Consider the following 144179-nt stretch of genomic DNA (forward strand, 5'->3'; position numbering starts at 1 on the left):
TGGGTGTTCTCCAGGAGCTAAGATTTCCTCTCACAATTCAAAGACATGCACTAGGCTAACTGGCGTTGCCAATTGCCCATAGTGTGTGAGTGTTGACCAGAGGCCTCACCACCATAATAAAATAGAAATACAATAGTTGAAGTTAGGGTTTCTAATGTAATATAATCTTAACAAGAAATTAATTTCATCTTTAAATCAATTTTTTTTTAGTTTGTTTAAATATTTAACTTGATCACTAAAACATATTTACAACAATATTGTTTGTTAATTAATGGGATTGGTACTCTTGACCCTTAATGTAAAAATAAATAAATGTATAATTGTGTATAACAAATTTGTCTCAGCACTGTTGCCTCGCACCTCCAGGATCTGGGTTCAATTTCCACCATGTTCTCCCAGTTCTTGGCAGGGTGGCTGGTTTCATTTTATTGAATGCAATGGAAAACCATAGGGATAAGAAAGGGTGATAGAAGCACTTGGCAGGCAGAGCAGGAAATGCAGGAGCAATTTCTTACTTAACAATCCTGTTTAAATCTGAAAACATTCCAAAGTTAAACTCTGCATCATGTTAAGCGCAGCATGGACCAGACCAGCCTTAAGTTCTGCACTGAGGCTGAGGCATAATTAACTGATCTCATAAAAAGGCTTGCCAAGCTGGCTTCCCACGAGGAAACCAAAATGCAACCCTTTCTATTCAAAGTTACAAAGGCCAACGGTATTAAATTGTTTTTTACAATAGAATGAAAAACTGACTATTATTACTCTTAAGGGTATACTGTAGGGACATTAACCCCAGCCTCAGGATTTGCAAGCCTGAGAAATTCTTTACAAAACTACCTGTAAATTAAGAAAAACAATTCTAGTACAAAACAATTAAGTTACATGACTATCCTTTATACATAATATAAAAAAAGAAATAAGTCAAATACGACTAGTACAGGAAAATAACCCATGCCTAGGACATTTAAGACATCTCAAAATATTGTTGCATGTTACCCAGAAATGAAATATTTTATAAAATTTGCACAGATCCAAATGGTTTCATTATACTCGTGCCTCAAGCAATTTGCCAAGGATTACAATTTTTTATTTATTAATAAATACTACATCATATTTTTCAAACCTTTATAGTTACATAACAATTTTATAGAACACACATGAGAAAACTTAACCTCTGTTATGACTTATATCAGCCTCTCTTCTGATCATGTGGATCTTCCTTGGCCACCTGGCAGCTGCGGATTAAGTTACTGTCAGTGGAGTTTCACATGCGCTCACAGTGTCGATGTTGGCTACGGATATGCATTCCTGCCTCACCAATTCTTCTGGATAGGCTCCAGATCCATCCTGACTCTATCTTGTATCTTGGTCTTGTGAAACTAACAGTGGAATTTAAACAAAACACTGTAGATAATATTAGCATTTCTGATTCTACTGACAAAGCGATTGTGATAGATGTATGAACTTTGAATGCTGTTACATAGCTCAGATAATTGACTCTTTTGTAGAATGACCCCAGACCTAGACCCAATATGTCCATCTACTTTTATTCAAGCTATTTGCGAGAAGGGAAAAAAACCTGTAAAGGCAGGGACTCCACAAGACCTCTGAAGGTGTGCTGTGATACACACCAAGACATTAGCAGCAGATCCTTTAAGTTCTGTAGGTTGCAACGTCCCCAGCTTGCAGCTTACACATTGACCTTTCTGGCACGATCCTCAAACCATTCCTGAACATTTGTTTTGCAGTGTGGCAGGGCTTATTATCCTCCTGAAAGAGCCACGGCCATTAGTGAATACCACTGCCATGAGCAGATTTATTTGGTCTTCAACAGTGTTTAGGTAGGTGACACAATGCATAATAACATCTACATGAAAGCCAGGGCCCAAGTTATTTCCAGAGCATGACACTGCCTCTGCCAGCTTGCCTTTTTCCCTGGTCGCCATCCACAGGACGTGGAAAAAAACTTGATTCATCAGACCAGGTCTTCTTCTTCCATTGCTCTATGATCCAGTTCTGATGACCACATGCACATTGTAATCACTTTCAGTTCAGTAGGTCAACATGGCAACTCTGACCAGTCTGTACCTAAACCGACCCATATGCAGCAAGCTGCAATGTACAGTGAGTTCTGACATCTCTGACTCACAGCCAGCATGACATTTTAGTAGCTCTTCTGTGGGATCAGATAAGGGATAGCCATTACTCCCCACATACATCAGTGAGCCCTGAGTGCCCATGACCTTGTCACCATTTCACTGGTTGTCGTTCTTTGGCCCCAGTTTTTTGTCGGTAATAACCACATCATATCAAGGACCCCCACAAGACTTGCAGTATTAGAGGTTTTCTGATCCAGCCATCACAACCCTAAAGTTCACCCTTGTTAAAGTTGTTGAGTTCCTTGCACTTGCCAAATTAGGCAGAAATAACTTTAAATTGCTGTGCAGAACTCCTCTCATTTCCTTATGTGTAATTTAAATTTTAGAAGCACACAAACATGTCTCATTCACAGCAGGCCACATTCAGGTAGGCAGAAGACAGTTGTGAAGAGGAACTGGAAAATATGTCTTAAAATGTGATATATCAGAAAGAGACACAGATCCTATAATAATAATAATATTTAAAAAAAAGGGGGAAAAAAAAGGGAAAAATCCATGTTGAAAAACATTAAAATTACTAACTAGATTTTTCAACAGCATCTAAAAGACATTGGTGGATCAATGGTATGCTTCTCACTTCCCCTGCAGAGGGCCTAGGTTTGATTTGCAGCTACAGTATTGGGGCATTCTTAGTGTTAATCCCAACTCTGGGTAGAATATTTGTGTCAGGAGGGGGTATCTGGTACAAAACCTGTGCCAAGTTGTATGCAGATCAGATGGCTTGCTGTAGCGACCCTTTAATGGGAGCAGCTAAAAGAACAACATTCAGTGGTATTCAAGGTTTATTTTTGTAAAGAACAATGTTCTGTGCTATTATTTTCAGTTCAAACGTCTTTCACTGTTTCATGCTGTTTCATGGAACTGAAGGTTGCAATATTAATATGAGTGGCGCAGGTTAACAGTTCTAAAACCCGAGGCAAAACCGTTAACATAAGCAGGCAGACGGAATATAATACGCAAATTTGAAATTCAAAACATGGCAATAAGACTTAATAAAGAACCAGAATGTCAACACACAAAAAGTAAGGTGTGGTATGTGAGGTAATCACACACTAAGTGTTGCTTTGCAAAGTGTGAGTCTTTGCTTAAGTGTGTGTTTGCGACTGGTGGCTTTTACTGCAAAATGAGATCAACCAACTTTAACATGCAAAATGCAAAAAACATTACAAACAAATAAAAAAATATTTTCTGCACATTTTCTTTGTTTCATGTTACAAATGTTAAAATATTAGGTCAATATTGTAAATGTTGTATTGTAGAAAGTTGTATATAAATCCAGCTACTATAAAAACTGTAGTAATTTTGTATATACTTGATAAACAAGATTGCAACTGTGTTTTTGGCAATGTAAATACAAAAAAATGGCAATTTTATTATTTTATTTATAGACACCCTTATTCAGAGCAACGTACAATTTTTATCCCATTATACTTCTGAGCAGTTGAGGGTTAAGGGCGTTGCTCAAGGGCCTAATAGTGGTGGTAGTGGGCTTTAAACCTAGGATCTTAAACCATAATTCAATGTCTTAACCACTGTGCTACCCCTGATCCTAGACAGCTTGTGTAGTAAGCCATATTGGTAGCAGATTAAGAGGAAAAAAGTTCTGAAATTTGTTGCATATGAAACCTTTTTAATTACAAATATTGCTAAAGAACATGAGAATTATTAAAAACAACAAAAGGTAGTACACAGATACAGTAGTAACATCCTGTGAACATTCAATTTCTTTGGCTTAAAAATTATTTACATTTTTATCGAACACATTTAGCTAATTCACGGCAAGTGCCATTTTGTCCAGATGTTAGTTTAACTTCACTGTCTGATTAACATAAAGATGCAATAAGATGTTTTTGGATGCATTTGCAATGAAATTCACTGTTTTTTTTTTTTTGTTTTGTTTTTTTTGCAAAAATGTGTAAATTAAAATCTTTCAAAAACAGGATAGAACACAATTTGCAAAATATATGTTTTGTTACAGACTAATTTGTGTTTTTAAGGTAAATCATTTTTGAGTGAAATTGTGAAAAAATATTCATCACATTTTTACATTGTGTACATTATGAGAATTCAAGTGACTGTGAAGGTGGGCGAGATGGTAATCACAGGAAATTTCCATCTTTCTTTCTTTATGTAGAGCTGGTAATTAAGGGAGCTGGGACAAGACATGCTTGACATGATGAACATAAACACAAGTTCTATATTTTATCCAGCTATATTACAGTCTGTAAGGTCTGCTCAGATCAACAAATTTTGTAATGAAAATTATTGTATTAAATTAGAAAATAATTAAAAATAGAATAATTTTCTCTAGACATTTGGATTTCTCTGTACTTCCACAGCCCTGGCTATCATGCTAATATCACCACTGATACCATTATGTTTGTTATCTTTATTGCTTATATAGCCGAGTCAAGTCCATGCACTTCACATAGCTGCGTCATACAACTGCATTTTGAAATCTTGACACCATCATTTGTTGTATTCATATCTCCCATGTTGAGTTTAAGACATTAAACTTTACATTTTAATCTACTCAAATTTTTGCAGTTATTGTAATGACATTTACGGTTCTTAATTTGATTCCTCAAATTAAGTTTAAATTGCCAACTTTCTTTTTTTATGCAGGATTCATTACCACTCTGATTTATTTATGGATTAAATACACATAAATCCTGAAGGGCAAGATCTAATGGATTATCCAAGCTTGCTGGCCTTTAGGGTCTATTCATCAAAATTAAAAGGAATTCGTAATGCTTCAGAATTTCATTTTCTCTGTGGTACTTAATTTTTAATTGGCTTCCAGTCAGCACTGAATTGTAATAATTGCTCTCTGTTGAGATGAGGGTATGCTGAATGCATTTGGCAGCCTACAATAAAAAGGGATGTGGATGGTAAAAGTTTTCTGCTGGTTTCTGTCAGTGTAACGTTGTGATTTTCTGGCTCAGGCTACTGCAGTGACGATAAGAAGATGATTTGCAGATGTTTTTCTAATACATTGTAAACAGTAGTATCACAGTTACAGCTGCAAGCTTGACTTGCAACCATATACACCCATAAGTTTTGACATACAATATGGGCACCTAATATTGTGTAGATTCCCCTTGTGCATTAAAAACCGCTTTGCCCCATCCAGACAGGTGTGCTGTTGTGTGTTGGACCAAAAAGTTACCAGCAGATCCTTTAACCCCAATAAATTGCATGGTAGGGACTCCATTTCACAGATGCTCAAACTGACTAAGATCTAATGGAGAATTCAAAGGCTAAGTTGATGAACACTTAACATGTTTCTCAAACCATTATTGTGTGGCAGGGAGCATTATCCTGCTGAACGAGGCCAATGCCATCAGGGAATACCGTTGCAAATAAGGGGTGTACTTGGTCTGCAATAATGTTTAGTTAGGTGGTATGTGTCTACGTAGCATTCACATGAATGCCATTAAAATTGTGTTATGGCTTTAGCTTCTTGATGCTGTACTGTACACCAATTAGCCATAACATTAACACTTCAACTGCATATCAGGAAACTGGTGGCAGGATCATGAGCACCCAAGGCTCATTTATGCCTGTGAGGAGCACTTGCCAAAAACGTAAATGCTGGGCACAGTACGAAGGCTCCAGAACACCCAGTGCACCACAGCCCGGCATGCAGGGGACCTGACAGGCAAAGAGCACAAGGCCGCCGACCCAACCTCCAAAATCCTGAGATCTCAACCAATCAAGCACCCACAGGATGTCCCGGACAGAAGTGTCCAATCCACTGATTGTTGTGCCCCAACTAACAATCAACTTGAGGTTGATTAAGAGCATATAAAATGTGAAGAATCTGCAGATGAATAGATGGATAAAGGCTAGCAAACTAAAATAATTGCTTTGTGCATTAGAAACACCTGATTAGACATACCCATGATTGTCTACACAAAGAATTTTGTATATTTTTTTTTATTTTAGCATGTACCAGAAGAGTTACACTGCAGTAACAACAGTTATTTATATTAATCAATAATATACTATATGTCTAACGAGTCTAAGGAAATTTCATCTTTTGTTCCTTACAGATTAATGGTCTTTCAAATGGACTCCTTGAATGCAAGACATTACAGTAACCTGATTCTAGACTATAATAGCTTAAGTACAGTTGAGAGCAAGTGAATGAGCCGACACCCTTTACTCTGATGGGCCTGTGGGGAAGTATATGGAGACTCTACCTGCTAAACTAGAGAGGTGCCAGAATCTCAAGTTTTAGTGGATCAGCTAATCTGTAAGAGATGAGAGGGACATGAAAGGAGGTTTTCAGAAGACAGAGAGGGACTGTGTGAACATACAGACTGATGGTGCAGCTAATTCACATGGTTGTAACCCAATAATCTGAAACAGAATCCAGAGACAACAGACTAACCAACATGTGAGTGCACTATAAATCTGACTTTCACTTTTATTTGCACATTCGCTCACTATGTAAAACTAAACTGATTATATTGTGTATATTGGATTTATTAAATTGATGGATGGACAATACAGTTGTCAATACTGCAATACTTTTTTTTACTTTTTTTTCCAGACAATCACAAAGCTCTCCATTCTCATTTAATGTGACACCTTTGCACTTACATGCTATAGTCCACCAAAAAATAATTTAAATTATACACATTTAGTCAATGTGTTATTGTTCTACTAAATACAGTTTTTGCCATAAAACAATATATTATAAATATATTATATTATGAATTGTAAAAATATGAGTGTTTATTAAATTTAAACCTTAGCCATTGTCAAAAGGACAGAACATTTTAAAAGCATTTATGATTTATGTTATGAAAAAGTTAATTGTAAGCTAATTTGCTACAGCAATCTTTGGTAGCCATACAACATAATGTATGCTTTCATATACAGTATACTATGAGCTCTATAATTCTTTTTGACTGTGCATGAAAACATTTTGTGAAAAGTAGTCCATTGTGCACCATTTGGACTGCAAATAAAAGTAAGCTTCAACGACTTTTTAGTGTGCTGCATTTACACGTATAGCACTGTGGAATTCACAAATGTGATTGTTGTGTCTTTTTTCATACAGTAGTGGAATTAATTCTAATAAAAATGTGGTAGTTAACAGAAACACACGCAATTATTAATTCTTTGAATCTTTCTGTAAGGAGATGTTTAATTACCATTTAACATTTATGGAAGGTGTCTTCAGTCATATTATTATTATATTATAATATTACAGTTGCTAAAACAAGTAAGACTTACCATAATTCTGAAAGTGTTGGAAATGTAACCCTAATCTTTATTCTGCATAATTGCATTATGGATATTCTATATTTATACATGATGACATGGTGGTGCAGCAAGCGCGTTTGCAGCAAGATTTCTGGGTTTGTTTGGGTTACTGTTTGTGTTTACACCAATCAGCCATAAGATTATGACCACCTGCCTAATATTGAGTAGCTGCACTTTCTGCAATGCACTGTGTGTTCTGACACCTTTTTAATGGAACCATCATTAACATTTTCTGCAATTTGAGCTACAGTAGCTCTTCTATTGGATCGGACTACACAGGATTCCCCATGTGCATCAGAGAACCTTGGCTGCCTACTGTATCACACTGTTACAGGACCACTTTGAATAAGTCCTGACCACTGGGAACTGGCAACATTCTCAAGAGATTTTGGAGATGTTCTGACCTAGTCATTTAGCCATCACAATTTATGGGAAATGTTAGTTGGCAAGTGAACATTTTGTTCCTGAAAAAAAGGGACTAGCGTAAGAATTTGACAGGGCCAAATTATTATGGCTAGACGACTGTATCAGAGCAACTCCAAAACTGCATCTCTTGTAGGATGTTCTTGGTCTTTAGTGGTCAGGAATTACCAATAGTGATCCAAGGAAGGAAAATTGGTAAACCTGTGGCAGCGTCATGGGCGACCAAAGCTCATTGATGCACATGATGAGTGACGGCTGACCCACATAGTCCAATTCAATAGAAGACCTACGGTAGCTCAAAATGCAGAAAAGGCTAAAAGTTTTCAGAATACACACACACAGTGCGTCACTGTTTTGGTTTCAGAAAGAGGGCCTACTCAATATCAGGCAGATGGTCATTTGATGTAGTTCTTCCGTTTCATGCAGAATGCACAAAAAAGAGTATGAAGAAAACACGAGCAAGAAAAAAAAACTGCTACACTAGAGGAAAGGCAGAATCTCAAACCAAATGGACTTTTAGTGGATGAGCTAATTCTAAAGAGATGAAAGAAGCATGAACGAAGGTCTTCAGAAGAGAAAGAGGGACTCTCTGTGGAATTCTCAAAAAAACAACAACATAGTATTTTAAAAAGTGGTGTTGGGTGCATTATTTATTTTTAAATGTGGTAATTCTATATAATTTCTATAGTAACATTTAATTTACAGGGACACAACACAGTGTCTATTTCTTATAATAAATAGATTTTTTAAAATTTGGTGGTAAACAGAAATACATAGGACCATTGATAAGTTCAACCCTTCTGTAGGGAGAACTTATTTACTATTTACCACTAAAGACATTGGTAGGCAAAAAAATTCTGTGATATTGATTTATGTTGATCGTTTCTTGATGATGACAGAGGTAACACTGTCCCTCATTCTGAAAGTGTTTTACTTCCTATTCCACATTATGTGCATGAAGTGCATTATTGGTATTTTGTATCCTTACACGATGGCATGGTGGTGAATCTTGGGTTGGGTTACTGTTTGTGTTTGTGTTTGGCAGCAGGGTGGTGTAGTTGTCAGCACTGTCGCCTCGCACCTCCAGATTCTAGGTTCGATTCCCTCATTGAGTTTGGATGTTCTCTATGTGCTTGGTGGGTTTCCTCTGGGTTTCTCCCACAGTTCAAAAACATGCAGATTGGGCTAATTGGCATTTCCAAATCGCCTGTATTATGTGAACGTCCGAATGTTGAACAGAGGTCCTACTATGGTTGTACAAATGGGAATAGATCCAATGGTCACCATTGGCCTCCATGGTCCCTAGTTGGACTACAGGGGTTTCTAGGTGGATAGATGGATGGACTGATTAAGTTCTCCATACTGTATGTCTGCTTGGGTTTCCACTGACGTCACTGTAAACCCCCCATAGATGGAATGGCTATGCTGTATTGACCATGGGTGTCAATGGGTGTGAGTGTGTGTCCCATTCCGCGTGATCAACGCCATACCTGAATGGATAAACATTTTCCACTTTGCTACAAAACGGCCAAAGTTTAGGCGAAAGTTTATGGTGAATACCACTGATGACGTCATTAGAGCGAATTTCATGCAGTTCTTCCGCTTAGACAGGATGCACAGAAAATGTACGAATGAAAACACGTACAGTACAAGGAAATAAGAAAAGTTGGTATTAAAGACAAAACGTTGGGTTTGATGTCAGCCTCCGGTGGCGGCGGAGGTCACTGCAGCTTTGTGATTTGAGCACGAGAGAAAGAGAAAGAGGGAGGGAGGGAGAGTAGAGAGAGAGAGAGAGAGAGAGAAACAGAGGTCTATACTGCAGTCCCAAGGACATGCTGCCTCCCTCTTTCATTTATCCCTTAAAAACCCGCGCGTGCGCTTCCATTTTCGGGGTAAGTGCTTATCTGACTTGTTTTCAATCGCGTTTTTTTTAAATATCTGAACTACTATTGAAAAAAACATGCTTTAACCATCGCGTATATTCAGAAATAAGCGTTTTTTTGGAGGTTTAAAGTTTGTTTTGGTGCGTGTCGCGCGCGCCAGGAGCAAACCATTCATCAGAGAAAACGTGCTTCAGTCAAGTGGCACGCGCAGCGTTTCGTTATATTTATGGTATATACGTATATTTGTGTGTGTGTGTGTGTGTGTGTGTCTCACTGGGCCATTCTGTCAGTCTACTGGGGTTGAACAATAATACGTAGTGGAAAATACGTAGTAGTGTGATGTGTTTGTTAATATATAAAGAGAGAGAGAGAGAGAGAGAGAGAAGCCACGGTTGTATTACCAGAGGCCAGGGCTTCTACTAAAACCTCTGTAATGTAGGTAAACGTGGTTGATATCTCTCCACATCTGCCCATTGTGTGTGTGTGTAAACTATCCCAGCTCATAAATGTGCACATTGTGCTTACACACAATAGATGCCCTAAAAGAGAATGTCAAGGACGAGGTTTTAAGTCTTCTTTTAAAACCCATTGTTTGAAATGATCCATCCACAGCAGAGCATTATATCCTGTAGGTGATTCAGAGACACATTGTCTTCTTACTTTTTTTTTTTCTTTCCACCACCCATGTGCGAGAACAGTCTCATTTCCTGCCAGGAAAGGGACCGACAGGAGAATAAAGAAGCTTTCCAGGTCCTTGATGCTCGAGCTTGTGTATTCTTACGGAACAACTAGCAGCCTATGAAGATTTCCCAAAACAAACAAAAATCCTAAAGATTTGCATTTCCTAAGCCTAATGTAAGTCCCTTAGGAAATCCATCTTGAATGTGAATTTGAAGTATGTAGGTATGTGTAAACAGCTCTGTCCTTCTAACAGCCGATCAGTGTCCAGTGTAGTTATTTTTAATTTTTCGTACGTCTGCATCATTTACCCTTTACCATAATTGTAGGCTGTTGGTAGTCCGAATAGTCAGAATTCGCCAACACATCACCTCTAGGCTGTCAGACGTGTTGCCATGCATATTCAAAGGGTACAAATTCACTAGATTTAACACAGCTGGCGTGCTGCATCGTTTTTTGGTAACACCCTTGAAACATGTTTAAAAGAGGAATACACAGTGTCTAAATTTGTTACTGTTTTTACCCAAGATACACTGCCCTCTAAGTTATCACCCGAGAATAATTAATGGGTTGATCTTTTTGCAGACACTTTGCTAGTCTTTCACGGTATAAAATATTATTGTTATCGTGTGTTGGCTGTCCAAGCTAAATAAGGGCTGTGTGTGTGCGTGTGTGTGTGTGTGTGTGTGTATATATGAAAGAGAGAGAAAGAATGACAGAAAGAGATTGTGAGAGAAATATTTGGTTGTGCAGCATTTTACAGGGCCTGTTGCATGTTTAGTGTGGCAGAAATGTTTACTCCAAATCAGAGTAAACAGGATTCAGAGGAAGTCTTAGGCTTGCAGAGAAATTGTCACATTCATGAGCTTAGATTTTAAAGATGAACATTTTGTGCAGTCCAAGCAAGTCTTAACTGTAACATCTTTATAAGTCCTTAATTTAAAATAACAATAATAATAATAATAATAAAACACTTTAAGCAATTGGCACTGAGAGTCATCTCGCGGAGTTGTACAGTATAGTTCCATCCTCCATCCCTGTAAAAAAATTATTGCAGCATTTTAATAAACCACACATGCATTGAACATAATTGTGGCACTCTTTTGATTGATTTGTTTTTACTTTATTGATCATATTGCTTTGAAAATGCTAAACGTTTGGAACCTTGAATTATAGATATCTTTTAGACCTTCACAAATGTTACCTCTGGACATGTGCCAATAGTAAATTTGTTTATCACATTTGTATATATTACCTGACTTATTTTTTATGAAAGTTTATGCCACTATTTTATAAGAATAGACAGCTTCTTTTTTGTGCAAATGTTTATTATTCTGACTAGCACAGAATATTGCATACAGACCAAATTGCAACCTTTGCAATCACAAAAGGTTAAAGTTTATTACAGATCATATACACAGGTTACATATAGTCAGGACTGTTCAGAGTTTGTCTATAATTTAGGTATTTGTTTGTTTTCTTAGTACATTTTATTTGCAGATTAAATATTACAACAACAATTATTATAACAACCACTTAATGGGATAATTTGTCCAATTATCTGCTGTTAGCCTAGATATGTTTAAATACAAAATGGCACATTTAATAGTTGCATGTTAAAGCATAGTCACAATATGTGTTAAAATATGTAGATATTTTTTTAAATAAATTGTGCAGCCCAAATTCTAACATTCGTGACAATTGCCATGACAGTTTTGCTTTACATAATTTGTGCTTTACTTTGTAAAAAGAAAAATCCTTACTTTGTGTAAAGACTATACAGAAATTATGGATCATTCATCTACAGTGTAGAGATAGAAGTTTAGAGACTATTTAAAGACGCCTCAGCTCTTTCTAAAGATGACAAAAAGTGATACTGCTGGATTGAGATGCCATAGTGGTCTGTTTCTTGTTGTGTCCCGGCTGAATGCTTGTAAGACAGAACCACAAAGTGCTTTTCTGAAGTACCAAGAGCAGAGAGCAGGATAGCGCCAGCGTCAATAATTCATTAATTCAAAGAGGATATGTGCTGTTATGATGAGATAGAGGGAATATAACTGAACTTATGACTAAAGAGCACTTGCATTAGGTTCAGTCAGACACTCCTAAATTGCAGCCAGATGTGCAATTGAATCAGTATGTGAAGCATATGCCAGCTACTTGTGAATTTATTTTTTTATTTATATTTTTTGAGCTTCCAGCTCATCTTGGTATAATGGTTAATCAGAGGAAATTTTTGCGAAAAGCTTGCAAAGAGAATGTGCACTATAAGGTGATTGCCTTTTTTAATGTATTTGCTTAATTGGTTGATTTTTATATAACTTTAAAAAAAAATAATTCAGTGTTTGCTCTGAAAAAAAATATTTAATAGAGAACTGGAGGAAAATGAAACAAGGATTAAGTAACAGCATAATGTACTTGCATGCAGTCAACTACTTTATATTAGGAATGGGATTTACGAGGGATAGGATATAATAACCATACCTAGGTGCTTATTTCTTTTGTATTATGATTGTAAATGTATATACATTTTTATAAATATCCCAATTTGAAAAATCTTATTATTATTATTATTATTATTATTATGTTTCTGTAGAGTTAGTAATTTGAATTTAGAGCACGCCGCCTGTATGGTTAATAAGGGAACAACATTTTATCACCTCAAATGCAATCAATTAGAAAAAAAAATTATGTGTGTGTGTATATATATATATATATATATATATATATATATATATATATATATATATATACACACACACACACACACATATATATATATATATATATATATATATATATATATATATATATATATATATATATATATATATATATACACAACATATATGTATATATAAGTGAGCTGAACAGTAAACAGTGTGCCACTGCTTATTGGTAAATGGTGACCCCACCAGATTTGGCCTAGCTGTTTTCTCATTTCTTGGTGTAAATTTGAAAAACATGAGCTAATATGTTAATTTGTTTCCTCTCTGCATGCAAAGATTTCCTTGTTAGTTATATTGGCACCTTGGCTACTATTTGATGCCAGGTTTTTTCAACTGAACACTTGGTTTGTTGGTAAATAATCAGTAACCTTTGAGTTAACCCTGATTATTGGTACAGAACATGCTGTTGTGGCTCAGGTGCTCTACACAGAAGATTGCTGTGCGAGGATGTGAAATATAAGCAGCATTTGATTGAATTGGACTCTGATACAAAACATGGGGGCTGTTTCAGGAAAATGCATTTACAGGGCCATCAGGGCGGTTCAAGGGCGGTTCTTCATGATAGGCTGGTATTCCAGTCTTCCTTCCTGTTGTATTTATGCTGAAACATGATACGCCTTAGTCATGACTGAATGATCCTTGCTTAAAAAAATTGCTCCCATCAAGACAGCAGCTTGCAGAAATGAACTACCAACCCTGATCTAGTTCAAGTCCGTTAATCTGAGCTCATGTTTCCTCACTGTGTCCCTGCAGGAAAATGATTCCGGTCACGGAATTCCGTCAGTTCACGGAACAGCAGCCGGCTTTCCGAGTCCTAAAGCCGTGGTGGGATGTCTTCGCCGAATATCTCTCCGTGGTCATGCTCATGATCGGTGTGTTTGGATGCACACTACAGGTTAGTGCCAGACGTTTCGTCTTGCATGTCTGTGCTCAGCATTTGGATATCATTTGAATGCGACTCCCACTCCTTTCCTTGTAGAGAATTTAGCTCTGTTTGGGATTCATTGCATGAGAGACTTAAATGAAGGGCAATTAAGACATTCTTTGCAGATTGAAAGTAAACAGAGAACGTAACTTCAGACAGAGCAGCACAGCCTTTCTCTTGTGCAAAGAGTGGAAAGTAAACGCCCCCACACCACAGTCCAGTCACTCCAGCGCCATCTGTGCACAGACAGACCACTGTTGCCTGATGTGTGCTTAATAGGGCAGTGTTACTTTGCTTACAGGAAGGAGAAGCAATTCCAGCAGGCGCACACAAACACGGATAGGCTCCTCCCTCCCATGCACAGCCCTGCTTGTAAAAATTGAGTTTTTCCTGTATTCTGCCTTTTTTCTCCACCTCTAAGCAGTCATGTGTCTGCTCTGTTTCTTTATCTAAGTTCCTGTGTATGATCCTAATAATCATTTAGATTAAACAAACAGCTTTGATTAGATCAGTTGGATGTGGGTGGGAATATCCACCCCATCTCAGCTTGTGGAAAGCTTGTTAATAGTGCTAGATTATTTACATGAGTTTGCATCACGAAGCCTGGAAAATAATGACAGTTGTTGACTCTCTAATTAAGTTTTTTTTTCCTGCCATCGTGTATCGCCCTTTATAAATAGAAAAAAATGAGCACCCAGTTCCGCTAAAAGGCTGTGCGGTTTGAGGCTGATTGAGTGGTCCTGGAGCGCATTATGCAGGTTTTATGAGTTCTTTCAGAGCTGATGAGAGAAATGCACTGTGAACAGAAACAAGCCATGGACACAATGCTGTTGATCTTTGCCCCAAGGGGTTATTGAGAAGTCTGGTTCTCCTGAGTGTTTTTTTTTCTCTATTCATCAGCTGATTGTGCCCTTTGTTATGAAAGAAACTCCAGACAGGGTGTCTCACACAAAGCAGATTGTCATTCAACTACAAGACATACAGCTTTCACAATAAAGGGGGTGGGCGGGGGCAAGACATGCTTCAGAATCATGGCATTAATTCATTAGTAATTTGGGTTTATAACCAAACCAATAGCCATGAATGAGCTGCTCTCTTTTTATTTTATTTTTTTAATATTTTTTTATCAAAAAAAAATATATATATATATTTGAGCATGTTTGTACCATTTAAGTGAGCATGTCTCCCCCTGGAGTCTCCTGGAGTCATGAGCATAACCACTCATTTCCTGTTTGAATCACACTGATGTCAATATACTAAAATAGAACGTGACCATCCCATGCTCCAAATCATTTTATTTAATTAGATGAGCTCATTTTTGTACAATTTGGCATTTTAGTTTAGGAGAAAAACAAATCCTTATGTTTTAATAGATGTTTCTTATTTTTATTTTATCTTCCCAGAAGAAGAACTGCACAGGGATTTAAGTGGTTGAAAGACATTAGAAAATTCATACATCAAAGTGAAACTCAATCATACTGGCTTATAATGTTTTAATATTGACATAGTTTCTCCATTACCATTTCAGGTAATGCAAGACAAGATAATTTGTCTTCCTCAAACTGTGTATGCGCCGAACAAAACGTTGCCTTCAGTAAACCAGACGGCGCTCATGAGGGATCCGACCAATTCGTCTCTTCCACCTGTCTCCTCAGTGCCTGTATCCTATGAGATGAAGGGACTCAAAACCAACCTGGATTTGCAGCAGTACAGCTTTGTAAACCAGCTGTGCTATGAAAAAGCTCTGCATTGGTATGCCAAGTATTTTCCTTACCTGGTGCTCATACACACCCTTGTGTTCATGGTGTGCAGTAATTTCTGGTTCAAGTTTCCTGGATCAAGCTCAAAAATTGAACACTTCATCTCCATATTGGGCAAATGTTTTGATTCTCCATGGACTACGAGGGCTCTGTCTGAGGTTTCAGGAGAGAGTCCAGAGGAGAAAGACCACAAAAAGAACAGTGCAAGTAAATCAAACCTTAATATTTCCACTGAAGAGGGTAACCTGGAGAAAACCCAGTCACTGAGATCGATCCCTGAAAGGATTGTGGTGGACAAACCAACAGCGAGTGCACTTGACAAGAAGGAAGGAGAACAAGCCAAAGCATTGTTTGAGAAGGTGAAAAAGTTCAGACTTCACGTGGAGGAAGGGGATTTGTTGTACCTCATGTATGTTCGACAGACCGTTATCAAAGTGATTAAGTTTGTTCTTATTGTTGCCTACAACACGCTTCTGGTGTCGAAGGTTAGGATTACAGTCCAGTGCGAAGCAGATGTAGAAAATATGACTGGCTACAAAAAGTTTTTGTGCAATCACACAATGGCCCATCTCTTCTCCAAACTCTGTTACTGCTATTTGTGTTTTGTGATTGTCTATGGATTAACGTGCCTTTATACATCATACTGGCTTTTTTACCGTTCCCTGAAAGAGTATTCTTTTGAATATGTGCGGCAGGAGACTGGAATCGATGACATCCCTGATGTCAAGAATGATTTCGCTTTTATGTTGCACTTGATTGACCAATATGATCCACTCTATTCCAAGAGGTTTGCAGTGTTTCTGTCTGAGGTTAGTGAAAACAAGCTAAAACAACTTAACCTAAACCATGAGTGGACAGTGGACAAACTTCGCCAAAAGCTACAGAGCAATGCCAGCGACCGGCTGGAGCTTCAGCTCTTCATGCTCTCAGGGCTTCCAGATACAGTCTTTGAGGTCATCGAGCTGCAATCGTTAAAATTGGAGATTATTAATAATGTCACGATCCCTGCATCAATCTCCCAGCTGGAAGATCTTCAGGAGCTTTCTCTGCACCAGTGTGCTCTGAAAATCCACACAGGGGCCCTTTCTTTCCTAAAGGAAAACCTTAAGGTTCTGCGTGTGAAGTTTGATGACAACCGTGAGCTTCCTCTGTGGCTCTACAGCCTCAGAAACTTGGAGGAACTCCACCTTAATGGATCTCTGAGTCCAGATGCATCAAAGAACATAACCCTAGACTCTCTACGTGACCTGAAGTCCCTTAAGACCTTGACACTCAAAAGCAACCTTACGAAGATCCCCCAGTCCATTGTGGATGTGTCTAGCCACCTGCAGCGCCTGTACGTGCACAATGACGGCACCAAGCTGGTCATGCTCAACAACCTGAAAAAAATGGTGCATCTTATAGAGCTTGAGCTGGTTCATTGTGACCTTGAACGCATTCCACATGCCATCTTCAGTCTGACCCACCTGCAGGAGCTGGACTTGAAAGAGAACAGCTTACGCTCTGTTGAGGAGATCATTAGCTTCCAGCACCTCCGGAAACTCACTTGCTTAAAGCTGTGGCACAATGCAATCACTCACATCCCTGAGCACATCAAGAAGTTGGGCAGTCTGGAACGACTCTATTTTAGTCACAATAAGATTGAGATTTTGCCTTCACATCTGTTTCTGTGCAACAAGCTACGCTATCTTGACCTTTCCTTTAATGACATCAGCTTCATTCCTCCAGAGGTAGGAGTTCTCCAGAGCCTTCAGTACTTCTCTCTCTCTAGCAACAAAATTGAGAACCTCCCAGATGAACTCTTCTTCTGCAAGAAGCTGAAGACCCTCAAGCTCGGGAGAAACATGCTCTCTGTGCTCTCACCAAAGATTTCCTACCTGGCTTCACTGACTTATTTGGAGTTAAAGGGCAATCATTTTGAAGTTTTGCCCGCTGAGCTTGGCTCCTGTCAAGCTTTGAAGCGCAGTGGCCTTGTGGTGGAAGACACCCTGTTTGACACTCTGCCTTCAGACGTCAGGGATAACATGAAAGCTGAGTGATCTGTCTTACCTTTTGGTAAAGTTCCTCAAATGTTTAAAAAAGGCAGCATTACTAATTATTTTTTAACTGAACCGGTATCACACTCAACTTTTTGACGTTTACAGGTGACTACATGCTTTTAAATGCTTGTTTTAATCTTATTAAAAAATATTAAAGGAATCTTTGAAGTAGAACTTAGTGTTGTACCTGACAGTTGATGTTGAAAGAAAAATTACAGTAGATCCTTCATTTATATAAGCACCTTATTGGGTAATCTAGAAATCTGAATACTATATCGAAGAATAAAGATTTCAGTGTTGATGTGTATTCACAGAAAGTTCTCGAATTGCATGTATTATATTACTAATAATCGTGAGGATTTTATTATCTATGTGAAGGTTTAAATGAACCATGCTAGCCTACCAAACTGCAGTATTTGCCTCTGTAAAGATTAAATGACCTTTGCAACCTCTTTATAGTTGCTGACAGGGGTGATCAATGGAGAAGGGCTTATTTTTTACATTGGTCGTATACTGTGTTTTTCCCTTGGATCCTACCTGTTAAATGCATAATTGTTTTTTTACACTAAACCAATTTCAGTGAGCAAGTGGCTCAATAATTAAAGCAGAGCGGAATACAAGGCTACTGCAGAGGTGCTGCCATGCGCAGTCTGTTTGTAGCATTTGTGACGATAAATCAATGTTTTTTTTTCTCTCAAAAAAAAAAAATTAAACCATACAGATGAAATTATTGAGGAAAAGTTAATTCATTGAAGAGTAAACCAAACCAAAGTTGTTGATTCTGGTAGTGTGAAATTTCACTTTATGCCTACTTTGACAATGTTCACAGTCATCAGTCTTGAGAGCCTGTACACTAAACCAGTTGCTTAATGTTAGAGTGGTGACGACAGACTTTTTTATTGCCCTTCCCCAATCTTATCCACCAACAAATGTTGGGGTAGTTGTGGGAGTATAAAAAAAAATGTTCTTTAAGGTCTACTAGAATTCTGCCACCTCTGCTACTACAACACTAACAATTTGCACTGAAACATTAACAAGCCATCATCTAATTTAACAACATTTAGCATGTGTATAAAGTATGTGTAGAAACTGTAGAAATTTTATCGAAATATACTTGTATAGATATAGTACTGCTTTCTTGAATTATGTAGTCTACTTGTTGGTTCACTGGAGTGTGTGAAGGATTTCGGCGTTAGGTGAGAGTGAATGGTGTCACCACAATTACTTAATTGTTCTCAGGTAATCTGTCTAGTTCTTTTTTTTTTTTGCATCAGTGTTTCAGAGTTTTACTGATGTTCATGACAAGCTGAAGGAACTCCTGTCAAAATATACCTCCTATAAAGATACATGAGTCACACTTCATGCTATTATAAGCTGTTTCTTAATTTACAAATTTCATATAGTATTGTTAAGTGTTTCATAGCTAGACTGATATAAGCGTTCCAATTTCGCTCTTCTGGCTTTTACAATCTTTTTCTACAGTGACAATTGTTCGCATTCACTTCTCAAAAATAGGTTTTTACTGCTTGTTGTCTTTTTATTTATTTATTTTTTTGTGCCGCTACCTTCCTGAAGCTTACATACCAGGTATTCAGCTAGAACCAAAAAAATGTTAGTGTTTTAGTTAGATTTTTCTTTAAGCTTTAGATTAGTTAGATGTACTAGACTTTTATGGGTTTGTTTCAGAGCTGGAAAAGTGTGCCTATTAAAAAGGGAGCATTAAATATGGACTCTCTTAATTGCCAGTAATTGCCTTTGCACTGTTTTACTGTAAAATTTTATACTTCTGCTTGCTGTAGTTTCAACTTTTTTTTTTTTTCCTGTGCAGAAAGATTTGCTTACCACAAAACAATAAAGATACAGAACATTCTGTGCATGCATTTTGTCTTTGAAAATCTGTCAAATAACCTTGGTATTTGTTGCATACAGGCATTGTAGCCCTACTGAAATGTGGGTTTGTTCATTTAATTAACAGCTATGAATGTATTACTAAGTTAATAATGCAGCTAATTTTTTAAATATATATTGTAATGATTCAGTTACTTGTTACATGTACCTTACCTTACAGCACAGTGAAATGTCATTTTTTTTTTGCATATCCCAATTAGGAAGCCGGGGTCAGAGCGCAGGGTCAGCCAGGATATAGCGCCCCTGAAGCAGATAGGGTTAAGGGCCTTGTTTAAGGGGTTAACAAAGGCAACTTGGCGGTGCTGGGGCTTGAACTCCTGACGTTCTGATCAGTAACTTAGTAACCCGTAGGCTTTAATGATTGAGCCACCACTGCCCATATGCAAATACATTATATATAAATTATCAATCTGTTGAATTTTAAAATGAACGGACAAAATTTTCATGTGGAATGAAGGTGTGAGTGTGTTTATTAAGTAGATTTTAATTGCACACTCAGCACCAACTGTTGAATTTTGAGATGAATTAATGTTTTTTTTTCAATGTTGATTATTTTTTTAAATAATGATACTAGATGTGTCTGTAACTTTGAGTGGAATTTAATGGCACGCTCATAAGCACATATTTTTTTTTTTTTTTTTGATCAAATATTTTTATTGTGTATATTCAGAGACATGTACAACACAGAGTAGCCATGAAATACACAGTAAAGACAATATAAAATAACAATAACAATAACAAAAACCCTCCCCCCAACCCACCCTTGGCGACACCCTAACCATCCCGCCCTGGATCTCAGAGTATGATATAAATAGAGAAAATATATGTAAATACAATACAAAAACATAAATCTAGTTCCTTATGAACAATTGCACTGCACTCGTTCTTTAATCAGATTATAAGCTGCATCCCATGCAATAATTGTTTTCTGACTGGCTACATGCATCCGGGCTACGGATCTCTCCATCATAACAATGTCTAACAAGGAGTTGGCCCATCGTTGCCATGACAAAACATGAGGTGGCTGCCATCGCAATGCCAACATTTTCTTAGCTGCAGTGAGTCCAGCCAACAGTATGCCCCTTTGTTGGAGAGAGAGTCCTAAACTGGAATCATCATTGAGCAGGAGTAGGGAAGGAGAAAGGGGGACAGTGACCTCAAGCAAATCACTCAAGGTAGCGGAAATTTGTTTCCAGAAGGCAGACACGTTGGGACAATCCCAATACATGTGCATAAATGACCCTACAGCATTGAGAGTGCAAAGGTCACAATTAGGAGATGTAATAATCTTCATAGCGTAGAATCTTCCTGGGAGTTAAATACATCCTGTGTATAAATTTATAGTGTATTAATTGGTGGTCAGGATTTTTGGAGGTGTCATATAAATTTTTCCATATTGTGTCCCAACAACTATTTCCCATTTCTACCTCTCCAACCAATGTGAGATCCCTACTCCACACACTCTCTGCTGGCAGCGGTGTACGAGGGTCAGAGATAAATTTGTAGAGTTTGGAAACCAACCCACGGGTTTGTTTTTGTGGCGCACATAACTGATGCAACGGATGGGTCAGCAGTGGAACACCCCAAGGGACACCATATGCCTTCATGGCAGATCTCAATTGCAAATAAAAGAAAAATGATGTACCGGGTAGGTCATATTCAGCTTGTAAATCACTAAAAGCACGCAAACCATCTTCATTAAACAGGTCATTAAAAACATTCACACCCTTATTTCTCCATGATGGAAAAGAGATGGGTTTTTTCCCAATAAGTAGAGAAAAACTATTAAATACGGGAGAGTGCTTATGCCATTTTAAATCTACCTTAGTATGGTTCATTACTGTATGGCAAATCCTAAGTGGGTAGGAAATTATAGGGCCTAGATGTGATTTAGCCTCTTTAGGTGGTATATTAGAATACACTAAATCTTGAAGCCTATAGGGTTGAGAAATATTCTCCTTAATTAATTTCCAGGAGACTGAGGATACCGGGTTAAACCATGTAGATATTGGTCGAAGCACAAAAGCCCAGAAGTACATCTTAAAGTTTGGTAAACCCAATCCGCCCTGTGTCTTATCCCGTTGAAGGGTTTTTATTCTAAGACGCTGTCTCTTCCCATTCCATATAAATTTCGATATAAGAGAATGTAATTTATCCCAATAACCCTTAGAGGGAGGGAGGGGAATCATTGAAGAATAAAAATTTACTCGGGGAAGACTGTCCATTTTAACTACTGATATGCGGGCTTGTAAAGAATTTGGAAGCTTTGACCAACACTCTATATCCTTTCCAATTTGATTATATATGCTCTGAAAGTTATGAGCTGCAATGCGAAATATAGAAGGGGAAATATCAACTCCGAGATATCTAAACTGATTCACCACTGGAATACTAGAGGGCAGAGGCCTAATAGAATGAACTGAATTCAAGTGCATTAATGAAGACTTAGTCCAATTGATCTTATATCCAGATAATGAGCTGAATTTATCAAAGGTGAATAATAAATGTGGAAGAGAGGAACCTGTGTCACCAACATAAAGAAGAATATCATCTGCATATAATGATATACGGTGTTTAGTGCTCATAAGCATATATTAAAAAGTTTACAGCGCCATCTGTTGAATTTTGGGATAAGCTAATTTTTTTTTTTTAGGGTCGATTTATTTTATTACTTTTTTAAATAATATAAAGGTGTTCTCATTTAAATTTCAAAGTAGCATATCTTCTCTTCCCATGAGCCGATTGCTTACGTATATGCTACCTCAAGCTTGGGCAAATACCCCTGTGAAAACCTCATTTTAATTAATTCAGTAGTTTTTACATGATGCATGCACAACAAACAGAGACAAAAATTTAAAAAACATCTTGCAGCATTCTTATACTCATTATTACACATAAATGATTTGCATATTACATAATTAAATAAATCACACACACCAGTTTTATTATATATTTTTAAAAATTGCATCCGTAATTACTAAGATCAAATTGTTGAATATATATATATATATATATATACACTCAACAAAAATATAAACGCAACACCTTTGTTTCTGCTCCGATTTTTCATGAGATGGACTTAAAGATCTAAAATTCATTCCAGATACACAATATTACCATTTCTCCAATCAGTCTAAATGTGTGATAGTGAGCACTTCTGCTTTGCTGAGATAATCCATCCCACCTCACAGGTGTGCCACATCAAGTTGCTGATCTGACATCATGAGTAGTGCACAGGTGTACCTTATACTGCCCACAATCAAAGGCCACCCTGGAATGTGCAGTTTTTTGCTTTATTGGGGGTCTGGGGACTCAGAACCGGTCAGTATCTGGTGTGACCACCATTTGCCTTATGCAGTGCAACACATTTTCTTCGCATAGAGTTTATCAGATTGTCAATTGTGGCCTGTGAAATGTTGGTCCACTCCTCTTCAATGGCTGTGCGAAGTTGTTGGATATTAGTGGGAACTGGTACACAATTATTGCTAGTAGGAAGATATGGATTGAATCAATATTTTTGTTTGTATCGTCTATGAAGTTAACTAGATGCACACTACTAAATGAAAAGTGCATCCATTAGACACCGCTCAGTGTTCAGATGATACTCGCCTGGGCCTATTTAATTTCTGACATGCTTCTCGACCTTGACTGCCATGCCACTCAGATAACTGTCACGTTGCGTGTGAGAGGGAAGCCAGTAGCGATGTCACATGATTTTTAATGTCTTGCCCTGTTTTTAGAAAGCAAAGACTGACAGTATCAGATGCTGAAGCTATTTATCAGCATCTATATTTATCCTGGAGAAATATTTCAGATTTCTGCACAGATGCAGCTAAGCATGAATGATAGTAATGGACCGTGTTGTGGCTTGTCAAGTCAGCATTTTCTTTGTGGTTTCATGTCAGCCAGGAAGTTATATAGTGCATTATATTTGTCAGATTTAAATCACTTCCTTAAATAATTCAGTTTGGTATTTTCATTAAATACTTTATGTACTGCAATCAGTAATGTTTGCTTTATACATAAATAACAGAAAGACTCTTGGTCTGATTAAACATCAGAAAAACCCACATTACTGAGAAGCAAATGTGAGTGCATTTAATGTGATTAGACACCAAGATGGCAGTATAACATAATAAAAGGCACCAATATGGCTGTGTTGTACATAAACTAGGCTGTGGTTTCCTGTTTGGTTTGTATGTTGTTTTGCTTTTCTTTTCCCAGTGGTACAATTCTTCTTCATAGATCCTTAAAGCAACAGCACATAATATTGCTTGGTTAAAATGACAGAACAAGGAAAATCCCGGTTGAGTCAGGGAGGAAAAACACTTTTGATTTTGAACATGAAACTATATAACAAGCAGAACGAGGATGTTCGTAAAGGAGTAGGAAGAAGTATAAACTTGCATATATACTTTAAATCATGGTGTTCCTGAGAGGGTCACCCTGATTTTTATTGTAGCAGGAACTCAGTGATTCAGTCAGAGCTGTCAGGTTCAGTGGGAAATTTCACATCCACACTTCATACAGCAGTGCACACACGCCCCATATTATCATGCCTGCAATTAGTCTGGCTAAAGACCTGTCCCAATTTTCCACTACACCGCCACAGGCATCATAGAATAATTTTTCCTAAAACTGTTTTTGTTCCCTAGACCTGCATGAACAGCACACCAACAGATCCTAACAGAGAGAAGCCTTTCTAGTTTAACAAGGCCATGTGTTTATCCAGCATGCCCACTCAACAGCTACGTCATTGATGTCACATTTGATGTGCAAGTTTCATTCTCTTAACACTTCTCTAACACTTGAAGACGAGCACAAGCTTCTGTAATAAACTACATCCAAGACTACTAACATTTATGTAATATGTCCTCCAGTACTGTGCCTTACTATTTAGGCTTTTTATTTACAGTGCAGAATAAAGTGCAGAAACTGATATGTATTATTTGCTTTTCGCAGCCTTTTGAGAAACCAGTGCTGATGAAAGCATGGCAGTATTATGAAATATTCAACAAGTAGATTGCAATAGCGTTTTTCTACCAGAGAGGGCATTATTTCCAAATGTCATGAGTTGACATGAGTTTAAAACCAATGCATAGACCTTATTAATTTATTATTATTTTTTTTTTACAAAAATCAAAACTAAGGTGTTTTTTAATTTGTTAATGCATTTAGCTTAAAATGAAACCAGATGTTTAAATGTGCAGTTCATACATTTTTTTCAAGCAAATCGTCATTCATTTGCATTTATATACCTGACTAACAAAGATACATTGGATTACTTTATGCATGCACGAGAGATCAGCTCTTTTCTCTTTTATTTACTTGTCTTCACCTGTCTCCAGTATAAAGTCTAAATTAAATAAAAGCGCAATTGTCAAATTACTGAAAAGTATAGCAGTGGAACTGGATTATGCTGGAAGGCTTTAAAAATATTTTTTGCAAGCTTTTATTGTGACTGTGGTGACAATTGAATATTCCCATTGTCTAGCACGTATCTAAAAAAAAAAGTTTACAATGTGAACTGAATATTGTAGAAAATTTGTGGAAAGCCACCAGAAACCTGACTGAGTTCTACCAACCCTGTCAGAAAGAATGGGCAAAAATTCCAGAAGTATTATAAGATGTGTAAGACTACCAAATTATAAAGTGTACATAAAACGTTTACCTATTAAATTTGATCTAGTAAATAAATGTATTCATCAGCACATAAACTGTCTGTGAGAGTGCTCTATTTAAAATTCTTCTTGTTTTTGGTCACCTGTCTCTAAGTTAAATCAGCTAAAAATTGGCTGTGCATTACCTGTGAAATGGTGTGATGTTACGATCAGTTACGATCACCTGCAACTCCACTGCAAATGCTACCAACCTCATACTGTCTGCCTACTGACTACTTACTTTCAAGATACTTGCTAAACCTTGCAATTCGTGTGGAGACTATGAATGGTTACGACTTGTCAAGACCTGCTATGATTTCCCACTTGTTAACAGTGACCTTGATTCCCCTTGTTTTTGATACCATTGTCTACGGAAGCTATGATGCTTCTGTGCACTTTAGTAAAACTCATCATCATACGTATTGTAGTATAGTGTAGGGTTCTTTAAATGCAGTCCTGGAGGGCCAGTGTCCAGCACTGTTTGTAATTCCCCAAAACCTTAATGCAACCACTGAACAGATTAGTTAAAAACCTGTGTTTGAGCTGAAGAATTATGAAACTGTGAAACGACCTCCAGACTGGAGCTAAAAAGTCCTGTCTTAGAGCATACAGTTCAGAAGGCTAGCGCTCAGGGTGGGATTGAGCAATTTTAGTGTATTTGCTTTACTCCCTTTGTGAGAGGCTTTTTACAATGCTTCAATAGTAACAGCTTAAAGCTGTAAACTTCAACGCCAAACAAGGAATTTAGTATATTTTTGGACTCTGCAATCCACTATAGAGAGACCTAAACCATCTATAAAGTCGACAAGCCACTGGTGGGCAAAGTAAAATACTGAGTAAATGTACAAACATACTTACCCTTAAAATTAGGTTAAGAATCAAAAATACCGAACGTGTATTAGCTCACTGTAGCCTTTAAATCATAGGAAGAGAGTCTCTCTCTCTCTCTCTTGCTGTCTCCAGCACCTTCTTTCTTTTACTCTTCATCTGTCTCTGTCTCTCTCTCTGTTTTGCACAGTCCCACTCTCCCTCTCTCAGCAAGTGGTGATATTACTGCTTCGAATATGTTCTCCCCGTGCTTGGTGGGTTTGCTCTGGGTACTCCGGTTTCCGGTGTGTGTGTGTGCCCTGTGATGGATTGGCACCCCAGCCAGGATATACCCCTCCTCGTGCCCTTAGTCTCTTGGGTTAGGCCCCCGTGTCCTTGTATGCAGGATAAAGCAGTATAGGTGATGAGTGAGTGCATAACTCTACTAAGCAGTGATGTCTCTTGATGATGTCGTGACTAGGCACTACCATTAATTCTCACAGGAATAACATATACTGTAAACCCCCTGACAGTTTTGCACCAGATTCACTAAACGTATTTACTGTTTCCCCTGAGATTTGCTTCAACTTTGACCTGAGCACTGATGGGTTTGTGTAAAGCTGCTTTGTGACAATGTAAATTAGTGTTTAAAGTGCTATACAAAAAAAATAAAAATATTACACACCACTGTTGTTATGTAACGCAGCACCACACAGAAATGTACTGGAATAAAAAGTACAGAAATGTGTGATAAAAAATATACAGGCATCAGCTTATAAAACTATTCATGTAAATTTGTCATAAGTATAATAATAAAGTACTTTACCAGTCTAAAGTTGGGACACACCTTCTAATTCATTAGAAAGTTATTTCTTTCTGCATTGTAAAACAAAGCAGAATGTGTCCAAAATATGCAATAACCTCCTTTGAACAGTTGATATTGAAATGTATCTGCTACTGTACCTTATGCTCTGTAAAACCTCCATAGCGACTCTAATCTGTTAATTGCTGATTTTTTGAGGCTGGTATCTCTAAATGAACTTTTTAAAAATAATTCTGTCCACATGACCCACATTTAAAAAAAAAAATATCTTAGTCCACATGAAAATGCAAAAAACCCTGTTAAGTGGTGTTGGGAGCATCCCTAATTAACAGGGGGGCAATCAGAAGCCAGGAATGTCATTACCAGTTGTGGTTTGTAAAAGTCAAGTGGATCTTGTCCAAAAGTCAAGTGTATCTTGTCCAAAACCGCTGTAGCTGTCTGCAGGGTCTATGTCTTAGAAGTTTTGTATGTAGCAGCAGTGAGCTTCATAGTACAATCAGGCATCTCTGTTCGTTAACGTAATGTGCGAGTAACTTTAGTTACATGCGTGTGTACAGTATGTACACGCATGTAAGCAATGCTAACAGTCACTAGTTTACTGTACTTAAGTCTACTATTGCACAAATATTTTTTTAAACAGAGATGACGTCAAATCAAGAAGACAAGCACACTGACATTGACATCGTCGGCACACAAGGTGACGTTATAACAAGCCAAAATCTTAGTTTCCCCTGTCCACACACAACCACTGAAAACAGAGTTTTGGAAAATCTTCACTTTGGACGGAGTTTTCCCGAAAGGTATTCATCGACCAAAACTGCATTTGCATGTGGACAAAAGGCCAAAACCGCAGAGGGAAATCTCAGTTTAAAAAAAACAAAAAAAAAAACAGCTACATGTGGACATGGACTTATTTCATAGGATGTGTCCAAAGTTTTGACTGGTATTGTAGATGCATTTATTGACCTTCAATCCTCTGCTACAAACCACCACAAATCACTTCAATCCACATATGAATAACAAACACTGCTAAGACGTTTTACTTTTAGTTTAGTCAGTGATTGCATTTCAATTTTTGAGCATGAGCTACAATATTTCTTGATGGTTACGATTTTTTCCACAGCACAACAAGCTGTACAGAATTTTGACAAACTCCATCTCCCTGAATTTTTTGGGGGTTGGGATCACTTTTAGGCATGTGTGAAAGCGCTGTACCTTTTTTAAAAAAATGTATAAAGTAAACTAAAGCAGATTCACTAACTGATTTAGCACAGACAACGTATGGTACAATGTGTATGTATGTAAACTGCTGACCTTAACTGTAATCATCAGTGCAGGCCTCCAAATCCATACAGTAATGATTCACTGAGCACTGATTAAAGATATGCACTGCCCATTTCAGTCCCACGACACAGCTGAAAATATGTGGACTACTGTAGAACAGAATTCACAAGCAAAAACTAAGGAGTTTGAAACATCTGGAAAAACTTCATATTGATACATATTTCCTGATCATTAAAATATAAAATAAATAAATCAAACACTATTGCTATTTTGGCAAAAACAAAATGTGCATAAAATGTCAATAGATCATACAGATATGGTCTACATGTACACATTTTATATATCTTTCTTTTGCCAGGTGTCTTATAATGTTGGAAAGTGAATGCATTTTTTCCTTATGCTACTCAATTCTATATTCTATTTTATCTAAGGTACATAACTGGACTGACCACCATTGTTACTGAAAGGCTGCATTCGTTTTTTTGTTTTTGTGCTTAAGGGAACAAAAGGTTAGTTTTTATATTTCCTTTTTCCTGATAGTGTAATGCCAAGATATTACATGCTGGTGCAATGTGCTCATCATGCTGTGAATGCATGCCTTCTGTGCCTTCTAACCTTTTTTGGAAAGAGGGCTTAAATAATGAAAGAGTACAGCCAGATTCCTCAATGTGCTAAAGATTTCATGCCTTTGCATGCAAAAGAGGATTGTCTATGACTGGGTGTAGTTAAAGCAAAGCACTTCAGTCAGTGTGTACTAGTAAATGATTCAGTACTTGGATCCAAAACATGGATCTTCAAGCATGACCAATGAACCAGAGAGTCATTCAGTTTGATGAGGGAGAGGTGCTTAACCTTGAGAAGAACTGAAAAACATGGGGCCATGGGGGGGTCATGTGGTTGTAAAAACATGGGGAAGCAACAGTTATTCTGCACTGAATATAAACAGGGCACACATTATTGGGACCACCGATACGGTATTATCACAATACCAAAGTCCTTTTCCTATTTGCATTGCAATTCTGTAGGTATCACGGCAGGGGCGGACTGGGACAAAAAGTGGCCCTGGACTTCATGGCCCACAGCAACCCACCACATTCCACATCATAATACATTTGGCTCATTAATGTGGAGATTAATTTTTAAAACCACTTACTAGTATATTTATATAACGCAATACAGAAATAAATGCTATTTAAACATATTATTTAAAGGATCCGTGAACATATATTGGTTCATATTTCTAAAACAAAGAAACAAAGAAAATCGTGTAAACATATAGAGACAATAAAGACAAGACACCTTGATGCAGTGTAACCGCTAATCAGTGTAAACTAAATGTACAGCAGGGTCAGTGATGATGAACCAGTGTCTGATGATGATGACCAACATCTCTCCCCTTCTCTACCGGAGCCGAGTGAAAAGGATGCCAATCAAACTGAAGTTAAGCTGGAATAAAATTGGTAGCAGCATTAGCTTGTGCTGCAATTTGCAATTTAAGGCATAATCTGTTCATAATCTGCTTTTCACAATCTGCATTTCTTGCAATCCTGCATTTCCTTCATCAGAGGGACAACCCATGTTAGATGTTTTGGAGATAAAGTCAGAGAGGCCAGATTGAGGTGGTTTGGACATGTTCAGAGGAGAGATGGTGAATATATAGGTAGGAGGATGCTGAGGTTTGAACTGCCAGGCAGGAGGTCTAGAGGAAGATCAAAGAGGAGATTTATGGATGCAGTGAGAGAGAACATGAAGTTAGTTGGTGTGAGAGAAGAGGATGCAGAGGATAGGGTTAAATGGAGGCAGATAATTCGCTGTGGCGACCCCTGAAAGGGAACAGCCGAAGGACAAAGAAGAAGATTTCACAGCATCTACCTCTAAAGCTTTTTTTTCTTCTTTTTTCGTGTAACTTTTTAGCTCCACCTTTTTCTTTTTCCCCCCTTCAATGGAAATTATGAAATTTTTTGCTCAGAGAAATTCGCTGTACGGAAAAGGGTCAGCATCTCTCTCTCTATAAATAAGAAGTGAAAGGGGGCGTGTTTCAGAACACGAATGAAATAGACCAAACTAATTAGGAAGGAGGGAGTGCAATACATTGACGTACACACAAACACACACTCTATTTGCCTGCAGCGCCTGTACGATCGACGCACTCATTTACTGTATTTGTGTAAAAAAAAAGAGATAAGATATTATGGTTTCCGTCATTTTTTAAATATATTTGACTGGGCAGGCCCACATTGGCCAGCGGCCCACCGGGAAAGCTCCCGGTGCTTCAGATGACCATCGGGCTGGCAATCCATTGCAGAGCACAATTCAATATCAATTACAAAATATATATTTTTATTGAATTCCGAACAACCTTTGAAAATATTTTGCATGAATTGCTGTGATGCTTGCCATGATGTAAATAGCCATGAGTGACAAACTCAACTTCTAACATACACTACTCACAATAAGTTAGGGATATTGTGAGAGACTTAGTGGATGTCATACATACAGTGTTTGTTTTACTTCAGACACTTTTGGGATAGGGAGGCCATTGTGTTGGAGTGACAGACACACCTAATTTTGTGTTTTCCATGTAATGGTCTCACTGTGTACAGGTGTGCCTTATATTGGGGCCAATCCCAAAAGACAACCTTTTTCAATGTGGCATCAATTTCAACATTCGGTGGGTATAAAAAGCTGGTATTGTTAGTAAGTCATTCAAAGTTCATCATTCAAACAGCCAAGAACACACTTAACGGACGAGCAGCGCCACCTGGCCATGGCTCGCCTTCGGGTCAGTGGCAGGCAGTCAACTGCCACACAGCTGCAGGCCCGTTTACAAGATGCGAGGGGTACTAGGGTTTCCAGACAAACTATTCGCAACCGACTCCACCGCTTTGGCTTGAATGCCAATGAAAGACACAGCCGTGAACGTTTGCAGTGGGCACAAGACCATGTGACCTGGACAATGCAGCAGTAGTCTACCGTCCTGTTCACTGATGAGTGTCGGGTCACCTTGTCCCCAGGGTTTGCTTTGGTGAAAAAGCTGCAACAGTCTAGGCAGGCATCACCAGTCAGTGCAAAACAGATTGGGTTATTGTACATGGCTCAGTCACTGCATGTTCTTACCTCAGAGACATTGTAGAACCCATCATTATCCCCGAACTCCACCAGCACACCCCCAACTTTCTGTTCATGGATGATAATGCTCCACCACATCGTGGCAGAATAGTCACAGCTCGACTTCAGCAAGTTGGAGTGCCTCATATGGTAAGGCCATTAATGTCCCCTGACCTGAACCTCATAGAGCACGTCTGGGACCAGTTGAAGCAGAGACTGGATGATCGTACCCCACTCAGTGAGTCACTTACCGTCTTTATTGCTTTGTCCAGTATTCAGGGTCATGGGAGGCCTGGAGCCTATCCCAGGAGTCTTAGAGCACAAGGCAGGGTACACCCTGGACCATTGCAGGGCATACACACATACCCACAGTCACACACTCATTCACACACCATGGCCAATTTGGGAACTCGCATTAGCCTAATCTGCATGTCTTTGGACTGTGGGAGGAAACCCACCAAGCACAGGGAGAACATGCAAACTCCATGCACACACAGATGAAAATTGAGCCTGGCCGGGAATCAAACCCCGAGCCTGGAGGTGCAAAGCAACAATACTAACCAATACACCACCATGCCTATATATATATATATATATATATATATATATATATATATATATATATATATATATATATATATATATATATATATATATATATATAAAATAATAATTGGACTCAGTGTGGCTATACATGAATTGCCATACTAAAGAATCATGATACATAGCCCTTTGCTCCTCTTCAGGTATGTTTATTCTGGTTATCTTTCTTTTGTTTGCTTACAGCTTCTAGTTAACAGCTTTCACATCTGATTAAAGTCATTTGTTGACAACATGTCCAACTTTATCAGCTCTTATCATGCATGAACTGCTTTTTAAACACTCAGTTATGATGGCCACATTTATAAACTCAATTGTGAATGTGTATCACTAGAAGAAGCCATGGATCATTAATAACAAAGCAGTATTTAATTGAGTCGTAGGAAAATGTATGCCTTTATAACAGACAGCTGTGTTCACAAAAACGAGCTAGAGTCAAAGAAAAGTATACATCACGGGTTACTTAAGGGTAAACACTCACTGCATGCAATATTGTATACCTGAGCAGACATTCTTTGTTGCTATTACCAAAATTCCTTTGTGTAGCCTTTGAAAACACACTCATATGCAAACATCGACAAAGATCCCATTTCCCAAACAGGCTCAAACCACCGCTAGATCATTTGTACTTTATCTAGTTAGAACTGGCTCAAACCTGACTGTTCTAACAGTATAAGCTGAGATGTCTCCGTGTGCGCCTAGAGTTTGCCAGCACAGCAGCTTTAGAGCTGGAATGTGTGATTCACATTGTCAGGATGTGTTCCGCTCAAACCATTAGACAGTGAGCTTAAGATCCTTGTTTTTTTGTCCTCTGTTCTTTGTATTCTCCAAGTTCCCAGGCAACTGGTCACCGAAACTGCACAAAAAGCTGACCAGCTCAAAACTATCCAAATATGTCTACTTGAAAAAATGACTCAGCTTTATACATTTTTATAATATTTTAGGAAATATGTTTCTTCATTTTGCACACATATCTACCCAAGCCCACTTACAATTCTTAGTGTTGAAGACATGACACCCTTTTGTTAATTAATTATTCAATAGAAGAGTCTATTATGTTCCAGTATACAAAGGCAAGACATGTTTGTCCTCTGCTTTAGCAGCTCACCAGGAAAAAGGACAGATGATTGTCAGGGAAAAACAAAGATGTGCCGTCGCTTCCACTTATGCAGCTTTATTGATCATCAGGATTCAAACTCACAGTTTTGTAACAATAGGGGAATAGTTTTGAGTTGCTCCACTCAGAAGCCCCAGTAACCACTTTATGCTAGTCAGGACAATTATAAATCTCTTGCCCATCCAAGAAAAAAACAGAAAAGATAGTGCACCATTTATGGGAAACCTATCACAAGGCACCCTGGATGCCATGTCAATGACAGGGCCCTATGCACACATACTGTACAAGTACACTCATTTACACCTTAGATTTACAACTTACCAGATCCAGTCTACCTACTGGTATGTGGCATGTGTTGAGGTGAAAATCAAGGAATGTAAAAGAAACCTTAAAGAATGCCACACAGACACTGGAACTATGAGGTGGCAGTGCTACAGTACCTGCTGCACCACCATCAATTTGGGTTCACATATAAACTCTGACTACTGTCTTCCTTGCCTGGTTACTTTTGGTAGATTGTATTTCATACACAATGTTATGGTTTTATAATGGATTTAATGGTGTTCTGTGGGATTTCTTGGACTTGTTTTCAAAGCTCCTTGGTCTTCATGATGGTGTTTGTTTTGGTACATTCTCTAACAAACTCTGTGAAATTCTAGGAATAGGTGTATTTATATTCAGTTCATGTGACGATAACCAAACAGCATTGACAGTCAGACTATTAGTTTTAGATTAAAAGTCCGGGGGCAGCAGGTTAAGGCCCTGGGTTACTGATCAGCAATTCAGCGCTTGATCAGCTCCACCAAGCTGGGACTGTTGGGCATATTGCATACACCTATCATAAAACTGTATATTTACAGTATATAGTCTGATGGTTAATGATGCCAAGGTGCAGCTTTTATGTTTTTTTCTTTGTGAAAAACCTGCTAAAAAGTATCCAACAGTTAAATTAATTTCAGAATAGAAGTGAACTGTTACAATTAGTATAAATGTTGCTGCATAGTTAGTTAGAATGTTATGTTACACAACCTGTCAAACGTTTGGACATACCTTCAAATTCCATGTTCTTTCTAAATTGTAAAACAATGCTGAAGTCATCCAAAATATGCAATAATCGCCTTTAATATTGAGATGTCTGCTGCTTATGCTCTGTAAAGCCTTTAGAGTAACTCTAATCTGAGGTGCTGTTTATTTGTGATGTATGAGGCTGGTATTTCTTAATGAACTTTTCTTCAGCAGAGGTAAGTATTGGTCTTGCTTTCCTGGGATGGAAATGAGGTCTTCATGAGAGCCAGTTTCATCATGGAGCTTTATGGGTTTTGCAAATGAACTTGGCAACACTGTTCTTGCAAGAACTATTCCAGAACAGCTGACCTTCATGTCCTAAAATAACACCTGTCTGTTGTTGTTGTCACTTTAGTACATAATTCCATAGTTTTGAAACCTCAAGTATTTGTTCTATAACGTAGAAAATAAATCACTTAACAAAATAAAAATGTAATTAGAAGGTACATGCAAACATTTGGCTGGTACTGTATACATGGTACATTTTACATATACATTTGGTATACAGTACATTCATCTTGATTCAATAACTTTATCAAGCTAAATACTCAAGTTAGATATATTGTCTAACTGCCTTCTTCCACACAGGTGAGCCTACACACACATACACACACACACACACACACACACACGATTAGTTAGTGTTCCGAAGGAATGACAAGGGAGGGAGTAATGACTTTTCTCCCACCCACACAGCCCATTGAAGGGGTGGAGTAATCCTGCAATTGATTTAACTTGTACAACGAAAGTCTGACCTCAGATTTGGGTCATTTTTGGGCTCAGTACATTCAAACAACATAATGAGGAAATAAAACATGAATGCACCACAGAAAGCTTGTTTACTCATTAATAAGCTGCTCAGTTGGCATTAGTGGTCATGAATTTATGATTTATTTAATTTCATAAAGAGTGAACTGTATGTTAGGTATTATAGGTTTGACCATCTAGTGTGTCTATATTGATTTAGTGTGTCTATATTGATTACATTTTAGATTGATCTAAAGTAAATATAATTATAAACTCAGGGAAAGTGGTAATGTGATGCTCCATTGTAAAAAGGTATGTTGACATGATGTCATATGTCGGTTAAGGACCCTTTCCCAACTTCAACTGGGTTGCAAATAACGGAAATATTTTCTTTAGTTTTGCCTAATTAGAGGTTGGACATTTTAGGTTACAAACTAACATTAATTATAGCGAAGTTAGCTGTGGATTAATTTTACTTACTTGACTGATGTAATATTTTTTATATTTTTTATTTTATATATTTAATGTGTATTTCTTGACTACTTGTTATTTTGTAAATAATGACATTGTTGGTTTGAATATTTTCTAATTAAAGAAATGGGTAGTTAACGGTACCATAATCAAAGATGTAATTATAAGAAGTAAGCTATTCTTGTTTTGCTATTGTTTATCTGTTTTGATAAAAGCTCTGGTTCTTTTTTATTTACTTATTGATTAATAAATTAATAGCCCTGGTAAAAATACCTGAAAAACACCTGTCACAGACAGGGTTCTTGTTAGTAATGCTTGCCTAACTCGTGCTTTACTGTCTATTTTGGTCATTTATGGTTAGCTTAGATGTAATAATGAAACTCCACTGTATATGTATGTGTGTGTTTGTGTAAAAATGAATAATATTGGTATTATAATAAAATTTGGCAGCACGGTGGCTTAGTGCTTAGCACTGTTGCCTTGCACCTTCAGGGTCCGTGTTCGATTCCCGTCTCGGCGTCTGTGTGCATAGTGTTTGAATGTTGTCTCTGTGCTTGATGGGATTCTCCGGTTTCTTCCTGCAGTCCAAAGACAAGCAGATTAGGCTAATAGACATTTCCAAATTGCCAGTAGTGTGAATGTTGACCAGAGGTCCCACCATGATTGTAAAATAGGAATAAATCCAATGGTCATCATTGGCCACCACGGTCCCTAGTTGGACTACAGAGGGTCCTAGATGGATAAATGGATGGATAATTAAAGTTAGGGTTTCTAAAGTAATATCACCTCAACAAGAAATAAATCTAATTTAATAATCTTTATAATTATTTGCTTAAACAGTTACCTAGTTAAAATAAAAATATAAAATCAAAATATTTACCACAGTATTAGTTTTTAATTAACAGGATAGACTTGTGACCTTTAATGTAATGTAATTTTAAATTAACGTATAATATTGGATAATAAACGTGTCTTACATTTAGTGTCACGAGCGCCATATTCCGATATTTAACGTCACACTCACTGTTTAAAAAAATAGAGAAGATAAATAAGTGTAAACCATGAAATGGCTTTTTAACACGTTTAAACCCGAGTACCGGGGGCTGAATACCGAATAACTCCTTACTCCCTACCAAGGCGCACTCCGTAGTCCGTGAAATGGACCATTCCGAAGCTTACGTAGCGCACTTGATGTGCTGTCAGGTGCCGTTTGTACTTCATCCAGGATTTGGTAAACTTAAGCGCCTCCTCTGCTAGACTTCCTGATTCTAACCATAAATTGTTTAATTAAATAAAAAAATGTTTTATTAAAGACTGCGCTTTGTTTTCTCAACATGTTCATGCTGGAGGGACTGTGCAAGATTTTAAGGCAGTTAGAAATGTGAGGTAGTTTAGTATTATGTGACGATTGGTCAGAGAGGGGCTGGAGGAAGGAGAAGCGGAGGCGGCGGCAAACTGGTGCAGACTGGTTAGTACTGACTGCATGAAGACAGAGGACGCGACAAGGTGTTCGTGCCCATCATGGAAGCGACTCTGTCGTCTTTATAAAACCAGGGAAGAAAAACGTCCATCTTTTTTTTTTTCGTTCGCCCCCCCTCACCTTAATAATGAGAACGGGAAAGGGCAGCACTGTGCGTTACGTTGCGCAGCATTGTCACAGCGTCAAGATGGAAAGGAGATAGTGTATGGTGGCGCATAAGCAGACTACGCTTTAGGATGCAGTAAGTACGCCGTTTTTATATCATTAAACTGTTTTCAATGGATTTCATTCAGATGTACTGTGTTTTTCTTTCTTGGAAAGCGGTGTGAAGCTGTGTGAGGTAGGTGGGAAACCTGAGACTGAACACCTGCATGTCTTTCCAGCACTTGTTCTTACAGGGACAGAGATCCTCGGGCAGGCTGGTTAGCTACTGGTGGTACACAGAGCTGTTCAAACTGGAATTTTAAGTAGTACCCACACACACAATCAAAACAACAAATAAACAAACACATATATACACACACACGCACTATATGAACAAAAGTATTTGTCCAAACTGGTTAATTATTGAATTCAGGTGTTTCAGTCAGGCCCCTTGTCCCCAGTGAAGAGCAATCCTAATGCCTCAGTATACCAAGTCATCTTGGACAATGCTATGCTTCCAACTTAGTTGCAACAGGATTTGCACCCCCTTCAGTGGCGTACCTCGTGCTGTAAGTCACCTGGGGTAGACTCCAGGGCACCCCTGTATACAGGATAAAGCAGTATAGATGATTAGTTTAATTAGATTAATAAGTGGGTAAGTAGAATTACCATGCAGTTTTTCTTTTTGTTTTTTTTGTCATTCCAGAGTTTCTACATCGACATAAACACACAGATTGCTTGAAAACTGAAAACTCTTATACATACATTATCTTCCTCTGAGTGCTTGAGTTCTTAATTCAAAGGTCTGGTTTAAACGGCCTGCTTGCACATAAACGGCTGTTCTTGGTTGCTGTTTGTGTCACTTTAAATGGCTATAAACGACTCAGCAAATCAGTAAATCTGGTGCAGTCAGTGACCTAGTTAAGAGAGAGAACCCATGTGTTAAACAATGTACCACACTCCCATGTGGTTACAACACAGTGTGGTCAACACCATGAAGCGGTTAAAGCTGTTGCATAATGCTGCCACAGATAATGTGATTTCCAGTGTTGATCTTCATTCAGGTCTCTAAAGATGACCCTTTAGTTCTTTATTGTGTGATGAAAGCAGTAAAATTGGCAAGAGAAACTGCCAACTGATGACTGAAATATTTATAATAATGATGTAAAAGTGTTTCCACACACACTCTTGTCACTGTATGCACCTTTACTTCTCCTTTGAAGAATACTTCCCAAATGTTCCATTTAGATAAATTTTTCAGTGGCACATGTTGAGTCATCAGAATGATCAAGCTGTGCTCCGTGATGGGGGATGTCATACTGTGATTATTTTTGCAAATTATTGAGAGCATGGGTTGTAAAGGGTTATAGATAGGACTGTATAAATTTAGCACCTAAAGTACATTTTAAATTTACAATTTAAATGTGAATTGTTAAAGAGCATGCCTTACGGTAGCATATAAGAAATAATGATTGTCTCGTATTGGCTTCAAGCCAGATTTAAAGATATTGGTTGATATGTTATTTATAAATGATAGATATTTCTAAGTTGTTCTGGATCATGTTGGATGCCAAATGAATCATTTAAAAATGGCTCAGTTAGGGGCCAGGAACTGATTTTTTGAGCAACATTGCTGCCATACAACGCAGGAATTTTTATTAGAAGCTAGCAGGTCTGAGCAAGAAACAACACACAGTAAGATTTTATCTTGCATGGTCTGCTTTTAATTTTGTAAAGTCAGGTTGTCTGAGGACACTAATTTAGGAGGCACAAAAAAGTTTAGTGTTTTTGTTATATCAGCTAAAGTTTAAGCATGTTAAGTGAGTCCACTGCACATTGTCAATACTGGATGATGGGTTCATTTTCTGAATCTTTATTTGTGTATTTTTAATTGAACTTAAATTTAAAAGATCAGCAAGGCTTTGCTGTTAATCAAGAGCTAGAAAGCATTTTTAACTTTACACTTTCAAATTTTTTACAGATTCTTAATCAGGGACTAATAAAGTACTTCATGTACAGTTGCAAGTATGTCACTCCTCCTAATCAATTTGATGGGTCGGACTTATCAGCATATCTGCACTGAGTATCAGGTTGACATTGTGTCGTACAATAACATAATAGCTATTGAATTTATACAGTTATTTGCTAATAATGCAATACTACTTAAAGTACAGCGCGTCTTAATTATATTATATTTTATTGGCCTTATTTTTAAACATCACAGTCTGTTAGTGCAAAACTATATGGCCAAATATATAAAATTATATTATTATTATTATTTTTTTTAATCTTTAACAAGGCTTTTTAGATATTCAGATTTGAATGAGACTAGAAGCAGATGAGACTGATAATGAAGCTAGTGTTTTGTGCAAACAGTGGGGAAAACAGTCAGAACTCAATTCCCTGTTGTCACAATGCAACAGAAAGTGTGTGTTCATTACATATCGTCTGACCAGTTGTGAGCTTTATTTCTTTCATGTTTTTTAATGGTAGACATCTTGTTTTACTGCAGAAGCTTTAAAAGGTTTTTTAAAACAGTATTCTGCAAACAGATGATGAACTTTGTAAAAATGACTTAATGTCTTTAACTTCTGCAGAGTTTAGAGAACAGGGATTTTTTTTTAAACATAATATACTCATTTATTTATTTGTTTAAAATATTGTGTTCAGATTCTCCCATGCTCCTCTTGCTCTAAGCAATTCATATTCAGGATAGCTATACAGTATGTAGATGGTGATTCTGTTTGTTGTTGTTGTTTTTTTTTTTTTTTTTTTTTGTTCTTCCTGTGCAGCAATTAATATAATTTAACTTAATTACACATTTGTTAATGAGCAGTTGTAGGACAACTGTTTACTACTGTCTTACATCTTCTGGATTATACCATTCTAAAGCACATGTTGCATTTCCCTCTGGGTTTTGAAGGTTGATGAGGCTTATTTGATTATATGATTCAGACATAGTCTCATGCAAATTCCATTGACATCTTAAAATGCCTCATGTTCAACTGTCTAGACATCAAAGCCTTTCTAACTAATTATACGAAAGAAAAGCAAAGAACAAAGTCATGTCTTGAATAGTTAGTCCAGTGAGGGAAAAGAATGTGGCTGCTGTAGGTGGAACACAGGTCCTGACATGTATTTCAGTAAATCTGAGTGTATGCGCAAGACCTTTACTGCTTATCTGCACTGAGTATCAGTATAACAGCATGTCGTAGAATAACATAATAGCACTATAGTGAATTTATGCAGTTATTTACTAATAATGCAATGCTACTTACAGTACAGTTCGTCGAAAAACTATATACCACAACTAGTTAAAAGAATACCAAATTCATGTGAAGCATGAACTGATGGTGAAGCAGAAAACATGAAAAGTATCAAAATAAACATCCCACAACAAAAAAAGTCAAAAGAGCAAAAACATGGACAAATACAGGATATTATGAATGATTAAACAGCTGTCAAATTGTTCATTTCTGTGGGAACAGTTGATGTTTCTTTGCCCATTTGCCAGGCAGTATTTATTCATTAATAAGTGCCACTAATTTTAAATTTTTTTCATGATTACAGAATGTATCTTGGAACAAGAAATGAGAAGCTGCTCACTGCATCAGTTATAGTATGGTTAAAATGATTGTTGCCACCTGAAACATAGTCACTAGAGTAATTATCCAATCAAATGCTTATTTAAATCCGATTGGTAACTTTTTTTTTTTTGCCAGTCCCTCCTGGTAAGCGCATCTGCCAAATGCCTTAATGTAAATTTAAACATTTCACCAGCTAAACTGTGTCCAGGCAAACGTTTGTGCTTCAGTGGAATGTTAGTTGGTAGGACTGCACCAATGCAGATACAATTTTCCTCAGAAATGGCTTTTTCAAAGGTTACCTTAAAACACATTGATGATTGCAGTACTAATTTGAATAGTGCTAAAATCTGTGATGGATTTTTGTTTAGCTTGTAATTATATGAGGTCAAAATGTATCCAATGTTCAAAAAAACAAATGAATGAATAAATAAACAATAAACATTAGAACAGTTTAATTAGAACAAGTACAAGAATTGTTTGGCCTTACAGTGAAAAAGAGGCTAATGAACCTAGATAAGTTATAAAACTAATTAGCATTTCCTTTCTGTTGATTCAGTCTAGCTATCAGAAATTAAATATTTCTTTTACTCTTATAACAAATGCCTTTACTAATGATGCAGATAAACAGCTTGTGAAGCTTTTATAAAACTTTAATTTGATAGTTGTTATTCTCTTAATTTGATCTAATGCGCAGAGGTGGGAAAGCTGAGTCTTACTCATCAAAACAAGTCTTAGAATTTGATATTACACAAAAATATTATTTTTGGCCAGTCCACCACAGAAGCAAGAGTGTGTGTTTGTGTGTCTGTTTTGTTAGAGTGTGTGTCTATGCGTGTGTTTGAGTTCATCAAGAAGTGTTATGTTGTTGGTGAGGCACTTGCAAGCTTGAGAGCTCTCATGGAACCTGATGCTGGCCTTTATAGCCTGCTTTTTCCTTTATAAATGGTTTTATTTTAAAGTAACTTTAAGATATAACGTTCTCACTATTAGATGTGAACTGGACCAAAGGACTGGCAACTGATTTCAGAGTTTAAACGTTATATATTAAAGAGAGTTAATTTAAGGAGCATGCAAGAAAGAACTATTTTTTTTAAGCAGCCCAACAGTAGAAGTTACCAGAGAGTGTTTTTTTTTTTTTATATAAAGAAAAAATAATAAAGAAGCGGAATCTTGCAAGGAAACTATTTATGTAATTCAGATGTAATTGTGCAATAAAAAAGAAGTGTGCCTAAGACTAAATGTAGTTCATCTTTGGATATATAGACGGTTGCTTATTAGACAACAGTCAGTGCAAAGCTAATCAGTGGTATTGTGTTCTCTCCCACAGGGATGTTCTCCCTCACAGAAGTTGCTTCTCTGAACGACATCCAGCCAACGTATCGAATTCTGAAACCATGGTGGGATGTGTTCATGGATTATTTGGGCATCGTAATGCTCATGGTGGCCATATTTGCTGGAACGATGCAGTTAACCAAAGACCAGGTTGTTTGCTTGCCTGTTCTAAATTCGTGGGAGGAGTCCATCACCACACAGAAGCCACCTGAAACCGCTTCTGGCATTGGTACAGCAGGAAACAGAGTGACATTAGCAGCTGCACCTTCAACGGTCAAGGACCAGCATGACCCAGTTATCCACCATTTCTCTCAGCCAACTGAAATGATAAATCCTCAGCCAACAGGGGTGAAAACAAACATGGACTTTCAGCAGTATGTCTTTGTCAACCAAATGTGCTACCATCTTGCCCTCCCTTGGTATTCAAAATACTTTCCCTATCTGGCTCTCATTCACACAATTGTCCTCATGGTCAGCAGCAACTTTTGGTTTAAGTATCCAAAGACAAGTTCAAAAATTGAGCATTTTGTGTCAATTTTGGGGAAGTGTTTTGAGTCCCCTTGGACCACTAAAGCATTGTCAGAGACGGCCTGCGAAGACTCAGAAGAGAATAAGCAAAGAATGACAGGAGGCATCTCATTACCAAAGCATTTATCCACCAGCAGTGAGGAGGGGAGTCCAAACTCATCTACACCAATGCTGGGAAAATCCAGTGTTAAATTTTCCACTGAAAAGCCTGTCATTGAAGTTCCAATCATGACCATATTGGACAAGAAAGATGGCGAGCAAGCCAAGGCACTTTTTGAAAAAGTGAGGAAGTTTCGTGTGCATGTTGAGGACAGTGACTTGATCTACAAGCTCTACGTTGCGCAGACTGTAATTAAGACGGTCAAGTTTATTTTGATCTTGTGTTACACAACAACATTTGTTGCATACATTAATTTTGAGCACGATTGTAACCCAGATGTTAAGCATTTAACTGGCTACACCAAATTTGAGTGCACTCATAATATGGCATTCATGTTGAAAAAGCTGCTCATTAGCTACATTGCCATCATTTTTGTTTATGGCTTGGTATGTATTCACACACTTTTCTGGTTATTCAGGCGGCCTCTGAAGGAGTACTCATTTGAGAAGGTGAGAGAAGAGAGCAGCTTTAGTGACATACCAGATGTAAAGAACGACTTTGCATTTCTCTTGCACATGGTAGACCAATATGATCAGTTATACTCTAAACGCTTTGGTGTCTTTCTCTCAGAGGTCAGTGAAAACAAACTGCGGGAAATTAGCTTGAATCACGAGTGGACATTCGAGAAGCTACGGCAGCACGTGACACGGAACGTGCAAGACAAGTTGGAGCTCCACTTGTTTATGCTCTCAGGTGTTCCTGATGCAGTATTCGACCTCACTGACCTTGAGATATTAAAGCTTGAGCTAATCCCTGAAGCACGGATAACAGCAAAGATTTCCCAGATGATCAATCTTCAGGAGCTTCATTTATATCACTGCCCTTCCAAAGTTGAGCAGACTGCATTCAGTTTTCTTCGTGATCACCTTCGGTGCCTTCATGTTAAGTTTACAGATGTTGCAGAGATACCCCAGTGGGTTTACTTGTTGAAGAACCTGAGGGAGCTTTACTTGGTGGGACACCTGAACTCTGAAAATAACAAGATGATTGGCTTGGAATCCCTCAGAGACCTGAGGCATCTGAAAATGCTACATCTGAAGAGCAACCTTACTAAGGTCCCAACAAACATAACAGACTTAGCCCCGCATCTGGTCAAACTTGTGGTACACAACGATGGTACTAAGCTCTTGGTATTAAATAGTTTGAAAAAGATGATGAATCTTTCTGATCTTGAGTTGCATAATTGTGAACTGGAAAGGATACCACATGCCATCTTTAGTTTGACAAATCTGCAGGAGTTAGATTTGAAATCCAACAATATTCGCACTATTGAGGAGGTTATCAGCTTCCAGCACCTAAAAAGGCTGATCTGCCTCAAACTTTGGCACAACAAGATTATCAACATTCCACTGTCCATAGGTCAAGTAAAGAACCTTGAGTCCCTGTACCTTTCTCACAACAAACTTGAGTCCTTGCCTGCATCTTTGTTTAGTTTACCTAAGCTGAGATATTTGGACGTAAGTCACAACTCCATTGTGGCCATTCCATCAGAGGTAGGTTTCCTGCAGAACCTCCAGCACTTTGCTATCACAGGAAATAGGGTGGAATTGGTGCCAAAGACCCTGTTTAAATGCACCAAGCTCCGGACCTTGTGTTTGGGACAAAACTGTATCTCTTCCCTGCCAGAGAAAATTGGCCAGCTAGTGCAGCTGCTGCATCTAGAGTTAAAGGGAAATTGTTTGGACCGCCTTCCAGCCCAGCTTGGACAGTGCAGACTCTTGCGTCGAAGTGGTCTGATTGTGGAGGATCACCTGTTTGACTCTCTCCCGATAGAGGTCAAAGACAGCATTAATCAGGAAAGCAATGCCACGTATGCTAACGGAATGTAAGAGTGTCTCTATGTCTCCCTCTGCTGGTTCTGTTTTGACCAAAATCTGATTCAGTGCTGAATGAGATTATACAAAGTTTTTCTTTTCATTTGTTAGCCATCGAGGAAGATTTAGCTCAGGACCTAAGTGAAATGCTTTAAGCCGTTAGAAATAAGCAAGCATATTAGAGTTGATACTACAAGCTCAACAAGGAGACCAGTAGAAAATATCTGTTGTACTAATGAGAGTTATTAATTAGACTGGAAATGTGTTAAAAACTATAAATGGCCCTGTTTGCAATATTTAATTTCCTTGATACAAAGCCAACAATTTTGTTTTAAATGCAAACCACTTTTTTTTCCTTCAATTTTTCATTTATGTATGCTGCCATGATTTGTATTTTTACTATTGGTTTTCCACACAGTACAACCCACATTGTGGTGCAGTGACTGACTGTATTTATTAATTTTTGGAAGAAATAAGGAAAGTGGTTCAAGAATCACACATCTTCCTTGGCAAAATGTTCTAGGAAACCATTAGAGCACCCAATGCATGGTTCTTGCTGATCCTAACACTTCAGCATAGAAATGATTTAATATTGAAATGTGTTAATATTTATTCTTCTACTGTTCTACTACTACATGTTAGTTAGGAGACATGTATAAAACCATAATTCATGTTTAAAACTACTGCTTAATGTTGTAATCTAAGTGGAAATACAAATGCTTGTACTTTATAAATATTTTTTTGTCTTTATAAACCGCTTCAATGTATTTTTAGTTACCAGGTTATGAAACACACTATATGCTGCTTCAGCTGCATTAAACTGCATACTGTCAGCTTTTGAAGAACTGGAAAATTGGAAGTGAGAGTTAAACTGCTTAGAGCTTTAACATATACATGTTTCCATTAGAAACTGTTTGATCCACTAAATGTACTAAATTACTGTACACTTAAACTTGACAAATAAGCCTGACATGTTCAAGTAAGTAAGTTAGTAAGTAAAGTTTATTTATATAGCACATTTCCCTCAGCAAGCTGACCAAAGTGCTTAACAAAATCAAAATTCAACATGCATACTCAAGACGAAGTAATAGTAACAAATAAGTATCTAGTAAGAACTAAACCATTAGAAGACTGGATAAGTTCAACATATAAGAAAATAATAAATGTGAAATTAGCATGCTGCACATCTTAAAATTAGCTCAAGGACTTTGTACAGGTCTAAGCTGTTGATTACCTTTCCATAACAGCACCTTTGACCGTAGTGATTGCTTTCTGTAGGAACAGCTTATTCACAGGTGCTTACACACACTCCACATAATCCCAGAACAAAAATAAATGTATGGAAGAACTGTGCTGTTTTTTTTTAGCACAGAAAAACAAAACATATTGTGAAGAAAATTGGAAGGAGTCTTGAGTGTCAGGGCTTTGTAAAAACGGTCAGTAAATTTTCCACGGTGAAAGGGCCTTCGGGAGAGGAGACAGTCCAGTTTCTTGGTAACATGACACCTTGTCTTTCTTTTATTATCTTGTTAACTTCAAGAAAGACAAAGAGGACAGGCTTGGGAAGATCCAAAGTGCATGGCTGAGACACCAGCTAATTTTTTAATTAAAAAATTAAAAGAAAAATTTAAATTAAAAGAAGTAACACCAACATTCCACAATGTTAAATGTGCATGATATATGCACAGCATGATATATAAATCTCTCTCTCTCTCTCTCTCTCTATATATATATATATATATATACAGTGGGGGAAATAAGTATTTGATCCCCTACAAATTTTCTAACTTTACCCACTTACAATGAAATGAAGGGTCTATAATTTTTATCATAGGTTTATGGTAAAGGATTGAGACAGAATATCAACCAAAAATACAGAAAAAAGCACATGATACAAATGTTATGTATAAACTTAATTCATATATTTATTATATTTATAATTCATTCATATTTCCCCCACTGTGTATGTATATATATAACATGCTATGCTACCGTAGTTGTAGCGCACTGGTGAAGAGGTTGCTTATGACATTGTCAGAAGAACCAGTAAGGAAAATGAGTTTGATCTGCAGAGACATAGTGGGTGGTGACTTTAAATTAGGTTTTGGAGTTTATTGGAGTCTTGATGTCACACAACTCCCTTACACTGTAGTTACTGGCACACTGCATTTTCTCAGTATACCAACTTGAATGATGCCTTATTATCTAAATATATTAGTTAATATGGTATTAAGAGGGGTATTTTATGACTTCATAATTTCAAATTCAAATTTTATTTGTCACATACACAGTCATACACAGTACGATATGCAGTGAAATGCTATAATATTATGTTATAATTCTATAATACGGTATTAATTTATAATAATACAGTATTAATTTTCTCAGTATACCAACTTGAATGATGCCTTATTATTTTAATATATTAGTTAATATAATATTAAGTGGGGTATTTTATGACTTCATAATTCTGTTTCCTAAAGCTCTACTACAGTGTTGTGGTAAACGCAAATTCTACGTAGTAATCTGTGTTTAAAAAGGCAGCCGTCTCTGTGTGAACAGCCACCACACACACATTTATAGTATGGAATCCACCTACAAGCATGTTTTTCGGGAGGTGGGAGGAAAACGGAGAACCCAGAAGAAACTCATATGGACATGGCAAGCACTCAACCTGCACAGAGAGTAACAAGAACATACGGAGTGAACTGGGAACCCTGTAACTGTGGCTACAATAGCTATAATGCCACATGCTTCACTACTCTATGTCAAGAATCTAACCACTGGCAATTTTCATTAAAAAGGAAAGCAGAAATTTGGTGTTGGTCATTATGGGGACTATTTTCTATATTGTCACTGCTAAGTGATTGTATTAAAGATTTTCTGTTACTTCATTTCAGACAGTGCTTCAGGTCTCTGTTTCAGATCAATTTATATTTTAAATTAAAGACAGTTTTGTAGGCGGCACTGTCGCCTTGCACCTTCAGGGTCCGGGTTCGATTCCCGACTCGGCATGTTCTTCCCATGCTTCATGGGTTTCGGCCAACAGTCCAAAAATTGCCCGTAGTGTGTAAACGAACTTGTGAGTGTGTCTGTGCCCCATCCATTGCCCTAAGTCTACTGCATGTCCTCCAACCTCCTGCATGTCCTCACTCACCACATCCATAAACCTTCTTTTTGGCCTTCCTCTTCTCCTCCTGCCTAGCAGTTCCGTCTCCTACAGTCTCCTCCCAATATACCCCTCATCCCTCCTCTGCACATGTCCAAACCATCTTAATGCCGTCCTACCTGCACTGTCTCTCTAATAAACTTATTGCTAATCCTGTTCATTCTTGTTACTCCCAAAGCAAGTTGCAGCATCTTCAGCTCTGCCACCTCCAGCTCTGCTTCCTGTCAGCGCCGACATGTCACTGCCGTCCTGTAAACTTACCCTTTTATTCTTACCGATACCTTTATGTCACAGCTTACTCCTGCTACTGTTCTCTACCCTTTCCAATCTGCCTACACTCTGCTTCACTTGTCTGCTTATTGCTTTGGACGCTCACTTATTGTCTATACCGCTTTATCCTGTATTCAATGTCACGGGAGGCCTGGAGCCTATCCCAGGAGACTTACTGTAGGGCATGAGGCAGAGGAATCCGGAGTACACAGAAGAAACCCACCAAGCACGGGAAGAACATGCAAACTCCATGCACACAGGGACGGGAATTGAACCTGGCTGGGAATTGCTTTGGACACTTACTCACTCACCCACCTTCTATACCGCGTTATCCTGTATTCAGGGTCGCGGGGCCTAAAGCCTATCCCAGGAGGCTTAGGGTACGAGGCGGGGTACACCCTGGACTGGGTGCCAATCCATCGCGGGGCTCACACACATACAGTATATTTACTCACACACTCATTTACACACTACGGGCAATTTGGGAACACCAATCAGCCTAACCTACGTGTCTTTGGACTGTGGGAGGAAACCGGAGTACCCGGAGGAAACCCACCAAGCACAGGGAGAACATGCAAACTCCATGCACACAGAGACGGGAATCTAACCCGGACCCTGCAGGTGCAAGGCGACTACACCACTTTTCCACCTTGCTTTGGACAGTTGCCCCTAAATATTTAACTCCTCTATCTCTTTTCTTTTCAACTGCATCTTTCCCTTACTCTCTTCCTCTCATTTACACACATGTACTGTCTTGCTCCTACTGATCTTCATGCCTCTTTTCTCCAGTGTATCCCTGCAACTCTCTAAACTTATCTCAACCTGCTTCCTACTCTCGCTGCTGATCCGAAAATCATCTGCAAACATCATAATCCACGGGGACTCTTGTCTAACCTCATATGGCATCATCCATCACCTTTGCAAACAAGAAGGGGCTTAGAGCCAATCCCTAGTGTACAGTAGTCCCACCTCAACCTTAAACCAATAAATTAATTCTAAATTAACAGATGAACATTAAAGCGATAAAATGAAAAGAAAAATTACATTTCAGATATGAACAGAACATTTGTTTTTATGTAATTGCCTATCTTGCTTTATTCCTCTCACTCACTCACTCATCATCTATACATGGGGGTCAAAGGGGGCCTGAAGCCTATCTCAGGAGACTTAGGGCACGAGACGGGGTACACCCTGTACACATACACTATTGGCAATTTGGGAACACCAATTAGCCTATATTTAATCTGCCTGTCTTTGGATTGTGGGAGGAAGCTGTAGTACCTGGGGGAAACCCACCAAGCACGGGGAGAACATGCAAACTGACACTGCTTTTTTCCTTTAAAACATAAATTGGTTTGAAATTGGTGTTGGCGCTCCCTCTGGTGGATAAATCATGTCATGACAAGCGGCGCGATTTATAAAGTTCTGTGGTACAGTCTTCGTTTTTGCGACACTGGCGGTTGGCTTAAAATCTAGAAAATGTAATTATTTTAGCAAGACGTGAAAACAACACAGGAGAAATATGTAATATGTGATAAAATAACGTTGTATTCTCCACATATTACAAGTGGTAATCCAGAATACAGTACACATTAGGGTTTAGATACTTTCTTCAAATTGCTTGTAGGAAACAAGGTAATGTTAGCATTTGGGACAGGGTCTTTGTGTCGTCTGAAGGCAGTAATGAGTGTTATCCATACTGACGCTATATAGTTAACAACCAAATACTTAAGATGTACACATTGGTGCAACTTTACACCGAGAACACGTTAACATGCTACATGCCAGTGACTTGTACGGTATGAAACAAACCTTCAGTACTGTTTTATTGCTAAGATAAAGCTCCTCAGCACACAGTGTTACACATAGGGCTCTGATTGGAGTCATCAGCTGATGATTTAAGTCAGGTGTGATGTGTTGAGTGTTAGCCAACTGTGCATGTGGGATTCAAGTGCAAGAAAATCTGCTCTCTAGCTTTTTACTATTATTATTATTATTATGATTGTGTTGAATATTCTGCGTTATTTAGCCGTGGTTACTCCCTGATGAGTTAAATGCCTCTGCCTTTTTTTTTTCTTTTCTTTTTTTTTTTTACTGTTTGGTTAGCTAAGCAGCATCCTTCTCTCTTATAAACACCTTTTAGTGTGACCTTCACCTAGATGTTTGCTTTGGAAGTTCAGTAACCAGTCAGAGTCAAATACTAGTAGTAATAAGCTTTTGCTTTCTTTAGATCAATATTTATTTGATCCAAGTTTTATGGATAATGATGTCTGGTGATTCAAGAGGGAAGATCTCTGAAATTGCTCCAAGGTCATTTCAAGAGTCTTATGGTCTTTTTCAAAAGTAGGTTCTTTGCCCGTGTGTGTTAATAAAGCTCTCTTACAACTGTGGAAATGTTTTGTTGTAAAAGCCAACTGTTTCATTTATTATTTTAAGATATGCAGATGGGGCATCATCATCTTCAACACTCATGGATGCAGGCAAGTCCATCTGTCATGTATTTATCTGCCTCTCCTTCTCTTTTACACTCAGACATTTTAGCTTTAGTGTGTTATATCTATTTATAATTGTTCAAATATATGGTATTATCATTGCCTGTATTATAACTGCAAAATGTGTTTAGGTCGATAATCCCCCCATAAGAGAAGTGTGTGTGTGTGTGTACATTTATCTCGCAAAGTGACCACATCCCTCACATTTTAGCAACCACTTTATCATATGTTCTCAAGGGACAATTGTATAGAAATAAAAAGTGGATATACTTTCGAGTAGAAGTTGTACAGCTTGTATAGCAGTACAGATTTACTGTCCTCTAACAATAACTCAACATGCAGACTATTGTCTAAATAACTGGCAACAAAAATGTGTTCACCCTAAGTGAACATGTTGAAACTGTGTCCAAAGTGTCAATATTTTGTGTGAGTGCCATTGTTATCTAGCACAGCCTTAATCCTTCTGGGCATGGAATTCACCAGAGCTGCACATGCTAATGAGATCCTCTTTCACTCCTCCGTGATTTTAGACACTTTTGCGCTTGTCCACCTTCTGCTTGAGGATGCCCTACAATAGGGTTCAGGTCTAGAGACATCCTAGGCCACTAAAAAACACAAAAAGATGATGTACATGATGAAAGGCTGTTACTGTAGGGTGTACTCAATATACACAATTATATATTAGATATATACTTATATATTTTAGATGTTTACCTTTGTGTGTGTGTGTGTATATATATATATATATATATATATATATATATATATATAATTTTTTTTTTTTTTTGATCCACCAATATATTTCTCCATGCTGTTCTTTTTATTATTGTTATTGGTGTAATCATAAAGATGCATTTTAAACATAAATAATTTTAAATTGCACAAATTATTTACTATAAACTTTAATTATTTTTTTGGTTTATTATTTAGTGGCTTTCTAACATGGAATATTGATTTAGGTCTGGGTCTGCCTCAGGTCTGTGTACAGTTTGTATGTTCTTAAGCTTGGTGGGTTTCCTCCAGGTTCTGTGGTTTCCTCCCACAGTCCAAAAACATGCAGAGTACAATAAATTGCTGTTCCTCGCCCTCCTTAAGTGTGTAATGGGGTGTGTGGGCGTGCATGCTTACAATGAAACACCTTCCAATGCGTAACCCACCTAGTGCCCCATAGCTCTTGGGAGAGGCTCCAGGCCACCCATGACCTTGTAAGCATTATAGAGAATTGGTGTGAGTAAAACAAATCAACATTGTAAAGATGTTTGTCACCTGTTTCTTTCAGAAAATTGTGACAGTTGGCAACAATTCAGATTGTTTCCATCCACGTCTGAGACCAGGTGAGGTGATCCTATTAAACTTCCTATTTAGTGAGTTTGCAAGAACATAATTAATATAGTTAATTGTTTTATTTTTTATTTATTCTTTTTTTTTTTTTTCAAAACTTTCCCCAGCTATGGCTCCTATGAATTCTTTGGTCTTGGAGCCCCTGATGCTGGAAGTTCCTGTGATGGCACACAAACTGCAGCTGTACTAGATGACGTGCTAGACTGCCGTTTACCTTATTTGGGTTCCTCTAGGAGGTCCAGGTCACCATTTTCAGACAGTGATAGCAGCCAGTACACGTCCTTCAGTGATATCTCAGGCTCGTCTACATTATTTGATACACCATGTTCGAGGCCCAGACCCATTGGCTCACGTGGGAGAGGAGGAGATACTGCTGCAATGTGTAGAGTGAAAAGCAGAGGGGTGAGTATGATGATAAGAAAAAAAAATGTTTGTGTGTATATAATGACTATAAGTGTATATAAAATATAAGATTTTGTGCATCTGATCAGATTTTCAGGTCAAGAGGTGCTGTTAACTTCCAGGGCTTTTATTCAAATATGGCAACGCCAGTATCTCGTGGCACAAAGCGGATGCTGATGGCTTCAGTCCCACCAAGCAAGTTTGCCAAGAAGCAGAGGGTTGAAATGAGTGCAGGTAGGTTTACCTAATTAAGTTTGTATGGTATTCTAGTTCCTGTATGCCCTTCTTTCTAAAGATTTAATTTCATGTTCATTTATACTTGTTCACCATTTTTTTTTTTTTCCTTTTAACTTTTTTTTTTTTAATACAGTGATATTTTCTCATTTTCAGGATTGAATTTTGAAAAGGTGAGGTTAAGCATGTGTTCACTTTATTCCTTCTTGTATGTGTTTGTTTACTTATGTATGTAGAGGGTATTTAAAAGCTGTATTTACTCAGTGCACCTTTTAACATCAGAGTGACATGTATAACTCCAACATGCCAGAAAAAAAAAAAAAAAAAAAAATCACTTTTCTTAAAGCTGATCACCTTCTCACTGGCACACAAAACTTTGCACACCAGCTCAGTTTAAGATCATTTGATTGTTTGTGACTGTTTGTGGACTGTACTCTCCAGTGGGGTTTAAGTCTGGGCTTTGACTGGGCTATGCAAAAACGTTCCCTTTTTGTGTCTTACAAGCACTGTTATCAGTTTTGCAGTGTGCTTTGTCATGTTTGCAGGGTCATTGTCATGTTGGAAGGTAAACCTTCTTCCAATTGGCAGGTTTCTGGCGGAGGGCAGCAGTTTTTTACTAAGGAACGGTATTTTGCACCATCCCTTTTTCTTCTATGCTGACAAGTGCTGCAGAGAAACACCCCATAACAGGATATTACCACCTCCATGCTTCACTATTTGGATGCTGAGCTGTATTAGATTTGTCAAACACATTTTGTGTTGTAGCCAAATTAAATTTTAGTCTCTCCAGTGATATGCTTAGTCCAGACTGCATGTGGCCTTGTTCAGGAGTGGCTTTTTTTTTTTATTAAGTCAGAAGTTCTTTCAATTGCTTCAGAGTTGCTGTTAGCCTTTTGGTAGCCTCTCTGAGCAGTTTGCTCCTGGCTTTGTCATCCAGTTTGGAGTGACATCCTGATCCAGTGAGGGTCTGTGTTGTACCAATTACCTTTCACGTCTTGACAGACTTCACTGTTCTTCTATGCAGTGATAAAGTATTTGAATTCTAACTTGTCTGTGCACAACTTTATCCTGGAGTTAAAGCACTGAATAAATACAGCTGAATAAAACAAAAACTGGCTTAATTTCTGGCTTCAAAGCAACAAAATTCCTTTGTGTGTGTGTGTGTGTGTGTGTGTGTGTGTGTGTGTGTATATATATATATATATATATATATATATATATATATATATATATATATATATATATATAAATAAAATGTATTTATTATTTTTTGCTTACTCATTTAATTTTTTGCCTTAACTTTGAAGGACAGTCATATTTCCTCTGATGGAAAGGACATGAAGGTAAAAGAAGCCGGTAAGTCATGTTGTACTGTATTCCTCTAGGTTAGTTGTCAATTTTCTTAGAACATTAGAATAAAAATGGAGAGTTTTTGCTTATAGTAAAATTCAACTTAAGGATACTTCACCCAGGAATGCTAAAGTGGTTAACATTAACCCTCCTGTTACCTTCAAAGTTACTAACATCTTTTATTCTTGGGGTCAATTTAATATTAATTAAAATTGATACTTAAGTTTATGTATAAAAGTCACTGAATAAGAAGCAAAAAAAAAATTTTAATTATTCATTTTGAGACTTTAAACATTGGAGTTAAAGTGACCCCAAATATAATAGGAAGGTTAAATGATGCTGAAGTTTCACAAGCAATAAGATACTGTAACACGTTAGATGATGTGTGGAAAAAACCTTAAGAGGAACCAGATTTGAAAGGGAACCCATCCTCATTTGGGTAATGCAAGATGGCAGATAAATAAATCACTTTTACAATTATAACAAGATGTGTTCTAGTTAATATGAAGCTCACTTGGGTACATGGTGTCCCAGCCTTATTCATGAGTATAAACCCCCGTTTAAAAAAAAGAGAGCTGTTTTATTTTTTCAGTGGAGGAGAAGCGTGTTAGAGTCCGAGAGAAACGAAGACGTAGACGAGAAAAGAACTGTGAGAAATATGGAGACAAGCACAGGTAATAAAAGCGTATCTCTGGTTCAGTCATGAGTCTGACTTAGCTTAACAAGTAACTAGAAAAGTTTCTCCAACAATTAACTAATAATATATTTGAATTAACTTCAAATAGGTTTTTAGATTGAATGTTTTTTTTTATTGGGGTTTTTGCTTTTGTTTGCTTTTGCAAACTGGGCAAATCTTGAACCTGAAACATAAATCAGTTTTTAAATCAAAGGTGAAAAGCATAGAGTTTGCTTATGGAAGTGATCATGCCAACTCAATCTACTGTTCAGAATGTACAAATGTCTTGTTTCTCTTTAGATTAGCTTTCACATGTGCCTTTTGTAAATTTCGGACGTTTGAAGACAAAGACATTGAGAAGCATTTTGGAAGTACACATCATCATGAAACACTTGACTACATACGACGGCAGGCTAAGTTTGATGACCGGGTCATCAAGTTTCTCCATGTAAGTCTGCTTAAAATTTTTTAAAAAGGAAATTATTTGAAAGTGATTTTGATTTTCTTTTTCCTTTTTTTTTTGGTCATCAAAGGATTGTATGGTACACAAGTTTCGTAAGACTGTGACTACTTTGTGCAAGTTACACGGCCTTTCAGGCCAGAAAGGCAACCAGAAAGTCATGGAAGGTAGGCTTTAATTTCTTTAATATAACCAGCTTTTTTTTTTTTTTTTTAAGTAATTAATTAAAGCTAGGTTTCAGAGAATAATAATATAAGAATAATGAGAATAATGGATAAAAGATTTAAGACTGATGCCCCTTTAATATCTAGTCTAGTAACTTTAATACCAAGAGCTAGTAATTTCATGAATCTGTTTGGTCGCAAGATTGTTGCTTTCATTTTCCAAAAGATTAGCTCTTATGATCACGCCATGAAGTTTATATGGGGTATCCAAGTCAAAACGGGACTTATGATGAAATTTCTTGTGAATACACATAAAACCAATTGACATTTCCGGAGGACTTCAAGCACGATTTGGTGATGACTCTAATCCACAGTAAATTTAAATGCTGCAAACAATTTCAAAATCTTTGCGGATCTCTGCTGAAGCCCACTGCAGTTGTTTCTGTGAACATTCAGAGTGTGGACCACCTGATTCTTAAAAAATTGACATAACTTGCGGCAGCTTGCAGAAAGGACGTGTGTCTTTGGAAACTACACAAAATGGCCAGTATTTCAGATGTGATTCAGGTAGTCTGAGCATTATCTTCAGGGTTTCTCCCTTAATGGTAGAAATAGAGGAATAGTTCTTTGACAGAAACTCCACATACTCTAAGCCTAATAACAATAAGAAAGATTATTACCCTAAATATTTATGTAATTATACTCTTTAATAGAGCATTAGGTATGATTGTTTTTTTTTCTGTTAAACATCAATGGATACAGTCTGAGCTGTCAGTGCTTTGTAATAGTCGAGGTTTCCACTTCAGGACAGGAATCATTGCCCTTTCCATTATACTGTTTTGTATAATGCTAAATATAGTTATAAACTGTTAAAAGCATGCTACGTCTTTTCTGTATTAAAGAAAAATATACAATTTGCTGTGGTGAAAGAGAAATCAACTGTTCAGGATGTTCTCTTTACTAAAGGATACCAGGATCACATCAATGCGATCATCCTATAATCGCACATTTACGTTGTTTTGTTACATATAATTGAATGATGCTCTAATTGAGATGCCCAAATTTTATTCATGTTATACAGGGATTACCGAGGATGACTACATGAGAAAGGTGGAAATGGTGCACTGTATGGCCTGCAACATATACATTCCTGCCGTCTTTACTTCTGTTCAGCAGCATCGCCGTTCATCTCTACACCAAAAAAATAAAGTGGTACATCAACTAGACTATTGTGCTTCTATTATACTGTATATATAATTCTTTTTTTTTTGTCTTTTTCTTTTTTTTGATTTTTAAATTTTTTTTTACACATATTAAATCAAACTGTGGATTTACTTATTTATTTTTCTCTAAAGGTGTACAAAGAGCAGCTGAAACGGGAGAGTGTGCTGACAGCAAAAGCCATAATAAATAATGACAGTTTTAAAGTTCGCTATGAGAAGTACATCAAGGTAATTGCGATTAAGACTCATGAGCTCATACATGAATACTGTAGTCGTGTATGATCTCATAAGTCTTAGGCATCAGCCATAACATGACCATGTGCCTAATATTGAGTAGGCTCCGCTTTGCTACCAAAACAGCAATGCGCTGTTTGGTCCAACATCTTTCTGAGAGAACTAGCGTTAATATTTTTAGCACTTTGAGATACAGTAGCTTTTCTAGTGGGCCAGACTGCACGAACCAGCCTCTGCTCCCCACATGCTGGTTCACTTGTATTCCTTCCATGGATCACTGTTGGTACAGTAGGTCCTGACCACTGCAGAACAGGTTCATCCCCCAAGAACAACAGTCTTTAAGTTGCCTTTTGCACCATTTAGGTAAACAATCTTGGAAGTGTTGACTTATTTGTTTCAATCTCTTCAACTGTACACTGTATCTAGCACTTACAATTTGGCCCTTGTAAAAGTCACCCAAATTCTTATATTTGCCCTCTTTTTTTATTTATTTATTCTTTATAAATACATTTATTGTTTTTTTTCCTTTTTTGCTTTTAAAACATTATCTTCAGGCGATAAATGTCCACTTGCTGCCTAATAGATCCCTCTCACTTTCAGGTCCATTGTAACAAAGTGACTGTAACTGTGACCAGGTTGTGATATTTGATAGGTCAGAGGAAATCTGACTATTAAAAAAAAAAAAAAAAAAAAAGATAAAACTGCATCTTTTATGGGATTTACCAAAATTGGTCCAAGGAAGGAAAACCAGTAAACGTTGTGAAGTGAAGACTGGCCCATGTAGTCCGATCCAAGAAAAGGTTTTATAGCTGAAATTCTTGAATAGTTAATACTGGATCATAGAAAGGTGTCAGAACAAACAGTGTTGTTTTGGTGGTCTACTCAATATTAGGCAGGTGGTCATGTTATTGCTAATCGGTGTGTATGTCCTATATATAATATACACACAAGGTTGTCCTAGTGTAATGTGTAGATTTGTACTTTTCAGGGAGAAGACCCTTTTGTAACGGATGCTAAAGAAGACACTAGCTCAGATTTGTCTGAACCTGAGGAATGATAATATGAAAAATGATGACTGACATGAACATGCTCTAATGCTTTATATAAGTCTTCTCAGTCCATGTGATGTCCTACAGCTTTGCCATCTCTAAAGTTGTGCAGTTGGAGGTTAAGCCTCTCAATATAAGGTTGATCATTTTTAGTTTAACTTTATTGGCAGAAATACAGGTGTTGTGTAAGATACCAGGTTTACTGTGTTAAGTATTGTATTAGTAGTGGATAGTTGTTTAAATGAGTGTGCAGTTGTGTATTGGACAATGCATGTATGCAATGAAGTCTCTCATGCCATTCTTGTGTCTGTCTCTTTTTTCTTACTCTGCTAATTTCCAGTCCCTGTTCTCTTCATTGGTCACATACATGCATCATAATTGATCAACAGAAAAATGTTTATATAGGGGTTAAAATGCTTTGTGTTCCTCTTGTAAATAATGATCTGTTGTATGTAAATTATACTGAACATTTTTTATTTTTTCTCCTATTCATCCCCCTGACTTATTGATCTGTGTATATTTTCAAATTAAGAAATTGGTACAAAATTGCACAAGCCAGATTTGTTGCATTTATTTGTCTATGTATATTTTGGTCTGTCCATGTGTCATCTGGCACATTGGGCGACAGATACTTTCCACCCTGGAGATGTAGCTGTCATTTCTGTGGCTTTTCTTAATGGGGTTGGGTTGCCAGCTCGACACTCGATTGTCATTCTCACACTATGGACAACTTGGGAGTGCCTATTAGCCTGTGTGTCTTTTGGATTGTGGGAGGAAACCCACCAAGCATGGGGAGAACATGCAAACTTCATGCATACAGACCCAAGGCAGGACTCGAACCTGGAGGGGCAAGGAGATGATGCTAAGCCATTGTGCCTCCATATTCATGTATATAGGTTGTAAAAAGCTTGATACAGCACTGTTATTTTAAATGAGAGCTTTGAAGGCCAAAGTGGAGAAGAGTTCCATGTGAACCCAAATGAAGATTGCTAAATTGCTTTTAAATGTGATGTTAATCCTAATGATTTTTACTATGTTTTAAGCAAAAAGAGAATTTGATACTCAAAAGCAAATTTTTTTTTACATTTATTACAAGTTATTAAAGCAGGGCTGATTGCCTTACTTTAAACAAATACATAATTTATTTATGTAGAAATATTTGAGTCAGCCACTTAATGTTCACTCCCAGCTTTAGTGGGTTTAGTTGTGGAGGTGAGCACAAAAAACACTTTTTGTATTTACACTATGCACTTATTAGCCAAATAAACACTGACAGATCTTCAAATACTTCACAGATTGTTATTTTTAGAATCGGCTTACACATATTCCTTCCAGGCTGACTCACTTTTAGATATTTCTTAGAAGTAGGATTGCTTTTAGACCGCTGCTACTAGGGCTGAGCCTTTAAAAACATACACACCTATAGTGTCTGAATCCAACATATCTCATGGTCTAAAGGGCTTCTGAGTCGCTTGCAGAGGCCCGTTATGGCAATGTCATCATACTGAGAAGTCAAGTCACCTCCTCCACAGAGAACACATCATTATTTTCTTTGCATCATGATGCCCCCTTACCCACTTCTGCCTTGTACTATCCAGTGTCCTGTCTGGGATATCTGCCACCTCTGTGGTTCTTTCTGTTGCCTCTAATGAGACAGGAGCTCCGTGTCAAATACACATGCTTGTCAGAAGCTTACAATAGCAGCACATCTATGTGTAGCAAGACAAGTCCGTGTCTCATGAATTCAACGAGACAGTAATCACAAAGGCTGCAGCAGTAAACAAACTTTAAAACTCAAGCCTGAGGTGATGAAATGGTGCAGTCTACAGCTTGTGTTGTTTGGTAGGCAATGATAGAGAATATGTGTCTGGTTTAAGAAAATCATTACAATCATGACAGCAAGTAAAGATGATAATTCTTGGAAAGAAGATGGTAAACATTATGTAGCTAAAATTAGCCTTTGATTTTATTCAACAATTATGCCACGATTACCTAAAAGACAAAAATGCATCTGGTTGGGTTTTTGGACTCTGTGTGTGTGTGTGTGTGTGTGTGTTTCTGGAAATGGATACTGTGTTAGTAGGGCATTAAGTGGAAATGGTCTGCATTTTCATCAGATCTGTTAACTAGTGTGTGTTGCCCAGAGGAGAGGAGCTGAGATTCAGCGTTGGCACTTTGTAAGCACTTGCACAGATGATGAGCAGTAATTATGGTTTAATTATATCTTTAGGGCATCTCTCTCTCTCCATCTCAGATTCACACACATACTGACACACAACCCTGCATGAAAAACCCCAACCATCTACAAATTAAGACATATTTTGAAAACATTCAGTGATTAAAAGCAGCTTTACGTGGTCTACTAATTGCCACGTGAGCCTCATGCGGTCATTATATCTTGGCAGCTTGTGAGACAGCCAGGCACCAATTGGGCACTGAGTAGCTGTAATTGGGACAAGTTGTTGTTAAAAAGGGCATCCGTTGCTCGACTTTGACAGGCGCTTTGGCCCCTCTATGGCCTGGAGTGAGGACTCGATTGCTCCTCCTGCTCCCATAGGCATCGCGGCCTCGTCACTTATTAAAGGAGCCTGTCACCACAAAGTGACACGTGTCATGATTGGATCTGTCTGGGTCTTTGGCTTGTTAGTACACAGGGCATGGAGAACTGAGAAGACTTTTTTTCCATTAATAACTGTTAGTTTTATTCTTTAGAGGCCATGTCTTTTTTGTCTTTTTCCCTCTACTTTTTCCGCTTTGTCCTTTTATGTGTTCACTCAGTCTCTTTCTCGGTATTGGAATCTTCATCTGGTTCTCAATACTCTGAGAACTCTGTTTTTTTCCCTGTGGTGTTGGTCCTCTTGCACAGGGCTTCTAAGCCTTTTTAAAGCTCAATTTTCACTCAGGCCAGTCGTGGTGTACAAACACATACACATATGGCACCTCTGTTTTCTTTATGCCACTCCTCTGGAGGACCACCTCATCCTTTTAGCTTTTTCCACAGGTAAAATTGCAAAGAGTCTCTCCTGTGTCTCATAACACCCCCACCTGGGGTAAAATCTATAATGGAGTTTGGAGTCAAGCAAGAGCTTCAAAATGGGCTGCTTTAATCCACATGCCTAGCACTCAGAAGGTCAGGAGAGACCACGGGAGAAAAGGGCAGAACAATACCCCATGATAACACAGCATAAGAGCACCCCACAGACTCGACTACTTTCACAAAATAACCTGTAGTTCGAACATCATGGCTTCTTAAACTTTTACATTTCGGTGATGAATTATTCAAAATATAAACTCACTGAAATATGAAACGTGTGAATCAACAAAAGGGCTACAGTATTAACTACACCCAAAGCTTAAGAATACTCTAAGCTTTACTACTAAGACTTTTATACATATATAAATAATTTATAGTTGTCCATAAGGCGTAACCCTAAACAAAGCTAATTGGGACTAAAATTAATTAAAGCTCTGGCATAAGAAATTGGTATATACAGTATACTGAATATTAACAATCCAGGTTCTACAAGTCCCATGATTGAACATTAGAGGGCTCTCCAGTATAACCAGTATAACTTTGCACCACTCGGGGGAAAAAAACCTTAAAAATATTTAAGTGTTTGTTTCAATGACAATTATCTACTGTATGCTTTAGTTTTAATGTCTATGGATGCATATTTTTCTACTTTTTTTATGTCTTTATGTGCTATCCAGCTTTCTTTGTTTGAGCTCACTTGCACACCTCCAGGAATCACAGTAGGCCATTTGTGTACGCTGAAGTCACAAATTAAAATCAGTCATTTCTGATTCATGTATTTTTATCTAGCATACATGTTATATTTTTAGTCTGTTTCTAAGTTATTTACACACTACAAAACGCGTAAACAGCTCGCATTACTACCAATGACAACCAGCTTGTTTTCTGTAAGCTTATTTCCAATATTTAAAAAACTCACTAATGGTTCATTACATCCATGTCTGACAATCTTTAATAATTCATCATGTCTCCTTAAAAACACCCTCAGCCTGCCTTCGCTCACTCCGTGTTTTCTACTGAGAGGAAAAACAGGGAATTGCATTTTCATTGCAGCTATAATTTTTTTGGTAAACTTTCCATTTAAATCATTTAGCCACTGTGTTTTAAATTCAAATGAAGTGTAAGGCTTGGCGTTGTGAGATTGTGAGCAAGTTCCCCCCTGTGGTGATGCTGTGTTTGTTGAAGGAAATGAAAAAATCGAAAAAAAACAAAAACAAATCAAGATCATTTCTTTTTATGAGAGAACCTTGAGACATAATGCTACCTGACAGGTAAACTCTACTGTTGCCAAACTTGTTAAATTCCCCACAGAAGTTTCTCTAAATACTCGTCCTTGTGATCACTTAAACATCCCCTGGAGGCCTGTTGGAGTTTTTCTCTTTGAACAAACCTGAGGGATCACATGGTGTGGGACTCTGCCAGGACCTTCAGGTCTTAACAGAAGGTGTTGCTGGGAATTTCTCTAATGGCATGATCCGTAATTTCTTCTGCCATGGCAGAGACAAAAGAGAGACTCGAGATGAGAAAGCGAGGAGAGAGAGAGAGAGAGAGAGAGAGAGAGAAAGAGAGAGGGCTGGAAATGCACTTTAAGAGCGAATCTTTAGCCGGGCTTAATTTCCCATGCTTGAGCAGAGCGGTGGATTTTTTTTTCCCTCCTCTTCTGTACAGATCTTTATCAGACCCTACTTACTCGAGATAGAGCCAGGGGCACTCTGAGAAAGTACACATCAACCAGATTTGCCTTCCAGCCCACCTTCTCTAGTGAAGGCTCCGTCTTTCCCCCCGACAAAAGACAAAAGAGCGTTTTAGAAATCAAATCTCTGTTTGTCAGAGGGAATATGCGGCGCGCTTCGGATTGAATACACTCACAGCAGCGTAATTGCTCCCATCACTGATGTGCTAAAACATTACCTGTTTAATGCTAATGTTAAAGAGGCATTAGCACATGCAAGCAGGGTCTCTGGGTAAGGCATTCCCACTGAAAGACCATTTTGACATACAACCGCCTTCTTCTTCTTATGCCCAGAAGCATACCAAATTATGCTATGTCATTTAATGTGTGATTTTATCTTGTCTTGCTAATTAGCGATGCATTTATTGTCTAATTTGGTTCTACTTAGTTCTGTGTAAACACAGCTCATATCTTTGCACCTTCAGGGCAGAAGGTTCTGCTTATGGTCTGAGAAAAATCAGGTGCTTTCACAAGTTAGCATGAAGCTCAGTCTTTCCTCCGAGAGGAGGGATGGCGAGATGCGTCACAGAGGAATTTAGCCTGGAGTGCGAGTGTAAAAGTGGAATTTGGGAGCGTAGGGGTTTACCAACCTGCTGTAGCATTGCTTTGTCCGCAGTGTCCATCAGCCTGGTCTCTTGAGTGCTGCAGGAATGAGACACGCACTGCAGGAAAGTGCTTTTTTCCAAGCCAGACAAAGAGTGATGGATTGGGCCAGGCAGAGCAGACAATGTATTTGTTATAGAGGAAGGGAAAAAAATGTCTTTGAAATATTTAAAGACATATGTATACCACTGCTTTCTAAGTCTGTAGTACCCAATGTAGCAATGACATTTTTCATATAAGGACTTGAATTAGTATATAACTGAATACATGAATGATTTTTGTGTATTTACTGACCTTGCTTTGACAATAACTGTTGTTTTTGCAAGGTTTTTTTTGTTCTGGGGAAACTAAAAGATCAGATCTAGTAGTCTGAGGAACCTGAGTCTCTAAAAGTGTAAAATAATAATCACATTTTCCTCTAATAATTGTCCCAATTTCCTTTGTAGAAGGCAATGAACCTTGACAGTCGGCATCAACGGACTCAGGGATTTCTCCCTTTCCATCTAGGTTATATTAATTAATATGTGTTTTCTCTTAAATTAGCCCTCAGGGGAATGATAACTCAAATTTTTGTATTTATGTAAGTAATAGGCTGGAAAAGAAAATGCTAAACTGGAATATTTATGCAGTCCAACACTTTGCTTCGAGAATAAACTGCACGGAAAACGTTGCGTGATGAAATATGGATGTGTTCGGGGTGCAAAGTTAATTAAATATTTACAACTGAGTGTTAGTTTACAACCCCAGTCAAGATGCCAGCCATCTACCATAACTGCTTCGTTGAAAATCTATCCTCCTTTTACAAATGTATCAGGCTCCAGTGATAATTATCAGATTTAAGGAGAAATCTGTCACTGAACAGGCCTTAAACAGGTGCTATTGTAGGTCGCCCGAGAAAGCTCAGTGCACAGTGAGAGAGGGGTAGCCCCATGGGGACTGATCTTATGTCAGGAGATAGCAGATTTTTTACGCTAAAGAAGCTACTCAATCCCACCAAAGACTGAATTATTTAAAGCACTATATGTTTTTCAAAGACCTGATTTAGCTCGTAGGTTGGTGGGAATGTTTCTCACTCTCAAACTGAATCGTTTCTGTTCCACCCCCACCCCTCTATGATTCTCTGCACGCCTGCTCAAATGGCCCTTTACTTTCTAAGCATGCTTTTATGGCCTTTGAAGAGTTATTTTGGTTGATCAAAAGGATACGTCTGCTCGGTAAAGCGAGCTGCGGCTATTCGCCGGCTTGTTTAATACTCCTCCCTCCTAGGTTTGGTTTATAAATTTATTATCAGTAACGTATACGGGGGCTCTTATGCCTCGCCGAAGCCTAGGAGCTAAGAGTCGATGCTATGCAGACAGATAGAGGACAAGACAAAATGAAGAAGTGAACAAGAGCAAAAAAAGCTAGAAAGGAGGGTAGGGATGCAATTCTCGCTGAGAGGGAGAAGCTGGTGTGAGGTTTCAAAGCACTGTCTTCATTGATGACTTACTTGATTCAGAAATCACAGAACTGATTTGTTAACATCGTCTAAGTTAATGAGAAGAGAATTAGAAGACTTCGAAATTGGATTCAAGTATTTGGACATCATCTAATAATCAGCAAGAACTGCAATTTGGACCATCCCGAATAAATTCAAGAAATTATTAGTAAAACATGAAAAACACACACAAAAAAGATGCTTTCTTTATTTCATTTGTATGTTTAGATTATTAGTTTCAATCATTTATCATTAATTATTGCTTTATCCTTTTTATGGTAAGTGATGAAACCAATCCTGGAAAAACTTTGAATAAGGTGAGAATACAGGAGGATAGGATGCCAATACATTGCAGGGAACCATGCACACACCAACACACAGACATGCACATCAGGGGTAATTTTAAATAGCCAATCCTACTCACTGCATGTTTCTTGGTGGGATTAGTGTAGTAGAGTACAACCTTACAGCTCTAAATTCCATATGATCCTGGGCTACTGTCTGTGTAGGCTTTTGAAGCTTCATCCTGTGCCTGCATGGGTTTCCTTTGGGTTCTCCAATTTCTTACCACCTCCTACAACTATGCTGGTATGAGTTGTGTGTATGCTAAATCTCTCCTGTTAATAATTGTATAAATGTGTGTGCGTGTGTGTGTTGGAGTTCCATCTAGGAGTAAAGTATGTCTGCCCTATGCCCAGGCACCAGATCCACCCCTACCCTGACCAGTGCACCAATGTGGCAATAAAAAAACAAAACAAAGACTGGATAAGGGTTACATTATAATAAATACAGTACATGTGTGTTATTCTAATGTGGAATAATTTAGGCTCATATACAAAATCTGGGGAACATTAATCGTTTTCATTAAAAAAAAATCTTTTTCATTTTCCTTTATGGAAAGAATCAGTGGAATCAAGCACAGAGTACATGTATGAGCAGATTTAGGAGGCACATTTATATCAGCATATTAAGGAAATTGTAAAATAATTAAATCATTATATAAGCAAATTATGAATAGCAGGTAATACATAGTTGATGACCCAGGCATGCTTCCATCTTATCCTGTGTCCACTGCTCCCAGCTGTTCCTGTAAGATTTTCTTCACATGTTCCTTTTTTCCTTTGACTGCTGAAGGGGGGAAATGGGAGACCACAGTGACATTACTCAGAACAGGAAAAAACAACAACAACAACAACACACACACACACACACACACACACACACACACACAATATACCTGTATATATATATATATATATATATATATATATATATATATATGTATATATATAAACAAATAATAAAGAAATAAACTATGTTACATACTATACATATGTATGTATGGCATGCATGTAGTGTGTTTGTGTATATATCTTCCTGAGACCTGGACTCTACTGTTGTGTACTGACTGTTTCTCCTTATTTATAGCTAATAACTATAAAATCAATGTCTTCAACTAGGAAGCTGCCGTGTCAGGACTTGTCGGGGGTGCTCTGGTGTCTGTCTCGCACCAGAACATTGGCAGGTTACAGCTGATCAGTGTACTTTAAGTACCTGAAGTGAAATGTGGTTAAATTTATATACATCACAAAAATATTTTTGTGACTTTTTATACCCAGTGAAGGTCTTTCACGCGTTCAAGAGATGTCTTAAATTACAATGTTTTATTTTTTAAGTGAGGCAAAAGTTCACATTATTATCAGACAACAAAACAGTTGACATTAAAACTACCTGTTGCTGCTACTTTGATGTGCTGAGTAAAAAACTGAAAGTTGGTAAATAAATGTGGACGTCAGCATGGTTTTGCAGTAATACCCTTTTAACAAACATGTTCCACCTTTATTGCATTAGATTTGACCTAAGATGTGTAGTACATAAAAACCCTGCTGTCATCTGTGAATGATGTGAAAGAATCCCCAATAGCTACATGAACAAACAATTACAGATATCTATAAATTAAACTGCACTGCTGTCATTGGCACCAAATAGAATTATTCCTTCCGCAATTATAACTGTAGTTATTCTTGTGCAGACACATTTTAAAACCTTTTTTTTTCTCAGTATATTAAATAATTTACAAAGACTATGCCCTGGTCAATTTCAAATCTGAATGATTGATTATAGTGTTGATTAATTTTCCGTAACAGCAGTGCTGATTATAGGTTTAATTATAATCCAAATCATATTTATAATAATAAACTCTTTACTTACTTTATTAGCAACAGCATTAGCAATTCAAGTTATCATTTTGATAGTAACATCTGTGTTTAGTTTTTTAAATATATGATTATTAATGTAATCCAGATTGGAAGCTGAAGCTGGTCAGAAAATGATTGTTTGTAGCTGCTGTAATATAATATAAATACTAACTTTTCTTTCAACATTAAATATACGTCTGCATATTTAAAAGAATGTTTAAAAGAGTGCTATTGATAATTACTCAGCTTTTGGTTTTACAACCTGAAGTTAATTATCTTTCCATAATAACACAATATACAGTATACCGATTGCATTACCATTACGTCTGATATTACATGTAAATCATCTTATGATTATAAATTGATTTAAATTAATAAAAAGTCATAGCAGTTTATTAAATCACATATTGTGATCCTATTGGCTATACAGTAAGTATTGCACTAGTGTAAAACATTGCTAAGCATAAAGGCAACTACCATAATAATTGAACACATATTTTGCACTGCCTCAATTTAATAAATAGATCAATTAATCTATTCATATGAAATCATATTCACTCTATTCATAAGAAATCCATCAAATCACTTTTTACTTTTTGAATTTTTTTCAAATGTTGGACATCTCTGGTCTTTACCATCATATTACTCTCATCATTGGCAGCATATACTGGTTTCTCTGAACATATCTCAGTGTGAATATGCTCAATTCCTTTGACGTTTCACTCATTAAAAAGGGTTATGTACAAGCTGAATTCAATATAAACTGTGCTCCTCCTGAACACTTCATGTGCAGGCATTCTCACTGCTCTTCCTTTTGACCTGGTCCTGATAACGAGGGCCAGGCCAGGACAAAGCACCGGATAATTACAGCAATAACACACACAGGATGTCACTGATAAAGATTGGATGTGAGGCAGCTTTCTACTTTGTGTCAGCAGCTTGGTGCTCTCGTCCCCCTGATCCCAACATTGCCTCTTTCATCTTCTCCACTTGGCCATGAAAAATTCATCCAAGACCTCCAGAAATATTTATAGGCAAAACTTAGGGAGAAATGTTTGTGCTTAAAAATTTATGGCCACATGGATAACTAACAGTTGTATACCCCTGTAATGAACTTGATTGCTCACATTACCCAATAAAATAATTTATCTTAAACTGTGTCTATTATTAGTATTATTTATTTATGATTTTTTAATTGCTCTCCCTTGAGAAGGACTGATTAAGTTAAGACCCGTAAGGGTATGCAAGGTGAGTTTCTATGAAAGTTTGACAGTCTTCCAAGAATACGTAACCTTGTCATCAGGTCAGGCCTTGGAGTCCATAGGTATCTTTTGTAAAATAATGAGTTTCCCATTCAAAAGGCTAAAAGCTATATGCAATTTTCTGTTGTGTGTATGAGTTTTCTTTATATGTAATACACATCAGGGCACTGCCCACAGGTCCTGACTTTACAGTGCATGATATATGAAGGCTTAAAGGTCCCCACAGCTGGTGCAGGAGGGGATCTAACAAGACCTTGCCACAAGGCCTCATTATAGCCAGAAATCTGCTTGCTGAATATGTGATCTCTGCCTGTGAGGATTTCATTTAATACTATCGTGGCTATGGCTTCTTCAGTATTAAAGAATTTGACCAGAAAGATTATTGGGGGGGGTGTGTGCATGTGAACTGTCAATTAATGATGGGTGAGGACACAACACATGTATTTGGTTAGGTAAGTAGGTAGTATTGCTTTGTTGGAATTACAGTAAATTTACTATGTACTACTGGTTGGGAGTGAACATGAGACCATCATAGGTCATGATATTTATAGATTATCATACCAGTTAATATGCTTTGTTCGATGAAAATTACAAATGTTTTTAATTTATAATCATATATATCATATCATTTATCATTGCAAATTAAAGATAGACTGAAACTGTCCTACTAATTAAACCTTACTAAACTCTAGCATTTGTGCCCTATTTTAGGTGCTATATCAGCTTTTAAACTTTGTATACACTGGCATGGCATTTTGTAAGTCATATACTCAGCAAGTCCTCTGATGTCAACTGTTTTTACTTTCAGTAAACTTAATGTGTAAATATTTGTACGAACACTAAAAGAGTCAACACCATAAGACATAAACTAAAAATGTTTCACAATGTGTCCCTGAATGAAGGGAGGCTCAAAATCAAAAGTACCAGTCAGTATCTGGTGTGGCCACCAGCTGCTTGAAGTACTGCAGTGCATCTCCTCCTCATGGACTGCCTATTGCGGACAGTCTGAGCACTGATGGAGGGATTGTGTGTTCCTGGTGTGACTCGGGCAGTTGTTGTGGCCATCCTGTACCCGTCACGCAGGTGTGATATTCGGATGTACCGATCCTGTGCAGGTGTAGTTACACCTGGTCTTCCACCGCGAGGATGGTCAGCTGTCCTTCCTGTCTCCCTGTAGCGCTGTCTTAGGCGTCTCACAGTGCGGACATGGCGATTTATTGCCCTAGCCACATCAGCAGTCCTCATGCCTCCCTGCAGCATGCCTAATGCACGTTCACGCAGATGAGCAGGGACCCTGGGCATCTTTCTTTGGGTGTTTTTCACAGTCGGTAGACAAGTCTCTTTAGTGTCCTGCGTTTTTAGAACTGTGACCTTAAATGCCTACTTTCTGTAAGCTGTTAAGGTCTTAACGACCATTCCACAGGTGCATGTTAATTAATTGATTATGGTTAATTGAACATGCATGGAAAACATTGTTTAAACCCTTTACAATGAAGTTCTGTAAAGTTATTTGGATTTTTACAACATTATTGTTGAAATACACATTATATTATATATAAATTGTTTTTTGCTGAGTAGATATATATATACTGCTTTTGTATTACTGACCCATAGTTTGTGCATTTTTATTGAATATGTGTTTGTGCATTTTTATTGAATATGTACATCCTCAGGGTTAAGTTACCTGCAACAGATAAATTGTACTGTTTTACCAGCTCATTGCATTACACCTCCCAGAGTTCTGATGATGGCTCTCCCTTTGTGGTGGATTACCTGGCTATAAACCCTGCAAATTTCTTTTTAGCTTCTGTCTACTGTCTGTGTTTGGCTGTAGACTTTGGGTTGTCTTTATATTTAGTTTGCTATCACCCCCCCTCCCCCACCACTTTCCTCTGTTAATAAACCCAGTACATAGTTCACATCAAAAACCTGGTAATGAGCAGTTTTAAACCCACAAGGTCAGTTCAGAAAAAGTATTACACCTCCTCTGGTAAATGTAGGCCAAACTATTATGTGAAAAACCATACTGCTGTGGAGAAAAAAAACATTTCCGGGAAGTGTCTTATCAACAGACTCAAACTTCCTTCCAGGTGAGCCCAACTGTAAAACCCCATAAAAAAGACTGCACAGTTCGATGAGAAAATGGGCAAATTACTAAAGATCCAACTGGTTCCCTTGTAAAGCCCAAGTAAGCAATTCTAATATAACAATGTAAGAAATCCTTATCTCAAAATCTGCATGGGTGTGTATAATAAAGAGCTTGCTCCTTTTCTCATGATTCATTTCTCAAACACTCCCACTGTTTTGAGTCACCTCTGATGAATCAACAGCATGGGGACCCCATTGTTGAGACCTGTCGCCCTCCCACACCAAGCTAACTTTGTGGAAAGCCTGATTCTAGTCAAATACTTAGGCATCACACACACCATTTTGCTTATGATTTTATGTTTTGTTTCTCTTTTGAGGCTTGCACCATTTGAGTCATCTTTTATTTTTTGTGTTGAACTTTAGTAGAAAACTAAATACTTAAAGGAAAATTTATTTATACACTTTATATTTGTTCATATGAAATTTCAGGTGATAAATTTAGGCAAGAATTAAGATAATTTAATGTATGTATAGACTTTTGCGGCTTAGTTCCTTTGTTCGGTGTTGCCATATTGCTATTTTTTTTAATTGTCAGAGGTTGTAAAATAAATAAACTTAGAATTTTTAGATAAAAAATACTTAAATGAGTCAATATCCTGTGATATCAGGATATTTACTCTAAGTAATATAGATATAATAATAATAATAATAATAATAATAATAATAATAAAGAATTAGCTAATATTAAAATTCTGTATTTTAATAGATTCTGTATTAAAACATTGCTTCCAATTAGTAAGTCTTCAAAATATCAACCCTTAATCCTCTTCAGGGTGCACCTTATAGTGGAGCTGCAAAGTCCTGAGTTTGTTTTTATTTAGCACAAGTGTCTGTTTTGTGCCCAGCACCAGCCTTTTTCTTTCTTTTAGTGAAAACAATTTTCTTAAGTCTTTTTCCATTGTCACTGGTGCTAGAGGGGCCATGACTTTATCGTTCTGTCTGTCCACATTATCAGGACAGTTCAGTGAGCTGGTATCTAGCTTCTGTCAAGAAAGTACCTCATGCTGAGATGGAAGGTGTTGAGGTGATGATTGTTTCCTGACCTACCCTCACTCCCTCCATTACATCCACAGTAAAAGACACCGTTTCCTCCTCACCTATCTCTAAATGGGTAAAGGTGCCTAAGCACACCACATTCCCTTTGATTTCACATCTGTGCTGTCATTTGATCCTTAACTCAGCTCAGTGCTGCACCCTTCCATTTCCCCAGCTCAGAGGATGTGTCAAAGCTCAGCGGCCGAACTGCCACTGTCGTCCATGGCCTTTTCAGTGACTCCTTTGATTGAGGCCTTTGACCAGACAAGATACTCACACTTTATGGAACCTTCTGAAGATGCCTTTGTATTTTCAGGTACAGTAGATGACCTTAATGCAAATGAATTGGGTTCTGATGCAATGCGGGTCATGCTGACAATGTGATGCTAAAGGTTACAGCTTACACAGTTTCCTTCTTTTACTGGCACTATTAACTTTTTTTTTCCAATTCTTCCTATTATATTAGCTCATAATATGGCTTATATAATAGTGTTTAGTTCTTTTTTCAGTATTTCACTGAGAACCTCTAAGGTAAACCTGGGTGGCATGACTTTGAGCAGAAAGAAAAGGAAATGAATATTTTCTTCAAACATAGTGGGAATGTGAAGTTGATATTTCTTGATTCAAGACTGAAACCTTAGTTTGTCACTCTAGATGTGTTTAGGCTGGTGAAGTAAAAATGCAATATGGTGTAATATTTTATGCCAAAAACAGTTTTGGTTTTCCTGCTGCGTTTCTGATTAGCATTTTTTCATTCTTTCTTTCTTTTGTTCTTTTGGCCATGAATTCACTTTAATGTTTTTGGTTTATTTGTGTTTTGTACTGGCAGACTGTTGTTCTTTCTTCCCCAAGATGTCGATATAAAGGTGTAAAAAAAAAAAAAAAAAAAAAAAAACATCTGGGATACTTATTTTGCAAGTTTGCTCTCGAAATTTGCAGGAGTGACAGTGATAACACACTGACTGTTGTACCTGCAGTAGCTCTTAGCAGAAATAGAATTACAAAATGTTTTGTGTACCATGACTGGTAGACTTTGTGTTACTTTATTGATTGTTACTCCCCCCTCCAGAGAGCAACACTTTATATAGAGCTTAAAGGAGCCAGAGTCCATGGGGGACATGCCTATGCCTTCGTACACACCACTTTACACTTGTAGCCACTGACGGGAACAGACACACACTTTCAATTTACACCACTTTAAGACAATGTAAACAAACTGCACACTGACAAGTGGAAAAGAGAATAGAAAACAAGCACTGAGCCTCAGGAGTGCACGCAGTCCACTGTGTGATTTCAAAATTAGGTTCTGGAAAATGAAAGCCCTGTTTACTAGAAAGGTTTTATCCTAATGATTGGCTTTTAAAGGTGAAGTGATGGTGAAAATACTGCCATATTACCACCCAATTGCAAGTCAGTGCATGAGTCTCTTTATCTTTAATATTGAAACACTGTGAATATATTTTTGACTCAATGCTGATATACTTTTAATTAAAATGTCAGAAGGCAATATGAACAAAAAGAAAGTAGCAGGGTTTCACTTGCAGCCAAGCCATCTCTATAGAGTCCTGTCAGAAGTCTGCTAATTCCACAGATGGCACACGAATCTCTTGTGCTTATCCTCCTGATGAACACGCACAAAGCCTTCAGGAAAATGGGTCAGAAAAAGCTCATTAGGCAGTTTAATAGATGCTGGTCCTCTGTAATGCTGAGAAGATTAAATATTCTTTGTCAAGGCCCATAAAGCAAACATTTGACAAAATAGACTGGTTTGAAAAAGAATGTGTCCACGCTGTGCTGGTGTAATTATCGAAACCAGTGTCTTCGCTGCTGTCTCCTGAGCCGATAGAGACTCCAATGTTGTTTAAGTCTACGACTAACTCTAGACAAGTAGACCTTGTTTGACCTTGAAGCAGGTCAAGCATGGACAAATATATGACTACTTGTTCTTATCTTGTCTTTTATTGAAGCTAGCCTTAATGTCTGGAGTAGTTATTGGGTAAAATTCTGTGCCAGATTCTAAACCTTCAACTGCGCACATTTACACTTTGGATATCACCTCACTTGAAAGTTGTTTTGGAGAAAATTCTTACCCTTAAGCATACATGTAAATTTGTCTCCTTGTAGAAACAGAAATAAAATGATCCTTTATCTATAATATGCACTAATCAAGCTCAAGGCATCCAAGCCTTTTGCTTAAGGCATTATTTATTTTCTGTAACAAATAACCCATTGCTTGATGTGGCTGATGACCAACAAGAACAAAGGATATATAAAAACACGGAAGCTTATACATTTCAAAATGTCCCCAAACCTACGTGCAATCAGACCCTTTCCCCTAAAACAGTGGCAAACAGAATGCAATTGCATGTTTGATTATGATTTGTGCTCAAGTTTTATGAAATGGTAACTCTTGCCTGACACATGTGAAATACTACTTCAGGAAAATGCATAAAACTCAGGGTTTTCACCATAGTTGCATATGTTTTTTTGTTGTTGTTCTTTGGGTTCAGAGTGCAAGTCAGATGGAATTATACAGGCAGAGACTGAAAGATGCAAGGAAATGCTAGCGATCATATCCCCCGTTTGCACATGGTTTTCCTTTATTCTATGCTGTGTTGCACAGATGGGTTAAAATATAAATGAAAAGAGAAACACTCTTTGATCTAAATGTGGTATATATCAACCTAGGTGTTAATACATAGAAATCTTCAAGTAATATTTACCCATGAGGTGTAGAGGTTCCTCAAACGCCTGACTTGACACTAGGCGGCAAATACTGAATTTGGAAAGCTGTGCACCATTTTTTAAATATATATATATATAAGAAACTCTTCGAAATAATGACCTTTTTGTATTCCAGGACCTCAGCCACAAATCTGTTGTTCTTCTAAGAGTGTTGAAGTCAAAGAGGGATTAAAGAGAGAAAGAACGAAAGAGAGATTGCAAGAATAAAAAAAAAAACAAGTTTTACTGCAGAGTGGTGGGAGAAGCGTTAAAACCTGTGGTCTCGGAGCGAGTAATCTCAGGCTCACAGCGAGCCGTGGCCTCTGCCTCAACCTCTCCTCTTTCATCTTCTCTTTGTCGGGATGAGTGCACTGATACTCCTCTCACATGCCGTCCTCCTCTCTCCTCCCTCTCTCCTGCTCTCCTTCACTGTGACTCCGAGCAAGATGATTACTTTCTTGTGAAACTGCTCCACAGCTCACCCTGTCCATCTTTCATCCATCTCTCCTCCTTTTCTCTTTTCCACTCTCTCAATCACTCACTCGCCCACTCATTTTTACCCATCTCTTTGCGCCCTCACTCCTGTACCCGAGAATCTCGGCTTGGAAGACATGAAAGGGTACGATCATAGCCCGATGATTTAAATCTTTAAAGATGGAATAACAGCCAGAGAACATTGCATGTCCCTCTTGTCCCTCACTTGTGTCGCTATGCGCTGCAGTAACAGCGGCCAGCAGAGGGCGAATTGTAAATTCAGAGAGTTTTTTTTTTTTTTTTTTTGCCCAGTGAGGGGTCAGTTTGCAATGTTTTTTTACTTAGGTGACTCCCTGTCCTCTCAACGGGCTCTAAGAAAACAGCGCTGGTGCTGTGATCACAATCCGGCTGATATTCCGTTTGAAATGGGAACGGGCTCATTTTCGTCAGCCTCTCACACTAGGGGGATGTCCCAGGCGCCATGGCATGCCAAGGGTCATCATTAAAAAAAGCCTCCTGCTGAAATCCCATGTCTTGTGGCTAGTTTTACTTTTATTTTTTTTCCTTTGTTGTATTTATAAGCATTAATGAAGAAAATTTTATACAACCCACACAGCTGCTTGTGCAAGCCTCATGAGCTTTTTTCTTCCCTTATTTTATTTGCTAGTCCTTTATTTTTCTTTTATCTTTATTTCTTTCTGTAAAGTTTCTCTTTACATATTATCCAACAAAATCTGGCAAAGCCTGTGTGGAAAAAACAAGCTAATTATTCCCAGAAATAAAGAAAATTACTGTGTGTGTGTGTGTGTGTGTGTGTGTGTGTGTGTGTGTGAGAGAGAAAGAGAGAGAGAGAGAGAGAGAGAGACATACTCATTACTTATTTTTGATTTCAGAAAGATTTCATGATCAAAGAGGGCTCAACTTCTCCCAGCTGTTCAAAGGTACTCGTCTAAAACAAATGTGATATGACCGGGGATAGAGGTGCTCTCATTAAATGCTGAAGCAGATAACGACAGGTGAGGACAGGAGCGGCGTTAATTCTTTCCCCCTCGCAGAACACGCTTTTGTTTGCTTTCCCTTCATCCTCCCTACTTGTCTTCGCCTACGTGTTGCCCTTGATATTGATTATGGAAGGAAGTGCAGAGATAAAGATGGATTTTGTGAGAAGTGTGATTTAGTTGTTTTGTCAGCGATGCCCCCTATACAAGGAGGGGCTGATGGCTGTTTGGATACAAAAGTCAAGCGAGCTGAGCTAAACAACTTACTTTCTAAATCCGTTCTGCAGGATTCAGATCTCTTTACCTGCTTTATTGTCTTAAAATGAACAGCTAAGAAGAGAAGCATGTCCTGTATAAATAGAACGGTAACAGATAAAAAAACATCCTTAAATGGCATGGCATAGGCTTGTGGTGTGAGGAGACTGACACTGCTTTCTAAAATTATTAAGAGAGTACACCCATTGATCACTTTAATAGGAATATACACCTCTGCATTCATGCTGTAAAAAATAACTTGTGGCAGTGGCATAATGTATGACATCATGCAGATACAGGTAAATGTCTTCAATTAATGTTTTCAGAATTGAAAAGTTTAATCTTGACTTTAACCATGGTTATGGTCTGCAAGATGGGCCGGATGGAAAGCTTTTGATAGTTTTATACACAACTGTTTATAGAGTTTAAGCAGAAAGGTGCAGGGCAAAAAAACATTGTGTGAACAGGCTGAAACAAGATTGGAGTAAAAATGTAGAAGGACGACCAGACTGGTTTGAGCTGATAGGACATCTATAGACATATACTGTACAGGGTGGATGAAAAGTAACTAGGCATTAAAAATTGGTAATAAAGTCCATATGTCTAATACAGATTTAACGAAACAAATTGTACATGTACTTTATTACATAGGAAAACAAAAGCATATTTTTCAATTTTACCATAGGCACTGGTTGTGCCAACCAATTTCCTCAAACAGCCGGGGATGGAATGCACAGTGTCCTGAAAGAAGGCATTTGGGATATTGCTGAAAACCTCCTGAAGCCATGCCTTCAAGACCTTCAGCATGCAAGGCTGTATCCTGTACACGTCCTCCTTTGCTTAGTCCCTCAAGAAAAAATCACTTGGAGTGAGATCCTGACTTCTGACTTCTGAGACTTGGGTGTGCAAGTCCCACCCAATGTCGTGGAAGATGCTAGTCTAACTATGCACACACAATAAAAGTAAAAGTAAAATGGAGTGGCGCACCATGAAGTGGGGCTCCAGTGATAGTACAAGTTCTAAATCCATTAAACATAGCCTAGTTACTTTTCACCCACCCTATAGTATAGTAATGACACATTAAACCTTGATATGGGTGGTTTAAAGCCATGATTATTTGAATTATTTCCTTTTGTTGCAGCTTCAATCAGTTTGACCATTTTCTTATGAACTCTCATCAACAAGATGTTTCAACCAACAGAGCTGTTGCTTGCATATTATTATTATTATTATTATTATTATTATTATTATTCTGTGTAACTCCTAGAGCTTCCTTAGTGTAGGGCTGTGCAGTACCACAATCAAAGTCACACATTTTTATTCTAATGTATGAGAGCTTACTGTTCAGAGTATATCCAAGTATATCTCCATAACTATGTGCAGAATAAGTTACTGAACAGTGCAAATATTTGGTAAAACATTGGTAAAATCGGGCCAAGTATTGTAAATGACTGCAGTGACAACTGTGTTTAAGGGAAAATATGCTTAGAGCTGAAAAAGTTAACCCCTTAAACTTCCAGTAAGTGGTTCCAGACTGGCCTAAATTCTAGCTACATTCCACTGCTGAATAATATATTTTAATATAAATAGCTGAATAATGAACCCCAGTTAGGAAGCAGTTCACACTATTTTTTTCTTTTTTGTTTTATAAAAAGAACAAAGGCTTTTAAATAGCAATGAATCTGCATATTTACCTTGTCATCTGGGTGTGCTTTGATTCATTTAGGAAAAAAATGGCAATGTCTATAATAATTCCAATTAGGCTTGCAGGTCTTTTGCACCTGTGAGATCAAGCCAAAGCCCAGAGAAGTTATGAACTCCAGGATTTTATTCACACAGTAGGGTGCACACATTTAAAATCCACATACTCACTAATTCGCTGCCTTGAGAAAGTTAACTTTTTGCGGATCACATCAAGATTGCGTCGAGTCTGTTGGATCACTCTTGCGTGCAGGTAATTTTTGGTTCTTGCATTCCACTGCTATTTTATTGCCACTTTTGGCTGTATCTGCTCAAGCCAACACAATAAGCATGTGTGATATTGCCCTTGTGCAATACATAAGCAATAGAGGAGACCCTGAATAACACACTGAATAGGCAAACCTGTTTTATTCACAAACCATGTTTCTGGATTGCTTCCACTGCATGTTTGTACAAAATATGGGCAAAAGCAAGTAAATATGAACACACAAATTGTGCTACTAGCAGGGTAGATACTGTGTAGCACATTAAATGTTGGTGTATCCTGCTCAAATCTGCCATCATTATGTTATAACCTCGCTGTGACATTTTATATTGTTGTTATTGTGAGATAATGCCGGGTATCATCTGGCATTTGGTTTGTTGGCAGGAGGAGTATGGAGCCAATAATAAGGCCATCCCCACTCTATTGCATGAACATGTTTTAGCTCTGTCTTTTGGTGATTGGAACTTCATTTGCCTTTTAAACAAATATCATTATTTGTTCAGTTAGTATTTACCTTTTGATGCCTGCAGTTGATTTCTGTAATATTACTACCCTTCATGTTTAAACTTGCCGATGAACAGCTAGAAAATAAATATTTAATGATCTGTATAAACTGGTAGTCTTTTTTGTATTATTTTTAGCTTATATACTTGGTATGAGGCAAAATAATGTGTTATAAAACAAAAACTAAATTTCAAGAATTTGAAAGATACCACAATGTGGTAAAAATAAATCATTTATTAGCACTCAAATGCAAATAAAGCTACAGGATGTGGGCCACATCTGCCTTGGATAACAGGGGTTTAGGGTGTGGAGCTGGGCAAGTGTTAGTCTAACTAAAATTGGTTCTGTGCCACATTTGGACCAGATGTGAAAGAGTCCTTGGGTCTGAGCTGCACAGAGCTCTCTCAGAATGTATCTGTGCCAGGTCTGGCCGACTGTGCAAAAATAAGCTGGGCCAAATCTGTTTACCAGATTTGATACAGATATTGAGAAAGGTTTGGACCAGATCAAGGTCAGAGTGGTTTTGTTGCTGTGCCCGATCTGGACCAAATCTAATAAAATAAAAGGTTGAGCTGGTCCAGCTCTGGCACAAATTTCCATCAAATGTGTAGAACGTATCTGTGACATTTTTGTATTATTGTGCAAAAATAGGCTGGGCCAAATCTTTTTGCTGGATTTCTTACAGATCTTGGGAAAAGCCGATGCCAGATCAGAGTAGTTTCTGTCTCAGGGACTGATTTGGGGTTTTATAACTGTGAAATCCTAACATATTGTAAATGCTATTTCTCTGAGGTTTTGGCTTCTCTAAATAGGGTTTTTAAAATGCTAATTCATGCTTTTATTTAAAATATCCCTAAATGTTGAAACCAATGTGAGTTCGTCGTTACTCCAAAACAAATACTGTATCCTCAAGTCTAAATAATACTGTTAATTCTGGTCTCTTAAAAGGAATAATTGTACTCAACTGCACAGTTTGAATATACAGTAGCATTCAAGTCGAACCAGGACTTGTGATGAAAGCATAAAAAGATTGACCTTTACTTGCAAGAAGGGATGCATTGGCCTGTGGGACCTGTACACAGAATCATTCATGAACACCACTTGCACATTACATCAACTTGGCTGAGAGTTATTGCCACATCCTCCATGTAGTCCTGACCTTGATCTAAGCGATTTCCGCAAGTTTGGGCCATTAAAGGAGCTCCTGGCAGGCCAGCATTTCGGATGTGAAGCGGGCAGTCAGATCAGGCTCCAGAAATCATTGGAACTCTATGGTATCCAAGCGCTAATAAAATGCTGGAATAGTGTATCACGGGATTAAATAAATAAATAAAGGTACTTTTGACTCTTATAACCGTGTTCTGTTGTTCTGCACAATTAAAAATCCCAGTTTGACTTAAACAGCCCTTATATTTGCTATTTGAGCTTGTACAGTAAATGGTAAAAAATAGCAATCCTTGCGCCATCATTTAAACCCCATGTAAGTCAATATGCTGGTTTACGAACAATAATCCAGTATAATGAAATACCCAAAACACACTTTGCCTTTTGTTAAAAAAGGATAGAAAGTAGTGAGTGGTGTGCCATTTCAGACACAGCCTAACTTCATTGAATTCACATTCGCTTAACTTCTAATAAACACCTCCTATTTAGATTAGCAAAATTAGCATTAGTTATATAAAAGTAAATAAGAGCATTGACTCAATATGTTTGTCTGGCTGTGTTTGACTCTATCTCTGTTGTTCTTTCTCTTTCTCTCTGTCTATTTATACATTCCATGCAGTGGCTTCTTCCTTATCAATATGGAGATCTTGCCGGTAAACATGTTGGAGCCATCCATTAAACTAGCAACCCATTCACCTTTCCACCTCATGCATGAACAGCCTCACACACAGGCTAATGATGGGCTGCTGAAAAATGGAGGAGGAGAGAAAGTGTTTAAAATTGGGCTTCATAAATCCACAGCAACACTGCAACAGAGATTTAACTGACTAACGTTTGGAATGAAAGATGGGATTTCAGTGGTGGACAACCCTGTCTGATGTGTAATAAAGGTGCATTTTAGATCAGTTTTTTTCATGTTCAGTTGAGAAATAATTAAGTGTATCAGGTGATAAATGGTTAGTGTTGGATCACAGCCAACAGAATGCTAATAACTTAAACCAATTAATTCCAGTTTCTGTAATGAATAGTGAAGAATATTTACCATTCAGCTAACATTTATCAAGCAATTTAAATAAACAGTATTTTCCTGTTTATTTTTAATAAAATAATTAATTGTTTTACAGAAAGTTGAGTATTTCCTACGAGCCCTTGATAGTTTTTAATCTCTGCTGTATATTCCTAAGGGCAAAGACAAGCACAGATTTGTGTAGTTACTTTCCTGGGCACTAGAGGGCAGTATGTGACCTGAAAACACACCTTTGTGGCCCTTTGACTCACAAGGGAAAGGAAAAACAGACAAGAGTCCATGGTGGTAACTCAGTTTCAAATGCTCATAGCCATTATTAGCCCGAATACAGTCTATGTCGAAGTCGCACTGGACACACACTCCTTTCCCTTTTATTCTCTGCTTTGTGCGCGTTTCTAACCCGACTGAAACAATGATGTAAGCTGCTGTAAGTTGCTGCAGGTAGTTTGAGGAGGCTCCTATTAAACATTTGGCCACGGCCTTGACAAAGGCTGCTGCACTGCACTTTTTCACAGCTACTTTTTTCCACTTCTTATAAATAGTGCATGTTCCATATATCGGTTATTGAGCAGGTCAAAGTTTCTGCATCTTCTCCTGCTTGAAGAAAAAAAAAAAAAAAAACGATTCCGCCAAAAAATAGCAACAAATTTACACTACTTTAACACAATAAATGTAACTGACTAACCAGGACACATTTTATGCTCAAAGTTTTCTTTTTTTTTTATTTAAACTTTGTTTTGCAACTACATACAGTACACAATAATGATGGTAAAATAATATATAGATTTCAATTACATCATTAAAATTACTGTTTCTATAAGAAGGATTTTTCCCACCTCTTACTCTCACAATTAGCTATAACACAGTGCCATGGTAGGCATTACATTTAAGAAAATGTTTAGATTGTCTGGTTTTAAATTAATACTAAATGTGTTGAAGATTTCAGCATCTCTTTATATTTCTATATTAGCACAATTATATTACATACCTTCCATTTCCCAAATGAACATCTTTTGTATGTCATGTTCAAATGAGTGACCGGTATTCTGTTTACATAAATACACAGCTACCCTAATGACATATTGTGCCATGTTGTTTATAATGGAACAGAGTCTGGTGGGTATTTTAAACCTTGACAATTATCTGGGGGCCACCTTTACCTCTTAATTTAAAAAGCAGAAGTGTGTGACACCCAGCTATGCTGGTAGAACAGTGTCAATTATGAGTGGCTGTAGATTATTTGTAAATTAAATACAAGACTAGCGAGGACCACTCAGGCGCCATGGCTAACACCTCGTTCTGAAACAGTAACAGCTGCCAAGGCCTTGTCCGCTGAGAGAGCGAGCAAGAAAGAGCCGTGTTCATTAGGCAGGACTATCTCTCCTGGGTTCTCCCACCTGCCTTGATCACGTTAACATTAATAATACATGGCCAAACGCAGTAATACAACCAGTACATTTGCGTCTCTCCACTCTCTCGCACGGCTCTGGCCTCGAATTATGGAGGGGAAAAAAAATCAAATCTCTTCACTTTATCTAAGGCAGATTCTTGTGTTATTGCTACCAAAAGGTAATGTGTCTCAGTCCTGTTTGCTCACAGAGACACAACAAATGGGTTTAGCCTTTTCCTTTTTGGGTTCACTGAGCATTCAGAACCATGTACCGGCCGAGGAATCTGCAAGATGAAAGTTGTAAATTCAGAGTCGGTGAATGTTCATTTCCTGTGTGCCACAGCCGTGGCACCTCATAAGAACAAGATGTTTTATTCACAGATAGAAGTTACAAAGAACAAGAGGGAGAAAGAGAGACAGAGAATGTCTAAAGATGATAGGATTTTATCCGACACAGATAGGCCCAAGCTTTTATAATAAAGTTAAAAAATAAACCTCCAAGTGATCATAAATTTTAATGCTGGCTGAAACGGTTCAGAGAGATTGCTTTAAATGATTGGATTTGCCTGTTAAGACTGCAGTAGGAGGCTCTGCATAGACTGAAAGCACCTGTAATGAAATCTAAATGTGCCATGGCTTCTCTCAAACAGTGGGTTTTTGACGGCCAGGCTGAAAGAAAAAGATGAACAGTGCCAAAAAAAAAGACATGGTCTCGGATCATGTCCTCGTTAAAATTCACTCAATCATTTCCTTTTACGGTTCTGGATCCAGGCGGTCAATAAGACCAGTGAATTGACGGAATTGGAAGTGCGACTTTCGGCTAGCTTGGTAAATATGTCTTATTATTTTTTAATGTAACGGTCCTAAGCCTGAGATCATATTTCCATTTGGAGGATTCACAAGTGAGCCAAATGGCGAGGTAATTAGTGTTCCTGCACACGCCCAGTACATTAAAATGTTAACAGTGTTGGAGCTGTGTGATGGCGAATACAGAGCTAGGGTTTTCTTACAGCATGGCAGACAGGGGGTGACATCCTGCCTAATTGGGGACATCAGGGTTCCTGCTGATGTTTCTTATCTACAGTTCAGATCTCTCCTTTTTTATTTATTCATCTATCTCCCTCCCTTTCTCACTCTGTCTCATGTGATTCTCATTAGTAGTCTTGCTGTGATTGCGTGCCCCTCGTTTGCATTTGAAGTGGCTGTGCCATGCATGAGGATTCTCAATGTGTGGCAGAGAGATGGAAAGAGAAGAGTAGTGAAAAGGAGGGAGAAAGAGGGGAAAGAGAGAGTTGAGTTGTGTCAGGTCGCAGTCTGACATCTGGGGCCGCCTCTGTTATTCCCAGTGGCAACGTCGTGTCATTACTGGGATTAGTCTGATCCCAAACGTCCTAACGGAGTGTTAATAAATATGAAACCAGCTCTGTCTCTTGACTCATTACCATCAGTTTCCTCCAAAACACACATAAGTCTGCAGCCTCTAATAGCTCTTGTTGCTGAATATTTTTGCTAATATTTTTGCCTCTTTTTCCTGTTGTGGAATTAGACTTATTTCTGAGCTGAATAAAGAATTAGGTGCTGAAACCAGAATTTACAAGACAGACTTATTTTTAAATGGTTCTATCTATCTATCTATCTATCTATCTATCTATCTATCTATCTATCTATCTATCTATCATTATTATTATTTTTATTATTATTATTATTATTAATGATGCTGTAGTCTTTGTTGGTACTACAAAGTAAAAAGGTAAGAGAAAAAAAAACAGCTGTTGTGACTTTACTATTTAAGCCCTAAAACACTTGTGGATCAGCAGCTATCATTCCATTGTACACTTCATGACCAGCTGCAACTAAATTTTGCAAATGCTAATAACTGTGATGTGACTCCTATGCACCATGAAAAGCGAATGTAGTGGAAAGGTATTTGAAAAAATTAGACGTAATTAGACCTCAGTAGATTTATGTTGTTCATACCTCACAAAAAAGACATTTACTGTGTTTAGCATCATGTCTTGACTATTAAATATAAATAAAAATAGGGGCGGAGGGTCATCAAATTTTATAAAGGGTTCATTACAGACAGGTAAAACGTTGAAAAACCACAGTCTTGGCAGGGCACCTTTTCCACTCAGAGAAAGACAAACGCGCGCACACACACACACACACACACACACACACACACACACACACATGTGCGATTTGGGACTTGTATGTCCAGTAAAGAAAAGACTGCCCCATAAATACAAAAATGCATTCATGCCCCAGGGCGGTTTGGGGCTGTGCTGTGAAACCGGGTAGAGGCGTCTTGCCTTCAAGAGAACTTCTCCAGGCAGCGTGGCCCTTAGGGGACTCTTCCTGCTTCCTGTGACAGTTGACCTTTGACATTATGGAACTCCAGCAGGTGAAAAAAGCCATAACACCAGCCCTTGTCCTTTCAGGTCATGTGCTTGCTCTGAGAAATAGGTTAACCAAACTGACTTTCCAGGTTTGAGATAAGAGTGTATGTGTGTTTTTTAAGGTGATGAAGCAGGTTATCTTTTACTGGCTCACCTACGAGGTGAGGAAGACAGAGCGAAGGTGTGTGCGGACACTAAGCTCCCTCAGCTGCCGGAACACAATCCAGGAGGGTGTTTAAACACGTCAGACATCTGATTTCATCTGTGACAAAATATTAATTAAGGCAGCTCTAAATGCCAGCTTGTTAATTGGTTTGCACCTGCACACGGAGCTCAGGTTTTATGATTAATTTTATTTTTCCAACCTCCCCCTCCCGCCATCACCCCCCGACTCGTACAAGCACAGGAGTGGAGGGTAAATATTGAATCAGCGACTAAACTCTCAGCTCCGTGCAAGTGAGAGAGAGAAAGAGAGAGAGAGAGAGAGAGAGAAAGAGAGAGAGAGCAGGAGCCAGGGATGGGTGAGAGTTGGGAATCCTTCCTAATTAAGACTCTCTAATCAAGCTTAGAGTGAAGAGGTCACTCCCTGGGAGTAATTTGTGATATTAAAGCACGCTGCTCCACTCACTCCATTTGTTGTCTCGTACCGGATAGAGCTCATTCTTTTTAATATCACTGCACTTTATGCAAATGAGCATTTCAATAATGCACCTTGTCAGCGGCGATCCTCTCTTAATTCAACAAAAGGCTGAGGGTGTGACCTTGTCATTCAGCCTGATGGCTCTCCTCACTGAGACACAGGCTGTGAACAAAATCCAAATCTCTCACTGCCTCCTGTGTGCTAATAGCATGCTAATGATAATAAGCATACGGCCTGCTGATTAGGACTAACAGGCAGCAGAGGCAAAGCATTCTGCTATATTTCAATTGTCCTGATTTCTTCTACCAACAGTGCACATAATTTGTCGGTCATTCTTCAAGAGGTTTTCTTCACCCTGAAAGTACTAAACATTAAAAGTACTAACATTTTAAAGGAAGTATGGAAAAGGTAATGTTTGGACATGGCCATTTGGATATTGGACATTTTCTTTATTGGACTTATTATCCGGAAGTGTGAAGACAACCAGAGATGTGCAAAAAGACAGAGCAATTCACAAAGTTTAGCAAAGGGACAATCACAGCTACTGGCAACTTGATTGAGTGCTAATTATAGAAGAATATTTATATTTGAGGAGTCAGGATATGACCCACTTATTACGAATGGTAACGTTTTTGCTTTTTTAATCTTCTAGCCAACATATTCATCATAAATAATAAAATACTAATTAATTGTAGCAATCAATTTAAGAAAAAAAAAGTCACAAAAGACAAAAATTGAATAACATTGATTACTAAATATTTACTGTTATACACAGGATCAAGGGCACACAGGACTTTTCTATGACTGTGGGAACCAAAGGCCAGCTTGCCCAGCCAGAAAAGCCAATGCAGTGCATATCGCTGAAAAAAGTCAATGCTGGCCACAAAAGAAAAGTATCAGAACACCAAGTGGATTACAACATTTACATTTGGGCATTTGGCAGATGCTCTTATCCAGAGCGACTTACCTTTTTTTTTTTATCTCATTACACATCTAAGCAGTTGAGGGTTAAGGGCCTTGCTCAAGGGCCCAACAGTGGCAACTTGGTGGTTCTGGGGTTTAAACCGGGGAACTTCCGAACCGTAGTCCAATGCCTTAACCACTGAGCTACCCCTGGCCCTGCAACATGCTGTTTTTGTGGCTTAAGTTCAAGGTAGTTGATCCAGCCTTTTTTTTTGTGTGTGTGTGTGTATGTGTGCGCGCACATATGTATGTATGTATGTATGTATGTACAGTGGTGTGAAAAACTATTTGCCCCTTCCTGATTTCTTATTCTTTTGCATGTTTGTCACACAAAATGTTTCTGATCATCAAACACATTTAACTATTAGTCAAAGATAACACAAGTAAACACAAAATGCAGTTTTTAAATGATGGTTTTTATTATTTAGGGAGAAAAAAAATCCAAACCTACATGGCCCTGTGTGAAAAAGTAATTGCCCCCTAAACCTAATAACTGGTTGGGCCACCCTTAGCAGCAATAACTGCAATCAAGCGTTTTGATAACTTGCAAAGAGTCTTTTACAGCGCTCTGGAGGAATTTTGGTCCACTCTTCTTTGCAGAATTGTTGTAATTCAGCTTTATTTGAGGGTTTTCTAGCATAAACCGCCTTTTTAAGGTCATGCCACAACATCTCAATAGGATTCCGGTCAGGACTTTGACTAGGCCACTCCAAAGTCTTCATTTTGTTTTTCTTCAGCCATTCAGAGGTGGATTTGCTGGTGTGTTTTGGGTCATTGTCCTGCTGCGACACCCAAGATCGCTTCAGCTTGAGTTGACGAACAGATGGCCGGACATTCCCCTTCAGGATTTTTTGGTAGACAGTAGAATTCATGGTTCCATCTATCACAGCAAGCCTTCCTGAAGCAGCAAAACAACCCCATACCATCACACTACCACCACCATATTTTACTGTTGGTATGTTGTTCTTTTTCTGAAATGCTGTGTTACTTTTACGCCAGATGTAACGGGACACGCACCTTCCAAAAAGGTCAAATTTTGTCTCGTCGGTCCACAAGGTATTTTCCCAAAAGTCTTGGTAATCATTGAGATGTTTTTTAGCAAAATTGAGACGAGCCTTAATGTTCTTTTTGCTTAAAAGTGGTTTGCGCCTTGGAAATCTGCCATGCAGGCCATTTTTGCCCAGTCTCTTTCTTATGGTGGAGTCGTGAACACTGACCTTAATTGAGGCAAGTGAGGCCTGCAGTTCTTTAGATGTTGTCCTGGGGTCTTTTGTGGCCTCTCGGATGAGTTGTCTCTGCGCTCTTGGGGTAATTTTGGTCGGCCGGCCACTCCTGGGAAGGTTCACCACTGTTCTATGTTTTTGCCATTTGTGGATAATGGCTCTCACTGTGGTTCGCTGGAGTCCCAAAGCTTTAGAAATGGCTTTATAACCTTTACCAGACTGATAGATCTCAATTACTTTTGTTCTCATTTGTTCCTGAATTTCTTTGGATCTTGGCATGATGTCTAGCTTTTGAGGTGCTTTTGGTCTACTTCTCTGTATCAGGTAGCTCCTATTTAAGTGATTTCTTGATTGAAACAGGTGTGGCAGTGAACTCAGGTGTGATAAACCACAGTTAAGTTATTTTTTAACAAGGGGGGCAATCACTTTTTCACACAGGGCCATGTAAGTTTGGATTTTTTTTCTCCCTAAATAATAAAAACCATCATTTAAAAACTGCATTTTGTGTTCAATTATTTTATCTTTGACTAATAGTTAAATGTTTTTGATGAGCAGAAACATTTAAGTGTAACAAACATGCAAAAGAATAAGAAATCAGGAAGGGGGCAAATAGTTTTTCACACCACTGTATGTACTGTTTATAAGGGGTTCACATCCCTGTTCTTGGAAGACCACCTGCCCTAAATATTTTACTGCTGTCTCAGCTCCAATCATGCCTGATTTATCTGATCAACAGCCCTTTTTGTAATTGAAGTGCTTGTGACAGTGCAGGGCAAGAGGTCAACTACGACACAGTTGAGAACCATTGAAGCATATACGGGGAGCTATGATGTCAGACCTTAATTCAGTTGAATAATAATGTGTGGTGATTACAATAATTATACCACATGTTGAATTCTCCAATCGGAAATTGTTGATTCATGTTTTTGATAACACCACGGATCTGAATATATGACTAACATAAATAATAGTCCTAAGTGTATTAATTCACTCATTTTACTTCATGTTTATTCCTTTAACTGCTCATTTTCATGGATTTTTACAGTGGATGCACCATATAACCTTATAATTAAAAAGAAAAAAGGTTCTTTATGTCAAAGAAAGGCATAAAGCCTTCTATATAATACAATTCTCTGTTTGTTAGGACAATTCAGTGTGCATGCTTGGTAAAAGTTAGTAATTTTCCCAACAATTGAATTAGTAATAGGTTATATAGACAAAAATATGGCTTCGGAAGTCACAGAGAAAACTACTGGTCTACTGGATGTTCCATGACATTAAAATTAAATATGAAGGGTCAAAAAGCAAGATGTGTCATTCATTAATTAAAATAAAAATCCCTCAAATGCAAAATGTATGATTGTTTTTATTATAGCACAGAATTTTCTCCATGTACAGCAAAGCTGGTCTGTCTGGTACCATGATCATTAATGTGTGTTAACCCTTGATAATTAACATCAGCAGCCATCATTGTGGAAGAGTAATTGAGCTGTCACTACTCTCACAGCTGAAAAACCTTTGATTGTGGCTGCATAAAGACAGGTGCATTTTTGTCCCTTGTCAAATAGCAGTGTCTCAATTATCCTTAAGAAACATATGTAAAGCTTCAGTATAATATAGGTCACAAAGACTATTTTGAAGTTCGATGAGTGCCTTCTTTGGTTCTTTAGCATTTACTGAACAGAGCTGTGTTAAATGTCTGAATTTGTGTGTATGTTTTGTGATACCTAGAGAGTGTTTATGGGTAATTGTGGCACTGAGATGCAGTCCATAAAAAATTCTAAAAGCCTGTTGTATCTATCTACAATGTTGTGTGTTTCTAGTGAATGCTAAGTGGCTCTGATGGGAATGGTAAAGGATGAAAAATATTTTCAACAACACAATTTTCCCCAATATTATCATATACCTTGGGTTTTCCATATGGTAGGGATGTGGAAATGAGAATCTTATTTTAAAAGTATAAACTGATATGTTTAGAAATATACACAGAATAATAGCTTATGGCTTACTGCGGCTTAAATATGAGGTTTTTCATGTTCACGTCTGTTTTTTTTCACCTGCGTAAATTATTTTTTTTAACGTTTATACTCACCGGCCACTTTATTAGATACACCTTTTAAGTAGGTTGTACCCCATTTGCTTTCAGAACTGCAGCAATTCTTTGTTATATAGACATAACAATGTGCTGGAAACATGCCTTGTTGCTGCAGACTTGTCAGCTGCACATCCATGATGCGAAACTCTCATTAAACCACGTCCCAAAGGTGCTACTATTGGATTGAGATCTGGTGATTGTGGAGGCCATTTAAGTACAGTGAACTCATTGTCATGTTCAGGAAACAAGTTTAAAATTATTTTAGCTTCATGATATGGTGTATTAGCCTGTGGTCATAAAGGGATGGATATGAGCATCAACAGGACTCAGATAGGCTTTGGCGTTTAAACAATACTCAGTTGTCATTAAGGGGCTCAAAGTTTGCCAAGAAAATATCCTCCACACTAATACACCACCAGCAGCAGCCTAAACCATTGACATTAATCTGCCCCACTAAACCCCACTTAGGAGAAACAAAGGGACATATAACTGAGACACAAAGCGAGACATACTTTTGAGAAACATTTGAGAAATCTGAGATGTACATGAGAAACAGAACTTCTTAGAAATTTAAAGGAGAAGCAAATATATAAGAAGCCATATTAAAGACCATAATAAGATTAGATAATTAGATATAAATGAGATGCATGAAACAAATTAGAAATGTTATAGTATTATTGAACATATCAAAAATCCTTGAGAGATGGGCTTGAGGTCTGCTTTGTCTTCTTGGTCATTTTTCTTTATTTTTATCTGCGGCAGGCAAAGTAGGTGGTGTGCTTCCGCCCCCTAATGGTCTGGATGTATGATGGATAAAGTGTTTTTTTGTCCTGCACATTTTTCTAACACACTGGACACTTAAACATTTGCAGGCTTGGAGCATGTGTGGGAGAAATTGTGGAAAAGCATGTCTTTATTAGAATCTATATGTACTGTGGGCTTAATAGGGGTGGCCATAAAAATGTTAAACATTTAGTCATAAATGTATAATAAAAAATTGGTTTGGTCTTAAATGATAAGTGCATACAGAAATCACTGAACACAAACATTATCTCATTGCTTCACTTCTCAATAAATATTCTGATATTTTATTTTAGTTCTTTATTGGTAATGACATTTACCAATGCAGAATGTAAAGTAAGTTTGCCATTTTTTTTACGTAAACAAGCTAGATTTCAAAATAAAACATTTATCTATTACAAAGCAATTTTTATAATTTTTATAATACCAACCTACATATCTATATATCTTCATTTTAAAGATCCAACCCACTAATCCTCCCCTCCATCTACCTGTATGTGAAGAGTAAGATGAAGCCATTTGTCGTTCTTTCCATTATGTTAATAAATATATTGTATTTATTTTCATATTTTATCCTGAGTAAGGATTGTGCAATATAGAGTGACATTTTTTAATCACAATATATTCTTCAATATAAGAACTGAATTTTATTTCATTTTAACTAACTATACACACATGACTAAGCAAATTACTTTTAAAAAAGGATTATATCAGAACATATCAGAAAACCCAAATGCACAGTTTACAATTGCTGTATACTTTATGTGTGGAAAAAACTGCTTTCGTAAAACAAAAAATATTAATAGTAAAACACAAAAGACAAATATAAACTATCTCTGAGATTTAGAGGTAATAAGCCATATTTGAGACACATTTGAGAAGATTGAGAAAATGGCTAAAATCTTATTCAAGTCTCAAAGACGGCTAATTTCTGCATATGTGAGTTGCACGCAAGACAAATGTAAACTATCTCTGGGATTTAAAGGTGATGAGCCACATTTGAGACACCTTTAAGAAGATTCAAAATGCCTAAATCTCATTCAAGTCTCAAAGATGGCTCATTTCTTACTCGGAGACAAAGAAGAGATTAACATGAGATCCCAATTTGGAGTTTCTTTGCTATGGGCGATAAGGTCTCTCAATCACACCACCACACAGGACTAATAACATCTTTTTAAACTCCCAACATTGACTGGACAATCATAGACAATCATGGACACATTCATACACACTTACACTACATATTCATATTTTCATTTCTGGACCATAGCACAAGACACTTAATAAGTCACTTTTTATGCATATTTGCAAATTGTCACTTTCAAATTTTTATACATATACTTTTTTCTTCTATATTTCTATATTTTGTAATATTTTTATTATGCCCTTATTTGTACAGTTTATTTTACTAGTTACATTTATTTTCTTTAGTATTTCTTTTTATTCATATTTATTTCTTACGTATAAGTTTTTACTTTTATTTTTTTTAAGGTCACTGGCGGTCTAAGCATTTCACTGCATATCGTACTGTGTATGACTATGTATGTGGCAAATAAAATTTAAATTTAAATTTATATATAAGCTTAAGCTTTCGGATTTCTTTTTCATCTTTTCATGTTTGTGTCATGCATGATGACATGAACACACCATTGTATCATGAGGTCATGTTCGAAAAAAACTACAAATAAGTGAGTATGGTGCATGTGAATATCAAGTGTGAGGCTTTTGTACCAGCAGTTGCTGTCATTATGATAACCAATTTACCCAGCCTGCATGATCTGCCACTTTTTTTTTTTTTTTTTTACTTTTCATGGACTTCCAGTAAATATATAGATCATGTAAACCACAGCAACTCAAATTTATCAAATTTATCAAATCATATCAAATTTTTAAAATAATATGAATATACGCTTCATTTTGTGAAAATGAAAACTGTGAATTTATGCACCCAGTTTAAATAAAGCGCTTTAGTCCATGTACATGTACATGATGCTGCTTGATATAATTTTTTGGTGTGAATTAAATTGTTTTATAAATTATCATTTTCCAGCAGTACTTTTCAAAACATTGTTACAGCCTTCATTTCGTCTACTCTACAGTTAAAACACTGAACCCCCTGTTCCGGGCTCTAAGAATTTTTCTGTTCTCCATTTACTACAAATTCTTGTTTGCTACATGTGACACTGCCCCCTAGTGAGCACACTCATGGTTTATGCATGTATCAAGGCTAATGTCTATGTGAATATTCTCTCACAGAGATCTAACATGCTGGTAGTTATATGGTCACAGAAATCTAGGCTTTAGGTCCCAAACAAAACTACATAAAGTCTTCATAGATTTAAACATTTGCAGAAAAATTTCTGTTTCTTTCTATTGAATTATATAATACAACAAACCTTTCTTTTTTCCCATTGTTGCTACTGATTAATTTCTATTGGTAAAATTTAGAATGAATTACTGTATAGTAAAATCTGACCCTTGGTTTTTAAAGGGTTTGCAGATCTGGTGATGTGAATATTCACACATGGATGTCCTAAAGACTTGCACTTCCCCACTTTCCCACTTCACCTTGTCCCACTCTTCCTTTATGGATAATGCCACCTATAAACCATAAATTTGCTCCCAAAAAATTGTTTGTAATCATGAAGATTGTTCTGTGTTCATCCCAGGTATTTTCACAATGGCGATACTGTACAGACTTTTTGCTCACTTAGCACTGTCTGAATTATTTGCATACACACATTAAAGCATAATAATTTATTAATAACGTTATTATCATGCTTCATCCCGAAAAAACTGGATTGGCTTCTGAGTCATGTTTTTGTAATGGTTTCTTCCTTTAAAAATGTCCTTGCTTGTGCTCTTAGAGTTTTCTTGTACCAACATCTCCTTTGGCTGGCTAATTCTAGTATGTGGCGTTCTCCTTGGGGATCACTCTGGGTAGACAGGGAGCACTCGTTTCTATTTAATCTTTCAATTAATGGCGCTTGGCGATTATCACTCTGTCACCATGGGCTCCTTTACCAGCACAAAACAAGGAGATTGTGAAATCTCTTCATGACAAATGTGTTCTGTTAAACCCACTAGGGAAGGCAGACACTTTTGGATGTTTTTAGAGCTGGAAAATATTGACTGATATTTTTATCACCACAGATTGTTTTACATGGTTGATCTGGTGTAGAGAGCTTTGGGTTCTTTTTCTGACATGCAGTGATTAAAGTAGAGTGAATATCTCTCCCTTTCTCTCAAAGAAATATATTTCTTTGTGAGAATGTGGTGGTAAATTTAGTTAGTAATAAATACAATTAACAGTATACAAGTAAATATGTTACTCATAACATGAATTTCATAAAATAGCCAGTATGTCAATTACAAGACCTGAAGAACTTTTCATGTTTGATATATTGTTGCTACTTATTCTTTCCTATTGGTTACTCAATAATACAATTTAGAATGAATAACGGTATAGTAAATTCTGGCCCTCGGTTTGTTAAATGTGCTATTTTAAGTGAAGGTCATGCAGATATTTTGTTGTAATTTGTATGGCTGCACAGCCTGCAAGTAACATTTTTTTGAGCATTTTGGCTGATGTTACAGTGCTGGTGATGCTGTCCTACATGCAGATTGAGGCCATCAGTGCTCAGAGGGAGACAATGACCCAGTGTTAATGGGAATCAGATGCTTTGCCAGGTGCGAATGAGCTGTGAATGAGGTGAGAATGAACAGGCCCAAAGACCTGCTGAGCCCCTTTAACCACAGCGCACACCACTACAACTGTGTGTGTGTGTGTGTGTGTGTGTGTGTGTGTGTATGTGTGTTACATGGCCCTGAAGGGTGTGTGGAATCTTACATGGGATGTGATTCAAATAACCTTAGTTAGTGATCTGCTGATTGTTAATCTGAGAGAGATACACTATACATGACTTACTTTAGGATACAATATGTTTATAAAGACATTCTGATTTCTAAGTCCACTTCTGAGAAACTTTCTATTTCTAAACCATCAAGTATTAAAAACTTTAAACAGTCTTACAACAACTTTATTTTTAAACCAGGATACTTCCACCTAAATACACCAATATAAAAAAATACAAATCAGAAGCAAACAAACTGAAACCATTCCTTTATAACAAGCTTATAAATCTGATACTGTGTAGTTGTACAATCAGTGTTTCTTGTACAATTTAAGTCATTTGAGTCAATACTTGATGATGCGGCAGTATAACTCTAACTATAAGCTGTCTTACTTAATTCTGGTTTAGCAATAGACCATCAAAAATAACTCTAATTGACTATAAAAACATAAATCATATTACACATGTTTACTAAAACTAATTTCCTTGTACAAAAATAGTCATCTGTATTGTATGGCTTTGCACTGAAAGTGGATTAAATCAGTCTGTACAATACAGATATTTAGCTATACAGCCCTTTTTAAATGATTTTGTGTATGTCCTTCTTGGACATACCTCAACACCATATTTTATGTTCTGATATGTTGTTGTTGCACTGTCACGTTGTTGTTGCTCGTTTGCACATTTGCACGTGCACTTTATGTTGTCTGTTGTCTGTAAAACCTGTAGATAGTCTTCCTTAGTTAGTTAGTTGTTAATTTATGTTGTAATTTATGGCCAGGGGTAGCTCAGTGGTTAAGGCATTGGACTACGGTTCGGAAGATCCCAGATTCAAACCCCACAACCACCAAGTTGCCACTGTTGGGCCCTTGAGCAAGGCCCTTAACCCTCAACTGCTCAGATGTATAATGAGATAAAAATGTAAGTCGCTCTGGATAAGAGCGTCTGCCAAATGCCTAAATGTTAGGACTATCTGTCTTGTCTCTGCTAGCCAGCTAACTAGGCCTCTTAGTTATCTAGTTTAGCTTCTCTGTTAATTTATGTGGTAAGTTTATGTTACATGTAGCACCTTGGTCCTGGAGGAACGTTGTTTCGTTTTACTGTGTACTAACTGTATATGGTTGAAGTGACAACAAAGCCTACTTGAACTTGAACTTGTGTCACTAAACACAAACTCATCAAACGAGCCATTAAGGCATGGACTCCACAAGACATCTAAAGGTGTGCTGCAGTACCTGGCATCAAGATGTTAAAAGCAAATCTTTCAGTTGCTGTAAGTTGCAAGGTGGGGCATTAATAGATCAGACTGGTTAGTCTAGCACATCCCACAGTGGGAATTTGGAGGCCAAGTCAACACCTTGAACTCTTTGTCATGTCCCTCAAATCATTCCAATAGATTTTTTTTTGTGCATCGGACACATTATCTTCCTGAAATAGGCCAATGCCATCAGAGAATACTTGGTGTGCAACAATGGTTAGATCCACATGAATATGAGGACCCAAGGTTTCTAAGCAGAACATTGGCCAGAGATTCACATAGTTTTCGCTGGCATGCCTTCTTTTCATGGTGCACCCTGGAGCCATCTATTGCCCAGATAAGCAACACACATGCTACCAGCCATCCACATGATACAAATGAAAACATGATCCCTCAAATCAGGCCACCTACTTCTTCAGTTTCTCCATGGTCCTATTCCGATGTTCATGTGCCCATTGTAGGAGCTTTCAGCAGTGGACAGGGGTCAGTATGGCCACTCTGACCAGTCCCTTCAACCTTAAGAACTTCAACAACTTCAAGACTGTTCATTTGATGCCTAATATATCCTACCCCTTGACTAGTGTCAACATAAGAAAATAATAGCTGTTGTTTAAGTCATCTAATAGAGCTTTTGATGTTATGGCTGAACAGTGTATAATGATAATCTATTTAAACTTTAAGCTTTGATGAAACTAACACGCACTTAAAATTCAAATATTTATATAAAGAGATTGTCCCCAAACATGTAGAATTGTGTGATAGATGTAAAAAAACCATACTGTTTCTTTCTTTTTTTTCTTTTTTTCTTCTTTTTTTTTTTTTTAGTGAGGAATGATTTTAGATGATAGATTTCAGGTTTTTGCAGTAGAATTGCAAATGATTTTAAAGGTCTGATAGTCTTTCAACTATCACCAAATAAATCTCTATTAATATCTTCTGACTATCCTCTGCACTTTTCCTAATTATTGCCATGTTTCTTTTTTTAAACTTTCTAACCTTAAGTGTTAATTAATCTTCTAATGACCATTAGTGGATATTGACTCAGTATTAGGGGTTAAAAGGGGTAATCATGCTACTAGCTTATTTGTAGTTTAGCATGACAATAGAACGTAACTTATCTCCTAACACACAAACACATGTTCAAACCTCAAATGAAAATATTTTTGACATAAACTACTTTACACACACCGTTTTGGTTGTTAATGTTGATTAGGTAGCATGTTATGTTAACAGGGTGGTCAGGACCAATTACATTACAGTAGGTTTTGAAGTGAGTTTATGTTGAATTAATGCAACAGTGCAGTAAATTATAAACTCTTTTGATCAAGCATGATAGCTAACTAGCTATTAAAATATATTTTTTTCATTATTTTGCACAAAAATAACCTGCTTAATAAAATAAAAAATGTCAGTTGATTTTACTCAGTTTGACAAAGTCTAACTATACTTTCTGTATTATTACCAGCTTATCACTTGACCAGTGCAATAACAGGTTACAATTACAGTACAAACTAGCTTCCCTAGTTTAATAGGTATATTTTTATACATCAATATAAAGCTTTGCTTAATCCCATTATAAAATCCCATTAGTTTCATGATATCATAACTAAGTTTGGTTGTTGTGTGATTTTAAATCGGACAAGTGATGGTTAACATGTATCACTCAGAATCCTGTATCAGTAATCTGCTGCATGCACAGACATTCCTCTCTAGTGAACACTGAACTTGCTGCTGGTACATCGTTATGCCAAGCTGGAGTGTTTCTGCACAGGATCTATATATCTGCTCGAGGGGAGCCCAAAGCAAAAGCCAAAGACAAGATCTGCTTGGATGGCAGATGAATGAGCCGTTTCACTGTGGATGATGGAATGGAGCAGCCATGAAAGAAACGCTGCAAACACACTGTACATCAGAAATGTCTAGAAAAGTGGAGAATTTAGGAGTTTTAAACGAAATAAAGGGGAGCAGTTTTACACTGTCATGGTACTGTGCTGATATAGTTATGCATTTGAATCTGGTAGGTACTGTGGATAAAGGAACTTAAGGAAGGAATTCAGTTATGGTTCTCATAGGCAAAGCAGTAAAACACCTTATCGACTACTTTGCTTGCTTACAATCACATGCCACTGAAGGTTTATCCAGCAATGTTTACACATGACTGTAGTATAAATGGTGAAGCTTAAAATGGGGTGATACATTGATAAAAGATATTTTAATTTCCCCGAGTGGAGGAAAAGAAGCCAATTCATTATAAAAACTGAATTGTGGCCTCAGTTATCTAGGTCACGTGAATTAATTGCACAAAGGTTACTGAATTATTAAACATAATTGGGATACCTACTTGAAAAAGGCTGAATTAAGCCCCTCCATTAGGAAATAAAAACTGAGATCCTTAAACCACACACATTTTGGAGGATTTTTAATAAGCGGAACAATGGAAGTCACTGAAAACAGACCTCATAAAAACTAAGATGCTGGTCAGGATGGGGCTTCTATGAAATAAAACACAGAAGCCATGGGTTGTTGGAGAGATGCTGACAATAATAGGATGGTTAATATACATAAGCCTGAGTGCACCACCTCAATATTTTTACTGTATATCAACATTTATCAAAGACTAATTCTTTGTAGTCAGTCTTCCCTCTCAAATTACATTTAAAAATAATAATATTTATTTTTAATAATAATCTAATCTTGTTTGAAAATGTTTAAAACTGAACTCTTTCCAAAACCCAAAGACTGTATTCTGTTTGCACACCATGTGCTTTGTATTTATGTCTCTGACACTGAGTGGTGAACACATTATGATTTTTGGTTTGTCTGTCAGTGAATTTTTGCTGGATTTATATGGAATTATCACTGTAACTAGTACATGAGTAAGTGGCACGGTGGCTTAGTGGTTAGCACTTTTGCCTTGCACCTGCAGGGTTTGATTCCCAGTCAGGTTCGATTCACGCCTCTGTGGGCTTGGAGTTACATGTTCTACTCGTGCTTGGTGGGTTCCTTCTGGGTACTCCGGGTTCCTCTCACTTTCCAGGGACATGCAGATTAGGCTAATTGGCGTTCCCAAATTGCCCGTAGTGTGTGAATGAGTGTGTGAGCCCTGCAATGCCATAGGTCTCCTGGGATAGGCTCCAGGGTTCCTGCGCTCATGTGTACAGGATTAAGTGGTATAGACAATGAGTGAGTGAATGAGAGTAGTAAATTATTAGGATCATCACAGCAAGTTAAAGATTCTAAAATTAATCAAATGACATTGGAAAATACTCTACTGTACAAAGATTTTAAGCTGTATTTTTTTCCCAATTTGATGAATTAAACTTTTTTGAACAATATACACTTACTGTCAATTTTATAAGAAACACCTGAAAACATTCTGCATGAATTAATAATCAATAATGTGTCAGAGATTCAACAGTAATGCACAGATGCAAATTGAAAAACATTGCCTGATCCCTTTTCAGCTCTCAACTGTCTAGTTTTGGTTAGCTTATGCACATTAGTCTCAGGTTCTTGTCCATGGCTGACAGGAGGAGAACCCAATGTGTTTTTTTTTGCTGTCCATCCACTTTAAGATTTTAAGTGTTTTTTTGAGACACTTTTCTGCTTGCTACAGTTGTTAGGAATGGGTATTGAGTTACCATAGCATTCTGCCTCATCGCTCTCTTCTTATCTTTCTAAATGATTCATTTAAATGTTTTTTTTTTTTTTTTTTTTCATTTTTTTTAATGACCAAACTGGATTTTGGGTAGAAATTCAAAGAAATTAAAGCAGTCTAACTTGCAACAGGAAATATTCCATGGCCAAAGTGAAGTGGTTCTTATTTTTGTCCCAATTTTGGGGTTTGATGTGAATGTTAACTTTAGAGCTTAACTCTTATGATGATCATTTTAAGTAATAAGGTAGTATGGAAATATTGTTTGTAAATAGTTAATGATATTTATCCCAATAATCATTAACCATAACCATGTATCATTCATGTCATTCCATCATCAGTACAGTAATGTATTTACAGACAGAATGCTTAGGAAATTTTACTTGAGGTACGCCCATCAGCATCTCAAAAATGAATGCTTCCTATATTACTAAAAAATGATAATTTGTACTTTAGAGCAGATTAAAAAAAATATATAATCACACCACCCATGAGAGGTAGCAGGTTAAATTGAGTTGAAAATGAGATTTTAGCAGTCCCCTGTATAATAGCAGCGAGCAGAACTTTGGTGCTGTTCTTCGTTAATGGAGTGAGAGCACTAGAGGATTCGGTGTTAGAGTGTGGAGCAGATGGAGAGCAGCGTCTCCTACATGATCAGACATGAAGTCAATTAGATGTGTGAGGAGAGAGGAGAAGCATATACATGGAGGGGACGGAGCAGGGGCATGAAGGTCGACGCTAAAATGGAGGTCAGTAGAAGGAATCAAAACAAGCCTGAGGATAAAAAGACTGTCACAAGTTTAGGGCAAGGATGGGTGGAAACGTGTGAAATGGCCCAGAACTGGACCATATTTGTATGCGGTAAAACTGCAGTGCATGAAGATGAGATGTCTGTTTCACCATAATTGCTCATTGTAAGTGACAGTTTCTGACATTGTCCTATTGAATCTCTCTTCATTAAACGTTTAATATTGGTCTGATTAACAATCAATTCACTACAATTACTATTAACACTACATAGCATTTGTATGAATATATTATAATATGTTTAACAAATCAAAACTGACCAATTGAAAAAAAAAACCTATTAATTAGTTTCCTCTTGGCAATGAAGGCTAAGAATTAATTAATGAACATTACTTACTAATGCCATGTTAATAACAAGTTAATAGTTTACCTTTGTTAATAAACCATATAATATTGCTATTTGTTTAAATGTTAACTAAATTAACTGAAGGCATATTTTTTTTAAAGTAAGTCCAAGTAAATTAGGATAAATTGAATAACAGCTATTGTTAGTGATTATAACTGTTCAGGGGTGAAATACAATCAATTAAGGCATTAGTTCATACCGTTGGATGTGGACTTACATTTAATCATAAATGGACTAATTATTAGTTAATTTAAACATACTGCTTAATGATTTTAATGAGAACTGACTGTTGCTTTCTTGGACAACTGATTATTGTAACCTAACTGTATAAGTAATAATTAGATGGATCTTGGTCACAATTACGCAGCTTCTAAAATAGATTAACTAAGTAAAATGTGTTAAGCTATTCCAGGATAGTTTATTGCAACACACAACACATACTTTAGGCTAATAGTGAGGACTGCTCAATAGTTTTAGCTAACGAAGGGAGCCATAAGCATGCAGCTTTGCAGCTTTGCAGCTTTGTATCTCTCTCTCTCTCTCTCTCTGTGTGTGCACTGGTCTTGTCTTTTAAGTCTGTCCCCAGAGGAAAGCCATTTGCCTGCATTACATTGTTAGCGTGCTTGTTAATAATACATTGATGAAGAGAGGCCTCTGTATATTAGGTGGCAGCCCCTCTGATAATAGGGCCCTGGAAGGAGGCCAGAGATCTGGTGCTTCTCTAAAATCTAACCTGGGGTTAAATAAGCTTTTGTTACAGAGAAAGAGGGAGAGAAAGAAATAAAGAAAGAGTGTCTGGGTGTGAGTGCCCCCTCCCCACCTCCATACCCCATGCCCTAGGAGATGTAAATGACTTTTGTTGCAGGCACACAAGTGCAAATATGAAAAAAAGGAAAGAAAAAGAGAAAATAGCGGTCACAGAAAAGAAAGGCTGTGTTTCATTTCACGCCTTGCTCCTGGATGCCTGCATCGAGAAAACTATATTAGCAGTTGTTAAAGAAATCAAAAGCCCAGCTATTATTGCTGCACCAGAGATGCAATTGGGTGAATACCACAGAAGTGCTGATGCACTCTCACATTTTTCTATCTTGCCTAGAAGTCCTGCATTTAAATTGGAAGCTTCATCACATTGAGAATGCAACACAAGGCACAATATACCACTAGTGTAAACAGGCAAAACACAAATGGCATTACCAGAAGCCCAGTCAGAACACTTTGGTGTAAATATTTTAAGTGGCCTCTAATATTTTGGACAGAACTGCACTTGTAAGGGGTTCACTGAGCCCTGCTTGCTTGCTTGCCATGCATGCTATTATGCCAGCCTGCCCATGTTTGTGTGTTTTTTAATTTGTCTGTAATTAAAATGTCACAAATAGATATTTACTAAGTCATGTTGACTTACCTGTCAGTATACAATATAGAATTACATTATAAAATGCAGTCATTTCTAATTAATTCTAAAAAGACTGTTACACAATTGGACAATGTTTCTGTACACTATATATACACACGGAACAGCCACAACACTAAGGCCACTGCCAGGTGAACTGAATAACACTGATTATGAATTATATACCAGTAAACTGCTTATAGGATCATGGGCAGCCAAGACTCATTTATGCCCATGGGGACCAAAGACTAGTCTGTCTGGGCTGATCCCACAGAAAAGCCAGTGCAGCACAAATTGCTGGAAAAAGTCAATGCTAGTCAGTATAGAAAGAAATAAAAAAACCCAGTGCATCACAACCTGCAACGTATGGAGCTTAGCAGGCAGAGAGTTCAAGATTCTTGATCTGGCCGTCAGATTCCCCAGATTTCAATCTGACTGTGCATCCATGGAACTTACCTGACAAACAAGTCTGATCCACTTTGGCCACACCCCCCAACCCACAGTACCCAAAGGATCCACCACTAACATCCCCATGCCACACACTACAGAACACATCCAGTCATGCCCCAAGGGTCCAGAGCTGCAACATAAGAGAAACCTACACAATAAGTTTTTTTTTTTTTTGCGATTTAATGTTATGACTGATTGGTGTATGCTGGAAAATTTAAAGTACTATTAACTAAACTCATATTAAACATAATAATAATAATTATTATGTTAAATAATAATAATAATAATAATAATAATAACAACAACAACAATAATAATAATAATAATAATAATAATAATAATAATAATTATTATTATTATTATTATTATAATAAGCTGTACTCTGTGTTATAATTATCTATGGATATAAACAACTGAGCTGTAATATAATTTATTGTTAACTGTCAACTGATTATTTGTGCAATTGTGTACTTAAAATTTCACCAAATGTCAAATATTATTGTAACAATTTCAGTCATCTTTTAGCAACAGAAATGTCCAAACATCCAACTGAGGATTAAACCCTTAAAACATCTATCATTTATATCACATATTTCTTAACACATATTATTTGGATTTTTTTTCAGTAACTGCAATGAAACAAAGTTGGGAAGATAAGTTGTTACACAAGTGAGAAATTTATGTCTGGATCCGTCGATGGGTCCTGGGTGTTTGAAGCATTAAATCAGTGTTTCTCTGGATTTTCTTAAAATGCACAACCTTCTGATAATTAGCTAGAATTTTAAATCAATGTGATTTAATTGGTAATGTGAATTTCTACATCAATTTACTCAGATTCTTTAAGATACTTGATTTAGAAGTTTTACCACTGATTGAAAAGTTTTAAAATATTTAGCTGTAAAATATACAAATACCCCATGCACAAACTGTGTTTGTTCCATAAAGAAAGTATTACGTGTGCTAGAAATGCCAGTTCTCTGGAACAGCTACTAAGCCATTTAATTTGAGTAAGTTTACTGATTAACACTCAACATAAACAGTGCATTAAATGGAGGCCGGGAACATAAAAGTAAAACCAGACTCATTCAGTTAAGTCAGAGCAACTGCTCCCTTTAAAGTCAGGGTAATTGAAAGAGTCCATGTGCTCAGATTATATCAACATAAGAAAAGTGCCACTTCAAAATGTCTTGCTTTAAAAGTAACTTCCAAAAAGATCTTCAATTCATTAAGTATGAATTCTTAAAGAGCTGCTGATTGAAAGCCAATGGAATAGTGCTATTGCTTTTATCCCAGATATTAAAGAAAATTATGAGGATCTTGAGCCAAGGTCTTTTGGATAAGTGAATACATTATTATTATTTTTTAAAGAATCACAGTGTCTTTGGTCCTTGAAACCTACTGGGACAGAGCTGTACTTTACTTCATCCCCCATCCGCTTGTCTCCAAACCGGGGTTCATGAAGAGGAATAGGCCTCAAACCCTCAGCAGGCCTTTAAGTTGATTTATTTATCAAGCCTCACTGTCTCTCTGTCTCTCTACTCTTGCATGAAGGATGCCCAGGGGTGGCTCTGCATGGCGTGGTAAGGCGCTTTTACACACACGGATGGTGCTGTGGCATCAGGGCTGCTGCCCACTACTGGCTTTCATCAGTCTAGTGCTTAAACATTCTCACTTATAAATGTTGAGTTTCTCTGCCAGGGCTCATAAAAGCCAGCCAGGCCATTACATATCCAGCTGCAGCCTGCTTTTGTTGCTCTCCTTTTTTCAAAATGCAGTCTGTGGCAGGAGTCTCCTGAACCTCCTATCCATATGTCCACAGCTGTTTGTCTTTGCCTTGGGAGGGCATGCTGTCTGCTCACTAAGGCTGTGTTCAAACACACCTCCAAAACACACACAGAGCCAGGGTGGATTTCCCTGTTGACCTGGTGTTTCAGGTCTGTATTATAAGGGAGATAGATGAACTCTGAAAAGAACCGGGCCACTACGGATTACCCAAACCGCATATCCACCCTTGTGGAAACTCCATTTTCTCGGCTCAACTGATTCGGAAACTAAAAAATCCCTTTGTTGTTGTTTCCAAAATGTGTTGATAATAGAATTTTTTTCTTGTTTATTTTTTTTTTCTATCTCCCAAATCTCTATCTCTGTCTTGCTTCCCAACATGTTTACAAATGCAGAGAAGAACTGATAAAAAGAACAGCTGGCTTTTGTGCATAGTTGAAAAACTACCAATCTATAATAGATGATGATCTGTAAAACTGCCAAAATGCCTTCTCCTTGTGCCATAAGCCCTGCTTTGATTCTGTCATGAAGTGGATATTTCTGCTATCCTCCACTGGCAGAATATAGACAGAGTAGTCCAAGATTCATGTAATATCTGTGCAACTAGCATATATATTGTTGTAATTTAGACCAGACACAAGCCAGGTTCCCCACTGCTTGTCCCTTGCATACACAATGATATTTGAACAATCCACAGACAAACTGGGATCCAACAAGGCTCAGTATGTATATGCAAGACAATGAAACATAACACTAAAATGAATGACATGTGACACTGAAAAAAGAGGGTGATAACTCATTTATGTTCGGTATGTTTTTTTTTTATTAGTCATATATAGGCATATATAAATGCATGGATCTTATTTGTACTCGATGTTTTAGGTTTCAGGAAACTCAATCCCTCTGTCTTTCAAATACCGAGTCCAATATTTTGAACTGTTAGTGATTTTGTGTGGCACAAGAAACAGTATCCAAACAGTTTGTTGAATATTTTTGGTAGAAAAAATGTCCACCAGTCTCTGACGTCCTCATTACCATCAGCAGGTCCCATCTGCTGAGATTAGCGACATGCATTATGTCTTGATCTTTTACTTCAAGGATGCACAGAAATGTCATGCAAAGTCTTAGGATTTCTGTTCACTGACTTGGCTTTTACTACAAATCTGTAGAGTTGGTGGCTTGCTGACAGACTTTACATTTTGCTGAAGATGAACCAAGTTTCAGATGTCCCGAAAACAACTTATTACTTACTGTAGATGCATCTTACATTTCATACATTTCATGTGTTGATTAATACAGTCACATGATATCACATGTCTTCACTACACTGTATATAATACTGTAAATGTCTCCTCAGGTCTAAAAATAAATTGTACATATTGCAGCACATGTAGAATGTGTATATTTAATGTTATTTATTTCAATAATATAATGCTGTGTCTATATTATTATATACATCAGTTTTATTTTTGATAAAACGGGTGGTTTCTGTCTACCAAGAATCCTGATATTATGTATTGCAGCCATGTATTCAGTAAACTCCTGCTCATGCAATATTGCTTATAATACATTTAGCAAATTAGTGTTAGTTTGTGTTAGTGTTTATTTTTTATGATACTTTTCCTAGACAGGCGTCAACTTTCTCATGCTTCACCCATTCCTCATTCCTGATATGGCAATACTTCCTATGAGGCAAAACATCCTTGTACATTTGGCTTAGGTCTTAAAAACCTCTTTTTCTGTAAATAAACAAAAGTGTTCTCTAGTATATTCACAGAAGAAGAGGTTTTTCAGACACCATTGTGTGTGTATTCGCATTGCTCCCGATTGGCAAGAGTGTCGAAGCACAGTGGATACATCTAGCTGATCACTCATCAATTTGAAACATAACAAGCAGCATTCCAAAAGTGCCTGCTGAATGCTTACTATAACTATACTGGGATAGGAAAGATTCACTGTGTGTCTCCATCTGCTTGTTTAAGTTTGACAAAAAAAAAAAAAAAAAAAAAAATATATATATATATGTACAGTAGCTTGCCTGAAGTGGAAAGGTTTTAAGATTTGCATTAAAATTTGAAAGGTAAGCTAAAGATGAAAAGGAAGAAGAAAGCTAGCTGATGTTAAAATGAGTGTGGTGTCTTTGGGATCTAGTTCCACAAGTTGAGCTCAAATATACAAAATATTTGGCAGTGCTGTATTTAAAATGTCAGTTATTCTATGTTACTTTCTTGTATATACAAGTGTTTTATACAGTAAATGCAATATATCTCTTGCAATCATCCAGTTATACTGAATATCAACATGGCTGTGATTTTTTCCCTTGTCCTTGTTTACTGTGTTAATGCACCTGCTTTAAAACGCGCCCATGCCCACAGTAACAACACATTAAGAACTGTATGGAAGACAGTCAATAGAATTTAACAATAACACTCAGTGGGATTTATGTTGGTTAAGTTTTATGCTAGTGGTCAGTAAGGATATTTTTTAGCCACAAAACTTAACGCTAATGAGAGAGTGATTGTTTATGAATGCTATAACTTAAAGATTAACAGAAAACTGCCTTATAGATGTTTCACACCATAAAAATGTAGCTGTACATAGATTAAATTTTTTTATAAATGAATAATTGTTATGTCTTTTATTAATAAATTAAAAATCATAGTAAATTATAATCACTTTAGCCCCCCCTTCCCATCAGGCTTCCTTGTCACTGATTAATTTCTATAACAGCTTGTCTTGTTTCTTGTATTTTATTCCTTGCATAATGCATACATTTACTATGCATTATGCAACAATATTCCAGCTAAACATTATCCATCTTGATCACTAATTTTATGAAGCTTGTCTTTTTGTTCTAGTCCTCAGAAATGCCAGACATGCCATTCACCTTTTTTAAGTTTTATTTGTAGACCATCATGTAGAAGTAGAGGACTTTTGCATTGACCTGTATGCCTGTACAAAGAAGGCGAAACCAGCTTTCACAAGGTTTCACAAGCCAAAACTGTCAATGTGACACTATGTTGTTTTGTTATTTCTATATTATTTATATATTTTTATGTCATCATGGTAGCTCATAAATATAGCTTGGTGTGTGTCTGTACTGTGTTCGCTATTATGATAGCTATTACTGGATTCAGGCTATTTTTTTTTTCATTTTTCTATATATTACTCAAACAACATGGACTATATACATATTTGTTCTCATCCTACCTCTATTCGCTCTCCCTCTTTAATTGGTGAGAATCTTAAGAAAGCTCCTAATTACCCCTCTGTGGCAGGCAGCATGGCTGGCTTGTGCTATTTCCATCCTGGAGTCTTATGATCTGACTGATATCGCAGTGACTCAGTACTCGTCCCTGTCACGCTCGGCCATTTTTCTGTCTGGCCCTCCTTCTGTTTACCGGGCAGCTCTGTTCTCTGGTGTCAGAACAACATTTGAACCTCAGCCAGAGACCAGCAGGTGCCGGACACTTTTTAATTGCCCTATCTCTGTCCTGTTTCCCCTATGTAACCTTCAAACCCAAAAAGTAAACAAATCCTTTTAGTTCTGTTAGCTTGCTGCCTGAAAATGATTGCTGAACCTTTTTACATTATCAGTAGCATGGGCTTTATATCTAATATTAATTTGTGGTTCTTAATTGATTTAGGAGAGAGATTCAACATATTCCATGGGTCATTTGCATTGATTTCATACTAAGATCCTGGATATCAATATGAGGTTGCAATGACCAGGTGTTTCCTGTAGAGAGACACCAAAAATCATCTATATTCGGACATATCTTTTTGTCGCTGCACAAAAAGTGCAATATAAACAAGACGTCGCAATATAATAAAATGTAATGCTTACCCTGACATGCACACGCTGGAGACAACCACTCTATAAACAGTTTTTCATTAAATGTAAAAAATTTAATGACATTTAATTTTGGACAAAATAAATGCTCCAAATTTGCATTTAAGCTGTGTATTCTACGCCTAAGGATAAGGGTTAATATTTCTCTAAAGCAGAGAGAGGGAAAAAACAAATGTGTTGGAATGCCTCCGAAAGTAATTACTGCATGTGAATCCTTGATAATCCAGTCCACAGCATGCACAGTCCTCATTAAACAGAAGCATGCTAATCTCCTGTTAGCCACTAAATGAGGACATCAGAGTTATCAAAACAACGAACTTTTTAAGCGAAATGATTTTAAGCTTCAGAATCAATGACTGATTCAGTTTTGTTCATGCTGTTGCACTGACATGGCTGTTCTTTGTAGCTGGCAAAGCTGTTAATAGGATCTTAAAGCCAAATAATCATTATAATACTGAACTATAAAACGAGAGATAGGATTGCAGTGGACTGCAGTGCAGAAGTGCTCTCCACTTATTATTTTTGCCATTATTGCTTTGACCCATGTTTTTCAGTAAGGAGGGTCTCCCTTGAGCCTGCCAGACTTTGAGGGAGGGAATGGACCTCTTCCTCTGGTCTTTACATGTAATCAGCTTGATTTTAATGAGGCTTGGGAGACCCCCTGTAATGGGGAGCCCTCGAAGACGGTGAGAGCCTTAGGGCCTGAGTGAGAAAGTGATGGGAATGTTTTAGCATGGCCATTAACCCTCTCTTCTCGCACTTCTTTTCTAAGGGCCTAGTAATATTTAATTAAGCGGGTTTATGCATCCGTGAATGTTCCTGATTGGCGTGTGGCAGTTCTGTAAAAAATATTAATATTATGAAGAAAATCTGAGTGGTGAGGTCTGCAGGAGTTCTTTCATTAACGTGATCCTCCTAAAAGGGCTAACACGTGCTTCCTCCAACAAGCCCAAATTCAGCCACCTGAACCTTTTCTAACTTCTTCACTTTTCAAAGTAAATTGTTATCTATACTCATCCACACACATAAACTCATAAATACACAAAATTGGATAATGTCATAGTAATTGACAGAGGAGAGAGCCTTGTCATTTGTCCTACTCAAAGAATGCAAAGTGAGAATTTTATTCTTCCTTACATGTGCTAAAATAATAAATACAAATGGTAATGAATGCAGACTAGATCAAAATAAACTCAAACTATCAACTGCAATTGATCATGGTGCTCCTCTTGATTATGAAGATGTATTATATGATACACCAATTAGTCTTATTATAACGGATTTAAAAGTGTGTCATTATTCTATTGGTAGCAATCATTTAGTATGACACCACTGTAGCTTTTCCTATTTGTTATATTACTCTTTGTGTGTTGATTAGATAAAAGGGAACATAAGGGGTTCTGTTGTCTTCACACTTCTCTTCTTAAGCATTATTATATTTGTTAAGAGGCCCGTAGGGATAACAGGATAACATTGATGATCTACAGTGAAAATGTTTGCTTTTTTAAATTTTATTTCAATATTTTATTAGTTCCAACTAGCAGGCCTTAAGTACTGGAGTATAATTGATAATCAATGTTAATGTGTTAATGACAAATGACCTTATGTATTTACATAAAGACATACTTGAATTAAGGATGGTTTAAAATGAAAATTGAAATTGCAAGATTTCAAAGAAGGTGGATTTAACAACAACAAATACAACACCTAGGGTTGGAGTATGGGGCAGAATTTGTGGCAAATGTTTTAAATATGCACTAATATTGCCAGGAATATTGCAATTTGCAATTAAAATGCTCTTTATCTGTAATAGCCTTAACATTAGATTAAAAATAAGTAAGAAAAAAACTACAACAACTACTGATAATAATAATAATAATAATAATAATAATAATTTACATTTTACATTTACATTTAGGCATTTGGCAGACGTTCTTATCCAGAGTGACTTACAAGTGCTTTAAAGTTTACATCACTGGATAGATACTTACACTGGGTTAATAATAATAATAATAATAATAATAATAATAATAATAATAATAATAATTCATATAGTTCACATACAAATAAAAGACATCTTCTTTCTTTCCAGAATCCAGTTCTTTACTATTCATAATAATGTAGGAATATAACTACAAGGAGCAAAAATCAGTAATGAAAGTAAGTTAAAAATGTGAGTAAATGTCTTTACAGTACTTTATTTTGACTGTTATCTCAGTCTATGTCATAAATGCACTTTTTATTATGTATTTTATTTTAATTTATGTTTTGTGCTAATATATCTAAAATGTTCTTAAATAAATAATTTTGTTGGTCATGTGATGTTATGCCATGTCAATCATTTGAAGAAACAGAAGTGGGCCAATTTTTATATATTTAGTTTTACTATATCTACTATCTCTCTCTCTCTCTCTCTCTCTCTCTCTCTCTCTCTCTCTATATATATATATATATATATATATATATATATATATATATATATATATATTAACACTGTAATATTGTACATATGAACACATGAACACAATGAAAGTTATAAACAAACGCCCAAATTAAAGAGTGTATATTTGTTATACTTGTTATGAATGACCCTAAGTGTGACCTGTATGTTGCTGTAAGCACGTCCACCTGCAGTTCCATTCATTGATTTGTAGACTTTTCTTTCTGGTTTATTCAGTAACATCTTTGCACTTTTGTGCACTCTTTTCATACATGTATTATACTGTATCAAACTGAACCCACCAATTGTAAAATATTTGGCGTAATTTCCATGCATGCATTGTGCTGCATACACTTTCTTTCCACTTAAAAAGTCATGGAAGGGTTGTGGCTCTTTGTTGGAGTTGGAATTGTGTTCAGCAGGTTGATAGCTTCTCACAACCCCCTGTGGAACATATAATTAGACTTGTTCGATGTTGAGGGCAAAAATCATACCCTTTTTTTAAAAGGGGTGGGGTGGTGGAAGGGAGTAAAATTATAATACAGCTCTTTAAATTCTACCCCATGCAAGGGAGAGATGAGATTTATTCTGCAAGGCCGAGCGTTGAACGTGCGTGTGTGTGTGTGTGTGTGTGTGTGTGTGTGTGTGTGTGTGTGTGTGTGTGCAGTGTATGTGTGTGCGTGCATACATGCGAGTGTGGATTACAGGCCCTCCATAGCAATTAGGCCGAACCTGTGGGAGAGAGAAGGAGGAGAGGAGAGAAAAGGCAAGCGTTATGCTCCTCAATCACCTCTCACAATTCCATTCCTTTCCCTAATGTGGTCCATCATCATTCCTCAGCATGTACTAGCAGAAGCCCCTCAAGTCCTTCTAATGCTGCCTTTTAATGCTCTGCTCAGGCATAGTTAACGTGCTGTTATTTATTCAGAGAGCAGTCTGATTACACACACGTACATACACATTAACTTGTAGTGCTCTATGCACAACATCTGTTCCAGTCACACTGCCTCTGTGTGAATTAGAGCCACTTTAAGGATCGGCACACTCTGCTGGAGGTTTGTTGGGAAAGTGCCTTCTTCGTGGCTGCAGAATTATTTATTTAGTTGAATTATTTATTGCTTTTTTTTTTTTTTTTTACCAGCATGTTATTAGGCCACCACAAATCAGTGAATACGATTTACAACATAAATGTGAACATTGCATTTTAAGCTAGAACTAGACGAAGAGAAACTAAAAATAGAATGTGGATTTTGGTTAATGCACTCTCAAAGGTCATTATATAACAATCTGGTCACATTTTTGTATCTGGAATAAATTTAATGTCAGTCAAGCTGGAAATGCCAATGTTCTTCAATATAAAATCTTAGATATGCTTAATTTTTTTTGCATACGCATGCATGTTTGTCTTGCTATCTTTATGAAGACATTCTATTGACCAGAAACTACCTTATTTATTTATTTATTTATTTATTTATTTTATTTTATTTATGAACATATTGCCATCCTCTGTCTATTTCATATCTTTTAATATCTGGCCACGAACAGGTGCCATTACTTCATGCTCACTTCCTTTTTCTTACTGTGCATCATTTTAACTGAATCTGTGTAATTTTATTACGTATGACTACCTCTTAGTCTCTTTATTTATTCTGAGTGAGTACTTGTGACTCTGTAAAGATAACTCAAGTTTCATAAACTTAGCATAGTGTATTGTTGGTATGTATGTACTGTATGTTTGTGTATGTATGTATGTATGTATGTATGTATGTATGTATGTATGTATTTTTTTATGTTAATCAGTAGTACTGATTACTTTATAAACAGTGCATAATTATAAACTGGCACAATTTGTTGGCATTTGTTGCTGCAAAGCCCACACACAGCACACAGTACAGATGAGCTGATGTGGAGGTTCAAGTTCCTCCACAGTTGAGAGGAAGAAACAGCTTGAATCACTGCCTACCTAAACTCTGCACTCCATCCATCCAACCTCCTCTCTTGCCTGCTATCTTTCTATCCCTCTCTCTATTTTTCAGCCATGGCCCGAGTGTACATGACAGCCAGATCCACTTCATTTGTGCTACACCCCCACTCGCTCCTTTCCAGGTGAAGAACAGAAAGGCAAGAAAGAAAAGAGAAAAAAAACAACAACAATAACTACTTGTTGTAGTGCATCTTCCTTCGTATATGCTCTTGGGCAGACTCAGGAGAGGCGACTGACATTTAGGAGCAGCTAAAAACAACAGCAAAGCGGCACTTTAATGTCCAAGCTACGTCCTCCAAACACGCCTTTTCCATCCGAGAGCATCTCTGTGTTGAGTCAAGTGCACTAAATGTGCCTGAAAGAGCCTCAGCCCCTGAGGAACTCACCGTCTGTTACATAGAAGAATCCACTGGCCTTTAAACTGAACAGGAGAAAGCCAAGCCTTTAAGATTGTGTGGAAGTATTTTTACTCACTGGTTGCATGTCAAACTCTTATGTTTTAATTGCTACTTACCAAATGATGTCCAGTTAGCCCAGACTATCAATTTTTTAAGAATGGCAATATACTTGGAGAGTTTATTTTCAAATACCCAATACACAAGTACTTTTTTTGTTTTCATCTTTTTGTCCCTAGGCTTGGTTCAGTCTAAAATAGTCCAGTTTTGGTCACAACACAACAATAAACATAATTAAACAAATGCAGAAGGTAATAAATGAATAAAAAATATAGGCTTAATGAAAAAGTCCTGTGTCCAAGATCTATAGTAAAGTAAATGACCTGAAATTATAAAGCCCTGAAAAGTGAAAAAAATCCACTGAACACTAACTAAAGACAGATCACAGATTTTCCCTTTATCTAGCAAGTCCTATTCTTCACTGTTTACCTCTGACGATATAAAAAAAATAAAAACAAACAAAAACAAATTTTGTCTAAGAAGTGGCGATTTGGTTGTAAAACGCACACGTCCCAAAGCTCAGATTCTACATCCTGTCACATGAATGATTCAAAGCACTCAATATAAATATTAAAACTAATAGCTTCACTATTCAGCTATTTCTCCATCATTCCCTGAAATCATCATTAAACATTCAGAACCTTTTAGAAAATTTACACACTTGAATTTGATGGCCGAGAGAGGAGGTTGTCACACCGAGAGATCCTAGAAGCTTAAATAATAGTAGAAAGCTGTTTATGGTGCATGCTTTATTTATTCATCATTTTGGAGAAAAGGAGTGAGCAAAAGATGTAAAAGGAGAGAAAGACAAAAGGAAGAGAAAGAGTGAAATCAAAGTTGTGCTTTGGGAAACGACGGGAATTGACCTGGTCACATACAACTGGAGAAAAAAGGAAAGAAACAGATATACTGAGAGAAAAAGAATTGCTGTACAAGGCTAATCAATGGGAGGACAAAGGGATTTGGGACCAGCTAATGGATTGTGGAGACACACACACACACTTGCACAGGTGTTATGAATTTTTAAAGCAGCTCCTTTAACTGAGGCTACCATCAATAAATCAATTTTTTCTTATTGGGAGGATCAATAATGCATATTTAATTACACGTTGCAGCATTTAATTACATAGAATAAAGAAGTCTCTGGGGTGTTAGATCAGTTTGAGGAAACAAACAAACAAACAAACAAACAAACAAAGAAATAATTTTCCTATTCGGAAAATCGTTTATATGTATTTTAAAGAAACTGTAATACTGTAAAAAAATATCATTAATAATTAGAATGAAAAAGTTCTGCCAATTGATCTTCCACAAACAAATAAATGAACTAAGAAGTATAACAAAACAGTGTTAAAGTGGTGTTTTCTTTAAGCTCCAGGAAGTAGAGATTATTGCCACATCTTCCCTTGAGGCATTTCTCTTTCTCTCCCTGCAAACTGGTCAAGCAATAAAAAATGAAAATGTGGCATTTTCTGAAGCTCATTATAGAAATAGCCCCAGGCTCTCCCCTATGTGGTGGTTTTGCAGCCATTGAGCTCTAAACAATGTTTAAGTCAAGGCAATGTGCATTTAAAGCACGCAGACCAAAATTGTCCTCCTTTCTGTCGTTCCCCTCCCAGAGCTGGTGACCTCAGGCCTCCCATGTGTTTAAGCTTTTTGTGGCTTCAGGGGGCGTTTATATTTAATGGATGATTTATGGTCCTCTAATGGTCCTGTCTGCTTCTCCACTTTAGCCTCTCCACTTTAGCTGCTCCACTATCACGTCCCAACACTTAGGGTCTCATTCGCATCATTTAGGTAGTCCCATTTAATTTCATTGATAAAGGACTGTGATTTCTTTTTTGTTTTTGCCATAAATATACATTTATACCCCGATTTAACATCTGATTTACCACAGGCTGTAAGGAGAGTAACTACCAATGAGCTCTCAATGAAAATGTGCTTAAAAAGACACATAAATAGATGAGATCACATTCCACTAAATGCCATAAAAATGATGGGCATTTATATGGAATTAGTATTAATTCGAAGAGTGAGTGTTTCTGCTCAGTCATTTATTCATTCTAAAACAAAACAGAACAATACATATGGTGTGGTTCTTCTGTCACTAAATGAAAATAGGATCATTAATATGGACATTTTAAAATACCACACTTAACTTCAGAAAGCTGTGCAAACCTTTTTGGTCAAAAGGTGCAGATTCGTATTCATTAATGTAAGCTGTTTTTATAGTAATAACTCAATGTCATGGTAGCAACATGTATGTCATCTTTATAATAATATTTGTAATATTTGTGTCTTGCACTGCAATTAATTACAATATTTAGATTATTTTACTATAGGCTGGATTATTTTAACCTGTTGGTTGTATTAGCTATTACTAGCTAGTGAACATAGACATTATGATTACAAGATCAGTGCAACAGCCAACAGTGCTGAGAACTTCTATTCCTGAAAATGTTTACCAGTATCGAACTGAATATAATCTTTCCAGTATTTAAATTAAAAGTCTGTTTACAAAAATAAAAATATAACATTATAATAATAATAATAAATCAATACTATAAATAACACTTTGCTTTTGATTTTTAATTACATTTAAAGGTAATCACTTTTGTTTTTTTACTTAATGGAGGACTTTTACTGTTACTTCTACTTCTACTTCTACCACCACTGGAGTAATATTTTACTCTGTGTTTTAATATTATTTAGATAGTCTTAGATAGTTTTCTGGTGTAGTAGTGCCATGATTCTAAGGGAATGCTGTTTTGTTCCACTGTGCACTTTGCAAGCAGTCAGTAAAAATCACGCTTAAAACCACCTGATCTTGATTCATAGAGGTACTGGACTACACCTCCTATCAGCTATCACTAGTCACATGTCTCTGATCACTTTCTTCTGAGTCTTGTGTATTGCATATTATTTATGTTCATGTGTTCTCATGCCCCCCACTTTTGTTGTTCATGGCCCATGTTGTTTACTTGTTTTGGGATATTGCTCATCGTCTTAACTAATCAGCATTGGAGTAGTAACAGTAGTGCCAATTGTGGTTCAAAGTTAATCAATAATTATTTGGAAAACTGAATGTAGTGAATGTTTAAGCCAAATTCACAGAACTTAAAGGACCACTGTACCTCAGTTGGTACACTGTATTTACAACTTTTGTAACCTTGAGAGAAAAAAAGTACCTGTATGTCTGTTTACTGACATAAGGTCTGTATGTGGTTTCTGTTTGTGTTGTACTGTATATTTATGTGAACATGCGAGGTTGTCCCATGAGACCTAATTTCCTTACATGAAAACCATATTTTCTCCCAACTACATTGTGGAAAAAGAAGTGTAAGCTCCTTAAATGTGTACTATTGGGTATTACTTTTTGGGCATAACTTCCTTCTGTTTGAAAACATTGATCACGTTCATCAATAGTTCTCAGGTACTAATAACCAGAATATATGATTAGAAATTACATAGTACACAACATTAATGTTTGGGTCTGAGGAGATTATTCTTAAACTAATTAGAATAGTGAACCTTTAGTATTATATAATCTGTTAAGTATAAGCTGCAATTGAATGAGGAAAGGTGCAGCATAGATGAAAGTTATTAAGAGTCTAGTTTAACTTTCCTGCTCAATGTGTGAACTGTTTACTGTGCTGTGAATTCATCTTTCATTAGCTTGCCTCCAGTATCAATCCCACTGACAGTTCCATCCAGATGTTTGCACAAATCCCATGGGTGTTTCACCATTCTAGACTCAGGTACTCACCACATCTGTCCCATCTGCCTAAAAGCCCTCTTTATCACGTTTGCCCAAGAAAAGGGAGCAATTTCATCCTCAATAGCATGTGATGCTGTTTATCTCTTGCAGCGTATAGGAATGGACACTTGAGCTAACTCGCGGCATGTTGGAATGTTTCGAAAAGCTTTTTTTATGTGTGTGTGTGTTTTCTTAGTCATAGTGCTGAGGCCATTTTGCTTTTTTTCGAGTGAATGACTGAGGTAAAGAGGCACTTAGCCACACTCTCACATGAAACTGAAAACCCCTTCTCTTTTTTCCCCCCTCTACTTTCCTCTATTTTTCCAAAATGGACCTTAGAGATTTCAATGTAGGGATACGATTCCAGTTTATACAGTATTTACCTTATTTATAATGGATATCAGTTTGGTGTTTTTTTTGTGTTCTTCTTTTAAACTTGGTGATGTAAGCTTTAAAGTCTTCTATAAGTTATTAATAGCTTATTATTATTTACATCTCACTGTTAAGACAGAAGGTCTTGCTATAAGGAAGAATTATTAATGTTAATGCATTATAATCATTATAATTACTCATTTTAATCATTTCTATGTTGATAACTCACACAGGGACATAAATGCCAGATGCCCCTTAAAAGATAATTTCATTTATAATTTTTGAATGGAGTCTTTAGCATCAGTATCTTAAATCAGCTTTATAAGGGCCAGAGACAAAGCTGTAACTTTAAGTGAAAATCTTCAGGATAAATGGCTTTTTGCTTAAAGCCTAAACATTACCCCTTTTTTTTATCTAAAAAATATTTATATGTTTCCAGGTTACCTTTTTGAGTTTGATTATAACATTTAAAATGATCAGTTAGCTTCTTTAATGAGTCAAAATGGTAGTGCCATTTATATATTATCATTGATCATACTTGAGCCTTATCAAACATACCACTTCTTGAGATATTTTATTGGGTTATTTTAGAATAGCCGCAGATGCCCCTGGCTGTTTGCTCTGAGCATGACTGATTTATTAGCACAGAGTTGGAAAACAAAAAGGAAACACTTAGGCTAGGGGTGCCACGTGGTACATGGCGCTATGCAGGTAAATGTTTATGCTTGGATGATTTCTGCTCATACAGGGTAGATGACCTGGAGTTTGGTCAAAATGTTTACTAGCAGATGTGTGAGTCCTGCTCATCTGATTATGGCAGCAGAAAATATCCTGCTGTTCAGTGCATCTGCAACATTCCACTTGTCCACTGCTCTACCTACAAAATCCTGACCTTTTAAAAAGAAATGATGGAGAAGCTGGCCATACGTTGGCTTTCCTTTTGTCTTTTTCTCTCTCTCTTGTACACCCCACCCGTCTTTCTTTTTTTCCATACCATTGAAGAGCTGTCTATGTTAGGCTTGAAGCTAAATTCTGCCTCCCCTTTGCACCCTGCTTCGCATCACTTTTAAGTCTGGTGCCGACTTTGGCCGAAGCCCTTTGGCTCTTGGCTTCTGTGCAGCGGTTCGCATCAGAAGCTGCGATTTGTGATTTGCAGATGACATGAGCATGGAGTTGCTGGTGGCTGTTAAGGCGCTTTTGCAAATCAACCCTGGTAATGTGTGATATGATGCGACTGGAAAGCAGCCCTCTTGCTATCAGCACTGGCAAATTGCTGTTTTCCTGACACAAAATAGAACCTCTGTATTCTTGTTAGCACGGAGGACAGACAGGCGTGTGGCATTAAGCAGTGCGATCCTACAAGTGCAGAACATCTAAAATGTGTGAGGCATAAAGCAGGTGACATTTTGTTTTCACTGAATTCAGTGTAGACATTTCCTTCAGTGCATTTATATATGGCTTCAGCGTTGCTGTATGCTGATTAAAGATAATTCATTTGTCTTCTTTCATCTTGGAAATTGCTTTTTTTTTTTGTTTTATTTAAAATTTTCCATTGCATCAAACCTGGTTGTTTTCTCCAGTGCCTTGCTTGTGTGAGAGTGTAGTCGATCCATACAGTTTCTTCCTGCTATAATAAAGAGCTTTTGCTGGAGCATAGGGTAGCCACCGGGGCAGTATGTCACACTTGCCTGTCACAGCTCGATGAGCAGGGACATTACAGTGGCAATGAGCCTTCAAATCCCAAACAGCCCTTTTAGAGCCAAGTTCTCAGCTCTGAGCGTGACTAACATAAGACAGGAAGCAGTAAAAGGATGAGAAAGCCGTTGTCCCTCGAATCATACTGGTGATCATTTTTACCTGTCATTCCCAGTTTATTGAAATAATATGGAAAGGCCTTGTTGTTCATTTATTAGATCAGAAAGAACTCCTGATTTCTGCTTGAATTGGTTACTGTTATTATATCGTGTAAGAGTAAATCTTTAGCATGCTTATGAAAGCATGCTTTTTCTAATGTTTTTCTTTTTTTCAAAAAAATTCCAGCATGGGCTAAAGAAACATGGAAAAGCATTCAACCTGAGAGAAAACAAAGCTTCAGAAACCTGTAATAACACACACTTGAAACTGTCTCCACCAGGCCGAACTGATCTCAACCTGACAGGCTTTTCCCTTGTGTTTGAGTCCACAGGTAATTTACTTTTAAGGAGGGGGGGGGAGGGGGGGGTGATTGTTAGAGGGAAAAATTGCTGGGTAAATAATTAATAAAGGACATTTTATTGAGGCTTGCTAAAATCATGTAGCTGACCCTAAGCCCAGGTCACTTACATTGAAGCCCACTGGAGCAGAGATTCACTCCTAACCGCTGAGCCAGAGTCTGTACACAATATCGATTCTGTCAATTGCATGATAGCATCCAGTAGAAGCTGAATCAACAAGCTGCTGCTTTGAGTAAACTTATTATTTAGACAGTTGTGAGGTGAGGTACATACAGTCTACTGTAAATATGTATCGTATGAAGTCCCAGGCTAACTCGAAAATCACATCCTCTTTGTAGGATTATTTAGTAGATGCTCAGCGGTGCTGCTTTTCACCAGGAAGGCAGGCAACTGCTTGGCCCCAGGCCAGTAGGGGACCCCGATGCTGACAAACTTAATGGATGCTGACCACAGCTTAGGCTTTCTTCTAAAACACAATAGACATCTGGTTTTTGTCTGTGTCTTACATTAAAAAGACACCTAAACACTATTATAAGTATTATTGCACATGAAAAATATGAATAAAAAATATCAACCACCTGATAGAGAGACGGCGACAATTCTGCATATTTAGTAGCATGCTCAAACTAAATTCCCAGCTATTTATGAGTGTATTTATTTATTATTTATTTTCCAATCGTCCCTCCTTCCTGTCTCTGCTAATGCACTTATGTTTATTTCATAATGAAATATAAATCTTTCTTAAGTCCCCAATCATTTAAAGGCATAAAGATGTAGTTTTAAATATTCATCTAGTAAAGTCACAGCTAGTAAATTTGCATGAGCAAATGAAATCTACAAAGAGTCTAGAGGGTTGAGGGATTCCTTGAGTAGGGGAGAGCATGGCATGCTGTCATGCTTTTTATTGTATCTTACATTTGTTGTTCATGATGCATTACAATTGAATACATGTCATACCCAATATAAGAATGAAGTCTCAGATGCATAAAAGTATTTTATATTTTATTTATATTTCTTATTTCAGTGCAGTGTGTGTGTGTGTATGTGTGTGTGTGTGTGTGTGTGTGTGTGTGTGTGTGTGTGTGCGTGTGTGTGTGTGGGTGTATGTCTGTGTGTATGTGTGTGTAGGTATACTGCCACACACCATATCTTGTGACTCTATGTACACCCCTCAGCCATAACATAATATAACATAACTTGTACAGTACACTATGTGGATATTCACTGTCAGTAACAATAACACAATATTTTATATCTGTATTAATATTGTAATCATACAATATTACATACCAATACAATGTGTAATACAGTATGAAATATAATAACACAATATTACATACATATATTGGATTCCTGTATTAATTGTGCAATATTTACCAGTGCTCTTGGGTCATATTTAGTGTGCAATTAGGTATTCAAAAAGTTTAGTGTGCAATATGATATTTACTGTTTTAGGACTCTTTTATTTTATTTATTATTATTTTTTCCTTTTTTTTTATTACTTTTTCCTTTCTCCTGGATAACAACTGTGAGTAACTGTAGCCAAAAATAAGCAATTTCCCTCTGGGATTAATTAAGTACTTTGAATATTGAAGTACGAAACAAAACATTAAGCCCTGTATTGTGTAGGTTTTCCTTGTGTCACCGGGCTCCTCTGTGCATGTACTCCACATGAGCTCTGGGTGTGTCCTCTGGTGTCTAACATCAGGACATTGGCAGTGGATCCTTTGGGTGCTGTGGGTTGCGGAGTTGGACCTCCATGGATCAGACATGTTTGTTCAGTGAATCCCATGGGTGCTTGATCAGATTGGGATCTGGGGAGTTTGGATGCTGGGAGAGAAGTCTTGGGCTCTTTGCCTGCCAGGTCACATGCATGGTGGGCTGTGGTGCATTAGGTGTTCTGGGTCCTTTCAGTCATAGTCAGCATTGACTTTTTTCAGCAAGTTGAGCTGCACTGGCTTTTCTTTGGGATTCGACCTTGCCTTTAGTCTCCGTGGCCATGGATGAGTCTCCATCATCCAGTTTACTAATATTTATTTTATAATTGATTATCAATGTTAATGTTTTAATGACATTTGGCATTTAAGTTATGGCTGAATTCTGTATCTTACCATACACTAAAAAAATATAAAATGTTAAATAAATTTGATACTGTATATGAGGTATAGTAAATCTTTATATATTAATTAATATACAATAACATTCAATAGACTTATGAGCAACCTAGTAGGTATAGCATTTTTGAACAAGTTCTATGTGGCAGCTTTTATACCAAGGCAAGTGACAACTTGCCTTAAACTGATATGTGATAATGGTAGCTATATCTCAACGCTAAGTTAATATAGGACTGCAGAGATTGTTCTCATGTCTACTTATTGTAAAAAAAACATTTTACACAATCATACCTATTATAGGTTTATTATTTAAATTGTGAAGTGCCTTGTTTTTCTTTTTGAAGTTTTAAACTGAGGAAAATGTGTTCACCTTCGATTAGATTGACATGATATAAAAAAGCAAATTCCCCTGAAGTCACAAAAAACTCCAGAATAGCTGCTTAGGTCAGAGGTATGAACATGTATGAATCTACCCATGTGACTTACTCCACTCTCACTATTTAAACAGATTTAAACGAAAGTTCTGCTTAAGAAATACATATATATCCTTACAAACTTAAACACACAGACCATAGCCTACAGTATGAGATGCATGTAAGGTCTACACAATGTATTTACAGGTTATATTTACATTACTGTTGCATTATTTGCTTAATTATGATTCCACATTTTTTTTACTTGTTTTTGTTGTGAGTAAATCTGGATCTGCTGAAAACAGGTTACTTAACACAAATGTATCAACTGAATATAGCAAAGGTTCTGTTGAAAAGCTCATTCACAACACAGCATTTTGTATGAAGTGATCACGGCAGTACAAAACTGCAAAAAGTAGGTCAAGAAAAGGGGGTATTAGGCTTGATTTCCTGGTCTATAGGGAGGTTTGTACCCGATTTTGTGTCTCACCTTTTCGTGATATACTGCTGCATCAGGACCGCATTGTAACTACAATATATTATCTAAATAATAATACAATAAGTCCCAAGCACACAAGAGAGTGAGATTGAATGAAGGGGAGGGATTATAAAAAAGGCTTGCACAGGAGGGCCTCTCAGAGATCATGTCGGTGGTGTTGAGTAGCTGGCATTCGTTATTTAATTCAGATGCTCTTCTGTAAGCTGTCGAATCCACCAGCGTGTGCACCTCTGCGGCTGTGTGCTCCAAGGCTGTGAGAGCCGTATGCTTTTTGAAGTGCAAATGCGATGGCAGGGGCAACGGTTGATGGCCTTGGCTGTGACACATGCACCCTGCGGCTAGGTCAACAACATCAGGGCTCTTCATGCTAGCACCACCATCACGGGGAAACCTCGGATGTGAGCTTCTACCCCACCAGCTCTGCTGCCAAGGACCACTGTCCTTTGTTGCTCTGGTGCTCATGTTGACACTGTTATCTTACCTTTCCTTTCTGTCCTTTAGACCCCTGGATCAGGTGGGTCTTATTCTGGCTGTCAGTAAGGGTGAAAAGATTTCTACTTGGCTCTTCCTGAACCCCCCCAAATGTCTCCTTATTATTAATAATTTTTTTTTTTGGCTTTTCCTATTTCCCAGTACTCAATCTGTGACTCTTTACCATCCTGCTGAACAACACCACCCTGGAAATCTGCCCAGTGCCCCCAAAGGCTCAACCCCTCTCCAAATAAATTAAACTGCTGGAATTGAAGGGGGCAAAAGCTGGGAGGTGAGTTCAGAAGAGACCCTCACCTTGACAGTTACTGTTTAATTAGCCAACTGGGCTTCTGAGGCCTTGAGAAATGGCAGTGTGTATCCAAGCTCCTTAATCCCAACCTGCCATAAACGAGTCCCAGCTCACCTCCTATCCAGCTCAGGGTGGAGGGGAAGGGAGCGAGGAAAAGGCTCCAATGTTCCAGCCGAAAGTCCTAAATCTCTTCTCTATTTCCCCCTCAAGTCTCGGGAGAAACCATTTTTAATCCTGTTCCCCTTATTAGATGCATGATTTTATTGATTTCTTTTCCCTTCCTCTCTTTATGGTAGAACTCTTATTGTGGCAAACAAGAAGAAAGGGACTGTTATTTAGACCATAGCTGAGAAAGATGCGTGGTATCTGGGATTCTTCAGCTCCTCAAAAGTGTCTTTATCACAAGCCATGGTGACATAAAAATGATCAAAACATTCCATCTCTGCATTTTTTTGTTCCCATCCTTCATCTCTTGACTTCATCAATGTCTATATATCATGCATAATATGGAGACTTGTCTACATGTCCATATTATAAAAAAGAGAATAGGGTCTGTATCTGCAATGACTATGAAGCACAAATCAAAAACAAGTGTTACTTGATCCAGACATATTGCCTTAGTAACTGAAGAAATTTGGTATAAAAAAAGGGTTGTAAGATGCTCATCCTGCACCATATTACTTTGATGCAGGCTTGGAACGCCATTCTTACGAACAATCAGTCATGTTAAAACAAGCAAGCCTGATCTCACAGGAGGTATGATAACTGCACATTTGCAATGGTGATATTTGAACGAAATGTCTTAGCCTTACAAGGACATCCACACTTGTCAACAAGAAAAAGACAAAGAGAGGAAAACGATAGCAACTATATAGGTACCCCACTCCTCAAAGTTTTAGCAAGGCCGGCATGCACGGACAGGCCTCTCTACAGGATTTTGCGATTGTATCTTTGACGTGCCATGATGTCAGATGTTTGAGTCCACTATAGGAGAAGACATCATCCCCCAGAGTGAGGTCTGGGCTTTGGATATGTCTCTGCTTGAGATATAGTTTGGAGCTTTTATTTTGTGGTAGGAGGCTGCTGTTTTTTTGACGGTTCATATAGCATAACTCTCCAACTGCATCACAGCTGAGAGTCTGGCACGACACCTATCAGGAGTGTTTTCCCAAGGTGTGAAATGCTGTCACCTTCATCCGTGTCATTTTTGCCTGCTCTGACATGACCAGCTTTGTGGCCCAGTTAGGCTGAAATGGTGGAACATGTGGCATCAGTCTTTCACTTTCCTTTTGTTTATGAGGATTGATGTGATTCGTCTCCACAATGGCTGCTTAAATTGACAGAAACATTCCATCATCCGCACTTTGGGAGGACAAATTTCTTTAATCAATCAGACAGTATCACTATTCTTGAAGATGCACTTTTACAAGAAGCTAGGTTTTTCATTCATCACTTGTTATTTGTTTATATAGGGCTCTAGATTGATGCATTCATTTTAAAAGGTCAACTATTCCAAAGTAACAACTGACTGGGACTCCTGGAGTGGATGCTCACATAATTTATGCCTAATAAAAAATTATTATTATTTCTTTTTCATGTGATGACATTTAACCAGTACAAATGTATTCTCTAATTGTTGACAAGGTGCTATGGTGAAGATTTCTGTAAGGAGAATGTGGAAGGTTTTTCCTCAAAGTTTTACAGTAGAGGTTAAATCTTTTTTTGTCCTACTCATTTAATGCGAATGCTAAAAATATGGCTATGACTGTTTATTGCTGCTACAGGATACCAACTAGAATAAACAACTTGTAAAAATAATTACAAATAATCAGAAATTACAATGTGTTACTTTTTAATAAATTGATAGATATAATTATTGTAAGCAGAATTAAACATTCCGCCATACGGAAACATGCAGTCATGGGGATGTAATCCACTTTTGACTAGTATTGCATCATACCACAGTGCTACTGATTGGTTTATAATAGTAGTAGTATTTTCCCATTATGTTTATGCATAAATGTGATAATAATAATAATAATAATAATAATAATAACAATTATTATTATTATTATTATTATTATTAGTAGTAGTAGTAGTAGTAGGAGTAGTGCCAAAACCAATAAACAGTTTGAACAAAGTTTGTATTTATTTTCTACATTCTATTAACTAGCTATGAAATAGCACACGTGGCATTAGCTAATTAAGTCACATCAACAAAACAGTCAGTTGTAATTTTTCAGACATGAAAGTCAGCTGTTCTAGAATAGCTCTTGCAAGAACAGTATTGTCAAGTGCATTCACAAAACCCATTTCATGTGAGCATATGGGCTAAGATGGGTTAATCTAACACCATAGGTTCTTGTGTGACATATTTCATATGCACTCTGATGGCTTCTCTAATGCCATCAGGCATCTTTTTATGCCAGAACAAAGAGTGTCAGATAAAATGTTTAATAATTGTGCCCAAAAGGAAATGCACATTACATCACTGAGATCGCTCTAGATATATGTTAAACTGCAGTCTTGTGTCTGAAAGACAGATATTCTGACAGTCAGTAATGTCTCTCTGCGGCCGCCTGGCCCACTGTCACTATCCATCCACTGTGTGATTTACTGCAGCTCTGTAAATCTTTGGGAAAAGGCAGGTCGTGCTGAAAGAGCCTACTGCCAACCCCTGTTATCAACTGTCATACTCCAAATGCACCTTTGTAGTAGACTGTGCCATTTTGGCTGAACACTTTGCATTCTGCTACATTTTTTGATGGAATGAGCCAGACATGTTGCCCAATATCTGTTGGCAGCCCCCTCCCTCCCACAGGTCCTGTAAACAAAGAGTAATGAACAAAATAGGCTTATTTGCTTTCTTAACCACAATGTTACTGGACAGATAGATCCAAGTGAGGGATCTAAGCACCATGCATAAGATCAGTCAGTTGATTAATGCTCTAGATTTGCAGGCCACAATGTTTTCCACCTCAGCACTCCATCAGCGGAGGAGCTTTTTTTCATGGTTTATTAAATAGTCATTTTTGATAAGTGATGTGGAAAAGATACTTCAAGAAGCACAACGACTAGATGGGACTTGTCAGCAGGCCTGGTCGTTTTAAGGGACAGTATTGACATGACAAGCATGAGAGGAGGGGGAAAAAAGGGAGCATTCTGCATGAGCATCTCCTAGGTGACTCTCTAACACATTTACACTTCACTTTCCTTGCCAGGAGACTCATGTTATGAACTTTAAATGCATTGGGATTTTATTAGATCCTCATGGAGCGGGATACCTCAGTGCCACATGCTGTAGAATGTGACTAGCAGTGGTATAGTACATTTTACCTAAAAATCATTCAGTGAGCCCAACTCAATCATTATATTTTGTATATACTTTTGAACTCTATTTCTCTGTATACCGTAGTGCTACTGAATTATTACATAATTATATTATGTTGTGCACACTTATGCCTACTCAGTTTTTATTGTTATTATTGCGTGCCTTAAAAACAAAGCATTACATTTATTATATCTATGTTATACTGTATATATTATATCTAGATATCTGCTTTTACCTACTTTTATGATTTCTGTTGTTTGTATCAGACTCAACACCTTACATTTCTAACAAATATTTTCATTATTGATCATGTCAAGAATATTTGTGTTTTTCTATCTTTTGTTCTACTATTTTTTTCAATATTAAAAAACTGTTATTTTCCAAAACATATGCTTGTTTATTTATTTAAGTTATGAAGTTTAACTTTTTTTTACTCATTGTATTCCTACATTTGGTCGATTTATTGGCTGTTTAATGTGATTCTTAGAGAATGTCAAAATTACATTCAATTATTTAAAATAATTTAAGCATAAAAGGGTTAAGTTTTATACCTTAGGAATATATTTAAAACCTGCATATTGTGTTCCTTTTTAAACAAGTTAAGAAGTCTCCAAAATTCTGAAATTCCTCCTACAGTTCAAAGACATGCAGATTAGACTAATTGGTCCTCCCAAATTACCTGGAGTGAGTAAATGAGTGTGTGGTGTGTGTGGGTAGGGGGGGATGTGTGTGCCCTTTGAGTGATGGACACCCTGTCCAGGGTGTACCCCGTCACGTGCCCTAAGTCTCCTGGGATAGGCTCCCGGTCACCTGCGACCCTGTGGTAGGAAAGTGGTATAGACGATGAATGAATGATTAGAATGCAGGAACAGGAAATATCTATGTTTGGGACCTGGAGATTTTTGCACTCATTTTAAGGCTTTTCTCCACCTGCATTTTTGACAAATTCTTTTTCTTTGCATCACCAGGGTGGCTCCGGCCCCTCTGGGGCATGATTCATCAGGGCCTCTATTAGTGGCTAACCTAGCCCTTTTTAAAAGCTAAAGAATAGTAGATTAGCAGTTAGCCACAAGCTGCTAGTCTGTAGCTTTCAAAATAAGAAAATGAGAGAAGCTGGGCAAAAGTGAGCCCTTTTAGCACTTTGCAGTTTCTCGATAAGATGATAAGTTGCATTTTTGTGTCTATTGTTTCTTGGCTTTTTTTAAGCTGTTATATTGTAGGTGATAACAGGAACCAACTTGTTTTGCAAATGTTCCACAGCATTATATGTAACTAAAAGCAGTTAAAATATACATACTTTTTCAACTAAATAAATAAATAAATAAATACTGCCTGTTGTATAGACGATTTCAGGGTGTGCTGTGTATGAAAATGCCTTTGGTGTTAACAGCATCATATCTTCTCATTGCTTATTATTTTTTCTCATATTACCTATGTAATGTCCTGTGTGTCTTAATCCTTACTTATTGTAAAGCAGTGTAGCTAGAATAATTGTATTTTCACAGTACCAAAACCATATAACATTTTTATGCGTCAGCCCTATTGCACCGAGCTACCTTACAGAACAAATGGCAAAGCTGGGGGGCGTGTTTTAACAGCAATCTACATCCTGACAACTGTTAACCACAGCAGACTGCCTTCATACAAAAAGAATGTTTATGGAAAAACAGATTGACACCTCAAATAAATATTTGTTGTGGAATGAATCAATTAATTTTATCCTTAAAATTAGTGTTAATACTGTATTATGTGGATGATCTCAGTCAGCAAGGTGTTAGCAGCCTCAAGGTCAATTGTGACCTGGGCCTCAAATATCAATAAAGATCTCTTTCGGTATAGGTTGTGAAAAGCCTCTTTTCATTCATGCTCTTGGTCATAAGCAAGTCGCCAGCTTTATTTTGCAAATGTGAAATGGAAAATTTACACCTTTAACTAGCCAGCTTTTTTTCTGCAATATCACCTGTCAGAGTTAGACAAAAGAAACCCACAATTGATCATCTTTGACCTCAGTCATCCCCTATAAGACCTGGCCCTCAAAGCTTATTTGGCCTTCTTTGTGACTCATGATCATGGGGAACTTTAATCTGGATCCACTATTACAACCCACAAATTAATTTAAAGCTTTAGAGAATGTAAATTATGGATCTCTACAGAAGTCCAACTTTGCAGAACTGTAAATGCCTTCTCTATAGCCTTCTTAATAACTTAATGTCGAAATGTTATGCACAGTGGAGTAGTGGTTTGCACTGGTGCCTTGTACCTTCAGAGTCCGGGTTTAATTCCCGCCACGGGGTCTGTTTGCATGGAGTTTTCATGCTCTTCCTGTGCTTTGTGGGTTTCCTCCAGATACTTCTGTTTCCTTCCACAGTCCAAAGACATGCAGATTAGGCTAATTGGTGTTCCCAAATTGTCTGTACTGTGTAAATGTCTGTGACTGTTGAATGGAGGTCCTACTGCGGTTGTAAAAATGGGAATAAATACAATGGTCACTACTGGCCTAGTTGGATTGCAGAGGTTCTGGACATGTAAGGTGCACAGCAGGTTAGTAACATTTTACATAACACATAATTAGGAAAGATATAAAAGTTAATAAGATATGAAGGTCTTGGTTAAAGGTTTTTACTAACAGTTGATTTAGAATCAGTATTCCACTTTATGTATGTTGTGTTGCTGGGTCTACTGCATTTAAAAAAAGCAATGCATTGTTGACATCTTAGTGAAGATAAATGAAAATGTATTTAAACAACAAAAGCGATACTAATGGTTTTCAGTAGTACACTCAAGACAATTTCACCCTACTGTGTGTGATGGTATGATCTGCAGGACTAATTTATGAACCAGTGTGTTTAAAAAGAAGGGTTTATGCACCTTTACATTCTACACCACAGAAAGCTATTCCCATTAAAGTAATACCATTCAAATAAAGCCAAAGAAAATAAATAAATAAATAAATAAATAAATAAATAAAAAGCCAAAGAAAATAAGACTTTTTCACCAACTTTACACAGTGTGCAGTTAATTGTAGAATGGGCTACAGGTAGTCAGAAATATTTTTAGACTAACAAAGTACATTTAGCCTGCTTTTTTTAAACCATCCAGCACATTACTGATTTTTTCCCCACTGCCTGATTAATTAACAGCTCTGCACAGCAGCCACAGGTCTATACACAGTTGAGTACCAAGATTCCCAAGTAAAGGTGAAAATACTACTAACTAGAGATAAACAAAGGGCAACATCAACTGCACAAGAGACATTCTCTATTATGTATTTATTGCCCATAATGCAGTGACATGTACACATGAAATGAATGTGGTAAATTGTGGTAAATGTGGTAAATCCCCGCTGTAACAGTCCTCATTAGAAATCAGATTGGGTGTGCTGGACAAGAAATTGGAATGGCTTTTCTCCATTTAGCATTTAATGAAACATTCATGTCACATGAAGACAAGTGCAAACTGTGTCTCATATTTGTTTTCAGAGCAATCTACATTTTGAATATTTATAAGATGATGAAAGCATTGCATTGTAAGCAGTATTGCTTCTCTCATTTAATACGCACTTTACAGCCCTGCTTCATTAATCTGGAACAAACTCACTGAGGCATTGCTGGATCAACTGGACACATTTATCTCTGTTTATTTCATGCTTATGAATATAAATTTAGGGATGATTAAACATTTATTTAGAGCAAACATCATACTTAATATAATTATTGGACACAAACTACATTTGCAAGCACCATGTTTAAAGTCTAGTGTAATCTATTCATAGGAATATTATCTTTTTATTACATTAAATAAATACAACAAAGTGCAGATGAGCATTTGATGATAGTTCCCACCACTTTCTATTGACATCTAATGCATGAAAAGAAAATTAATAGATTGTTAAATAGAAATCAAAAGAACTTGGTTTAATAAAGACACATAACTTTGTACAACTAGCCCTATAATTTTTCCATTTATTATAGCCTTTGTGAAGTTAGCACACTCACTTAGGACAACTTACACTGAATACTACAGCATGTTCTGACTGAACTACAAAGGCACTGTTAGCTTGGGAATTCAAACTGTTTGCATGTTTAAAAAAGAAAATGTAGCAGGAGGGTGGGATGGAGCAGTTAAAATCACATTAAGAAAACAATCTGACTTTTTGTGCTCAAGAGCAAGTTTAGTTCTCAGCATTGTGTTTGACTTCAGCTTCATTCTTAGCACCTTGGCTAATGTCTGTCGTGTATGGATGACCAGTGTTGACAATCAACTGAAATGCCAATGTGATCCTTAGAGAATGTCCAGTGCATGCACACAGCGTAGTGTTTGCATTTCCTTAACATAATCCATCTTCTCTGTTTTATCTGCTCACATGACTGCCAATTAAAGACACATATACAATGGGGCAAAAAAGTATTTAGTCAGCCACCAATAGTGCAAGATCTCCCACTTTCATCATACTGTAGGTATGCCTCAACTATAAGAGAAAAAAATAAGAAAAAAAATCCAGAAAATCACATTTTAGGATTTTTAAAGAATTTATTTGCAAATTATGGTGGAAAATAAGTATTTGGTCAATAACAAAATTTCATCTCAATACTTTGTTATATACCCTTTTTTGGCAATGACAGAGGTCAAACGTTTTCTGTACAGTAAGTCTTCACAAAGTTTTCACACACTGTTGCTGGTATTTTGGCCCATTCCTCCGTGCAGATCTCCTCTAGAGCAGTGATGTTTTGGGGCTGTCGCTGGGCAACACGGCCTTTCAACTCCCTCTGAAGATTTTTTTATGGGGTTCAGATCTGGAGACTGGCTAGGGCACTCCAGGACCTTGAAATGCTTCTTACGAAGCCAATCCTCCGTTGCCCGGGCGGTGTGTTTGGGATCATTGTCATGCTGAAAGACCCAGCCACATTTCATCTTCCATGCCCTTGCTGATGGTAGATCTTTCACTCAAAATCTGATGACAAATGGCCCTTTTCATTCTTTTCTTGACACGGATCAGTCATCCTGGTCCCTTTGCAGAAAACCAGCCCCAAAGCATGATGTTTCCACCCCCATGCTTTAGAGTGGGTATGGTGTTCTTTGGATAAAACTCAGCATTCTTTCTCCTCCAAACATGAAGTTCTAATTTGGTTTCATCTGACCATATAGCATTCTCCCAATCCTCTTCTGGATTATCCAAATGCTCTCTAGCAAACTTCAGACAGGCCCGGACATGTACCGGCTTAAACAGGGGGACACGTCTGGCACTGCAGGATTTGAGATCCTGGCGGCGCAGTGTGTTACTGATAGTAGCCTTTGTTACTTTGGTCCCAGCTCTCTGCAGGTCATTCACTAGGTTCCTAAATGTGGTTCTGGGATTTTTACTTACAGTTCTTGTGATAATTTTTACCCCACGGGGTGAGATCTTGCGTGGAGCCCCAGATCGAGGGAGATTATCAGCGGTCTTGTATGTCTTTCATTTTCTAATAATTGCTCCCACAGTTGATTTCTTCACATTAAGCTGCTCACCCATTGCAGATTCAGTCTTCCCAGCCTGGTGCAGGTCTACAATTTTGTTTCTGTTGTCCTTTGACAGCTTTTTGGTCTTGGCCATAGTGGAGTTTGGAGTGTGACTGTTTGAGGTTGTGGACAGGTGCCTTTATACTGATAACAGATGCCATTCATACAGGTAACGAGTGGAGGACAGAGGAGCCTCTTAAAGGAGAAGTTACAGGTCTGTGAGAGCCAGAAATCTTGTTTTTTCGTATGTGACCAAATACTTATTTTTCACCATAATTTGCAAATAAATTCTTAAAAAATCCTACAATGTGATTTTCTGGATTTTTTTTCTTATTTTGTCTTTTATAGTTGAGGTATACCTGTGGTGGAAATTACAGGCCTCTTTCATCTTTTTTAAGTGGGAGAACTTGCACAATTGGTGGCTGAATAAATTCTTTTTTGCCCCACTGTACTTAAATGCCTCTGATAGACACTAATCCTTAAGATTAGCCATCACTGATCTTTGAACATTCACACCTGGGTTGAATGCATGCTTCATTGTTATTCTACAGTTATAGCAACAGTGTCTACAATGCCTGGTCAAAAAATGTAAAAGGTCACACATACTAAGCGTGTGTAGCTGCTTTTGTTTTGGTTACGACATGCAATGTGATGGCTAATTCATGTGTGAAAATGATGCCTCATGCTGCCAAAACTGGAAGTTCTGGAACATGCAATCAGGGAAAGTTCCATAGGTGTGATAACCGTTACATTCAGTAAATTCGGGTCATCAACTGACTTTTTTTTAAAAATACATAACATTGCTGAGTCTAGACCTGACCAAATGAAGCAACTCCAGATCATAACACTGCATCCATAGGCTTGTACATTGAAGCAACCCTTGCACTGGAATAGTGTTAATCTGGACTCATTAAGCCAAATGACTTTTTCCATTTTTCCAAACTTCAATCTTCATGCTCCATAGCAAATTTAAGCAACTACCCAAATAACAAGTGATTTTCTTATTCAATTTAAGATTTAAGATTCAAAATTCATATGGTCACACAGCTGTTTAGTCCCAATGCTGTGAATTCTTGCGTGTGTGGAAATTTGCTTGTTTTTACTATTAAACAAAGCTGCATTTGAGGTTTATTCAATTTTTCTATTCTAGTATATTTACTATTTTAACAATTTTTTTTCCATGAAGTTGTTGGTTCAGTACTATTCTTCAAGAATAAGTTTTTACAAGGTGTTTGAAGGTTCTTAACCCAATTCCCAAGATTTAATTTCTCCTGCAGGCCTTTATTTGACCCTTCTAAAACAGCAATATATTTTTTTTTTACCAGGCAGAGTATATTTTTACTTTCATAATAATCTTCTTCTTTGTCTTTCGGCTGTTCCCTTTCAGTGGTCGCCACAGCGAATCATTTGCCTCCATCTAACCCTATATCCTCTGCATCCTCTTCTCTCACACCAACTAACTTCATGTCCTCTCTCACTGCATCCATAAATCTCCTCTTTGGTCTTCCTCTAGACCTCCTGCCTGGCAGTTCAAACCTCAGCATTTTACTATCATAATAATAAAACAACTAATATGAATATTGCATATGGGTAAAATGTATAGGAAATTTAGACATCAGTTATCACCAGAATCACTTATCACCATCAGATTATCAAAAATTATTTTTGTGGTGACTGTTATGGTATGCCCTACATGTCACATGAATTTTGTAAACTGTTCTGGGTCTATATAACATATGCTTCATCACGTTATTGCAAATTGTAAAAACTTGGTCGGTACAGACCACCAAGTAAAATACTCATAATAAACAACAAACAACAAAAAAATAATAAAATTTAAATTATTGAAACATTTTCGCATTCAGTGTTGCCTTTGTATCCTGTTGATTTTCGTCCTTGTATTCAGTATATTCAGCTGTTTAAAATCTTCTTTAAAAACATAAAGAGATAGAAAAAGAAATCTCATTTAAACCAAATGTTTACCGTTTTTTCTATATGACATGAGATTTAGCCCAGCAAGACAACTTGCAATTAGAATCGGTCGCCTCACCCCCATTCACTTAGTGTAGTTTCAATAACACCCCCCACATTAATCAGGAAGCAGATCAAAGCAGGATGCTGCAGAAGAGTTTTAAATATTTAAATCCCCTCTATTCAAATCTTATCACAGATCAAAGCATAGCGATTTAATTTCGTAAGTCATTTTGCTGGTAGATACAGAAGCACATACAAACCCTTACGGAAAGAAAATATATTTCTCTATATATTAACTGTCAATATATTGAATATTTTAGTGTTCTGATCTAAATATATTCACAATATACTGAATAATATATTGTATTAATATATTACAATATATAGAAAAATACATAAGCCGCTTTTCATATATACATATATATATATATATATATATATATATATATATATATAATTTTATATTTAACAATATACTTCATAATATATTAAATTTAATTAAATATGTCTATTTCTTTATACATGCTTACATATACGCTTATATATTACAATAAGTTTATGGCTCATTTGCTAATGCCATAAATGAGCCATATACAAGACCATAATGAGATTAAAGCCGATATAAATGAGATGCATGAAACATAAATGAGAAATATTATAGTTTTATTGAACATGTCAAAAATCCTTATTAACAGCATACAGTGATGAGCCATAACAAACACCCTCTAAAACTAGTCAGTGTCCATACTGACCCCCGTCCACCACAACATTAAATCATCGGGTTAACAATTAAAAAAATATTACAGTTTACTATTACTACTAATTTGTAAATCAAGCCCATGCATAAAAAATACATAAATGAAATAAGCTTAAATGTGCGAAATACAATATACAGCTTTTATTGTGTAATAAATTTACACAATATTTACATTTAGTCATTTGGCAGACGCTCTTATCCAGAGCGACTTACATTTTTATCTCATTACACATCTGAGCAGTTGAGGGTTAAGGGCCTTGCTCAAGGGCCCAACAGTGGCAACTTGGTGGTTGTGGGGTTTGAACCTGGGATCTTCCGAACCGTAGTCCAACGCCTTAACCACTGAGCTACCCCTGACCCCCAACTGAAAACAGCTAAATCTGTCAAATCAAGACACTAAAATGATACAAAATGTCACACAACCTGACAAAGATATTAAGTGTCTTACTGCTCAACTCAAAGTATGATTTATACAGGAGTTACACAAAGTCCACAGCATTGTGACAATCTTCCAGTGTAAAGAATCAGTTAAAAAGGAGATGATCATTTTTAAAAGGGAAAATTAGTTGCTTGCTTTATGGAAGGGCTACAGTACAGGAACAGGGCTCAGGGCTGAAAAAGTTTTTTTCTTACTACCTACATCAGTCTTCTCTTGTGGCGGATGTCCAATAAGTTTGTCCAAAGCCTAAAACTTTTGAAGCTGCTTAGTATTTAACGAAAAAAAAAATATATATAAACATTATATATAATATAAATGCATTATTTAATATATTGCATTATATTTTACAATATATTATTTTTTATACAAATTTTCTGTAAACCCTGTATGCTCCTATTTTCATTTGTGAATAAACCTCTTACTTTGTGGAAAAGATGTGCAGGGAGGGGTTGAGAGGTAATTAATTAATGTCATTGTTCAGATGTAAGGAGCTTCAGAGATGCTATGCAACTTTAAAGAACCTGTCATTCATTTTAAGCTGTAAACCACCTTGACATGTGACAGTGAGTTAAACCTCATAGACATTTTAAGGGTGTATAATTATGGTGCTTTTGACAACATAAACTTAACCTTTATTTCTCAGCTGATTTGTTTTGCTATACAGGCTTTATTAGGATATTTAGCTTTAAGTGTAGTCCCTGATCTATGTTTTTTTTTTTTTAAATGACAAGAATCAATGGTAAAAAAAAAAAAAAAGTTTCATAAAGAATGAAAAGAGAGCATTATTAAAAAAAATCACCAGTAGCCTTTTGCGTATAATTCACGACAGACTAGTCTTATTTTCAGGAAATTAACTGTATGGTGGATTTCAATTATGCCGTGCTGAGGTTTAAGCAGAGGCGAGTATTAGTTAGGCTTTGGCATAGGTCACACTTGTTACCAGAAGCTTACTTCAAATGCAATTTAAATGCGAAGTGTCGGCTCCCGCACCGAATCCTGATTGGTAAAAGAAAATATTCCTGCACAAAATCTCATTCTCGGCTCCTGTCGTGTGTGTCAGTGGCAAGCCTATTTATAAGCCTGGCTTCGGCCTGCTTAGCTCCCAAAGCCCTGGGGCCAGGCCATCTGACTCACTTACTGCAGTAAGAGTCCTAATATACACCTTGGCAGGCATCTCCATTAGGCTAAATTACTTTTTCTTTTTTAAAAAGGTGAAGGCACTGCACGCTAATTGGCCCCAATCAAGTTTGTAATCTAATCCAATTAGAGGCTGACACTGTGCTCACAGTGACCTTAATTGGGATTCTCTGTCTGTGGGAACCTGTCAGGTGGCTCACAAGCGGAGACATGCCACCAAGCTAATTCGCGATCACTGTAAATTGGAGCCGAAGCAAAGAAAATCTTTGCTTTTTTCCCTACTGTCAAATGACTATGTCAGTGAGTTTGGACACCTGGATAGGAATGTACCACACTCCTAGACCAGCATCTTTTAAAATGTAAAATAATCAGAATTAGGGGTAACATTTAATTGCATGTTAGCTGTAAACCTTTTTTTTCTTTTCACTGATCTGTTTACGACTTCAAAGTGAACGACCAGGCAACACTGTAGCACCACATTCTGCATTCTATTTATCAGTTAGGGCAGTCATGTTCAAAACTTATATCAGTTTTTATTCGTGGAAAGTTCCTCCTATTTATGGTTAATGTAGTTACATGTATTAAAGATCACGAGATGATTACTTAGATGTAATCCAAGCTTTATAGCCTAGGCTCTTCTTGAGTGGATTTATACAAGACAGTGTTTTTAATAGGGTCTAGACCACCTTTTAAACATTTACTTGATATTCTGAATTTCAGTATTAAATCTTCAATATGTACGCGCAATTTAACTTTAAATATGATCCTGATTGTTGCAAGCAAACTTTTTAAAACAATCACCCTTAGCCTTTAGTAGTTTATTGATTTCAATACTGAGAGTTTCTGCTTTTGAATGTACTACTTTTTTTAAACTCCTTTTTTTACCAGTTGTGATTGTTGTAAGTTTCTAAAACAGTTTTTCTGTTTTGTGGCAGTAATCCAGTTTGCTGAAGGCCAGCACATGCTTTTTCTGAAACATGTGAAGACACTGTATATGGTTGAATTTTTCCTCATGCAACATCACAGGGCAACTGAATGCACGTGGAGGAGTGCGCTAACTGGGCCCTTGGATATACCCAAGCTTAAAGAAACATATGATTGGCTAGTGTAGCTACTCCCACCCTCCCTGAGACCAGGGGCCGTCATGTTCCTGCCTACAGCTGGATTCATCTTTGCTATAATTTATTTCACAATCTCCCAGCATTTAGACAATCGTGCACCTTGCAGTAGTTTGGATTTTCCTGAGATATCCTGTTGTACTTCTATAACACAACCCCTCCACTCTGAAAATGTTCACACATCATCCAATAAACTGATCTTGGATTGTGTACATTATGTTGCGCTGTATGGGGGATTCACCTTCTGATTCTATTTGCAACCTTTTGCATGTGTAATGCTTGTGTCGTTAGATTAAACAGATGCATTTGTGTCAAGACTGGAATGTACTCTATTATTGAATTGTACTGAATGCAGCATGGGTGTTTTTCCAGGGTTGATGTAATCTGGGGATCTCTTTGCGAAATCTGCACCTCCCTGCTTGTGTGAGGGGAAGCATCTCCCTGGTGAATCCGCAGGATTTCATGAACAGGCAGATGGAGAAAATATTGTTGACATTAAACTGTTCCTCTTTTAAAGAATTGTTGTGACAAGGTGGAGCTCCCATCACTCGAAATAGCAGCTGTGTACTGTTTACAAAGCGGCCCAAAGCAATGTTTGTTTCCATCGAGGCAGTGGCAACTTTTTCCCCTCCTTCTTATTCTCTCTCTCTCTCTCTCTCTCTCTCTCTTTCTCTCTCTCTTGGGCACGCACACTCTCTCTCTGTAATGAAGAAGCTAGAAGCTGTTGGTAATGTATGTTCGAATTCATTCAGCATTTGTTTATTTTGGATTTCCCCCCCATTTAGGAAGCCCTGAAATTGCGATTTTTTCCCCTATAAATAGACAACCCAAGTTCATACAATATTACACTAGAAAACACAGACTGGGTTCAGTTAAGAAGGTTCAAACACAAACCTCTGGTTACAGATGGAGCCCAGGGGAGGAGAGGTAATGATTTGTCGATGTGAAGTCTCAGATGGTGAGTCAAATCAATGAGCTGGTCCAGGCTCGTAATTACTGCTCTCTTCGCCAGTGTAAAAAGAAATCAATAAAGTCAAGTATACACAGCACAAGGCAACCAGGCAATGTTGTACACACAGCCAGCTGACTACATAAACCATGCTCAGTAGTCAATTCACAACTACAAAGGTCCTCCTCCTCCCCAACGAAATGACGTGCTATCATGTCTACTGCCTTACAAACCACTCTAAAAGAGGCTAAATAACAGTGTAAGAAGAAACAAAGATCAGTTCATATGACCAAAGCAGCAATTTTGTCCACATTTACTTTGCAATGTGACTAGGGTTCCTTCTGAGAAATGTTATGTTGACACTGATACTGTAGACATTTCATCAGATGAGCAAAGTTGTCAGTGCTTGTTTTCAGGTGGGATTAAAACATATATGGATTTTATGAAGAACTGTGTAACTAGGAAGAAAAAGTGTGGTTGATGTACATTTTCCATTTATCTTTGGGAAGTTGACCAGGTGTGCGAATGAATTTTATTAAAATAAGGAACAAATACTGTATATAAATCAGCAGTAAATGTGTTTCAGGGAGCAGTTGGCAAATATGTAAAAAAAAAAAGCAATTTTTTGGCATTTTTATGACAATGAAACAACAACTACAATATACAAGAGGCCTTCCTTTTGTAGACGTGAAACAGTCAGGACTTTAAGGTGCTTCACATATAAAATGGAAAAAGTTATACATTCTTATTTGAAAAACAAGATGACATTTTTTCCCTGATTTGACATGGGACTAATGGGTATGAAGGGTATAGGGTTCTACAAATACTATAAAACCCTTTTTTTGTGTTATGGTGACATTGACATTTAAATGTAGCAAAAAAAAAAAAAAAAAAAAAAAAAAACTAAAACGTCTGATCACTGACATAGGCCTACACTACTGTTGTCACTTTCTGAGTTCAATCCTCAACCTTCATCTTTTCCTGACCTGAACAATGTGACAGTCGCTCCAAGATGACTCACGAGGCTCTTGATAAAAAAGCATTTTAGACATCAAGTGCATTGAAAGATTCTGTCTGTAAAATCTTTAAAAAAGTGAAGGACATTGCAGTCAGACATCGTAATGTCATGCTTTATTGTCTTTATAAAGTCATGCCTTAATCTTAAGCGCAGAGAAATATAGGGGAAAAAGTGGCTTTCATTTGACAAATGGTCCCACTTTTCCCACTATCTTCTAGGACTCATTTTCTACATAGGTCTGTTAATGATGAGCTGCCCATTCCTTTCCTCTGTTATTCTCCTTGACATTTTCCCCTTAATTCTTCATGTACAAATAGGTCTCTCTGGTCTGTTCATAGCCAGACATTTTGCTTTGGAGCACTAATTCACCTTTAATGTGTCACATTCTATGTTGGGTGTCTAAACAGCCAATGAGCCTTAGAGAAAATTAGCACTACAAACATGAAAGCTGCAGTAAGCCATTCCAATACACCAGGAAAAAAGTCTTTTTAAGAGTTCTGTGTCCTTACCGCATACTTACCTTCCATATTTTTACATCTTTTGATGTACATTCATTCGTAAGGTAAAAAGGGAGGGGGACATTAGACACCAGCAGTTAATTTACACACACACACATATATATATATATATATATATATATATATATATATATACTTTGATCTTAAGCATGTTTCATGAAGAACAGTGCTCAGATGAACCACTTTATGTCTTTTATATGTACAGTAATTAAATTATGTATAAAACAAAACTAATCAAAAATATAACTACAGAATTATATTGTATTACAGTAAATGTTATTATATACACATGCACTTGCCAGTGTATGCATATGTTAAAAGAGGCTGACATCCTGTTCACAGTGTGTTTCTGCCTTAAACATTTCCACAAGGCATTATCCAAATGAACATTATACTAAATTACATATGAATTCTTAAATATTGTTTTTTATTTTTAAATTTAGGAAGTGTAAAAAGTGTAGTTTTGTAAAAAAACATTGCTTTCTTGGCTCTACAAATTCTTATGAATGTTTGCTACTGAGACTGCATGCTTTAACCCAAAAGCTTATTTCATGTTTTCCAATAGTTCTTCCTTTCACCCTTCAGATTCAATTTCAAGAAGAGCTGCTTAATGGATGTGCATTGGAATACATGGACCCTTTGTAATTATAGCTATATAACATTATTTTTATTTTTTTAGTAAAATGAGTAGTAATAATTTTCCTATGGGATTGCTCTCCACTCATCTCAGTTGCATATTAATTCATTTTGTGTATTTGTTACCCCATGAGACTTATGCACATTGTGCAGCCATTTTAATTACTGCCAAACGTTTCTCTCCTGATGTGAGTGTGAGAGACCTGGTTCCTGTGGAAAAAATTTTTTCTATTCAGACTGAGCACAGGTAGTACATAACCTCAAAGGTCTTTATATATAATGAATATGTCATGATGAGTTAAGCTAATTGTTCTATCGTATGTTAATCATGTGTAGATGGCAGCAGTACTTTGAGGAAAAAGATTTCCTATAAAACATACACATGCAAAGGCTTCACCTCATTTTATAGTGATCTTAATTGGCCAAGTGACTTCTTTGTCTGATCATGTTAACATACCAGATATCTTCCAGAATAAGGGCAATCAAAAGACTAAGGTTAAATTATCACTTTATTAACTGTATTTATGGTGACATGTATGTCACACTGCTAAAGGTTAATAATTAAGTTTGGCTACATAATAGTTTTTAAACAAATAAACATCATGTTTTTCATAGTTGTCAGGCTTTGGAACTACTGCAGTAATACTGTATGTGCATGCGTATTTATTATGTGTTTTCACTGTACTATTTTGCAAATCTATCTATCCTCGTCAATGTCTGTGGCACCAGTGAGTACTCTCCATACTTTCCACAACTGGGCCTGTGGTTGAAGATTTATAGGGATCGGAACACTCTGAGGAAGTGATTAAGAATTGTAAACTAGGATACCCAAGAATTACAGGAATACAAGAGAAAGTATAAAGAACCATAGTTCAGAATAACAAGGAATTAATTGCAAGACAAATGTACACTATGTCTTGTTGGACACACCAAGAGTATGCTTTGGGAAATAGAAAACAAGAAACATGTGGAAAACAAAATGTAAAACAGGATAATTTAAAAAGTGTATTAGAACATGAATTCTTAGCCCCACGGCTCCGAGAATGATTTTCTACATGACTTCATTAGCTAAAAGTAGATGCACAAATTATTCATCCAAGTTCATCCATAAAGTGTTCACTGAGGGGAGAAAGCACTCTTGGGTATTTTAAAGAAAATATTTAAGGTGACTGAAGTGGCCTGAAAGAATGCATCACAACATGCCACTTTACTAAACTGTTCCTGGGGTTAGCTCAAACCAAATGAAAACTTCTCAAAATATCTGCCCACTCTAATTCAATTCAATTCAATTCAATTCAATATAATTTTATTTATATAGGTCTTTTAACAATTGTAATTGTCGCAAAGCATCTTTACACAGTGAAACCAGTAGAGGTGTCTACTGAGATTGAGTGAGAACCAACAAAAACACTGTGGAAGTTTGCAGAGTTTACCTTTGTGCAGGCAGGCGTGGGTGTTCAGATATGAAGTTTCAGGGACCTTGTGTAGAACTCATGTGACATCTTAGGTAAATGCTTTATCTTTATCAGGGTTATTATGGTTTAAATAGCCAGTGTGTATATTTGGGGAAGCAGAAATTATTGCAGACAGGTACAAATCAAAATATGAACTGTATCTGCGAGTTAGTCAAAATGTCTTAGAAAGCAGGATAAATTGAATGGTGTAGACAGCTAACTTCAGGATCCCACCCACTTATTTGGAACTCTGCTGTGTTTGTGATTGACATCTTGACAGATGTGTCAGACACTGTGCCTAGGATGGTACTTCAGTTGTAGTTCTTAGTCCCAGTCCTGGAATGCAGTAGACCATGTGTAGAACACACTTGACTCTATTAAAGGGCTATTTGAACATGTACTATAATACATATATCTATGATCAGAACAGTTCGGATTAATTGTTTGACTATACTGTACATAAATGAATTAATTATTTTCATTGTATTTGTAAAATAGTGTCAAGTGACAATTTATATGTAATTTGTAATGTAATTTTTCTCTCTTACAACAAACTATGAGTAAAGAGGGAACTTTGTTTTAATGACCAAATCCATAAAAAGTGAATTCTGTCTTCTTTCATGAAACATATGATTTTGTGGGACTCACCTTGTCCATTGCATTAATAGCCTCACTGATCTATTGAACTCTACTTTCATGACCCTCATTCCTGAAATGCTGACTTTAGTGTGGGGTATCGATATCCATATCTGTGAATTAGAAATACAACCCTCATTCACAAAAGTAGCACATTATTATGTATTAAAAATACATATAGGCTGGATTGTTTTACATGCAAAGCCTTATCACTGGCACACCGGTGTCTCTCTCAAAACCACTGATCTCAACAGTACTGTTATCCATCTGTCATTGCAGCCCATATTTATTTTGTTTTATCAGGTTTGTAACTTCAATGCGCTTCTAAACGCACCTGAGCACTTTAATGAAATTGGTATCCAGGCAAAAGCCTCTGCTAATCTTCTCCAAGCTTTGGTCTTCATTACGCTGTTTCTTTGTTTCTAACAGCTGCTGAATTTGGCTCATGTCCATTGGCAATTCTTCTATGATTTACTCCAATAGACGTGTTGATCCTTCTCATTCACAGCAGCCCAGTTGAGCCATATACACGTTTTTATTTCTTGCCGAATGCAAACAGTTTGCCTTGGATGGAACTGGGGGTGACTTTTATTTCAATTTTTAATAATTACAACAAAGTGTATTGGTAAAATGTTTTACAAAAAATGATTAGAAATTAAAAAAAAAATTCTATTCTATGTAAGTATGCTGATAGCACTGCATAAACAGTGCCCACATTGTTCTATGACAAATTAAACAACAATAATGCTCTTCGTTTAAAAAATTAATTTAAATGTAATGGGAATAGAATTAAATCACACACATTTCTGCAAATTTATTAGTAGTTAAATTAGCCTTTGCATTAGGAAAGAACCAAGTATTAGAGCAATATATCTTTTGACATCTTTTTTCAAATTTCAAATTTTAACACTTTTGTCAAATTTCAACACTTTTCTGCTGTAGGTAGGAAAGTGAACATAGCTTAGTGGAGAGATTTTTAATCTACACATGTAAGGTAAAGGTTATGACTGTACTTAGCAAGGAAACATGGACACAAAAAGACTTTACTAGTACTAAGGTAACGTATAACCTAGCTGCTGTGAATTAGGCAATTCTTTGCATTAATTAAAAAAAAAAAAAAAAAAAAAATTCTATTGCATATTATACAACAGGTAGTTCCAGCCAAGAACTTCCATTGAACAAAAAACATTCTATGAGTGCTTGACCTTTTGCACATGGCATCATGATGTCTCCCTACCATGGTCCTGCCCACCTCTGGACAGTAAAAGGGACTTGGTGCCATCCCCAAAACACACTTAAAAAAACAGGCACAAAAGCATTTTCTGCTAGAAAACATCTGATAATGTTAAATTAAATCACACTTTTTGACTTAGCAATTGCTTCAAATTGCCTTCAAATTGCCTCTAAACTGTCCATAATGTGTTTTGAGTTACAACGCTCATGGCTAAATCCCAAATCCCTATCTAACCCCTCAACAAGGGTGCTACTGTACTTCTACATTCTACACCCCACATTGGGCACTAACTTGACATTTTAAATTTTTTGGGAAGCACTGAATTAGCTAATGCTAGTAAATGCCACCAAATCCTGGAGCAAGAACATATTTTACACCTTCTGAGATAATCATGCTATGATGACAAGTTGAATTTCTGCAAACTAATATCTTTATTTATTTCTTCACCTATTTTACATTATTGTTTTTCTGAAAAAAGTTATGAAGTTATGAAATAATCAGCAGAACAGAAACTATTAATAAAATGTTACAGTACTGGGACATTTAACTACAGTATATAAATTATTCCGCTTCTCTAATAGACTCATATGTTCTAATGAGAGGCGTAGTACCGATTCAAGATGAGGGGCCATATGCCTCAAAAAGTTTTTCAGATTAGGTGGCAGTAGAAACTTTTAATTTATACTTTTGCAGTGATTTGGGAATTAATTTGCCTTATTAATGTAATTTTGAAGCCAATTGTGCTTTTCTGTATGTTTATATTTTCCTTTAAAATTCGAATGATGGACACATGCGTCCCTCGTTGTTTAGGTTATTTGGCTCTGCTATTTTACTGGAGAGTGCTGTATACTGTAGTTTCACTATTAGACTATTCACCAGCGTGACTATAGAAGTCAAGCAGAGATATTACAAGCTCATACACAACCATCGTCATCTTGACTCATGACATAACAACAATATGACTTTTATAATGTGTAAATTAATAATAACTTCAGATTATCCACTTGTAAAGTATCTTTAGCATCAGCAATTAACTCCATAAGTGATTAACATTAGTGTTAACATTAGCTTGTTGTCCTTGGCTGTCATTAAATTATTGTATTTATTTAAAAAAATAGATGATAATGTCATGAAATAGTGCCCCTCAAAAAAACAACAACAAAAAAAACCCAGCTTGGCCAGTTGTGGAAGGATATATGATTAAATAAACACATTTTAATTTGTCGAATAATAAAGACATATAGAATATATGGAATTGTTTTTTAAAAGCAATATTACGCTTGAGGTCATGCTGCTGTATTGAATATCAGCAGAGCTGTAATATCTTTGACCTATGACTGCATTCCAGCCATGCTGATATTCAGTACAACAGTGC

General features: G+C 37.1%; 3 protein-coding genes and 1 long non-coding RNA gene across 7 annotated transcripts; 3 read left to right on the forward strand and 1 right to left on the reverse strand.

Moving 5' to 3' along the window:
• The first annotated feature begins 9657 nt into the window (after positions 1–9657).
• On the forward strand, positions 9658–19749 carry lrrc8c (leucine rich repeat containing 8 VRAC subunit C). 2 transcript variants are annotated; one of them, XM_053499166.1, is made up of 3 exons: positions 9658–9751; positions 13903–14044; positions 15603–19749. In XM_053499166.1, the coding sequence occupies exons 2-3, from the start codon at positions 13907–13909 to the stop codon at positions 17871–17873; spliced, it is 2409 nt and encodes an 802-aa protein (XP_053355141.1). In that variant the 5' UTR covers positions 9658–9751; positions 13903–13906; the 3' UTR covers positions 17874–19749. The 2 variants fall into 2 exon arrangements, with proteins under 2 accessions (XP_053355141.1, XP_053355140.1); XM_053499165.1 differs by lacking the exon at positions 9658–9751 and adding an exon at positions 10463–10597.
• A 15816-nt stretch (positions 19750–35565) lies between these two features.
• On the reverse strand, positions 35566–36476 carry LOC128526210 (uncharacterized). The gene is made up of 3 exons (XR_008360782.1): positions 36441–36476; positions 36122–36195; positions 35566–36041 (listed from the first exon to the last, which is right to left on the reverse strand). It is a non-coding gene; the product is annotated as an uncharacterized LOC128526210 (long non-coding RNA).
• Positions 36477–36784: 308 nt separating this feature from the next.
• On the forward strand, positions 36785–45399 carry lrrc8db (leucine rich repeat containing 8 VRAC subunit Db). Its single transcript, XM_053499146.1, has 2 exons — positions 36785–37184; positions 42002–45399. The coding sequence occupies exon 2, from the start codon at positions 42004–42006 to the stop codon at positions 44521–44523; it is 2520 nt and encodes an 839-aa protein (XP_053355121.1). The 5' UTR covers positions 36785–37184; positions 42002–42003; the 3' UTR covers positions 44524–45399.
• Positions 45400–49460: 4061 nt separating this feature from the next.
• On the forward strand, positions 49461–57870 carry znf326 (zinc finger protein 326). Of its 3 annotated transcripts, none has more exons than XM_053499228.1 (14): positions 49461–49582; positions 50178–50290; positions 50384–50427; positions 51719–51773; positions 51888–52182; positions 52272–52416; positions 52573–52589; positions 53724–53772; positions 54359–54440; positions 54743–54890; positions 54976–55069; positions 56148–56278; positions 56422–56517; positions 57512–57870. In XM_053499228.1, the coding sequence occupies exons 2-14, from the start codon at positions 50211–50213 to the stop codon at positions 57578–57580; spliced, it is 1305 nt and encodes a 434-aa protein (XP_053355203.1). In that variant the 5' UTR covers positions 49461–49582; positions 50178–50210; the 3' UTR covers positions 57581–57870. The 3 variants fall into 3 exon arrangements, with proteins under 3 accessions (XP_053355203.1, XP_053355202.1, XP_053355204.1); XM_053499227.1 differs by lacking the exon at positions 49461–49582 and adding an exon at positions 49643–49746; XM_053499229.1 differs by lacking the exon at positions 49461–49582 and adding an exon at positions 49940–49996.
• Positions 57871–144179: the final 86309 nt, after the last annotated feature.

This window comes from Clarias gariepinus, chromosome 6 (genome assembly GCF_024256425.1).
Source record: "Clarias gariepinus isolate MV-2021 ecotype Netherlands chromosome 6, CGAR_prim_01v2, whole genome shotgun sequence".
NCBI lineage: Eukaryota > Metazoa > Chordata > Actinopteri > Siluriformes > Clariidae > Clarias > Clarias gariepinus.

Coding starts and splice junctions, on each gene's coding strand:
- lrrc8c (XM_053499165.1), top strand. Junction 14,045..15,602: donor TGTTTGGATGCACACTACAG/GTTAGTGCCAGA, acceptor TTACCATTTCAG/GTAATGCAAGACAAGATAAT.
- lrrc8db (XM_053499146.1), top strand. CDS start 42,004: ATGTTCTCCCTCACAGAAGTTGCTTCTCTGAACGACATCCAGCCAACG.
- znf326 (XM_053499227.1), top strand. CDS start 49,681: ATGTACACATTGGTGCAACTTTACACCGAGAACACGTTAACATGCTAC. Junction 50,428..51,718: donor TTCAACACTCATGGATGCAG/GCAAGTCCATCT, acceptor TGTTTCTTTCAG/AAAATTGTGACAGTTGGCAA. Junction 54,891..54,975: donor GGGTCATCAAGTTTCTCCAT/GTAAGTCTGCTT, acceptor TGGTCATCAAAG/GATTGTATGGTACACAAGTT.